Source organism: Caloenas nicobarica, chromosome 2 (genome assembly GCF_036013445.1).
Source record: "Caloenas nicobarica isolate bCalNic1 chromosome 2, bCalNic1.hap1, whole genome shotgun sequence".
Lineage (NCBI taxonomy): Eukaryota > Metazoa > Chordata > Aves > Columbiformes > Columbidae > Caloenas > Caloenas nicobarica.
Window position 1 is genome coordinate 91732399 of NC_088246.1, and position 144179 is coordinate 91876577.

General features: G+C 39.5%; 3 protein-coding genes across 3 annotated transcripts; 2 read left to right on the forward strand and 1 right to left on the reverse strand.

The window, feature by feature from the left end:
- Positions 1–12659: 12659 nt before the first annotated feature.
- Positions 12660–69222, forward strand: VWC2 (von Willebrand factor C domain containing 2). The gene is made up of 3 exons (XM_065629665.1): positions 12660–13373; positions 20333–20462; positions 69071–69222. Exons 1-3 carry the CDS (start codon positions 12660–12662, stop codon positions 69220–69222), a joined length of 996 nt encoding a protein of 331 aa, XP_065485737.1.
- A 9003-nt stretch (positions 69223–78225) lies between these two features.
- Positions 78226–107658, reverse strand: ZPBP (zona pellucida binding protein). Its single transcript, XM_065627933.1, has 8 exons — positions 107556–107658; positions 101633–101713; positions 98855–98980; positions 91613–91756; positions 89572–89790; positions 88043–88113; positions 86487–86664; positions 78226–78317 (listed from the first exon to the last, which is right to left on the reverse strand). Exons 1-8 carry the CDS (start codon positions 107656–107658, stop codon positions 78226–78228), a joined length of 1014 nt encoding a protein of 337 aa, XP_065484005.1.
- A 2948-nt stretch (positions 107659–110606) lies between these two features.
- SPMIP7 (sperm microtubule inner protein 7) lies at positions 110607–137093 on the forward strand. The gene is made up of 9 exons (XM_065627935.1): positions 110607–111120; positions 118083–118165; positions 120150–120223; positions 120862–121000; positions 121461–121528; positions 122595–122636; positions 123172–123279; positions 133928–134035; positions 136970–137093. Exons 1-9 carry the CDS (start codon positions 110607–110609, stop codon positions 137091–137093), a joined length of 1260 nt encoding a protein of 419 aa, XP_065484007.1.
- Positions 137094–144179: the final 7086 nt, after the last annotated feature.

Here is a 144179-nt window from a genome sequence, read left to right on the forward strand (position 1 = left end):
AGGTTTCTTCTTGAATCACCTACTGAAACCTCTGTTTAAGATGGAGAAGTAGTGTGGGACCTGTTTCCCATAACCCAACAACCAAATAATAAAACATTTATAATAATTCAAGAGCCCTTGATTGTCCAGCCGCCAACTGGCAAGTAAAAAGAGTAACATATCTATCCATGCAGCTTCTTTTATCTTGTGGTGTGTTTGGGAATCTTGAGTTGATAAGAATAAAGGTAAGATGTTATTCTTTAATTTGAACTCAACTTTCTGGCAAGTTTATCTCTCTTAGGTACACATCAAAATAGAGAAGGTTTTTCTTGTGTAATCTCAGCACTGCAGCACGAAAGAGTACAGAAATTAAAATACAGTTGTGATCTGTGCAATGTAGACTCTAAAAAGCAATGTATAACACCAAATCTAGAAACCAAACATATGAACTAAGGCAGCAAAGGAAGCTGCGAACATATTCTGATTAAATCTTGCTTCTATCAAAAGCCTGAGTCAACCTATCAAATAAATCCCATTAGTACCAAAGCAAGAACTTAGATACAGACCTGCTGAACTACTACTGGATTTTTGCCTCTGCTTCAGGGATTTTTCTTCATCTACAATTCACCATGGATTTGTTTAACAGCAGGAACTGTTTGTTTAAAATCTCAGGTGTGCTTGATATTTTCTTTTTCCAAAAGCAGTTATAACCTCTATTTTTCTAAAGAAAAATTAATCCCAACTGAGAAAAAAGCATTGGAGGAGGAAGGAGGGGGTTTCGTTGGTGGTGTTTTTTTCCTTTATCTCATTCAATTCTGTCTAATTGAAAAAGTAGAAAAGTTCTGAGAGCCTGCTCTTACATGTTTACTTCTTAGTTAAGTACTCCCTAGGAAAAAAAAAAAAAGTGTTTTAAAATAAACTTCAGGCAAAAACCTTTGAGAAGGAGAGTTGGGAGTCTGCGCCATATCTGTGAAAAGCACAAAGGTGTTTTTCACTAGGTTTTTAGCCAAAGATAGCTAGCTCATATTAATAATGTGTTTGCACTCTGGGAGAAAACCAGCCTAGGGGTCTGAGCTATAGAGGAACCGGTCATCTACAGCTCTGATCAACTTCAATGGGAAGTAGATGTCTCTGTAGATCAGAATTCACTGGAATAGAAATTCAGCCTCAGGATGAAAAGAGACTTCTTAAAGAAATTTAATTTGTAGAGAGAAATGCGACTGCTCAAGGTGGTTGCAAGCTGCTATGAAAGGATCTTTCCAAAGGCCCCGCCCAGCCAGTGTTTGATGGACTAATGACAAGGGCATCTACTGTTGTGGCTACAACTCATATCAATCATTAGTCTCCTTAATTAAAAAAACAAAACAAAACAAAAACAAACCAAGAACAACAAAACAACCAAACAAAAAAAACCACAATTGGAAGTGATTGATTTCCAACTGATACAGGAGGAAAATGAAACTCCAACAGAATATGAGGCATAAAAGAGTGACTGTTATGATACATTTAGTGCTAGGGAATAACTTAGGTTCCCAAATCTTTGAATGATCTTTATGTAGAAGTTACTGGTGTAAAACAAAAACTAATTTCTTCAATAAAAGTTCTAGAATTCATCCCAATTGCCCATGAAAATTGTAAATGTGCAAATAAACACCTGTTCTTGAATCTGTCAGGAAAAATAAATTCAAGTGGCACCTTGCAATAAAAAGAAGACAAAAGATGACATGATGAAAAAAGAATTGTAATTTCCTAAGTTTCAGAAATCAAACAGCTGGTGAAACAAAGCTCATTTCAGTGTCAAAACCTCGATTGCTTTCTCAGCTGATAGTTATTTTTGAAAAAATAGTGATAGGGCTGGACCATGGTTAGGAACCAAGTGAAAGAACTGGGCAGTGGTTTAGGGCAAGCTAGGGGCTGAATTTTCGTAAGACTTGGACATTCATGTCCACTGTGATACTGATCGTCACATTTTTCAGAACAGCTCAGTGCCCAGTAGTCTGAGGTCCTTTAACAAACGGACACCTTGTTATTGTGGCTACCTCCTTCGCTAACTAGGACTGTGGAAAGCCTTCCTGAGTCTCAAAGTTATCAGATGTATTGATCTTCCTTTCCTTTTCTTCTTCTCTATGGTTGCTGCTGTTCTTAGGCAGAAGCTGAGGTATAGCTCTATATGAAATTATTATACCGGTTCAGCAGGCTGAATCTGCTTTATGAATCAGTAATCATGTTAAAGCCTCATTAATTTCAAAAATATGAGGAGGAAGGATGTATTCTGAAAACCTTTGAAGGCAAGAATTTAACACTCTGAGGATTACCAAGTTAGGGCTGGTTGATTCAGGAAAACTAATTTGTGGCTGATTTGGTTTAATATCCTTATATGTCTCCGACAATCATTTTAGTTCTAGAACAGGACGCAGCTTTTTTTTTTTTTTTTTTAGCCAGACTTTTTGGCAGTTCTTGGTCTATGACCTCTGTCTGAAAGCAAGTTGAACATGGTTTGCAGAAGTAGGGACTGACAACTTAGAGCACATGAAAATTTATTTGGGTCATGTTTATGGAATATGTTCTGGTTAGTGTTAGATTTCACAGAACTATTAGAAGAAAACACGCCTGGAATCCAATCTGTTTCTAAGCTCTGAGCAGATCTGTGGACCAGAATTAGATGAGGTTTGCTTACATTTTCCTGCTGGAGTTGTTCTGCCCTGACAATGGTGATGACTGAGTCCTGGTCTCTTCTCCAACAAAGTGTTTCATAGGTATAAGGCAGAACAGTATTAAGTGAGAAATTAGTCAGCAGTAGCCTGGTGGTTAGGGAAGGTAGGACTATGGGGTTAAATGTCCTTGGGCAGGGGAAGGAGGGAACTCGTAGTTCTGCATGGTGTTTGGTCTCTGATTTACTGGTCACTAGTGTCACAGAGGAGTTTTTGTGAGCATCTAAGCTGTCACTTTCTTCATTGATCTTGCAAGCACTTAATCCGAAAAATCAATTAATTACCAGGCTGTACTCTTATTAACTCTCAAGCAGTACTGTGGGTAGCCAAGGACATTGCATTGTTCCCTGTTATCTTCTTCCAACAAATAGTAAACTCAACCAGCATGACCAACTTGCATTCATTATCACAATTACAGAATATGTCTTTTTCCTTCATGTTAGACCTTGTGCCATGGTACTTGAGCACCCTGTTCGTGACAGTAGTCCTAAGGACATCAGTACATCAAGGCCTGCTGGTAGCAACCAAACAAGGCACCAAGTTTTTGCACAACTGAGAACCCAAATTTTTGTACGCATTTAAGGGACATAGTATACCAGCTATTCAGCTATGCACTCAGTATCTCATGAAGGCATAAGTCAATGTGGACTAGTAAATGGAGCATTGAAAAGGGAAGATGAGAAGGAACCAGGAGCTTTCCATTAACTTCTCAGCTCAGTTACTGACCCGCTGTATGATTCCAGGCCACTCGTTTCTGCTCTCCTTTCCCTTCTTCCCTGGTCACTGGAGGACGTACAGATATAGGGATACCAGTCAATTCATTAAGAGTTTGTGCAGTGCCTACGTATGAGGAACCCAGTTGCATCTGGAGTGTCTAGGTCCTGTGTGCAAACACAGAATGATGGTGTTTAGGGTTTTTTTTTTCTCCTTTTCCTATCTCAAGTTCTCGACCAAAGATTGTTTACTCTGACCTTTTTTTTTTTTGTTCAGCAGTGATAGCTCGTAGCCTAAATTATGATTTCTGAGCCATATAACATTTTTCATTAGAGAGAAAACTTTATCACCAGCCTCTGTGGTCACAGAAGTTCCTGAATATAATCATCTCCAGTAATTAGATCTAAAGACAGAACACTTGGGAATCTGCAATTCATGAAACTTTCAGAATGTTAGATTTTTCCCAGTTTTAAAAATATGACATTATCAAATGTGTATGAATCAATTCAAAGGCTTCACCAGACCTTCAACTTAAAAAGAGCAACAAAATGATCCATTGCTTACCTGGTACGGTATCAGAGGTACTTGCTAAGGGACACAGGGACTTCTACCATAACATAGGGAAGGGTAATGACAGGAAAGCAAAATAATTTGAATGCCAGAATTAGCAGAACTTTATTGTAGATTGGTGTATTTAAATAAGTTAACTCAGCATTTCAGAAGGTGTAAGCCCAGGTGTCTGGCATAGCCTGGGCATTTCTCTGGGTACTGGCTCATGTGGAGCCGCTGGTATGTAACAAGGGATGAGGTCACAGCACATCTTCAGTGACAACCAATATAACATTTCTCTTCTCTACCAATCCACCTCTTTTTATGAAGCTTTAACCGTTCAATTCCTTCGTCAAGTTTGTTTAAACTTAGCCAGCAGGTTCAAAAAGTAAGGAGATATGTATGCATTATGCATTAAGTGACATTGCAAAAGCTTCAGTTTTTAAAAATTGGATTGTAACAATGAGAGAAAAGGAGGACAAATAGAAAAAGTCTGAAGATGTGTTCTGGAAAGCATATCACTGAAGGCTTCACATCTAGCGGTTTATGCTCAGTAAGCTTTGGAGAGTATCCCATAAGAGGCATGATGGTTCTGAGAGTCTGCAAACAGTTATGTTACAGAATCAGATGGCTGGTGGTTATACTCTAATTCTATAGACCATGGGAAGAATGCAGCCTTTTGCACTCATACTGTGAATTCCTTAACTTTTGAATTCTTGACTTTGCAAACTTAAGTTCAACATATCACAGAATCACAGAATGTTAGGGATTGGAAGTGACCTCAAAAGATCATCTAGTCCAATCCCCCCGCTGGAGCAGGAACACCCAGATGAGGTTACACAGGAAGGCGTCCAGGCGGGTTTTGAATGTCCCCAGAGAAGGAGAATCCACAACCCCCTTGGGCAGCCTGTTCCAGTGTTCTGTCACCCTCACTGAGAAGAAGTTTCTTCTCATATTTAAGTGGAACCTCTTGTGTTCCAGTTTGTACCCATTGCCCCTTGTCCTATCGTCCTCGTGACACTCACCCTTTACATATTTATAAACATGAATGAGGTGACCCCTCAGCCTCCTCCAAGCTAAAGAGACCCAGCTCCCTCAGCCTTTCCTCATAAGGGAGATGCTCCATTCCACTGCTTCATCAGCTTCTCCAACAAAAATGAAAAAATGGAAAAAAGAAAAAAAGGTTCAGTTGTGATATAAAGGATTTTACATATTTGATGATGAAAAACTGTAAAGATTTTTAAAAACTATTTCTTAAGGGCTTGTCTTTGTAGGAGACAAGAATTTATAATTACCAACCAAACAATAAATGCTTTTACACTAATAAAGTCAACATGAGTATTTGAATATGAACAATGTCTTAAAAAATCACATATATATACACACATGTCATTCAGAAAACAATCTATGTTGTTTTTTCAAGTAATTTAAAGAAAAACAAATTCTAAACAGTACAATTTCTGTGGTGGAAACTTTAAAGATACTTAGAAAATGGACCTAGATATTGTTGTGAGTTACAGTGCTAAATCAGTTTTTAGAATAATAGCTTTTCTTTTTCCCTGTATTCCTGTAGGGTACAAAAGAATTTCTTTGTTTAATTCTATTTATTCATTAAGTCTAGTTCAATGTTTAATACAATAAAATTCAAGAAATCCTGTGAGAAGTGAGGAGAGAGCAAGGCTGAAGTTTTAGGTTTTGGAGGTTTAGTTGTTTTTCCTCCATAATATTAAAAAGCAGTGAAAGCATGAGATCTATTAACTTAAAATGTGAAACAATACAGAAATTTTATTTTTTTTCATAAACCTTGTGATAGTTGATGTTGCTTTTATCAAAGAACTTTGCTGTAAACACAAGTATATCTGGAGAAACTTAAATATAAATAAAACAATAATACAGTTATAAATAATAAAAGTGAAAGTTAATACTAAGTTGTTTTTCAGATACCATCTGAACAGAGCTAAATACAAGCTTAGGAAATACTTAGTTCAGTTTTCCAACATAATGACAATGTAAAAAATAAAAATGTTAGTAGTGCCTCCTTTGGCTTTGCAAAAGGGAAGAACAAGGTATAGTATTAATACTATGTTTATAGGAAAGATTATGTATTTAAATGTTTCTTGTTATTTTGTGTATGTATCTGCAAAAAATCATTTGTTACCTCTTTTCGAGCAAAAAGGCACAAATATCAAATAACATTGGAGCCATGATTAACATCCAATTTCCCCGGGCTACTGAAATTGTGGTGAAAAGAGGTGCATCAAAATCCATTTATAATCACCTTCGTGTTCTGTAATTACAAGCACAAAATACTGCGCTTTGAATAGACAATTATTTTTTTCCTCAAAATGAGCCCATACGCACAGGTCCTGAATTGAATCCTCCTCCCTCTCCAAAGGTTTCACTGTGCAAATTTTTGTATTATTTAACTATTGTGGTTAAGATGGTAATAATACTTTTTTGAAGTTCACATTGGCAAAACCTCCATTAGACATGCAACAGGTATGTCAGAATAGAAAAGTGATTTGAAGTGGTAGAATTGCAGACATCTCACATACAAAAAGGCAGCATGTTTTTCCCTGTCTCTTTCATGGACTTAGAAGCAAACTGTTACTGAGGTGGAGGAATACTTGCATTAGAGTCTCCTTGGAGCTGAGAGGGCAGAGAAATTGATCTCACCAAAGAAAGAGAGCTTTTCTGAGTTGGTTTAAACAAAACCAGTCTTCTCCCCTGCATTTTGGAACAAGCCTTGTTATGAATAATTTAATTAAGGATATTTTAAATTAAAAAAAAAATCCATTATATTTACATTTTGCTGAATAATGAGAGAAATCATAAGCTAAAGGGGGAGTTCTTAGAACACCAACAAGTAGCAGCAAAAATTTCCTTTAAAAGATGTTTCATAAATTTTTGACTTCTAAAGTTTAAATCTCCCACTGGTTTACAGAAATTTTGGGTTTGTATTACCAGTAATAAGAAAAATTTAAGATAAAAACATCATTATTTCCCAGCATGCAGACTGTGATTTATAGAAGTGTAGAGTCCTTGCACTGAAGAGTCTAAACTTTAAATGACAGAAGGTTTTTAAAGTTTTGTTTTCACACACATGAAGCAGAAAAAAATAATGTTGTAACATATCATTATCTGTGACAAACTGAATAATTTAAAAACAATTAATGAAGACATGATTGTAACTACAGCTTGTGTAATACTTCTTCAATAACTACTTATCAGTCAACTAACGAGACAGCAGACTAGTGAAAAAAGAAGGAGCTGGAGCAGTAAGTTTTCAGTATCCTTTGACAAGTGGCATGAGGAAAACAGAAGAAATAAAAATGAAAATATGAAAGCTAACCTCGTTTAAAAATAGTTACGGAAGCTTACTTTTTTTAAAAAAAAAAAAGTAATTTAAACTGCTTATTTATAATCCAGCCTTTTAAATACACATGATTTGTTAGAGTAATATGTACCTTGGCTTTGTCTCTCTCTGTCTTCAGACTGACTGCTATTTGAAGGCCTTATTTTATATGGCTGGACTAATACTATTGCACAAATTGCTACCTTTCAGAAGCTGTGATGTGAACCTCCTTGAACAACTGCCACTTTTAGTACCACAAGAAAAAATACCTTTCATATAATAACTCTCTTCCCTTCAGAAGGGATAATGAAACAAAGCACGGCCATCCTTTTTCCCAGAGGATGCTTTGGGGATGTTTTCTCCCCTCTCAAGTTCTGGACCTGCTGAGCTGAGATGGGCACAGGTGGTTCACCCCTCCTGAGGCACTGTTCCCCCCAAGCATGCCCTAATCTCACCAAGGGCTCAGCAGACACCCTGTCACCAAAGCTCATCTTGCTGTTGTGGGGGGTTTTCTAAATACCCCCTCAGCTCCCCAGTTGCACTGAAGGTCCTCTACTGTCCCCCACCTGTCGTGCCCTGCCTGGCTCCTCAGGCTTTCATTGACCTTCCTCCTCTTTTCTTTCCCTCTCTTCTCACTGAAAACAGGGGACACTATGGGATACATCTTTTATTAAAGTAGGGATGATGGGGCACACTCCCTGCATGAGTTCATGCGAAGGGATGTGTGTGTTAGGTGATCCCCTGGTGTGTGGGGGCTGCATGCCTATGCTGGGGTGAGTATGTGCATATCCTCACTTTACCTATATATTAGGATAAAAATGGTTATCCTCAGTGCTCTTAGATGTCCAGATGAAGTGCCTGCATAGCTGTGAGGTTTTGTGTTTATATTGATATTAACCAGGCAAACAACTGCTTTTAATTTGATAAAGAATATATCCTGTGCTTGGGTTCCCATGTTTCACACCAAGGTTATCCTCAAAAACATTGTGCAAAATTTCGGTCTCCCTAATCTCGTGGAGTAGATGTTTAACTTTTTCTGACTAATATCCAGCTATCTTCAGCAAGGATGTATATTCTCACTGTCTTGAACCTGGTCTAATGGAGATGGTCATCACACCAGTTTAACTTAACTCATTCCTGCCAGCACCATTTTTATTTCAGCTACTGCGCTCCTGTTTTCCATTCAGCTGTTCCTAGTAAAATAAGCCAGTTCCTAGTAAAATTAAGTTAAACCAGCACAGACTGTTTTGTGCACAGGACAGCTCTGATTTAGCTAGTGCAAAGTTCTCATCACATAGACAAGGCCCAGCAGAAGGGAAAGAATCTTGAACGAGATGCAGACTTTGATGCTCATCCAGAGACACAGTTGTCCTTCCTACTGCTGCCTGGGGGGGAGAGCAGAGTGGGGAGACCTAGGCCTGTGGTTTTATGCCGTTATCTATTCTGTGAATAAACAGAAGGACTTCAGCCTCCAGGGTTTTCTATGTTACACCAGGAGTATAAAACTCACATTGAAGACGTTGTTAAAAGCAGCCTTCAAGTAATAGATTCTCATGTTTCTCTCTTGTTCTAGTTCAGAATTCACACTGAAGGAAACACCAAACCTTTCTTAAATATCTGCTGTTTGACTATAATATATCGCAGTTTGATACTACGGCAGCAGTCGGGTCTCAGTTCTGCAAGGGTCCTAATGTTAGGTACCAACTGCCACTTAATATACCTATGAATCTGAATAAACAGAAGCTGAAGCCCAATGAGAAATCTTTTAGATAAAGAAACGAGGGTATTTACCTCTTTCTTTGCCAAGAAGGCTATGACGAGCTGCCATTTGTTGCTATGAAAGTGCTCTGAGGCTTTGCCCTTCTTATTACACAGTGGTATCTTGAACTTTCAGCCCTGGCTGATTTGTGTGCCATATAATTAGATCTGGGAGAGGCAGAGCTCCTACAAAGAGAGGTCTGGATGCTGAAGATCTCAGATTTTGTACCAAAGTTTCATCTGGAAATGTGATATCACTAGAACCATAAACTGGCTTCTCTCTCCTGTTTATTACAGAAGTAGCATTGCCTTCCCAAATCTCCTATTTCCTTCTATCTTGCTCTAGCCACAATTAGCTGCTGTTTGACAGCAAAGCTTACATGCTTGTCAACGCAAAAGTTCAAGGTGTTCTTCTAGAATTAGTGATGCAGTATGCTGGTTCCTCACCCCATGTCAGAGTTTAAGCTACATAAGTCATAAAATTACTGGTTTTAGAAGAGGCAAAGATTCCATTCTTTATTCAGAGGTAATTAGATGAAAATTTAAAGACAAATACTTCTTAATTATTATTAATCAGGTAATGAGAAAGGTCTATCTTAACTCTACAAGACTTAGTCCAGAAGCCCCATAGCAAACTGGAATTTCACTTTACTAGCGCAACCTATAGAAACATTTGAATTCTTTGTACCCTTCAAAACTTGACTCTTTTATTTTAAAGTTTCAGAAGATTAAACCGTTGTTTAGCTGGTGAATATCTGACTGAGAGATATGAGATGGTGTCAATAGAAATAATTTGGTAGACAGGACTCATAGATGTTTATAGCGAGAACACGGCAGCCAGAAGAGTTTAGCACCTGCATCCTCCTGTGGAGGAGTTCAAGTGTCTGGGTTTTCACAAATAACAGGCGCTCATGAAGGTACTTAAGAGTGAAACATTAGTATCCAGCAGATTTTCATTGCTCTTCTGAGTACCAATATTGCAGTGCTACCATTTTAATGAAAAAAAAAATCTGAAAATTTTACCTAGCCTTAAAATTTCAGTTTTAATGCCAAGTGCTTTGGGAAATCCAGCCCTAGCCACGAGTAGGGCACAGCAGGATATGCAAAATAGCTACTGCGGCAGAAGGGGTAGTGCAGCTGAGACTGCTCTGGAACATCTGTAAAGCAAAACTCATAGAAGATTATACCAGTGTGTCAGTTAATGCAGCTTAAAAACAAATAAACACATAAATAAATAACCTTTTGGGTTCCAAGCCCTTGCTCAGCTCCAGAACAAAAGCATCAAGCTTAAAGATCACTCTCTAGCTTTTCTTTTGCATTTCTGCCCCAACAGTCTCGCTATCAGGGTTTCAGCCATCATCTTTATAATAGACCATTCTGCCCATTTTCTGTATCAAAGAGTATAAAGGAGAAAAACATAATTATATTTAAGTACAAAAGCGTTCATCAGCTATTCAAAAGCGTGGGTAAATATTTCAACGAGCAAATCATAAACCACTTCACGGCTAGAAAAGGCTGAAGACAAGAGGGAGTTAAAGCAGAGCGATCTGACGCTGCAGTGTGGACAGAGCCGGGCACAGCCTGCGCTGCCCCGATTAAACGCTGCTTAGCCGCCTCCGCCCGCGCCCAGGACTCGGCTATAGCGCGGGTTTGCAGCTGAGCCCCGCAGGTGCGTGCGGCGGTGCCAGCCGGGCACCCGCGCTCCTCTCCCGAGGGGGCGGCCTCGGCAGCGGGTACGCGCCTCACACTGCGGGGAGCGCGCCCGCCCCCGCCGCATCGCGCCGCAGGCTTTGCCCGGGTACGGAGCTCACGTCCCGAAGCGGCACCGTTACACCGGCAAAAGTTTCAGCCGTCGTTGTGCGGGACTGACCCCAAACGAGCCCGCGCCGCGCCCCGTTGCCTCCCGACGGCCGCTCGCCCTCCTGCTGCGCCAGGCTTCCCCCCTCCCCCGGCGCGGCTGAGAAGCCCGGAGCGTGCCCGCCGTGGAGCCCTGCGGGACCAGTGGGTTTGCTCCCCCACGCACCTCCCCCGCACACACGCACCGCGGGCAGGGAGGCGCGGGTAGGGGCGCTGCGCGGCCGCACCAGGCGCTGCCGCCCCCCGGCGAGCGGCGAGTCCCCTCCCCGCCGGCCCGGCAGCGCAGCGAGCGAGGGGGCGCACCCGTCGTTCTGCCCCGTTGCCGCCCCGCCCGGTGTCGGGGGCGCACGGCCGCCATGTGAAGGAAACGGGGGCCACGGCGGAGCCCGCCCCCGGGGCGGCGGGGCCGGATCGGCTGGCCGCCGCGCTGCGCTGCAGGCTTTGCGGGTCCGCGGAGGCGCGGCGGGCGGGCAGCAACAAGCCGACGCCGGCCGGCCGCCCGCGGCCCCGCCATGGGAGCCGGGAGCCGGGCGAGGCTCGCCGTTCCGAGCCGCCGGCGGGGCTGAGCGCGGCTCCAGCGCAGGTAGGGAGGCACCGCGCCGGGCCGGGTCACTGGGGAGGCTGCCGGGCTGGGGAAGGGGCTGGCCCCGGCTCCCTCCCACCCCACCGTGGAGGGGGTCTGGCGGCACTGCCCGGCCCGCCGGAAAGTTTGGGCAGGCGGCGCGGCGCCCTGGCTCCCCCGCGGCGGCCGGGCAGCGTGCGGCGGGCGGAGCGCGCTGCCCCGCGGCGCCGGCGGTGCGGGCCGGGGGAGGCGAGCGGGCGGGCAGGGAGGCTTTTAAATGGCTTTGAGCAGCGGTACCTCGGAGGTGGGGCCGTGCCGGGAGGCTGGAGCATCTTTGCTTATCGTGGCCGGAATAGTGTACGTATTGTGGTTTGTGGTGGTTTAATTTTTTTTTTTTTTTTTCCGATTTAATGTTCAGTGTTTTAAGGACAGGAGCCGGGAGTGCTGCTGAACTCCTGGAATACGTGGGTTAAATTATAAACCTCTGCTGCGGAAACTCTTAACGGCTTGGCTTTGCCTTTAAATCACGGGGAGAAAGAGGTGGTGTGTGCTTGTTTAGGTAGTTCGGAAGAGAAGTAGTTTAGCTCTACTTGCTTTAATGTGCTTGTTTTTAGTTGTCTTTAAAAGAAATGTCCTCAGCGGCAGGTATTAAAAAAAGAAATACCCAGCACACTTCAGACTGAATAAGAGGTTAATGGAAATACCGTTCATGCAGTCAGCAAATAGGGCTCAATTGGCTGATTTCTGTTGTGCACTCTACTGTGTTTTGAGGAGCTCCATTTAATTCAGCATCCATCCTCTTCACGTCTTGTCATTTGAAAGGAAAAATAGCCCCCATATGTCCTGTTTTTTGCATGCACCTGCCTTTGCACATGCTAACTTCCCGAGTTCTGTGTGGTGCTCTCACAGAGCTGAAGATGCCCGGTCTGTGTCCAGAGCCCTGCTATTCGTAAGGCTTGTCAGAGCCGGGGAGGAGGGATGCAGCACTAGGCTGTTTGCCTTTTGCATAAACTACCGAGACAGGTTGCATATTGTTTGAGATGTTGGAGGCGTGGGGAGGGGGAGAAGTGCAGAAGCTGAAGTGTTCCTAATCCTTCTCTTCCTAGGGACTGTGGATCTGAGAAGCGCTTCCCTCTGATGTGAATGCAGTGTCCCCTGTGGGATGCAGTAGGTGATGCCCAGCTCTACTGCAATGGCAATTGGAGCTCTCTCTAGCTCTCTTCTTGTAACCTGCTGCCTCATGGTTGCCCTCTGTAGCTCCACCATACCCGTACAAAAACTGGCCAAGGCTCAAGACAAACAGGAGATAAAGGCGAGCCAGGAAAAGAGAGATCACACATCGACACGAGACAGCCAGACCGGCCCGGGGAAAATGAATGAGATCGGCAGGAGCGGAAGGGAGGAGGGCAGCAGGGACTGGAAGAGCAAAGGAAACAGGAACTACTCGAACAAGGAGTCTTGGACTAAGCAAAAGCAGGCTTGGAGCAGTCAGGGGACGAGCGGTAAATCCAGGAGCATCCAAGCGCAAGAGCAAAGAGACGCCGCTCTCGAGGAACCTCAGGTGGCTGAAGATTCGACTCTCCCAGAAGCTGTTGCGAGCGCCACTCCCGAGCCTCCGGAGGAGTACGTCTACCCGGACTACCGCGGGAAAGGCTGCGTGGACGAGAGCGGCTTCGTCTACGCCATCGGGGAGAAGTTTGCGCCGGGCCCCTCGGCCTGCCCCTGCCTGTGCACTGAGGAGGGCCCGCTGTGCATCCAGCCCGAGTGCCCCAGGCTCCACCCTCGCTGCCTGCATGTGGACACCACGCAGTGCTGCCCGCAGTGCAAGGAGACGAAGAACTACTGCGAGTTCCGAGGGAAGACCTACCAGACCCTGGAGGAGTTCATGGTAAGGGCTGAAGCCAGGAGTTGTTTTCGTGGGTCCTTCTGTCGTTTCGCTCTTCAGGTGCTTTCTCAGAGGGCGTTGTGGGCCTCCCCCTCCCCGCTTCGTTTCTGTGTTAATACTGCTTCTGCAGCGCTGTGAAATATTCCCCTTAAACACAACCTTTCTTGCTCCGCTGTAACGTTTTTTAATGAGGTGGCTGATCTTGATTAGTTCCTTTGGTATTTACAGTAAAAAATGCTACTTGAAAGGATGGTACTTGATGGTGACATGGATTTTACACGAATTTCCAGCATTATGTTTGTTTCCTGTTAAACTCACACCTTGCAGGGATCAAGCAGGGTTTTGTGGGCTGACTTCTGTACCTAGTATTCAATCCGTGATGACGCCTTTTTCCTAACGGTCATTTTTCTTTTCGTTTTTTTGCTGTTTAAACTGTGCTGCCAATGTTGCATAATGTTTGCTTTCCGAGAATGACTATGGACCTTCTTTTTCATAAGAACATGGTTTGCAGCCTGCATTACAGTGATACCTAAACAAAGGACTTGAAAAGCTTTATGGTGAGGGAAATCCTTTTAGAGTAGGGCCTTTTTAGCATCACTGTACAAGGTTATTATCATTGAAAATGCAACTTATTACAGTACACTGAAAAATTTTGGGAGTTGAGGCCAATTCCCTGGTTGTCAACTTTCCTTTTCTCCCATTAGGATTTTATTGTGGCTGAGATCTGCAAGCACAGTCTAAGAACTTGCTTGTGGGTGACTGTTAGGTACAGAGATGGTTCAAAACCCATTTCTGAATATACCTGAGATTTTTGAGCTGAATATATTGAGGAGAGTACAAAGTCCAGTTCACGGTTCTAGCAGCTTGAGTCTCTCTCAGGATGGAGAAAAAGAAATGTATTTGTGAAGACTGTAAATAAGTTGCTACCTCTGCTCTCTGTGGTATCTCTGTGTTCTTGGAAACTTAATTTTGGTTCATAATGTCTTTCCACATTATTCAACTTTCTTGAAAAATAAACATAAATTAAGGAGAAGAATCACTCTCTCTGGAATAAATTGCGGTGTTTCCTCTTGTTCTCTTTAGGCAGTAACGTGTGGATCATCAGTGATTTTTCAAAGCATGGCAGAAAGCATCATGTCATCCTCCCCTTTTTCCATGTCACCCTCAAGGATTGCATTCAGCTTCAGGGTGACAGTACTTTAAGAGGGAGAAGGTACTTCTAACAGCAGCTAGTTGGTATGACCTTTTTGGAGATGGATTGCGAGATCCCTCCTTTTCCAGAGAAGTTAATTCTGAGGGGTGGTCAAAACAATTATTCTTCTGCACAAAGACTGTGTAGGTCTCCCTGTCCAAGTTTTAAAGGCTTCTTCTACATGCTCTTCTAATGAGTTGCTTTTCTTTGTCTTTGTATAGTGTAAAGCAGGCCTAACGTACCTTATTGTACTAAGCATGTAGTGAGAGGATAAAACCGTCGGGCTTCTTGTTACCTTGGAACGTGTCTGGCAGCCTTGATAAAAAGGGAATGCCGAATGGTGACATTTACAGAAATGTTCTGAAAAGACTTTGGCTTTCAGTTTTCTATTTAACCACGTTCAGCCTTTAGCTCTTGTGCTGATACCGTCTTGTACTGAAACATCATTTCCCTTCCTGCTTTGTTTTCCCTGCCAGCTTTGGAAACATGAGTGAGAAGGGATGCCCACTTGGGATGCACAACGAAAGTTACCAAGGCAATTAGGCAGTGAAACTGCAGCCTCTTTATTTTGACTTGTGGGGGCCTTGATTTTAAGTTGAGCTTCAATGCTGGTTTCAATATTGTGAGCACAAAAAAAGTAAATGCAGCTGTGTGCCCATGCCACTGCGATCTGGAGAGGCAAAGTACAAATGTAATCAGATTGCTGCTGCTCTGTGGAAGCCATTGCAAATGCAAGTAATTGCACACAATTTCAAAGGTCATTTACAGAGTTTAAAGTTGATGGTCTTGGAGAGGTTACTAATATGCCATCTCTTGATTAAAGTCAGGGAAGGTGTTATAAATGGATAGCAATCTGATTTTTCTCTGTATCCGACCTACTGTTTGTGGCAAAGAGTACTAGAGATCACTGAAGAAAGGAAAAGATGACCTCCTAACTTATAAGTGACAGTACCTGCACAAACATTTATGTATAGTTTTATAAATATGCATGCAAGTTTGGGAGTTTGCTTGTATTAAATTCATATATGGCTTGGCATGGCAAAAAAAATTACCCTGACCAGAGCCAGTGCTAACTCGGAAGCTGAGTATGCCAGGGAATGGGAGGTTTGATGTATTTCTTCTTTGATTCACAGACCTTCCTGCAGGCTTTTCTCATGCGTGTGTGTACGTGCACATGTTTTTCTGTTTTCAAAAAGGACATGGATGGTGACACAAAACACGTGTGGGGGAAGGATGGGGTCTCATAAAGCTGTTTCCATCAGCACCCCCTCTACCCTTCTGTGCGTATCATAAGGCAGGGTGGCAGAGGGGTCGCAGCGTCCGTGCGAGTGGAACTGGGAGCAGAAGCCTTTTTCAGTGAAATGGAGTGAGAATAAAATTCTACGCTGGGGCTGGAGATTGCTGACCGTGTGCTCCACTAGGTGTTTTGTAATCTCACAGTAAGATTTGAAAATGCAGGCTGACTTAAAAAGTCTTACAAGGACCATAAATTCTCTTCAGAAGTATAATATGGTTTGGGAAGGACCTGGTGTTTTTGAAAGCTGTTGTTTTGTGTGTTTTGTTTAGAATTTCTCTGCTACCAAATTCCCTATTTATTTATGAATAACTTGGAAATCTGAAAGTCAACAAGTCCAAATGGATCTGTGGCATAGAAGGCACAGAGAAGTAAAAACAAGGCTGATATGTTTATTCTTGTCAGCCTAACCCCATTCATGTTCTCCTGAGATGTGTAGGCAAGGAAATATTATTAGAAATTCCAGGACGCTAGTAAGTCAGTTTGGGATTATGACTGATTTTTTAAAAAAACTTAAATGTTTTCAAGACTCAAGGGACCAAATGCACTATATATATATATATATATATTTATATTTGTAATTCAGACTTTTTGTTGGTTTGTTTTTGGATTCTTTTGGTTTTTAATTAGAGTTTGACATGTAGAAAGGGGGAAGAGAAAGCTCAAATTACTTTAGACCAGAACTTCAACAAGTGCAAATGATTTGTCACTTCTTAATTATGGCAGTTTACACTAAGTTGCTGGATAAACCTACTATCCTTACTAAACTACTGTTTTCATCATGCCCCGCTAGTGGGAAATCTACCTGTTTACACAATGGTGTGTTTGCTTTCTTACAACATCTGCAACTCTATTTATACATCTGCTCATAAAGTTCCCTTTAAACAATTTTAAATAGGTGTTCTGTTTTGTTTGTTTGTTTTCCTTTTTTTTTTTCTTTTTTTCCGTACGTACTCTATTTTCCACAGGTTTTACAGCTGCCTGGTGAATAGTTAAGACTTCTGTGTCTCTTGTTTTCTTCCCCCGGGTTTTGCATAGGCAGAACTACGGCTGCTGTAGAGTTAATAGCTTCATGTGTAGGCCACAGAGAGGTGGCATCATCAGTCTTCAGAGGGAGGTTGATAGATGGTGTTATTTCCAGACCAGCCTGGTTACGTCAGATGTGCTGAGCCTGAGTGCTGCTGGGCTGGTCGTTTCCAGATGTGCAAGCGGGATGCTCACTGCATTGGCTGCCACTGGGAACTGCGCTGCAGGGAGTGAGCTTACCTTGTAGGAATAGAGGAAAAGATACGAAGGGCCAAATCTGTCTTTTCATTCTGATTCATTTAGCTGTTGTTTTATATGCGCGCTGTCTTATTTCCTCTCTCCCTCTCTCTAGTGATGATTATGTCTCCAAGTATTAAGCTGCCATTAAGATGCAGAAAGAAGTGGCATTTTTCTACAGTTCCCGCTACATCCTGATGATATATAAAAAACCATACACTACCATTTAGTCCAAAAACTAACAGATAAAAGTTGATGCTAATACCATTTTAGCAGCCACTGTGGTTCACTTACATGCCGTAAAAGAGCTTTGTGTAAATAAGCATGTGGAGACCTTCCTTAACTCTGCTACCATTACTTGTATTGGTGGGTGGTACAGACAACAGTAGTTCCTAAAGGTGTACTGCAGTTATTCCTCTGAAATCCCATGTTCTATTACATGGAAGGGTATTTATGACTGCAGTATCATGTTAACAATGTTCTTCATTCATGGAAGATGAAGTCTTCAAGTGTATGTGCGATATAGGATGGAAATGCATTATTCTGAATAATCATTGTTAGATAAATATTAGATCAATGCTGTTTCTCATTCAGTACCCTGTTTCCCTGATAATAAGACCTACCCCAACAATAAGCCCTAGCATGATTTTTCAGGATTTTTGAGGATACTCGAAATATAAGCCCTACTCCAAAAATAAGCCCTAGTTACAGTTAATTAAAAAAGTTAATTTAAATAGTGTCCAGTCAGCTATCCATTTTAAAAAGTAAGCATCTTTTGGAGCAAAAATTTTATAAGGCCCTGTCTTATTTTCAGGGAAACGAGGTAGTATTTTCAATACTTCATTAAATGGCTGCTTCTTCTAGGAATTTTAGGCTTCTGTCAAATTTGGAATTCTAGTAAACGATCTAATTAATTAGAATATGTTTGAATTTTACAGTTGAGGGATTTTAGGAATAACATCTATGTGCTGTCTTATTTCCTGATTATCATCAGATACTCTAGTTTTTGTATCACTTCTAATATTGAGTGGCATAGCTACTAAGTGGAGTCCTGGGAGAGGGAATATCTGTTGTTGTAGTTACTGATCTCGTTGAAGTGTGGTCATTGGCAAATTGTCCTCTTTTTCAAGTGCTGGCAAAAAATGTTGAAAGCAGTTGAAAGCTATAGGTTTGCCTTGTTGAGCCTTATCCTTGGAATGGAGGTCTAGTGGGATTAATTGGGTAGGATTAATTTTAAAAAATCAATCAATTCTCCCCAAAAAGCATGTTTTCATAACTTAGTAGGTATTTCTGCTGAATTTAACTCCAGAGGGAAGGCTTATTGCTATTGACTTGCAGATAGTTAGGAGCTCGGTTTTGCTGACGCTCAAAATTTCACGTGCAGTTCAAGTGATTACCTGGAATACCTGAGCCTCTCGATTCTGAACACCGGATCAGAAACCTCCTCAGCCACTGACACTCTGGTTCTGCAAGTGAAGATGGCACTTTATAAACAATTACAGGACAAATTTCTTGTCCCAAAGCCTGCAATAAAAATCTGCATTACTGGACTGTTAGCCTCCTTACTGCATTTTATAAATGTGTGGTGTGGTGTTATCTTAGGTAGAGTGTAAAGAGAAAACTGGAAGTGAGTAGCTGGCAAAGGAAGCCTGAAAGAAGTAATAGCAATTAAAGCAGAAAGCAGCACAGTAAGAAACCCTGTTTAGGCTTTCTAAGCAGAGGGGATGGCATGAAAAGAGACGTGAGTGCATAAGCAAATAACAGCCCCGGCAGGTGGGAAGAGAAGTGGCAAAACATGGATGAGCATTTAGTTGGAGATGATGCTGTGCATGCACCAGCATGTTTGAACTTTGGAAGTGAGAAGGATGTGAAAGAAGCAAGCAAGCAGAGAACAGATTTGAGGAAAAATGTGATGGGCTGCCTAAGAAATAGGAGGAAGAAAGCAGATGATGTGCAAGTTAGATGTCTGGATGGTTCTTCACAAAGAATATTTTGTTTGAGATTACTCTGCTTTTATTGGAGAAATGCAAGGGATGGTTGTTTGGCACTAACTGGAATCCGAAATGAGAAAGGGTCTATAAAAAGTTACCTCATCCTTAAGTAAACCTAGAATCTGCACCGACTGTAGATTTAGAGGATTGTTGGTAATAACATTCAGCTGCATTTTCATCCTCAAATCTTAGCGTGGATGCCAGTGTGGGTTTTTTTGGAGTACAGCAATGAGATTTACAGTATACCATTTATTGCTCTTTAGCACCCTTGCTTCTCTCTACCTCCAGCTCCTTGTGTGGCACAAGGATGTCAGCAATGCAATGTGCAGTGCCTGGTCAGCAACACTGTAGGGTACAGCTGGAACTGTACACGTGGCAAATGCAGATGTTTGAAAGTCCATTTTTTCCTAAATAGGGCCTTGATGTTGTTTTGTTTGGAATTAATTTCATTGAAGTAGGTCATTCAAGTAATCATCTCGTGGTACTCCTACTCCATAGAGTTCTTCAAAACCAGTAACATTTCAGTATGTAAAAGGGATGACTTGTATTTTGCTTCACCCATTTCTTTGAATTGCAGTTTCTTTTCAGAAAGTTACAAGTATTACAAGAATGATCCCAATACAATTAACCTATGGGAAATACCTGTATTCAAAGAATGTTTCTTTCCTGACTTCTCCTTGAAAATGATAATTTTCAATAAAATACAATTTCCTGGTACCAAAAAGCTTTCAAACCTGGAAAAATTGCAATAAGGATTTCCATGAAAGGAAGTTTCATATTTGATTAAGCAAAATTTTACTTCCTTAAATACAAAATTTTTTGCTAAACTACTTTTGAACCTCTAATAGAATTAAACAGGATTTCATCTCAATTATGAACTTAATTTGCTGCAAGTTCATTAGAAATGTGGTAGGGAAATTTTTGCTTTATTTGCGTTAGAAGTCTAAAGTGTTCTTGTTCTCAGGATCCCTTTGACTTTCCCATTTGGTGCGCACATTCAGAGCAGAACCTGTGTTGTTTTGTGTTGTAGTTTTTGCTCTTCAGGAGCCCAGCTTCAATCTCTGCATTATTCAGACCAAAATAAGCTTTTTTTTTTTTTTTATTAAAGAGGGGAAGAAAAAGAGGTGAAAGAAAGAACAATGCAGATGGGAAACTAGGCATTGCACCCTTCAGGAGGGAATTAAGTGAAGAGAATTAAAAGATGACTGGATTTGTGTTTCAGGTTTCTCCGTGTGAGAAGTGTCGCTGTGAAGCCAATGGTGAGGTGCTGTGCACTGTTTCGGCTTGTCCCCAGACGGAGTGTGTGGATCCGGTGTATGAGCCCGATCAGTGCTGCCCTATCTGCAAGAACGGTAAGCAACGGCTGCAGAACTACACGGGGGCTTCTGTCGGAGAGATCCAAGTTGCTCTGCTCTGGATTTGAAAAATAATTCAAATGTTTTCCTTTTTCACCAAACGGAGATGGAGAAGAGTTGTCTGTGGGTGGTGTGTTCCCAGTGTGGGGAGCCAGATCTTCCCTTAAATGCGGTGGACTTGATTATGACCTACAGGGATTTTCGTTACCCAGGAGACAATTAGGGTGTTAATATCAGAGATTCATGTAGCTTCTGAATATAAATTTTGCATGAACTCATTGTGGATATGTTTTATGTAGGCACACAAAACAGAACTCAGGCTCTTCATGTTCTCCACCTTTCAATGTAAGCATTAAAAGTTACTTTTGTTCTCCCTTCTTATTTGTTCCCCTTTCAGAGATTCTTCTTTTTATTTTTTTTTCCTGAGGCGAATTAAATGTACCTTATTGAGCTCATTTAATTTTCATAACTAAATGAATTAAACTCCCAAGTTTAATTGAATATTTTTCGTAACTAAATTAGACAGAAAGTCTTTCTACTCCCAGCAAGGGCTTGCATTAGATCAAAGTCTTGGTCTATTTAGAGGAAAAAATTACATGACACACTAGCTCATCACTTATAAAGAAGAAATGATAATTTATTAATAGAAATGAAAGCTGCAAAATCTCAAATGAAATTATATTTAAAATGAAAAAAGACATTTAAAAATACTCAGATAATTTCCAGCCATATGTTATTTCTCTAGTATAGGTAGGTTCCATTACATTAGCTAAAACAAACTGATTAGAATCGTGGAAAAGCTAGGGGAGGAGAGAGTGTACAGCATATGCTTTCCAAAAATTCAACAGTAGATGACAAGGGATAGTTAATTGCATCGGTGGAGTTTCATTTGTATGGGTATAAAGGTAATTGCTTCACATCCCTTAACTGGTTGGTACAACCCTGAAGGAATTTGTTCTCAGCTGTACAGCTTAAGGGCACTCTGCCTTTGGAGATGAGGACAAGCAACTTTTGAGGCATTTTGTGACAGTTCCTGAAAAAGGCTGAGTTTGGGAGCTGGTGGTGTGATAGCTAGCCCATCTGGAGGATCCTTTAGGCACTTGTTTGATGGCAAGAGCTTTCTGACGTGATCACAGGCTTTTTGTGTGCACTGTGCTGTGCATCAGTTCCCAGGTCGTGGTGACTCTTGGTGGGCAAAAGGTCTGTTTTCAGTAGCAGGGGTGGAGTTACAAACATCGTGGAGTCTTTGGAATCTTTCCCACTGAATTTCTCCAGTGGTGTTAACACTGAAGGTGGATCAACTTTCCATTGGTGCACGCTCTCCCACAAGCATCAACACAACGCGCTGCGGTGGCCATCTCCCAGCAGTGGCTTGCCTTTGGGTTGAGGAGGTGTAGAAGTGCCGGGCTTGGCTTGGATGCTCACATAGATCCCTCAACACGTTTCCCAAAAATGGAGGCTGTTTAAAAAATTGTGCATAAACATGCCTTGGTTATGAGGAGGCTGCCCTCTCTGAGTGCTAGAGCTGAACTACCCAAGTTCTGCCTGCTGGAAAAGGGTGGTCCTCAGCATCTGAATCCGTAGATAAATGCATATTCCTTGGTTACACCCGTAAGCTGGCATCCCTGACCCAGTTTCAGACCAAGGTGACCAGAGCTGACTGTTTGCAGTGAGCTGTACTGTCACTTCTCTGCATGTCAGAGAACCAAGAGTGGCTTTCCTTGTTAGCTTTTAGACAAAGAAAAAAAAGCCATTAACAATAACAACAAAAACAGAATAGTTCAGAAGAAGCTTGAATTTTCTGGTTCAGCAGTTTCGGTATAGTATTGCAAAGAAATTTCTGAGGAATCTTCTCCATCTGGGGAGTGCGTTTAAAAAAATAATATCAGGCCATTTGCTTTCCAATCTTATTTTAAAGTATGGGACATGTGCAGTATGCAAGGTACTTCAGTGAATTGCTGAATGTTTGTAATTTGATTGAAGTAAAAACCTACCGAGCAGTAAAGCCTAGCCTGCCTCATCCCCTCATTTTCAAGCCTACTGGAACAAATGTGCTGTGAATGTGAGTCAGGGAAACAATCATCACGTTGTGCTTCAGGGTTGATAGTTGCAGCAGTGACATCAAAGACATATATGTTAGTGACCCAAGAGAGCTTGGGTGATGTACAGGGAGCTCAGCCCCATAACCTGAGTGGTGGGAAACGTGGAGCAGTGGGAATCATATAAGTGAGGTGACTGTTCTCATGCTCTTCATTCTGCCCTTGGCAGAGCAAGAAGGGGTGAGAGGTGAGGTTTGGGTTCTCTACCTGTGCTAACATTCGTGTGTTAAAAATGCACAAGCTCCAGCTCAGATTTCCCTCTGTTTTCTGGCACTCCATAACCGATAAGACTTTCCCAATTTGCCTGACCTGCAGATGGCGGGCGGTGAACCAACGGTGTCAAGGCTAAGCAACTACATCCATCACCGGTAAGACTACATACAAATGCCTGATTAAGAATTATGGAGGAGATCTGGTGAAAGCCTGCCATTATTAGAAATGAATGAATTCGGTCTCTTGGCAGGTGTGAGACACTTTGCGTTATGCCTTGTGGGAAGGAGTCACTGTAAGTTGACTTACCCAGCCTGATTCCGCAAAAGTGCTGGCAAACTTTCAGATGAGGGACAGAGAAGTAACTGTCCATCAGGCTTACGCAACTTAAGAAGTAGTGAATGGAAAACTTGCAGAGTGAAGAACAGTCTTATATATAGGATTTAATAATCTTCTATATCACATCCTGACTTTCAAGAAGGAGCCTAGATACTTCCATAGCTGAAGGTGTTTTCTTCTTTGTGAGCAGGGACAGGGAGTACTTCAAAGAAGTATCTGCTCTGAACAGTAGTCTATGGAAGGGATAAAAGGTGACACCTCACTGAGAAAATCTTGGGCTGAGGGGAATTTTCTTGCTTTTCATGTCTCAAGTCACTCCAGCTATGGGAGCTGTTTCGTGTTTGCATGCCCTGCAAGGAAGCAGATTATGGACAGATGGGGATGGAGGAGAGGCTTTCTTCTTGTGTGGGTTGACATGTTGAGCTTCATGCTTTCCGTAACCAAATAGCAGCAGCAACAAGAAAAAAGCATCCAGAAAGTTAAATCTGACTTCAGAGACTTGCATTAAGTAACACGTGCCCAATTCGTATCTCCGTCCTACTTTACGGTGTTAGCAATGTCGTTACTCCTGTGGAAGCTGTACCTGTTCACAGCGATATCAATAGGCTCAGAATTGGATACAGAGAGTTATGCAGTTTGTATAGAATGAAGGGTAGAGATAATTGGCATACAATTCCCGTTCTGTTAGGAAGATTCTGTGCACTTGTCACTGATTCATTTGGGGCATTGGGGGGGGATGGAGGGTAATACTGAAAGTGAATTATCTTGGTAGATTAAATTACCTCGGTTGTCTGTTCCACTTCTGTTTCCAGTATTAGAGCCCTGATAGGCGTACACAACTGAATGCCACTTTGCCTGAAGCATGCGGCCGCGGAGCAGTCGGTTGAGTTAAGGGGTGGCTCTGCTCCAGCCAGTGTCTTTGCAGGAGGATTAAACCCACAGCCCACATGGAGTCTGGAAGGGGAGGTGTGGTTGCTAGATGAAAAAACATTTTGTTCTAAGGTCCTCGAGAGATTTTGATTTCATTATATGGCTGAAAGATTGCCCCAGATAAGGTGAAGCTGATCCTGGTGCCTTCCTAGCATTTATCTGTCTGTGCATCAGTGTTGTTTCTGTGTCCGCAGTAGAGAGGGCTGAACTTCTGTCAGTGAAGGGTTGTAGCTGACCAGTTGAAAATACAAGCGCTGATGCCCAGGGGCTCATGTGTGTCCACAGGAGATGTCTTGTCTGTTCTCACTGGCCTTGCAACAGGGAGACTTTACTCTGGATGTAGTGATCTCAGGTGTCTTAGGCAGGATGCATCAGGACCTTATTTCATATTTGGGTGCACAGTTATGGTTGAAATACATGCATCATGTGGTTGAAATGGTGGCCACTAGTAAGGTGCTGGTCTCGCATGATGTGGCCAGAGATGGTGAATGATCACGGTTTCGCATACCCGCGCTGTGAGGTTGACTCACTGGAACTTGCTTTAGTACCTTTATGTACAATTACAATATTTAGGCATGGAGTGACTTGAGAATGCCTGTGAATGGCAAGTGGGGACCTCTGTCTGTCCGAAAGAGGTCCAGGGGGGTCAAAAACCTGATAAAGACTGGCAGAGCTGCTGTCTCCTTCTGTGACTGTTGTTACATCAGGACTTCGTCTCACTGCAGGACTTGAATCTATTAAAAAATGGTGCTGGTCGAGGCAGTACCATAGCCCCTGTGAACTGTTATCCCTCTAAAATCCAGGTGTAGAGAAGGTTTGTTGGGCTGAGGAACCTGTGTGGCCATAACAAGCCTGAGGATGCTTATTCTGGGTGGATAAAGGGAGTGAGCTGTCTTTGCTCTTTCCTGCAGCCCCAGCTTGGCTTGAGCACCATAGAGAATCTGACCTGTAAAATTTAATGTCCTTCTGCAGTGTATTTAAATAAAATATGATATTCCTTCGACCGTATATGCCTCGATCTCAGCGGTGAAGAAAGTATCATAATGCTGTCTAGGTAGGGGTCAAGGAAGGACTATTGCAAACATCAGGAATTTAAGTTGCTGTGAAATTTAAGTAAACAGTGCCTGATATTGTCCTCTCCTCCTCATTTTGTTTTTATTTTAAATGACTTTTTCAGTCATGCTTTGGCAGCTAATTTATATATAGCAAAGTCCCAGAAGTTTTAAAGCCTGAGAGTGGTTCTTCAATCTACATTAAGGAAGGGATCAAATCAGGTGGTCGTGGTGGTCTCTTCTAGGTGTAAAATACAGGAATCATAAAATGATTTTAAAGTCTATTTTCTAAGATTGAAAGAGTATTTCATTTATGAAAAAAGAATTTACATTAAAAAATAATAACCTAATGAACAAGAGATCACTTTGAATTATCCCAGTCCCACCCATACTGTGTGCGCCAGTGTGATTTGTTCACTTCTGATGTGTTTAGTTCAGGCATTTCAATGCCGGTGTATGTATGGTAGTATTTGTTCCATGCTTCTGTGTGCATAAGTTGCTTAACAAAAACTTCTGCACAAACTTCACAGAATCACAGAATGGTTTGGGTCGGAAGGGACCTCTGGAGATCATCTAGTCCAACCCACCTGCTAAAGCAGGTTCACCCAGAGCAGATCGCACAGGAATGTGTCCAGGAGGGTTTTCAATGGTGCCAGAGAAGGAGACTCCACAGCCTCTCTGGGCAGCCTGTTCCAGGTCTCTGGCACCCTCAAAGTACAGAAGTTTCTCCTCATGTTTTAGATGGAACTTCCTCTGCTTCAGTCTGTGCCCATTGCCCCTCATCCTATTGTTGGGCACCACTGAAAGGAGTCTGGTCCCATCCTCTTGACACCCACCCTTGAGGTATTTATAAGCATAAGATCCCGTCTCAGCCTTCTCCACAGGGCTGTTCTTGATCCCTTCATCCCTAGCCTGTATAGATACCAGGGGCTGCCCCAACCCGGGTGCAGGACCTCGCACTTGGCCTCATTGAACCTCACAAGGTTTGCATGGGCCCACTTCTCGAGCTTGTCCATGTTCCTCTGGATGGCATCCTGTCCCTCAGGTGTGTCAAGTGTTCCACTCAGCTTGGTGTCATCCATAAACTCGCTGAGGATGCACTTGATCCCACTGTCTATGTCATTGGTGAAGATATTAAATAGTACTGGTCCCAGTACAGACCTCTGAGGGACACCACTTGTTACTGATGTCCATCCAGATATTGAGCTACTGACTACTACCCTCTGGATGCAACTATCCATCCAGTTGCTCATCTACCGAACAGTCCACCCATCAAATCCATATCTCTCCAACTTAGAGATAAACGTGTATATTTTTTACTTTTTTTCACCAGGAAACCATAATGCTTTCAATCGGGAGTTCTGCTGTCAAAAGGCAGCAGTAAGTGTCCCTGAGCGTATAGCATCCTGTCATTTTGCTCAGACACATGAGGACAATCACACGTTATAATAGTGTTTGCTATTTAAAGTAGTACTTTGTACTTAAGTAGGAGGATGTAGAAGAGCCTATTAAAATATAAAAGCAGTGTATCCCATAAGCTTTCCAGAACCCAGTTGGCAATATTTTCTCATTACAGACTGCTACAGTGAGCCTGAGAAGCGTTTCTTCGGCAGTCTGTTTTTCTCCTCTTACCTGATACTGCAGGCTTAACTCATATATCACAGCTAAATTCTGCTGTATCAGTCACTTTCATTGCAACTGTTTGCAGGGGCTGTCACTTTACTGTGAGTTGAAGCAAAAGTCAATGATGATGTGCCCCAAGCAGGTATTTAGCAGTGACAGTCCCAGGTGAATGTGGGAAACAAGCTGTCAGCTCCTTGTGGTGGCGTCAGAACTTCGGTGTATCGTGGTTCCTGGGTTCTTAAAAGATGTTTTACTTCAGCTCCATGAGCAGAAAGATGAAAATGCTCTCTGTGCTGATAGAAAAAAAGAAACACTTAAATCCTTGGATGAGGGGAGGAGGAGAAGAATAAGAATAACTTTTCTGGCAACTTTCATGTATTAAAAAAAAAAAAAAAAAGACAGTGAGAAAGGGGTCTGATGTACCTTATGCTGCTCACCATGGCATTTTCACATATCTGCCATCCTGTGTAGTCCTAGATGCTGGTCTGGTTCAGACAGGAAGGTGCCTTTGTCCTAATATCCACCAGGGTATTGGGGTAAACAGTGTGCTAGTGATTGAATTGTTTCCCCTGACAGCATCTCTTTTACACAGAGACACATTTGGGGGTTTGCTTGTTTTCTAGTGAAACAGTTAACCCATGCTCCTCAAAATGAAGTTATCAGTTTCTTTGGGTTTTTGCTTGTTTGTTTTTTAAGTTCTTCATATAAGAATATTCTGAGTTTGTATTGCAGTTTTATTTACACACATACATGGAGATAGGTAAGATGTTAAAAAAAAATCCTGGAGCTCACATGGTGCCCCCTTCCTCCTCCACATGCTGCCCCCAGCATTCGTTCATTGCTGTTCAAAGAAAGTTAGAAAACTAAAATTAAGGAAGTTGAAGTTTTTTCCTTCATCCAGTCTTGTTCTTTATGCTGTTCATTAGATAAAGTATTCCCAGTGTTAACTTTGCTCCCCCATTCTGCTATTGGATGTTTGTTTTAGCTTTGTATGTATCCCTAATTGAAATTGTGGCAAAGATTTGGGGGGCGTGTACGATTCCAAGGTCTAGAATACTTATGTGCCTCTTGATGTATGCTATATCCTTGGAATAGTACTCCCCATCAATAGAACACTATACTATTTGATGAAATTATGAGCTCTTAGATTCTGAAACCCTGTCTTGCTCCAGATGGAATTACCGTTGGTTAATGTATTACCCCATGTCATCTGAGACACTGTCTCTGTCCACGTGAGCTCTCAGTTGGATTCTGTTTGTAAATCCTGTTTGTAAACAGAAACTGTTTACCAGATAGGTGCTACAGCGATACAATAAGACTACATGGCTGGTTAGTGTTTTGCAGTGTGATTAAAAGGAGCAATGAAGAGAGATATATACCTTGTGTGTTTTGCTTTATATTCTTTTAGGCTATTTCGTTATGTTAAATGAGGCATCCAAGAGTTTGTGTGGGTTTGAGGGGAGGTGGGGGCTTGTATTGAAGTGTTGTGGTGTGTTAGTATATTGGCAGTGCATCCCTCTGATGATGAATGATATATTAAAAATCTGCTTTTACTTGTAAGCACAGTGTAATTTTCTGTGCTTATTTGTCACACGAACTTAAGGTTTAGGCATTGAGGAAGATGCGAATTGATCTAGGTGACTTACTGATTGATGGAAGCAGGGAACTGGCTGATTTCATTAAACTTCATTTCTTTATACTTTGCTCTTCTGTGGTTTGTGCTTTGCAACCATGATGGCCTTTCCACGCAGTGCAGGATTTCTAATGCAAGGTCTGCCTTAATTCCTTCTAACTCCCCGTTCTTTGGGAGATGTCTTAGCTTTCACGTGGGCGTGACAGCAATCTCAGAAGTTTTCTTCCAGTCCTATTCGAACTGTATTTGCAAATGAAGTACAGATTTGATGAAGACCAGGTAAACCTGTTTCCTTTCCTGACATCAGTTTGACCAGGGGCTGATTGTACACCTCTGCCTGTGTTGGGAAAAGGGTCTTGAAAGAAGAGGAGTGATGACTAAAAAGTCTTCGGTATTTTTAATTAATATTTGTAAAATCACACTGCTCGTTTTTCTTGTTGTTCTAAATAATGACTTACTATTTCAAACTACTACACTGGGGAACTCCCCTACACTGTGTGCTGTGAGAGTCCTGAGTTAAGTCCCTGACCATTACCTTTGCCCAGCAGGTCAAATGTTTTTATCAACTGGAGACTCAAGTGCTTTCCTAATTTAAAACCTTGATCTTTAAGTTAGAAGCAGCTTTTACTTTGTGAACCTTTGGATTGCTTCCATGGGGGTAATTATCCATGCCATTTTGCTTCCTTGAGCATGTTCAGCTGTACAGCAGTAACTAAAAAAAAAAAAAAAAAAGAAAAAAGAAAATAGCAGTCTTTAAGTAATTTCTTACCTTCACCAGCACAATTACCATAATGATTAACATTCCAAAGCTGACAGGCAACCAAAAACTTTGATTGCTCCTTTCATTTAGGAAAACACACTAGTGTTTGGGGTGTTGTGGGGTTTTTTTTGCTGCCTGCAATGGTGCTAGTTAAATTTTAATTAGAGGAGTGACTTCCCACTGGTAAACATCGCTTTCTTCTAAATGCCCCATTCTTTTCCTGAGTCTTCAGCTCTGTTTGCTTGTTTCTGCCGGTAGCCCTTGGATGGAGGGCTATTAAAAAGTTACACACATAAATCCAACTTACCTTACAGTCTTGTAGATGAAGAGTGTTTTTCTCCTGCATTATTTCTCCTTGAGTTGCAACACATGACTATTGCACGCTGGTTACTGACCACCTTTCTTTGAAGTACTTGCAAGCAGCAAACCTCACACTCTTTATCACCTGTGGAAAAGATATGTGTATCTTCACTGCATGCTCACCCAACACGTGATTTAATTTTTTTTCTTTTACAATGGAATTGATCAGATGGAGCAGTGGCAGGAAGAAAAGAACAAACAATGTATTGTAACAGGACTCAAATTACTGTTTGGTGAATAGCATTGAATAAAGAAGATCTATATACAAGCAATTGCTTTTGGGCCTCTTGTGTTTGAAATACTTGCTCGCAGTGTTATCTCCTTTCTCAAAGGTAGTTCCACAAGAGCGTGGTGTTAATTGCTTTTCCCAGAAAAAGTGAAGGTTTTATTTCTTATGCTCCAAAAATAGTTCCTATTCCTTTCTGATAGTAAGATTTCAAAGCCCCTCGAACATTTTGAGTTCAAAAGGGAAGTCACTGGTTAAGCTAGGCAGTTTTGAGGGAGATGCGCAGTTGGTGAGTCCTATTAAAGACAAAAGAGAAAGCAGTAGTGACTGTTAATAATATCTTATGACGCCAAGTAATAAGACAGCAGAATGGTAAATGAAATTCAACAAAACCGTATGTCAGGTAGTGAAAGAAATTGCTTGGATATTTTGATGACCTCTTGTTAAGATTTCTGCTAAGTGGTTTTAGTTAAATATCAATGTGAAATGCTGTATGTAAACACGTCAGGCTTCATTAAGAAAAGCTTACATTTATTAGAGGTATGCTATTATATAAAGACTGGCTCCTCCCACCTGATTTGTGTAATCTGTGTTTGCTGAGCGCTCAGCAAGAAGAGGTTGCAGAAGTACAGAGAAGAGCAGCAAGAAATCTTAATATTCCCCTGTGAGAACAAATGAGGTCTCTAGGAGTGATAGCACATGAATTAAAAATCATGTGATAAAGTGTGATACTGGGAGAGAGGGATAGTGCCAATGAAAATCTTCCCTGTGCTGACAATACAAAGTCAAGGAGAAGCAAGAAAATTGAAAGGCATTGTACATAATAAGGTCTTTAATGCACCATGTAATTAATCCTTGAACACACTGTAGAAGACAGTGCTAATACACAATTTCCTATGATTAAAGTAAAAATCATATCTTTGATCGAAGAAATAAAATACCTTAACCTAGCTATGGTGAAACTGCTTGGGCCATAGAGCCTAGTAGAAACCTGCTTATAGGAGTTCATTTTCACATGAGCAGAAATACAACATTATTGTTTCCTACTGTCCACATCTTAGAATTTCCTTTTTGAACTACCTCTTTTTAAAACACTTTGCAGAAAAATGGTTAGACTGTCTTGACTTTAGCCTAACCAAACCCATCCTGTAAATACATGGACCTTCTTGTTAAGGCAAGAAGACAAACCTAATTAAGAGATCTTTAAAACAGCAGCAGTTCTTTTCCCACACAACCATTGCACAATCATTGCGGTGTGTGCTGGGACACAATAGCACGTTACTCAGTACATGCAGATGGTGGTGAAGAGACCTAATGAGGATGTCTTTTGACATGGTCTGCTTTCAGCTATTCTGTCAAACTTTATTTAAATGACCTAAAGGTAGGTCACCTATAAATTGCCTGTGTAATAGCTTTTCATACTGTCTAAGATTTCTGAGATTGGTCCAAGGACTCTCTGTAGTTACAGTTCCTGTGTGTTTAATATAATCTACTGAAGCGCTAATTAAGAAAAAAGGCTCGTAAGAAAAATAAATTATAGCAGTTTATGGAGTTATTTGTTATGTCAATGTGATAGAGAATGTGCCACCCCACAATGGAAAGCTAATTATTTTCCTGCCATGGCAGCTTGCTAACCTGATGTATTGCTAATGAACAGTTTAGATGGAGGTTTGACAGCCCCTAACATGAGCGAATGATTGTTTTTAAGACCAGTTCATACTGATGCTGAGGTCCAAGCCACATAAGGATTATGACAATTTAGAGGCAATTTTGCATCTATTGTTTAGTGTATATATCTCGCTCTCTTCTCTCATAGATATTTAAACCTAATTATATGTGTACATCCCTAAGCACTCATACATACAGCTGGAATATGTGAGGAAGTCCTGTTACCTAGTTTGTAGCCTAAACATTAAATCTGCAGGTTGGGTTTTGGTTTCAGTGTGCTTAAATAAGGCATGTTTTCCTTCTCCCATGTCTGTCGTGTTTTGCTGAGATTAGGTAAGCTGCTAAAACATGGAAGAATCATCAGGTCCAAGCACTGAGAGAAGCGAGGTCCAGGTGTGTTGCCAAAGGCTGCCTGGCTCACTGGCAAGCAGGCGTTCATCAAGTGCACTGTTTATCTGCTCGTGGTGTCGAAAAACAACCACTTGCTTGATTTTTCATGCTTGCAGCTCATGCAGCAGAGAAGTTTTATCTGTTGTGCAGTTTTCATTATGAGCAGGTGATGTATTTGTCAGTATGAGAGAACTGCTTAATTTCACATCAGTCGAGTGTTTAATCTTGAGTCTTCTTAGTTAAGTTTGTTCTGACAGCTGATTCTTTCCAGTCAAAATGACTGAAGAGTCAAGTCACTTATCTGGAAATACATGGGTTTGTTTTTGTGCCTAGGTATGACTGATTTGGCTTTGGCTCTGAGGTCTCTTGTAGTGCCTGCTCCCTCAGAGCCCTGGTGCTCTCTCCCAGCTCTGCTGATGCCTGTGCGGTCACTTGGCTATGGCTGTGCACCAGAAAATGCTTCTGTGAAAATCCCTGTGGTATCAGCTAAGTGGAGGAGCAGTCTGGAAAACTTCACTGTCCTTGAAGTAAGTTTTGGGGAGAGCAGAAGTTTCCTGGACTCTATTTTCTGAGAACTGCTACCAGAGACAAATATTCAGGATGGATAGCTGACAGAAAGTGAAAATCTCCCCTGACACAAGTTGTGTTAGTGTAAATGAAATACATGGATTACAACATTAGGACAATGTAAAAGGAAACTCACTCGTATTTACCCCAAGCTAAGCTTTAAAGGTGGTTCTCATCCTTTGAGATCCAACTGGCAGATTTCTAGCCTCCTAAGCATGTTCTATATACGTGTGTGTGTATACACATCTATATATATATAATACATACGCTACAGGGATCATCAGATACCATGCTTAGTGAAAGCACTTCCCACTTTTGAAACTCCCTCTCGAAATGCTTCCCCGCAGTGGACCATGGCCATCACCCACTTACTTCACCTCCCAGACATTGGAGACAAACTTTTTGGTAGGCTTGTAGCGACAGGGCAAGGGGTAATGGTTTTAAACTGAAAGACAATAGATTTAGACTAGATACAAAGAAGAAATTTTTCCCCATGAGGGTGGCGAGACACTGGAACAGGCTGCCTAGGGGAGTTGCAATGCCTCATGATTGGAATTGTTCAAGGCCAGGTTGGATAGGCCTCTGAGCAACCTGGTCTAGTGGGAGGTGCCCCTGCCCATGGCAGGAGGGTTGGAATTAGGTGATCTTTAAGGTCCCTTACAACCCAGACCATTCTATGATTATATTCTGTGATTCTACAATTCTATTATGTGATTCCACATGCAAATACAGCAAGGTGGGCTGTGTACTGGTGTGCCAGCTGTAGCATCCTTACTGTTTTCTTGAGACAATGAGGTTGCCAACTTGCCGTAACGTTCTGATCTTTCCATCTGGACTATATTAAAATGGATGTGTGGGTGAAATACCTGCTTCTGTGGGTACACAGACCATTGCATCCTCGTTTTGCAGAGAAAGCTGCAGGAGTCCTGTACCAAGAGCTACAAGGCTACTTTTCCTACAGAGAAGAGGTTGCCTTGGTGTTACAGTTCATGAGATGAAAGATGACGTTTTGGTTGGCTGCCTGAAGATGTGGGCACTTGTCATGTCACTAGTTATGCCTAGTTTATACTGTAATACATTTGTTACAGTTGCAAGGCTTGAAATTTAGTGGGGTTTTTTTGTTGCCTATTCGTCTTTTCAATAAATGAAAACAGAGGTTTGGATTTAATAATAAAATTTCTACAGACCGTAGTGCATCACCCATAATTCACCTGTGACTGTAACTAATACACATGAGTTGGAGATCCCTCCTTGCCTGCATGCTCCTTGTGGAGGGGGTAGCTATGGATTGGAGATGCAAGAGCAAGCTCTGTAATTAGAGCAGCCAAAGATGCGTTCTCAACTGGGCAGCTCCATAAAAAGGTAAATTCCCACCTATTGTCACTAGAGGTCAGTGTTAAAGTAATATTAAGGTCAAATATCTTCTTAGCATGTAGTGGATTGTCTGTAAATTCAGGCCGTGGGTGGTTGTGGCTCAGGTGGGACTTGCATGAAATTAGTAAAATACTGAGCTCAAATAGTTGGGTTGAGTCATGTAATACATTGTTGTAACCCCGCTTGTTTTGATGGACTGATGGTTTACCTCCAGATAAATGACAAGATGATTTGATCTATTATCTTCCTTCTCAGCTTACTTGCCTGATTTATAATTAAAAATCTATGTTCCTTTTTAAATTTATGGGTTAGTTCATTAGCAGAGTTTGAATTGGATAGCCATTAAAATAATTTTCAGACAGGGGCTGGGAGTAGAAGTTAGATACAGAGATATTGTATTAATTCTGTTGTTATTCACTGTTTTCTGGACATCGGCAGCTGATTATATAGGAGGTGGTGTCCACAGGTGTGAGTGCATCTTGTGTGGAGTCAGAGACATAAATGGTGACAAACTTCTTCACCAGAGCCCTCGTTCTTTGGTGTAGGTCCCTTCAATCACCTTTGAATATCCCAGCCAAAGAAGAACTGTAGGCAGAGCTTGCTGCAAGCTGAATTTCAGTATTTAATTATTTTGCTTTTTTGAATATACATGAGTTTTTTAAAATAAGGATTAACTTTTGATACAAAATTTTTCGTTGTGGAAATAATGTATATAGACGTAAGTCTTAAATAGCAAGATGAATCTGTTCATGCAAGAACATCCAGTGTATGGCCAAGCGGAGCTGCGTGTTTGTGTTGGGATATGTAGCATGTTTGTAGGCTGTACTCATAGCAAGCTTCTGGATAAACTAAATTTCTGGCTGCCTGAGAATGCCAGGCCACAGGAGTACAGGAAAAGATGGGGCTTTTGAGGAACTGGTGTTGTCTTTTGCCTGAGAACTTCCCAAGCGGCTGGTCTTAAGGGTTGAGGTGTGTGCCTTGTTCATGGCAGACTGTGCTCAGCAATAATTGGCACTGTGTCTAACCCTTCCTGGTTTAGGGCATCTTGGCAAGGAAAACAAATAATATGACATGACAATGCCTGGAAACTAACAGTGTAGCCTCATGTAAGTGAGATTATTCATCAATATGGGTTGGAACATTGTGGTACACATAGAGGAAGGAAATATTCACTTGATGGGGAAAGGAAAGAAATCTCCCTGATTTCAGGGTGAGCGTGTTGTCTCATCTGGCCTTTGTAACTCTAAAGTAATGAACTTATTTCCAAACATAAGATTATTTGATTATATTTACTTTTATCATTCCAGACGAAGTGTTAAATGGGTGCCATGCCTTCCGTTTGTGGAAGGTGAAATGGCATTTTCATTTTGTGCTGTCTCAGAGCCTTGACTTCCCCAAAATTGTTTTAGTGTGACAAACCAGCCTCAGTGATAACTAAAGAGAGAATAGCTTAGCATAAATGCATATATATGTGCCTTCATCATTTTCATAGAAAGACAGCTGAGTAGTTCTCAGCAGTGCCTGTTTGCTGTAAAGAAAATTCAAGAAATACTGAAGAATACCCAGAACCCAGTGATTTCGGCCCTTACGAGATACACCCACAGGAATACCAAGCTGCTGGATGAGTTAGTATAGTTGGGTTTCCATGCATTGTTTGGGGATTTGATAATATGACACAGATTTATTCAGTCAACCTCATTTTCTGGGGTATTTTTGTTAGGAAGGTCAGTGATCTGTCTGAGCCTAATTATCCCATCTGGTGAGCACGCTTGAGGCACACAAGTTTCCTGCACTTCATCTGCACAAAGAAATGATGTGGTTAGCATGTTATTTATTGAGCTCTGACTGCTCTGCTGAACAGAAGGGAAGGTGTCTGCTGGCAGCTGCATTGCCCAGGGTAGCCTTAGATGTGGCTCTGGGAAAAGACTTGAGTTTGCACCTCCAGCTTAATGGGGAGAGCTGCTTCTACTGCTGTGCTATTGAGATTCTCAGTTTCATCCCGTTTTTTTGACTCATTCTTTCAGTGTCCTCAAAGGACAATTAAAAGCTGTGTACTGATTCAGAATTTCTTTTTGATTTTTCAGAAGTTTATTTCATTCTTCTGGTACCACTAGAGCATTAGGTGGACTTGTCAGAAAGACCGCCAGGTCTTCAAGCTGCAGCATCGTGCAGCTAGCGTTTGTCCATTTTAAGTCTCTATGCAGACCTCCACGAGCACAATGTGTAGTCAGCCCAACCATCTCCAACACAGTTCAGCCACATGGTGCCTCTGTAACGCCTGGAAATAATGTTGGAGAAGAACGCTGGTGGAGCAAGTACCATGGCCATGGTCATGCACACACTAGACATGAATGAAAAAAGGAAATGAACATGCTAACTCTTCGGTTATATATTAGCATACATACTGCTAAAACCTTCCATTCTTTCCTGGGACATCCATTCAAAATGCCAGCCAAAATTAATGTGGATTACAGTCAGTCAGTATATTTAAACATTCACCAAGACTATGTGCAAAACCGAAATCTTCAGACATCATTATTAATGAAGCTGCTCAGTCATATGCAATAATATAGATATATATTTTAAGACATCTATTTCCATGCTTTGTAATCCTATTTCAGCTCTGAAAAGAATGTAATATAATTCTTGCTGGAAAATGTTTTAGATAAATCTATGAATTCAGTCAAAGCTGTATGTCCTTTATCTGCTGCCAAGCTCTTTCATTAGTGGCTCTTGACAAAACAGTGCTATGTAAAAGGTGACAGTCAAACTGATAAAAATCCAATTTTCTTTATTTAACCGGAAACAGGTGTACAGTCTATGTATTTTCTCTATGAGCTTTGAGACTGCTGTCAGGATTGAGATAGGTCTATAGCTATCAGGTTTGTAGCTTGAATTCTGTCACTGGCCATTTTCCCACTAGTATGAACTATACCTATTAGCAGAGGCACAGAACAAAGCCGTGCCAAAGTGTGATAAAGGTTATATGCAGTAGAACAATAAAAGAAAACAAAATATTACTGTATCCCAAGAATGTGCTGATAGATAGAGGTTTTGAAAAAATTCATAAGGGAGGGAATACTCAAAGGAAAAGTTTGCTTTTTTTTCTTTTCTCTACCTCTGTCTAGAATAATTTCATAAATCAGTAAAACAGTGTGCTAGCCTTTGTTGCATCTGTTTGTAAACGTGGAGACTTGTAGAGAGAGGAAACCCATCTCTTCTGGTGCTGCAATGAAAAAATGGGTGCTTTTTCTAGTACAGTCATTGAAATGTGGAATGTTTCAACAATAAGCTTATCTTTCCTTTGTTCAGAAGATAACTCGGAAACTATGTCTGGGATACCTTGGCTATATGGAACAAAGCAACATTGTTTTCTTTCCTGGTAAATTTGATTTGGTACACCGGTCCCGTAAGAAATTATAAGTGCAGATAATTCTTGATCATCTAAGCTGATGTTTAATTCTGCCAACAGTTTAGTTCAAATAGTGCTTCAGTGATTTAAGGAAAGGAGATGGAAGGCATGGAAATGAGGAAAAAATGAGAGAAAAGAATGAAGAGGAAGAAAGGGTGGAGAAGGAGTCAAGAAAGATGTGAGAGGGAGAATTAGACTACAGCACACTGAAGAAAAAGGTTGTGTACCCATGGAGAGGTAGGCAAGAGGCGCTCTGAATTGCAGCCTGATGTATGTTCTTGTTATCTATGTTTGGAGGAGAAGAATATACCTGGCCACAGGGTCAAGTCCAAATGTTTGCAAGTGAAGAATTAGGGAATATGAGGCATGGGAAGCAGAGCCACAGTGGCCGTGTATTCTTGCACGGACCCCGCATCTGCTTGGCTGGCTATAGCGCCACAAGGCAGACGGGAGCAAACTGCATGGTGTGAGCATCTTTGTCTTTCCTGAATCCGTCCTGCGCTCCTGCGAGGACCTGATTTATTTCATTGTTTTAGTCATCCTCAGCAAAGTCATTCATCAGCGTTTTAAAACTTTCCTCCTAGGACAGGAGCTAAGCAGCCATTTTATTGATGAGCTTATTGAGATTTTAAATGCATCTGACAGTGGCTTTCATCACAGCACAGTTCTGTTGCTTTGGCAGGAGAATTTTATCTAAAATGTATGAAACAAGTGAAAAAAGGCTTAGCACAGCTAAATGTTTATTAAAAAAAAATGAGAGAAGGTGCTGATAGCGTCTCGAGTCAGTAGAGGCACTGGGGAATTCAAGAAATAGAACTATTAGCTGAAAATTCATTGGGGTTTTTTTGCTGTTTTTTGTTTGTTTGCTTTTAATTAGTTATTGCCTTTAGTCATAATAGATTTTTCATGACCTTGGAACTAATTGTGAGCAGCAGAGGAACTTAAGGAAAGATTGAATGATTTCACTGCTGAGTTGTTTATCCTGGGTAAACAGACATGATGTTTTTCCTTGTTGGCAAATGGTTTCAATGCTGCAGATTGTAAAGATACCATTTTGTCTTTTGCAAGCAGAAAAATCACAGGGAATGTTTTGTTGTTGTTTTGGTTTGTTTTTTGGGGGGGAGTGATTCTCTTTTTCATCCTGGTTCATTTTAAGGAGACTAAGTCTTTTTCAAATGTGAAGTGCTGAAATGAGCATTTTTGATCTGTCTGGTGACACCTGTAGCTTGTGAAGTTTTGGCAGTGATAATGCATTCTTTGCTGTGATAAAATGGCTCTCTCTCAGCTGCCTTTGCTTGGTTTTATGTTTACTTGCATAATTAGCTCAAAACCAATTTGTAGCATTGATTTCTTGACCAGATCAAGCAATGTATCATGACTTCTCAATGCCTCTTTCCTCAAACCACATGGTCAAAAAAGTCTCTTGTTTAGAGAGACTTACAGTCCCAGCGCAGCTTTCACTAGGTCTGTGATTGGGTTGTTTATGTTGGCAACAGCACTGAAGACCCTAAATCCAGCATCTAGAAATAGATTAGCTAGTAAGTATTATGTGAATGAAGAATAAAAAAATAAATCCCTGCTTTAACAAGTTTACAGTTTAAATGCATATTTGTCAGAAGGATTACATTGTGATTTTTGTAAATCCAATTCTCAAGGACAGAGTCCCCACACTGTCAATTCCTTAACTATTGATTGCCTGTCCTGTACACACAGTGGTTTTCTCCACCCTGACACGCCACCTTCAATAGCCACAAAACATAGGGGATTTGGCTCGCGCTGAAGGGTGTGAATCAAGTATGGAGGGAAAAAATCTGATCGTTATCATTATTTGTGAATGGAACAACTCGGTGCAGCATATGGGTAATCTTGGGCCAACATGAAGTTTGAAACTACTGAAAAAATATGAGAGTAACATCAATCATTTGTCTAGAAGCTTGGCCAGTGAATGAAGCAAGGAACCTTCAGGACACCCTTAAAAGTAATTATTATTCATTAACATGCTTATTCCAATTTAATAAGCTTGCTTATTTGACCTTGACTTCAGTTTCTTTAATTGCTTTCATTAAGTCACAAAGCAGGTGTAGATGTTTAAGTAAATTAGGAACTTTCCACTTCTTTGTCCAATCTGTTTATTAAGAATATGTGTACTTAGGCATGTATTAGTGCCATCAATATTGCCTTGCTGCCTAGTTTATTTGAAAAAAAAGAAGCCTAATAGGTATTCTTAGACAAGGATTTACATCCAAAGGAAGGTGAAGTGTCTCTCAGGTTGTTTTCTTGTTTAGTATAATTTTAATTGCCAACCTTCTGACTCACTCTTTTGGACTGTACCAGGTTAGATTTGGGTCATTGTCTATTTATACTGTTTTCAAAATAGACAGTGCAGGTGTTGAATTGTATGTACACTTGTAAATATTTCCTGTGGGCTTCTGCTATGTGCAGTACAGGAGAATTCAGATTGCCATTGTAATAATCTTACAGATTTTATTTAGCACAACTGCAAGGGAGGAGTTTCTTGTCCTGTATATAGACATGCAGATACAATGACAGAGCTTTGAGTTACTGAGACTGATTTGGCTGTACTGCATGGTTTGTGGTCATGCAGTCCTAACAGATTGAAATTAGGACAGACTCTTTTCTAAACTTATCTCTGTAGGAAAAAAAAAAGAAAAACAAACAAACAAAACAACTCAAAGAAGAAAACACCAAGACAATAGAACAGCACTTCATCAGGATTCCGATCTAGGACAAGGTCCTCTGTTGCTACTCATGGTAAACATCATCAGTTGCATTTCACCATAGGAAAAAAAAAAATGAAATGACCCACATTACTGCATATATTACACTCACTTTACAGAAAAAAAGTTGCGTTATTTTATTTTGTTTTTATTGATAATGGAAAGACAGCCGTGAGGTGAGAAAGCAGACAACATCTGCTCTGAACACCTCTCACCTTAAATAAACAATTGCACAAGCATAAGGAGAAGGGGAGAAGGAGGAGGGTGACACTGCATTTGCACACACCCCATCCTGGTGTGTGAATGTGCTCTGTAACTCACTACTTCTTCATGCTGAAAGTTTTCAAGGTATTGAACTATTCAGAAGGTCTCTTTTTCACTTTTGCCACCTGTGAGATTTACTGTCTACCGAGATGTTGTCCTACATGTCAAGAGCTGACTTGGGAGTGTGTCACACCCATGGGAGACAGCAGCATCTTTCTGTGCCTCCCAAGCTGAGATGACATGGATGGCTCGGAAAGGTTTAACTGGGAAATCCCTGCACCCTTCCTGCGAGCAAAGGCCTCAGGTTCCCTGTGGTGCTGCTTAGTCTTCTCCAAGACGTTCTGGCCTCTCTGTTGTACATGCTGGGCCTGCAGGTTTCGGCACTTCTCAAGCTCCTGCTTGCCCACGAAGACGCGGTGGGTTTGGGGGCAGGAGCTCCCTTCCCTTCAGCTCTTCACATGTGGGGCGCTGCCACTTCTTCTGCCTTGCGGGTGTCTCAGCTGGTGAAACTTAGTCCCAGCAGCCTGTGTAGCGTGAAACAACTGGCAATGGAGAAACCAACGCCTGAGAGGAATGTGACGGGAGTGCAGAGGGTGGTTGCAGGTATGGCCGGAGCTGAAGGCACGGGCCGCTGTGGTGCCGGGGGCAGCCGAGCCAGCCACCGAGGAGCCGATGCGGCACCACATCGCGCAGGGTGGAAGTGAATCATCTCTAAACTGCCTTGCAGTTTAAATGAGATATATTGGTATATGGCGGTGTGGTAGTCAGGTGTGCGGTCAGATGGTCAGTGACAACTCTGTTAAGCTCCGGTGGAAACCAGAACAAAACCGGCAGCGAAGAGTTGGCACACCAGACCTGTCATTCATTTTCTCTGGAAGTCATTTTTGGATTACTGATAATTAGAGGGTATGTTGACTCATTTGCCCGTGCTTTGAAGCTAATGGTTATTTGAAAAAGAAATAAAGTGACCTCTCAGCGAGGCGGTGTTGGCCGCTTTGACGGAGGAGCTGCCTCTGCAGGAGCTGTGCCCCCAGCTGTAGGTTTGGGATTTCACATTGGTCTTTGCCGCAGGTTTCACATAATTTAAAATAAACAGGAAGACTGAAGGGCGTGCGTGGGACAAAGGGGAAAGTGCGATGGAAAATGGGATGTCATTAAACTGAAAAATCCCCTGTTAGAAAGTGCGCACTCTTTGATGTCTTGGTTGTTTAGATCACATAGGATTAAAAATGGGATTAAAAACATGTGCATTTTATACATCGTATCTCCACCATTACAAGCACTTTCAAGTTGGAGTCACTTAAGGAGCTTTAATGATAATGACCCGATTATTTTTAAGACTTGGTGGTAAACAGATCATGTTGATATTGTAAGCATTTAAATTAATGATTTCAGTTCTACAACTTGAAAAAGCTACTATAAGAAATAAGCATGCCATATGAAATTCCATTAGCCGGGCATACTTTAATAATACTCTATTCTTGTTACAACAGGAAGCATTAATTAAAGTTGGAAGCCCGTGAGTAATTATTTCTATCCTTGCAGTTTTCTTTGAATGGCATTATGTTCAAATCCTGCGTGAAGGTTGTGGTTTAGGTGATTAAATGTCAGTGAATAGTTTTTAGTCTTTCAGAGGCGAGGAACCATGAACTGGTGTTTTCCTGTATAGGATACTGTCACAGTTGCACGATTCTTTATTTTCTTTAATTTGATTATTAGAGTTTCTGATTACTTCCTTAGAAGGGGATGAGGGAATTAAAATGTGTGTTTTATAATTGGTGTAAGATGACCACAGACTCTGCTGATAGCCTTTTGGGGATGATAGTGATTCTGGACAGATGATATTACAAATATCATCATCTCCTCTGTAATAATCGCCCATAAGCACATGCCCAAGAGTACTCTGAAGTAGTTTGTCTCTTTTTTTTTGAGTTTTGAGGAGCAAGCAGCTCTATTCCTTGCAGGGAGCAGACTCCACTGTAGCTTCTAGCTGCCTGGCACCACAGCCCAGGAAAGTCCTGAACTCTGATCAGAACTGTAAGATATTCTCTTGAATCAGATGGTTTTGCTGCTCCTTAAAACACCTGCGGTTTCTTTTAGGCAAAGGTTCAAGAGAAGGGGCTAAAAAACTGAGAACGGGTTAGTCTAAATTGTCCTGCTGTTATTTAGAATGGATTCATCTACATTGTCCTCCTGTAATTCTCTCATGTGTAGTTGTTTTTGCTCCAGTACAACACTGTTGAAATGGAGGTACCCAGCATAGAGCAAGTGAGAGAGGACTGTGGTAGCTACATGGAAAAAGAAGTCTGTGCTTGTGCGCTCATTTATTTTATTTTGTAAGGGAGGCTGAGCTCTTATTTGGAATTTTCTGGATAGTGGTATCTTTAAAAAAAACCGACAACAAAAAAACCTAGGCAACAGCAACAAAACCACCACCACAACAACAAAAAAGCCCCAAACAAACAAAACCAACAGGAAACCAACCAAACAAACAAAAAAACCAACCACCCACCACTGAGTCATAATGAAGCCTATAACTTTAAATTTCATTTTACACAACAAAGAGTCTGTCAGTCTTTTTTTTTGTTCTGGCTTTCCTTTACTCTTGAGTTTTCGTGCCAGATGAGCCAAGGCTGTCTGCTACCAGGACCAAGTATCCAGCTTGTGCCATGGATGGGAGGACACTGGCAGAGCTGAGCTCTCTTGCAGGAGTGACCTGAAAGTGAACCACGGAGAGCTGGTGGCCTGAATGCCCTTGTCACGGAGTTTGCTGTTCCTCTTCTCAGGCTGCTTAGTGGACAGCTAGAACATGTGTTTATCCCTGCAACTTGTACACTGCTTTCGTGTTAGAAGAAATTTCAGTTGCTTCTAAAGAAGCATGGTGTGCCAATCCCAGATCTTGGCAAGTCTGTAAAAGAAGAAATTATTGTCATTGACAGTCTTCTGTTTCCTAATATATTTTAATAATTTACCCATATACATATATTTTATCTCTGATTTAGAACATTAAGTAGAATGTTATCTTTCTCTTTCCGTTTTCTGCAACGTAAACATATGGTGTAATATATAATAAGTACAATACATTATATAATAATCTGCTATATAAAACACACAGCATAAAGTTATGTGTGCGCACACACCATGTATATGTGTGCATATACATATTCTTAATTTTGAAAACACTGCTCCTGCAGTGAGTTTTGTTGTACTTTCAGTACCTTAGTGACAACGACAGGGTATAAGTTGTGTGTAAAATCATCTATTTATAACAAGATAATGGCAGGATCGCAGTTTAGTCCTATTAGTAATGTCCCCTGGTACAAACTGTGTAGTTTCTTTAATTGTTCCATCTCCCAGCTTTCTTGAGCAGAAAATGCCACTGAAAGGCTGCAGTAATACATGGTGAATATATCTTGGACCATGCTTCTGAACAGGAAGGCATCATCTGCCAGGCCGTTTCAGCCTTTGAGCTGTAATCAGAAATTTCAGTGATTGTTACAACCTGAGGTGACAAACTTTTGGGTTGGTTTTGGTTTTGCCTGTTTGTACGTTCTGGTTTACCCTGGATGACGACCTCTCAGTGGCAGCCTAGAAATGATTAATACATTCTTAATGATGGCACCCACCAATATATATCATAGAGACATTTTTATTTAAATCTGAAAAAAAGAAAAAAGGTTAATATAAGTATCCATGGATGGCAACTTTGAAATACCAGAGGGGAACTAAATAATTCTGTGACTGATTTGTCAAGAAAGGACGCAAACTCCTTCCAAAAGCTTTGGGCTACTTTGGGATCCACTGAATTTCCAGTCTTCCTTTTGGTATTAGCTATATCCATCCATAACTTGTTGGTCCTGCCAGGAGAAGCTTGCATTGCAGGAGCTGTCTCCAGCTGATACTTTCCTTCTCCTGTATGCCAGACAATTAGAGAGTAAATCAGGTTTTGTTTTGGCAAGGGAGAGTTTGTAGCAGTGTTAATTGATAACAGTCATTGTGCTTTTAAAGATGTGGAGGTGGCATATGAATTCCTGAAATTTCTGCAGAAGAACAGTGAAAGCATTGTGTTCATACACACACCAGAAGGAGTACATGCCCCAAAAAACATTTGTCCAAATGTGTAGATTTCTCAGTTTTCTTTGCCTGCAAGTGCACTAATTGATTATCACACCAGAGTGGCATTTTGATCTGTCAATGCTTTGCAGATTTTGAGCCCATACATTAACAATGTGATTAATCTTCTGTTAATTTGTGTTGTGTGTTCTAAATTTCTGCCATACCGGGGACATTACATCATTGCAAAGCCCAAACAGAATACCACGCGTGTACACATGCAACAATAATATTAGGACTGATTTGGGTCCTTTGTATGTAGGAGGAAGCACAAGCAAAGTCATTTGATTGTGGTGTAGAGGTGATTTGAGACGCAGGATTTTCTTGCAGAGGTCTTTGGTTAACTGGAAGAAGAACTCACCAAAGAGGTGGAGACACTTGTTCTGCAGCTCCTCTCTGTTGTTAGATAGGTTGGGCTGGTGTTCACTGAACCACAGGTTCATGACCCTTCAGTAAATGTTGATGAGATGATAGGTTTTTCCCACTGTAGTTGTAACCTGCAGCTGTCTGCTCCAAATGACTGGTTTTGCCCCATCCTGCATTTTATATAGAACATTTTAAGAACTCTCCTGTTAACATGAAGCATGATGTAAGTTCCGAGGGTTTTTTGGCATTTTCATGTAAAGATGATGGTTGGACACATTCCACAAACTTTATAGATGTTTTATTAACACCATCAGTTCTTTGGATCATGTTCATTTTATCAAAATTTAGATAGATGGCCTTGGAAGATTTTCAGTAGAGCTTGTGCTATACCATTCTTCCAGACGAAAGTGCCCTTTGGGTTTTTTTGAGGTTTTTGTTTTGTTTTGGTTTTGTGTGGTTTTTGGTTTGGTTTGGTTTGTTTGGTTGGTTTTGGTTTTGTTTTGTTTTATTTTGTAGAATCTCATCCACTGTTACCAGCAAAGTAAGCAAGAGACCGACACACGAGTGTTGGAGACTTTCTTATGTCCAGCACTTTCTGTTTTGAGTGTTGTAAATAGGTCTGAATTAATTTCTTGAGATCTTTACAGAGTTCTTTCTGCAGAGCTCTTGATTTTTTTTTTCTATTGGGACACCTAATCACAACGTTGAAGTGAAGGAAAATGGCTTTCAAGTTGATTCTTAATGAAGTTATTGAATGTTTGCTTTTCTACTCTGTGTAGTCAGCATGTCATCAGCAACATCTGGCAGTTAACCAATGTGTCAGTAGACTAACAGGACCTGCTTGAGCAGCATTTGTTGGATTTCTTCCAAAGTGCTTAAGTACTGCAAGAAAAAGACCTCAATATCTGAGTGATCTTTTCGGATACTAGATACCTGCCCAACTTGCACCTATCCTTTGGGATTATTCAGTTACAACATGTCCCTCAGCAGTCTTGGTCAAGTGCTTTGACCTCCAAAAAACTATTGTATATCTGTGTAAATTCCCAAGACAGTACCGGCATCCTTATTCACTAGTATTTCACCTTAATTCAAGATTTTGCCAGGAGCTGCAATTGCACTTTCATGCACATCTGGGCAACGTATTTGGGAATATCCATGAAGATATGTCCTGTAGTGACACCAGCTGAAACTTACATTTTCTGTAATGTGCATTGGACTGTCCTGCACATTTGGAAAAAAATGTTGAGAATGTAGCTGCTGAACAAATACATGATGCTCTTCAAGCAAGTCTTTTTTTTAAATGACACAATGCTTTCCAGCACTCTGTGGACTGATAGTAACTGAAGTACAAACAAAAGTGACACACAAAATTGACAAACAAAATTGGCACTGTGGCATTCAGCTTTCATCTTGGTGACCATCTTGAAAAGATGACCTTTTGGCAAGTCGATCATGTATAGAAAGAGAATTCTGCTGTACAGCTGAAACTTAACCTGATTTAGATTTTCCAGCTCAGATTGTAACAGTTCCTCTCTCCTCCATGGCTGAGAGTTGAGGACCTGGAAGAAGTGTGTGGCCATCACACCGAGTTAGCGCTACTCAGTGGGACAAAAAGTAGGCTGTCATTTTGCACAAATGGCTTGCGGTTGACTTCTATACTCCTGTTACTATATTGTAAATAATGCGGCGACTGTGACTGGTCATAGCTCCCAATGATTTTGGTGGTTTGGAATCAAAACCTGTCTTACTGCTTTCTTTTTTTAAATTTGTTTTGGAATTTGCTCCCAGTATTGAATTTGGCATTGTCCCACAGCAAACAAACCAGTACTGTCTGATTTTGCAAAGGCTGGGCATCCATGCACAGTGATCTATTCTCCAGTAAATGAGAGAATGGCGTGTCTAACTGGTGGACTACATTCTTGCACCAGATATCTTTTGTATGCTTTTGTTACAAGAATCTGTTGCTCTCCGAAAAACTCTTCAATGAAGGGAGTCTTTTGCCCTAGACACAGGCAGATTCTTCCTTCCTTTGTTTTCTCATCAGCCTGTGCAGTGGCAGCAGGACCAAGTACCCAGGTAGCAGTAGGAGAGTGTGAGGCCAGTGATGCTGGCTTTCAGTCCAAGTTTCTTTTCCACTGCAAGGAAGTTCACTGTGCGTATTTCTGTTGTAAGAATGTGATCCAGCACAGAGTGGTGACCGGGGAGGTTACAAGCTGACACAGTGAGGAGGAGACCCTTGGGTACCTGTTGGCCTGGGGAGCAGACTGATGGCTGGCTGTGCTCTCCTGAAAGTGCTTGGGCAAGTTCCGTGTTTTGAGCAAGATGGACATAGAATCATAGAATCATTCTGGTTAGAAGAGACCCTCAAGATCATCGAGTCCAACCATAACCTAACTCTAGCACTAAACCATGTCCCTAAGAACCGCGTCTAAACGCCTTTTAAACACCTTCAGGGATGGTGACTCCACCACTTCCCTGGGCAGCCTGTTCCGATGCCTGACAACCCTTTCCGGGAAGAATTTTTTTCCGAATACCCAATCTGGACCTCCCCTGGCGCAACTTGAGGCCATTTGCTCTCATCCTCTCACTTGCTACTTGTGAGAAGAGACCAACACCCTCCATGCTACAACCTCCTTTCAGGCAGTTGTAGGAAAAACTCAGATGGCCAAGAGCAGTCTTTGAGGCACTTTTAAAGTCCGCTCTTTAGCCATGTTTAATTACACCTCTACCTGGGTAAAACTTTCCTTGAGTTTTAAAAGTTCCTGGCGCGTACCTGGACTCATGCAAATTAAGGGGTGTGACACTGTTTCAGACTTGCTACCGTTTGTCTTCTAATCCTTCAAAGAATTTTTCTCTTTAACTCCTTCAAACAAACAAATTTTCAAAGGGCTCTCTTTGTTTATAGTCAGCTGCTAGAACAATTTGTCATCTGTGCCTATTTTCATCACCTGCTGAGAGAGCAGTAACTGAGAAACAAATACAAGACTAGTCCAGCATGTCCAGAGATGAGGTCCTGAGTGATTACTGCTTTTGCCCTAAACTCTGTCTTTGTAGGAGCTAGTGCTAATTAATGTCATTTCTGCAGGCAGTGATTATTTTGGAGAGATTATTAGAAAAAAAAAATGTGTACATGTTTTAGCAGAAAATTGTTCTAATAATAAAACCAGGGCCTCAGAGATTTACTATCTTGAAACATATAGGTACTAGTGAGACAAACATCAAACATCCCAGACACATACATGCTAAAAATTGTCATCTACAGATGCTAGGACAATTCTTTACAAGGGATGTCTGCAGCTGCTGTGAGCAGAGCTGAGGTTAGTCAGCCTGTGAGCCACTCATGTTTCTGGAGATGGTCCAAAGTGTCTAAAAGCTTCATGCTGAGACTTTACAGCTTTGCAGGCTCCTGGTACCCAGCGTTTAGCCTCTGCTGTTCTTCCAAGCTCTGCAGAAAGATGAGAGAGATGCAGAAGTTGGTCTGTGTTTAGTCTCTATGTTATCAACTGCCCCTTTTCCTTGGGAGAGCTCTCTGGGGCCCCTGCATGTTTCCATTTCTTAGTTCATATTCCTCTAGCGGTGCCTTGCAAGGTGCCCACCATGAGCCCCAGTCTGGCTCTTCCCTTTCAGGGGCACTGGTCACTGGGAAGGACTGGAGCATGTCCCTGGCACTCATGGGTCCCTGAAGAGCTGGCAGCTGGGTCTGCTGCAGACTCACATTTGAATCCATTTCAGATGTTCCGGAAGTTTTTATAACTACAAACATGGCCACTGTGTTATCTCACCCTGATCCATTTCAAAGCCTGATCCAATTGTTCTCCCCAAATTATCTCAACACAGAACAAGTGCCTGCATTAGACATGACCCGCTGTGCCAGGCTGCGTGTCTGTGACTGTTCAGAGCTGCACACCCCCCGTACCGGTCAGGCATCATTGCACCGAGCAGGTTTATCTCCCTCAGGCTGGACACAGCTTTACTTCTTTTCCATTTGCAAAGGTGCTGGTTATATGATGAAAGTTTAAGCTTGCCTTCAAAAATAAAATATTAATACTTAAATTCTTGACCTCATTCATAATCATGTAGTTAACAACTATGCAGCAAAATAGCATTGGTTTGTATTCTCAACAGGGCTCTATTAGTGCAAGTTATTCAAGTTCATACTGGTGTATAACAGCCATGGAGCTGGCTCATTTTTCACATGCTGTGAACACTACTAAAGATGTTCATCCAGACCTCTGCCTTGCCACAGAGTTTCCTTGTGACCTTGAAAAAAAAAGAGATTTTAGAAATTCCTTATGTTTAAATTGATGGGAATGGAAATATCTTTCTCTTCCCTCATCTGTTCTTTCTTGCTTGACTGTGAATTATGGCAGAACAAGTTTTATTATACAGTGGTGCATTGTATCATGATTAGGGTCTCTGACAGAGCATTAAATGTTACTATGCTATATAATTTCCAGTTAAGCAACCATTCTTGCTTTTCAGTTGCTTTCCATGCTGGTTGTCTGTAAATAGTATGTGTAGGTGCTTCATTTCACACTGCACAGACAGGTAATTTTAAATTTCCTAATAATTTGAGTGTGTGTCTGTATGCATGCCACCTTAACAGAGAAACAATGATTTAAGTTACATGTGCAGTCTAAGACTCATCTGTTTATTGAACAGACTGGCACATTTGAATGTGACTCCAGTATATTCTCACCAATGCAAAGCACAGGTAGAATTTTATTGACTTGATATGTTCATTGCAAATGCAAGTTTGAAATACACATAGAATTTATTATATCAGTATATGTTCCTAATTTGCAGTTGATCAGCTTTTGAATTATCATAGCCATATGTAACATATTAGTGAAGTGTAGATGCTTTGATGGTGCGAGTTTGGGAAGCCAAGTTATTCAGAGTACCCTTTTCTCCCCTTCTTTCTACCCTCTTTAAAAAAACCCTTTCCCTCCATCTGTCCTGTGCCCTATTTGACTGAATGTGTAGATGCACCCGAAGTCTGGCATCTCCTTTGGTCTTCTGAATCATCAGTGCTGCCCATATTGTGCCACGGCACGTGGTCTCCTCAGGAGCCACCCAGTGTTTGGGGTTCATGGGCCAGGACAGATGTCCCTGTGCATGGTGGTGGAGTCCGTGTCACACCCCGGGTGTAAGGCTGTTCTGGATGATTTGGGAACGGGGTCCTTGGGAAACGGCATGCTGCATAGCAGGGTGGTAAGCTGCAACTACCCAGAATGGCAACCCAGAGCAAAAGGTTTCATCTTTCATGTGGTTAAAGCAAGTAAGTAAAACCCTACACAGAAAATACCATGCCCTTTGAGGGATCTCTGGAAGTTTACAGCACCAGGGAATTCATACTTGACATGACATGATGGTTTTCCAACCTGTCGGCCCCTTGTGGTTAAACATACTTTAGACCACTATAACTCCTGTCAAAGTGACCTTTTTCGTGGCTCTTTGCCATTTTACAGTATAAAGCCATTCCATGTAAGAACATCAGAAGGTCTTGGGTGGCAGCAAAAGTTGCAGAGCTGACTTACCTGAGAGGTGTGCAGGGTGCAGAGAGGTTCTGGTTCTGCAGCGAGATCACTCTCGTGGAACATGCTCACTAGAGGGGGATTTGGGAAGCATTTGGATGGCCCTGGACCCTTCCTTTGGGAAGGTGTGCATGCATGGTGACACCTGGTGTGTTTGTCCCCCTTTGTTGGCCAAATTCTGTAAAGTATTGCTGCACCTCTGTTTCAGTATCAGCTGAAATAATCTTCATAGGCTTGTACTTACAGGCTGAATATATAAATAACTGGACTGTTAGGTCCATGAAAGATGCTTTTTAAATTTATCAGTATTATAAGTAGGAAAGAAGCATATGTCCACGTTGGTTTCTTTTTTTTTTTTACAAATCTTTCTGATATAATACCTGTTTTATTGCAAATGTGGAGGGGGGGGGATTTTTTGAGATTTTGAAGTTTTGCTACTAAAACCACCTCCTACTTCCTTTTTCTCCTTTTCACAGTTAAAGTCCCTTCTTCAATAAAAGCAAAGAGGAAGAAATTAAAAAGAGGTATGGGGAGGCAGAAAGACCTTAATTTTCAAACCCCCAAAAGCTTAAGTTCTCTTTAAGTTTCTCAACAATATTTTTGAAAGAAGGCATGCTGAGAAGGAAACATGAAGTATTTTTTCTCTCATATTCCATGTAGAAACAGAATAATTTTCTACTATATTTTCAATGTATTTTTAATCATCTCTAATGTAAAAATTTTTCAACATATCAGATCATGTCTGAAGTTGATGTTTTAAAATACCGTTTCTGGTCTTGTACTCACAATTATAGTCTGAACTTCTTTAAATGTTACAAAATCCCACTAGTAACATTGCAACAAGAATATTGTGTATAGGCTGACATATGATAACAGCGTTATGGTGGTTTGTGCTGTTAAATATGTTACAGGTCGAGAAAGTTGTGTTTTCATAGCAGCCCTCAGCTTCCTTGTGTCAAATATCTGCTTGTAGGGCTTAGGATGGTCCATGGTTTTGCATGTGTAACCAACCCCATTTTGTGCTCACCTTGGCCTCTGGTGATTTGAAACATGGGGTAACTTGTTGCTTTATTCATTTTTTTCACATGTTTTTGGCAAGAAGAAAATGGAAATATTATTCTGACGATGAAAATGTTTTATTGCAAATGAAAGATTAACCTTGTCATAGAGAATGTGCAGCTCAGTATGCTGGCGGTGCCTGTCTGCAAGGACATGCTGTGGTCCACCTTTCTGGTCAGGTCTGCTGGCTGTACTTGGACAGGCAGCGTGAAGTTGTGTTATTACACAACAGATGGGGTCCCGCAGCTGCCTCAGAAATCCGGCAAGAAAGAAATTAAGGTAAATCTGACTGGAATAGGAAGAGACAAAGACTAGAGGTGAAGACCAGAAGATAAATGGGGCAAGAACTTTGAGCTCTTTGTTTACACTAATTTTATTTTACGAAACACGGATATTAAAAGGTAGGAAAATTGCACAGATGATGTTACTTTTTCCGTGTATGTTGAAGGTGGGGGACTTTGGTAGTCAGAAAAATAATGTGCCCAGGGCGCTGCGGAGGACCACAACGCAGAGACTTGGCAATGAGGTAGACTCGAGAAAGCTAGTATAGATGTGAGATGCTCATGCCCCAATAGCTGGAGGAAGAAAGGGCGCTCTTAAGTGTGATGTATATTACATGAGCTCTTTTGAAATCTTCCTGATACCTTGGGCCTGGTTTCCTGAACATGCAGACATGCACATTTCTGTGTGGAGACCTTTCTTGCTTGTTTGTTTAATTTCCTCACTCTCTTATTTTTCCACAATTTCTTTTACCATCCCCATTCTTCCTCTATTGCCTTGTGGCCAAGGTGCTCTATTCTCCTAAGTCTCTATGGTTGAATGCCCTGCACAATCTTCCTGCAATGTTTTCATGGAGCTCGCATTTGAAAACTGAACACAGGGCAGAGAAGCATCTTAAGGGGAAAAAATAAATTTGGTAGGGAAGCTTTTCTTAAAATCTTTCTTTCAATAGAAAGCAAACAAATAAGAAACCAAGCCTTAAGAAGCCTGTCCATAATGGGGGCCGAATGTGGTCCAATATGGCTAGGCAGGCCAGCCCTTTCATTTACATGTTCGCTTGTTGTGAGTTTTTCATTTGTTTGGTTGGTTGGGTTTTGTTTTGGTTTTTTGGTTTTGTTTTTTTCTCACTTTTTAAGAGCCTGGAAGTGGAATCTGGCTTTTAACCAGAAACCTGTGTTAGAAATATTTTTTTAAAAGCAATGTCATGTGCAGGAAGAATTTGCCATGGATTAGTTTTTGGGAAAAATAAGTGACTGAGTGCAGCTTTTAAAAGCTTCACTTTGAAAAGAGGTGAAAGCAAAAGAGAGGAAGTGCCAAAGGGATAAAAAGCAAAGTTTTAAGTTTTTCTTGCTACATTCTGTTATATCTGACATTTTATCCTATTTTAAGAGTTTGCCCCTTTCTGACTTGTCAGTATACGTGTTCAATCATTACTTGTCAACAGTTTTATTTAATATGAGTATATACGCCATAATTAGCTAAAATATGAGTTTTGTAATTACAGGTGTAGGGGTTTTTTATTTGCTAAACTTCGTGCCCAGGGAAAATGACACAGCATGCCAAGAAGGCTTAAAATCTGAAATCTTAAGTTTGCCAATCTGGTTATTTAACCATGATTAGGGTATTTTGACTTAGTCCCAGTATCCTGTGACAGTTCTGATGTTTGCATCACTAGCCGAAGATGCATTTAACTGTATTTTTTATTACAGACATTTTGAAGAGCTGTTACTTCTGTTTGCATGTGATTTCTTGAGAGAATTTTATCTTTGCAACTGGATTATTTTGCTCTGCTGCTGGTATGTTTTTACCTGAAGCAGTGTTCCTTATACAGTAGAAAAGAACTGACAGTCGTGCTTGAGGGAAGGGACTCCTCAAGGTATTTTATACCTTGATGTAATTTGCTCTGAATGATACAAATTCCATATAAAAGTTTAAGTTCCAAAGTGCTTTAGTCTATTTAAAGCATTTAAGTGGTTTTATTCACAGTATTATGGTCAAGACTTCCATTAAAAATTATTCTGGTTTTTTTTGTGTGTGTGTGTTACAGTTTAGAAATAAAATGATCCCTTGTTAGCGTGTAAAATAATCCTGGAAACATTATTTCCTCATGCACTTTAGATAGCAAGAATATATTTAATGGTTGTTAGAAATTGGTTAGTGTCTCTGTACTGCAATTTTAAGAATAACCGTCACTTTCATATGAAGGATTTAGGTGATTTTCCCTTTTTCAAAATGTAAGGGAAAAATGTATCAAAAAACATTGCTATTCTTGTGCTTAAGAAAGTGAACAGATCCTCAAAACATAAATTCATAGACTTCTGGCTAATCTGACAGCATGTAAGTCCCAAGATACGGTTTGAAATCCTTGGCTGGAAGGCATCGTAGAGGAGAAAATCCTTATTATTGAGAACTTCAGCTATTCATCCTCTGCTGTCTCTCACATTAAAAGAACTATTCTAGCTCAGTGAACTTATTAGGTGAAGGTTCAATGCAAGCAAAGGGAAGTAGGTGCTTGTTCGTACATGGCAGAGGGCAACTCTGGAAGTTATTGCCATGGTTCCCCCTGGCTGTCAAGAGTTTGCATGGATTTGAAAACTGGTTAGATACATTCATGGAAAGAAAGTTCAATAAAACAAAATGCAAGGTGCATGGTGGCCAATGTGCTCTCGTGTTGATTCCTGAGAGGATCGATGTCTTCATCAGTGAACCGGTAACAGCTGATTTCCACGGTTCTGGATGGTATGAAGCTCTTTTGGATAGTCGGATGCTGTGCCAGTGGCAAAGATCTCCAAAAGTACCAGTGGAGTGGGCAAAAGGGTGACAGTCAATGTTCAGCGCACAGCGATGCCCATAGGGTAAATAATCTAGTCAGTGCCTCTGTGCTAGGCTGGGAAGTGGTGGTTGTAGCTCAGGAGTGGTCACTGAGAGGTCTCTCAAATCACCAGCTCGATGTGTGGTGGCAGGCGGCAGAGCCAACAGAGTATTGCGCATAATGTGAAATAGAATTGTAGAATCGTTTATGTGGGAAAAGACCTTTAAGATCATCAAGTCCAACTCTTAACCTAGCACTGCCAAGTCCACTTCTAAACCATGTCCCTGAGAACCTCATCTGCATGTCTTTTAAACACCTCCAGGGGTGGTGACTCAACCACCTCAGGCAGCCTGTTCCAGTGCTTGACAACCCTTTCTGTAAAGGAATTTTTCCTAATATCCAATCTGAACCATACCTGGTGCAACTTGAGGCCATTTCCTCTCCTCCCATCACTTGCTGCTTGGGAGAAGAGACCAACACCCTCCATGCTACAACCTCCTTTCAGGCAGTTGTAGAGAGTAAGAAGGTCTCCCCTCAGCCGTATACTGGCCATCATCAAGAAAGATGATGAGCACTAGGTAGCAGGTGCCCTTTTCTGCCACTGGTGCACCCACTTGTAGCAGACATAGAGAAGTGTGGAGAGGCACAGCTGCACGCTGGAGGGGATGGGGCTGGCTGGCGAGAAGACACTGAAAAGGCTGCCACTCTTTTGGAGAGATGGAGGAGAGGACATACTTTACAGAGTCTGTGGAGAAGCTGAAACATTTGCCAGCTCCCACAGCACTACAACAAGTGGCTTTTTAGTGTTTGGTGGATGGAGATATGTATGCAACGCAATCACTGCAGAACCACCCTGTTAATTTTTGAGTGTTAGCTTGTGTGGGTATGTTTGTTATTAGTGTCAGTGCCCTGAAAGCTCTTCTGGCTGTGGTCATTCCTTGTTTCCTTCATCTCTGACACATCTATAAGAGAATCCATTTATGCTTTAACTTTTTCTCAATGTTCAGTGAGATTTCTTACTTCATAATTTAGTAGCTATGTCAAATAACTAACACTTAATATTTGGACTGTCAGGCAAAGTCCTAAATAGACCTATAGAAAGAAAAATGTTTGTCACAATTATTGTAATTAATTTCCAAGTTAGGATTTGGGCTTGCAATGTATTATGCAAAAAAAAATGCAGGAAACAGCATCAGCCCTGAGGAGTTTACAATGCAACAAGCAAGAAAATGTACAAATAAAAACGGAAGGAAATCAGTTTAGATATCATATGACTCAAACTGTTCTGTGTTTGTGTTCCAGTCTTCATGCATTCTCTAGTGGAAATAAGACCCCTTAAAACTCCTTTCCTGACCACTTCTCCATTCTCTCCTGAAAACCCATCCAAAGCTTTCGATCCATAGAGATTCTTTACAGAACTCATTTTTTATGCACATTTATACACTGATTTCAATGACACATGCATAAATTACACACATACTTGGAATAAAGAATGGTAAAAGAAATTACTAAGTCTACTAATGTAGACTTTACAAGTACATATTGTGCTACTAAAACTTCTGAAATCAAGTGCTAGGGTGTATTTCAGGGGTGTCGAACTCATTTTCACCGGGGGCCGCATGTAACTACTCCTACGTTTATACAGCGCTAAAATTACATTCGGCCCTTTGAAGGCAACCACGAGGCTGATGTGGCCCCCGGTGAAAATGAGTTGGACGCCCCTGGTGTATTTGCATGTTAAGCCCCTGAGCAAGACAGGAATAGGCCACACCTTGCAAAAGGGAACAAGTCAGAGGAGCTGGTGGTTTCTTCCTCTTGGTCTGATATTCCACCTTCTCCAAGAAACATTCCCTTTCCAGATCTCCGAATCCCACATGTTTTACAACACTTTGATCTGCTCTCTAATTAACGGCTCCTTCGTTTAATTTAGTTTTGTCTCCACACCAGCTTCCCAGGTCTCCCTTATGCTTACGCTGTGTATGCAGCAGGTGAGCAGTGATCGTTTTTATTACCACAGAGTAGAAGAATACTCCAAAGATGAATGGAGTAGCTAACATTGTGATCATAAATCAAGTGCTTAATTGTTGTTTGTAGGATATTTTGGAGTAATAACTTCATTAGAAAAGTAAAATGTAATTTTTAGTTTTGCTGCTTTCATTTTATTTACTCCTCTTTTTCTAGTGCACTAATCCAAATTTTATGAAAATCAGTTCAAAGTGTCTCGGGAATCATTTACCATTTCCTAAGGCTCTGGTTTTGCCTCAGAGAAAACAAACATAGCTTTCAGATAAACATAAAAGCACCAGCTGTTTTATCCCCAGAATTTTTATTTACATAATACTTGCCTTTGGAGATAATTTTACAAGAAGAAATGTATAATATGTGGAAATACTTAAAAATAGGTTTACAATAATTCTGTTACTGTAAATACAAAGACTAGACTTCATGCCTCAGTAAATGCTCCAGAGGTCTGATGTGTTAGGAAAGAGAGATCTAGGAAGCAGCCCAGCCTCCCAACACCTGCTTGGCCATTTTAGGGGCCAGTGCCTAGAACTCAATTTGTTTTTTGCCAGGACAGAGTTTTCTGGTCTCCTACTGTAGTAAAAGGTCTGATCTGATTTTTTACTTACCGCAGAGCAGCTTTGCTGGAGCTTGATGGCTACTTCTGTGCGTAGTAGCTTCAGTGATGTTGGCGGTGCCTGCATCCTCGCTTGCTTTTGGCTTGAGGGTGGGACATTTAAATAGTTCGGCCACTGACTGGGAATATCTTGTCCCTTCTTAGCGGAGCAGACATCGTTGCAGGCTCCATTATAGGAATTTCAGGTGCTGGGATTGCGAGCTTGTGCTGACTGAAAACTGTGGGCTCTAAAAGAGCCCCTATTTCTTTTGAGGTGTGTCTGTATCCTGCTAACTGGGACAAACTGTTGCCTCTTCCTGGCCAGAACAGCCTGCCCTCTGATGTTGTAGTTTATCGATAAATACGCAAACCAGATCCCTTGATATCTCTTAAAAAGCTAGAGTAGGAATGTTGAAGGAAACATTCAGCTTATCATCATCACCTTACGTTGCCTTCACTGAGCTGAAATACATTCATGTACACACCAATCTGGCTGCTCTAAGGGGACTGACTCCTTTGTTGTGCTCTTTCCAGTTTCACATGCCTGTGTAATGGAAAGAAAGAGTGTGCACTCATAACATCACAGGAGAAGAGCACTGCAATATGAAATGGTGGTCTTGACTTTGCAGTACATGGGAAAATAAGTGCTGAATTCAGACAGCAGAAATGAAAAAGTTGAGCAGTATTATGTGGAAGATTCCTTTTGGGTAGTGTATATCCTTTTCTGTCTGCCCCTGTGAGTGATGTGCAATTTCTGTGCTGCGCTTCTTTGAGATGAAAGGATTTGTATAACTCCCAGACACAATCTTTGCATTTAACAAAACCCGTTCCCATATCTTTTGTGATTCAAGTCTCTCACTTCAAATCACCTGTCTTTCCATCTCCGCAAGAAGATGATCCCTTAAAATCATTTTGACAGTCAAGCTGCCTGCTTTCCTGCCTTTTTCCTTCCTGCTTGCAATCCCACTAATTTGGTTTCTTCCAACACCAGCGTCTTCCTACTGTTTTGCCTTTGCTATGAATCATCCTTCCTTCTACTGTTAGGTTTTCCGCTCTTCCTACCCCAAAGCATCTCCGTTAACCAGTTTTTGATTCATGAGTTGTGTAAGGGTGATCCAAATGGAAATGGAAGGGAATTAACTTCTGATAGTGATGGATTTCCATGTTCCAGCTTAATGTATTTAGATTTGCTTATTCCCTGGCTGCATTATAAACAGCTGTGTTTAGACATGGTCCTAAGTTGAGTATGTGAGGTCTCCTCAGGAATGGGGTCTTAAATTTACAGCTTCTGACTTGTTGACAGTTTGTGATCAGCAGAAGAATAACTATTTTTTGGTGCACCCCTTCCTCTGCGATTTTAGCGTCTCGGTCTTTATTCTGTGCAAGCCCTCGATAAGGTAAGAGGGCGGCACGAGCCCACGTCAGAAATTGGGCTGAAACGCCAGGAGGGCCCCTGCGCGCTGTTGAAGGGGACAACCCGCCCAGCGGGCTCGTGGGCCGTTCCGGCAGCACCTCTCCGAGGAGGTGCCTCTTCCCTTCCCTCACGGGGGCTGCAGACGGCAGCCTTGGGGCAGATCCCTCGGTTTTAGGTGACAAAGTTGGGGGCCGAGTGGCTCATCCCCAGGTCTGCGGCTGCCCAGGAGGAGAGTGCTGGAGTAGGGACCGACGCCAGACCTTACCCCGGTGGCATCCCGGCGGGCTGTGGGAGCACGGCTGCGCAGGGGACCAGCGGCAGGGGGGCTGAGCTCTGGCAGCAGCATTTTTCTGGTATTTTCTCTCCAGCTTCCTGAGCGGATACAAAACACGGTCTTTCCAAAGCAAGCTGTTTCAGTGCTGTGCTTCATAACCACCAGGGGAAAATCATTAAAGGGGAAGAAAAGGTAGAATTATTGATTCAGCAGCATGGAGAGCAAAGCATGACTTCGCTTTTGCTCATAAAAGTACTGTGATTTTTCTCAGTTGCAGAGTAACTTGGGCGCATATTGAAGTTGGTAGAGAATTTTTTCTTAGGAAAACTTAACATCTCCATTCTTTACGGGTATATTCGCATAATGTTAGTATCATGTTAAAACAACCAGCAATTACAACTGTATATTTTGTAAATTTTCACACCTAAAGATAGTAGTAATTTGTTAAGACTGGCTTTTTCAGTGTCCATCCTGATTCCCGTGCACTACACCTGTATTTTAGAAATACAGCTTTTTATTTCAGTAAATGAAACTAACAATCCATGGCAAAGATTGTTGTTCGAATTCATTATATTTTAAAGTGATGTATGATGTGCTGACAATTATAATTTTTTTTTTTGCATAGTTCCCTGTTGCTTCTATCCTTGTAATAAAGGCTACTATTTATCTGGTTTTAGGAGGCAGATTTTTTGAAACATTCTAAATAAAAAAAGGTAGGAGGAAGAGAAGGGGGTCAGTCTTCAGTATATATTAAAGAAAGTCCTTTGTGAAACTGTTTTGTTATGTTTCAAATAACAGTTTTGCTGGGATTGGTCTCAGCTGGGTTCTCACCTTTTGTCACGTAACTCAAAGGAAATCAATAAAATGAGCGTAATCTCACAGATACAGTCCAAAAACTGCCACGGGACCACAGGATGCATCTCCGTGTGTGGAGCTGAGCAGTTCTGATGCCCTGATCCACCACTTATTTCTATTATTGCACAGGCTTTATTCCCTGTAAGAATCTCAACTTCTGCTCCCTTTTCCTGCAGCTGACAATGTTGCTCACAGCATGTCTGTATGAGAGGGTTACAAGAGAACCCTCAGGTTCTGTACAGCTGCACCCAGAGCAAGCCAGCTCTAGGGAATTTGGATGAGGGGCTAGAAATTTGTCTGTGCAGACAAGCCCGCAACTGAAACAAAAAACGCAAAGCATCGCTTATGATGGTAAAACCCAAAGTAACAACAAAAAAGCCAAACCAAGCCCTTATAACACACCTAATTTTGCAAGTGGACGGTTGAATTGGGAGAGTTGTCACTACTGTCGGCTGTGGCAGTCTTTCTGGAACGGAGTGATGCTACATTCAGTATTTTGATATAAGTCATTCTCAGTAAGAAAGATAACCCCCGATTTAACAATATTCAGTGTATTTATCCTAAAATGGGGTGAAAAAATGGCTGATGTTTGACTGACAATTATTTGTTGGTTTGACTGAATAATTCCTTGTAGGAGTAAGTAGCCATTGGCCATCTTTGCATACCATATTCTTGCGACTCAGTGTTTTATAGTGACTGGAAAATTACACTGATTTAGATTCCACTTCATCGCCAAAGCAGCATTATACTGTACTTTGGTAGCACTTTAGCTTTCAATTTAGTTGAAGTCTCCAGGGATTTTTTCCATAAAAATTCTCAAAATCTCTTCCTTCATTAGCATCCTGCATTTGGTATGTGTTTCAGTACACATACAATCCTATGCCTTACTGCCTGGGTTGCTGTACACTTCTCAGCGACCTAACTAACCTGCCTGATAGACACCACAGCCCACCAGCGCTGCTGTGTTTTGGCTAATTAAAATGTACTTTTAGTTCCAGTGTTTGCAGCAGGTCTCTGATGCGTTAAATTACCGGCCTGTAGCACATGCTTTTGGAAGTACCGAGTCTATTTAAATTTGCATAATAGTTTTTAGCATAACTTGTTGAGGATCTTTCCGCAAAGGCATTTCACATGGTTTGCTTAGTCTGAAGAGTAAGCTGTTGCTTCCCAGTGCAAAGAAGGTGACTTAGCGCTGAGCAGGTCTGTCACCAAGTCCCCAGTAACCCCGCTGAGCCAGGCAGGGTCACTGGGATGAATAAACAGCTAAAGAAAGGAAGGATTAGCCCCGATCAGCTCAGCAGGAGCGCTTTTAAGCCCCCATGCTATGCGCTCTGGGGCAGGCAGCAGCTCACCCCACTGCAGCCCACACAGTGTCCCACCACCATTATCAGTCCGTCTGCCCCCGCAGTGCCTGGCAATGCTTCTGCAGTTTTTGTGACCAAGGGGGAATTTAGCGATGCGTCAGTTTGTTTTCTTAGACGTTACCGCCCGCTTTGGGCTTCAGAAATAGCTTCCAAGCGACTAGCCGATGCTTTTGCTGTGCAACCCCAATCCCACACAGCTGCTGGTCCTGCCCCACCGTGAGCACCTCTGCAAGATGCTGCGCTGTGGGTCACATTTAAGAGCAAAACCACTCTCCTCTGTTCCAGGCTGGCTTTAGCCCCGGCTGGGTCACCATCTGGCCTGGCCAGTGCAGGGGGGAGCAGAGAGATGGGGGGGAATGCAGGAGGAGCGCAGGCAGGCGGCTTTCTGTGTGTGTAACACGGGTGAAAACCAGGTCCCCCAGGCAGGGCTGGCCATGAGTTGGGCTGCGCGGGAGCAGCACCAGCCCCTGAGCATTTCTGTTGTCTGAGGCATCTGAGGTGAGTTTTCCCGATGCATTCAAGCCCACTGTCTCTAATTTCCTTATCATCTGGGTGGTGACTGAGCTACAAGAAAGCTGAGCGCAAAATTGACACAGGCTTGCTGGCTTCTAAGTGTTTATGTAATTTTCTGCAAGATACACACAGTGTTCAGCTCATATCTAATTGGTGCCGTTTCTGGGTGGAACACAATATCCCTTTACAAGTCGTAGGACTTTTGAAAATCATTTTAAGTAGTGTATTGAAGTCTTTCTATATTTTCTCTGATAAAGGAAGTTATTTGATGTAGTTTATTTTTATGGCACTTGAGCCTCCGATTTAATTGGGCCCTTTTATGCTCCAAGGCTTTCTGTTTGGCTGATGTGGTATTGGATTGTGTAGTGTTCAATGTTCCTTTGCTTCCTTTTGTTCAGTACACAAAAAGCAGATATCTGAAATTCTGCTCTCTAAATACATATGAAAGTCCAAAAGGACAGCAGTGGCATCAGGATTAAGGACTGTTCCCTTCCTGCAAGCAATTTCTATCTGAGCAAAAGTAACTGTGCAGCTCTGGTTTTGGTAGCATTGATTTGGTAGCATTGACATTGTCATTCCAGGGATGCTAATGCCACCAGAAAGTGCAAGGCAATGGAGAACCAGAGTTGGGAAGAAGCAGTGGTGGAAAGGATCAGTCCAGTGGCCACAGTGGCTTTGTTTGTTGTGCTGTGGGATTTTTAGATACTCCTCTGATTTCTAGGACTGGGACTGCAATGATACATTAATCAATAGTGCTGTCACACTGATAAATGAAAAAGCAACAGAACTTAATCGTAAACAGGGCTTATAAGTCTCATAAGCAGAATATTAAAACCCAGCTCTAAATAAGATTGTAGCTTGTTTTATCTTTTGGATTAAAACACATGCACGCACACAGGCATGCTTAGACTACAGCGAGTGCTGGAGCTTTGATACCTGCTTTGTCACAGCAATGCCACTGAGGACATGATCACCCCTTTTAGTTACGGGATAACTTAATTCAGCTTTCTTCTGTCTCTCCACTCACAGCAGATGCTGCTATACCTGTCCTTCTAAATCAGGTGGCAAAATGTTGTTTTCAATTATTTTGCCCTTGGCAGATTTTCTTTCAATCTGTCAGTTCCCTGTGCATCTAACAAAACCTGACCCTAACAGAGGGAGGGGTTTTATTATTCTTAACTCTATCTAACACGAACAAAATGCTGCTTTCAACAAACATAGCCCATTGCACACACTGGTTTTAGTCACTTCCCACAGCAGCGAGGTAAAATTACAAAATGGACGAAAGCCTTTATTTTTCTTCTCCCTGTCATATATATGCACATTTACTGAAGTCTGTTAGGATGCATCTGCTAGGATGTTTGCCATGGTTCTCTGGCTGCCATATCTTAAGGCAGTGATAAACCACAGAAATAGTACATGGTTCTTCAGGGTCCCAAATTGCTCTTAAAATCAGGCCTACCTGAATCCTTCTTCTGTGATTGAAAACTCTCTATTGCAGAGGTACTGAGGTACTGAGGCGAGTAAAAGGTTGCACTGCATTGGAAGCAGGCAGCACAGTGACAGCAGCCGGGGTGATGAACTTATTTTTGTGACAGAATGAGAGTCTGCTGTACTCCCAGTCACAGACTGCTTTTGCCAGCTGCTTTTTGTGCTTTATGTTCCGAGCTGACGTTTCGCAGGAGATAGATGTATTACATATATATCTGCGTGCGAGTGAAACAAAATCAAGATAGGCAGATACAGGCCCTTTAGGAGAGATTAGAGATTGGAAGGGCACAGAGTAGGTACCGATACCATCTCTGGAGGAAGTGATTAGATTTGAGAGGGATGAGGGCGGTAATGCCTGCGTCTCGTTATCTTGCTGCTGTGGTGCCACGTGGCAGAGCAGCCTTATTTTGTCTCGCTGTGGGGTGCTGGCATGTTTTGAAACCCATCTCAGATATCTCAGCAGGTGTGTAAGGGACTTTGTTCCAGGACCCTTTACCCATGGTTTGGTTGTCCTAGCTGTCAGGTGTAACTTCCAGCTGAGGTGGGGAAGAGTCCTTGGGTTTGTGCTGTGGCATCCCAGGTCAGCAGCAGCAGCAGCAGACAGCTTGAAATGCAGGCAGGGAGTTTGTCTCCATCTCTTCTTTCAGCTCGGTGTTTCATTAGTCTCCCTGGCATCCGCAATAGATCCTGGAGGAAGCCTTGAAATGTCAGAAAGAAGAAAGATCTGAAAGATGGGAGGGAAGGCTTCGCTTTCCCTGGCATGTTCCTGAAATTACTGAACAACAGGAACACTCTTGCTGTACACGGAAGACTGTCAAGTAGCATTGCTGAAAAGTGGAACTTTTCTGTAATGCAGAAAGACCGCAGCAGAATTTGACTTGAGTGTAATGATACATTTGTTTCTGTAAGATTTCCATGTGGTCTAAAATTCACAGTGTCATGAAAATGTCAGCTCAACTTTTTGATCAGTGGTCATAACCAAAAGGAAGAATGTCAGGAAAAAAAAGGCAAATGGGAAACAAAACAGGGAAGATGACTGTGCTACTGTACGAGCCCATGGTGCTTCTACAACTTGTGCGTGGTGCACAGGTCTGGTCCTCACAGTCCTAAAAAGGAGGTAGAAGAACTGGGAGAGGTCTGGGGAAGTCAGCGGGGTCAGTGAGTGTGCAGAACTGGCCTCCTCAGGCTGCAGGCGAGGTGATGGGAGGGATGGGAAGCATGATATAGGTCTATAAGCTCATGAACGGCATGGCAAAAGTGGGGTGGTTGTTATTGCCTCTTCCAGTCTCAGGATTCGGGGTACCAAGTTTAGGTAGCAGGGGGGAAGTGTCAGACAACAACAAAAAACTGTTCTAGCCCCTGTGCAGGAGCTGTGGACCTTCTTGCCACCTAGTCCTGTTTATGAGAGTTCAGCAGGATCTTGGAGAGATTAATCATAAAGAAATCTATTAACTCTATCCATTAACTTCATTTACTCAGCACACAGGAGCCATTCATGAATTCTTTCATTCAGGCAGTGCTCAAGCTGTGTGTGTGTTTTAAGAACCATGCTTGCTCTGTTCCCATACATTCCCCATGCACCTCCTTTTGGCTGCTGCTGCCAGTGAACCTCTGATCTCACCCAGCACCTCTGTTTCTTGTATAATGTCATGGTTCTCAAGACTTCCAGGATGAAGTATAGGACCTGTCTTTTCACATCATAGCGGTTGGAAGTCCATGACATTTGAAAGAAAAAAAATAGGGACTAAGCCAAATGTTGAGGTTATGTCATTTACAAAGTGCTCTAATACCACAGTGATGAATGCCATATAACTGTTAGAGTAGATAGGTCTGCTGTCAGGTATGTTGTGGGTGACCTGTTTGACTGCTGCAAGGAGCTATTAAAAGGGCAGCTATTAGGGAGTTCAGTATAAACCAGAGCCCAAAGCAGTCTTACATCAAAGTGTTATATTACGGAGGTTGCCACTGTAGTTCTAATTGGCAAAAATATGCCGTGAATTATTCTCCAGGCAAACACATTAACTTGCAGTTGAACAGATTCCTTTGTCCATAATTTTATTTTACACGTGATAAAAACAGTTGATTAAAACGCGATTTACCAAGTTGCCGTATCTTATATTTTTGAACTGATTGGAACTCATGCCCATGCAAAAGCAGGGGCAGGCTGCAGAGGAAACAGGCATCACTCTGTAGAGTACAGCTGTGGTTTTGTGGAAGGAGAGGAGGAGAAGCTTCAGAGAGCCTCTTGTGAGGTTGTCAAGGCTCAGGTGCCATTGCTTTTGTCGGTGAGTGGCTTGGGCGTTCTCTGCTGATAATTGGTATTGGCTGTTTTCTTCCGAGATAACAAAATTTGCATTTTAATTAGATTGTTGCATTTGTCAACATTGAAGCATAAAATATAAGTCATTGGAAGTTTTTCACAGGATCACTGTAAGGACTTCGAAAAAAATTACAAAACCAGCATTTATCCCAATAATATTTTTAAACTTTTCTAGTATTACGCATTTAAGAGGTGAGAATCCTGTTAAAAGTTCTCAATGAATTAACCACCAAATATGCCTTCTTAGGTCCTTAGATCCCAGTATAAATGTTGCTTTTGGAAGCTAGGATTCGCTGTTTTGGACACGGGGGAGCTGAGAGCTGCGTGCCAATCTGGTGCTCAGCGTGAGAACTGAGGATTTGCACTGAACTCGCTGCTTCAAGACATCGCTGAGATGGCAGCAACTGTGCCTTAGCCCTAGGAAAGAAATCTCTGCTGATACCAGCATGGTGTGGCTTAAGCGGAGTCTGATAGTGCCAGGATATACTTTAGGAAAACAAATGATGTCGTGGTAGACTTCAAGCTGCGCTTGGAATTGGTACAATATGTCACATTGAATTTTCTGCCAGATTTAAGAGTCATATGGCAAGATCTTCATCTTCTGTGAAGATGTGCAGCACCGCTGACTTCCTTAGAGCTAAATAAGTGCGTACAGTTGGGGATGGGGCCCAGGAGGTTTATGCTATAAATCAAACAAGTTCAAACAAGCCACTGCTGCACTGAGCGAGTACCGGGTGCTAAAGTCGGGCAGAGTAGTGGTGTTACGAAGCAGGAGCTCAGAAAGCAGGCAGCCTGCTCTGTAGGCCAAAGAGAAGAGATTCACAGCTCCTGCAAGAGCAACACCTGGTCAGAAAGCCCACTACTGCTTTGGAGCTGGAACAGCCCCTATTTACTTGGAGATGCTTTTCATGTGCTGAGTCAGGTAATTTTGCAAACTTTTTTTAAAACTCACAAAATGTCTCGCCCTTTGTGATGAGAGCCTGCAAATCGTGCTAAATCAACTGCCCAGTCTGAAGTAAAGCAGTAGTTTCAGCAAATGCCGTGCCTTCAGGGCAGCTTATCCACTCTGAATGTGGAGGAGACAACGTGCTTCAGCTTCCCTCTGCTAAGCGAGAGCAAGAAAATGGCACTCTTGAGCCTAACTCCAGCTTTGTGCGCCCGCTCTGCCTCCTTGCCTCACTGTCCGCTCCAAGTCTTTAATTCCTGAGTTTCTCCACTGTCCTTTTAGGCAGACAGAGAATCGACTTGTTAGCTGGTTCATCATCAGCGTCCATCCAACTGGCAGGGGCCAGGCAAGGGCTGCTGGAGGTGTAGGTGTATATCTGGTTTCTGCGACTGCTCCTCAGAGGAAAAGGAAAGGGATGAACATCACCTGCTTGGTGGGAAGAGAGCCACAAGACACCACAAGCCAGGACTAGCTCCTAACAGCTTCAAAATTGATTGAGTTTTGGGGCGCAGTTCATTTTTTTTTCCCCTAGAATAACTCTGAGGCTTTGGAGAAATTATAAAAGGAGAGCTGTGGAATTACTTTCCTGTATTTGGACACTATATTGTACTGACATTTATGTGCATGGTGTTGCAGTAATATAGTCCGTTCAGCCTTTTCATTGGTGACCTTTTCTGTAACATTAACCACAATATTGTGCACACACGATATTGCGAAGAAAAAGATGAGGCAGGGATGCCAGTTGAATATTGGCAGTATGAGTACTATATAGAATTTGCAGTTACAGTAATGATGAGTGCAAACGGAGAACCAGAAAATAAGCAATTTTCTACAGAAAAGTTGCATAATAGTAAAAAAAATTCTAGCTTGCTCAATAACATACTTTGTTGCTGTCATTTATTTTCGTAGGGTCCATTGCTTGAGTAAATGGTTATTCTGTAGATTTGCCAAAGCAATGACTTTACCCTATATTAAATAGTTTAACAATTTAGGGCTCACTTGTATCTTTATATTTAATCAGTTTTGATGTAAGAAGGACTCATCACACATGGCATTAAGGTGCTGCTAATTGTGAATGGAGGTATTTACATTCTGAATCCTAGTGAACTGTATTATGTGTGTTACACTGTTTTTACTTCATTCCTCAGTTGGTTTTTATAACCAAGTATAGCCTGTAACATTTACTTTCCCAGAATGAAATAAATCCTGCACAGAGGATTGGCATCACTTTTGTTGCTCTTGTGCCTTTTACATAGTTTTTAAATTTCAAGTGGTTTTGTAGGTTTCATACAAATTCTTCAAGGAAAGTAGATTCCACTTTTAATATTTTAACTCTTTATATCACACAGCTTTGTAAATCTTGGGTCTGTTGCAGGCCAGCATGCAAAACACTCACGTATCTTTACCTAATGTGCGAGTGAACCCATTGTGGGACGAAAAATCATTACGTGCAAGAACATCGTATTTAACGGAAATAGAATTATATAGATCAGAGTTGAAATCTTTCAGAGTTCCCCTGAGGACAGCATAGTTAATAATGCTGATTTATCTCAGTTGAAAGCTAGGACACCTGCCAGTGTGCGATGGGACCCAGGAAGAGTGTCTTGCACCCCAAAGTCCTCCTTCCTGCATTGTCCAACCCAGTGGTACTTTGCATGGAGGAGGCTGAGAACACAAACGTACCACAGTAACGTAAGTTAGTTAATAAAGTTAGTTAAGTACGTAACTTTACATGAGAGATGCTGTATTTTGCTATCCATTCTGCATCCAAAGACTTGGATGGGCCGGAGGCCATCCCAAACTAGGGAAGGTGCCACATGCTAGAGATCTTTGGCAACAGTCAGTCCTATAACAAAATATTCTTAAATATTCAGAGGTTTAATGGGTATGATTTGGTGAAGGAAATTTCTACAAGTCTTGCAGGTCTCTTCTTTCATCTTCATTGAGAAAGGGCCTTTGTTGTTGTCAATTTGACAACTGATTGTCTGGCTGCAGTGTCAGTACACAACCATGCAACCTGATCCAAAGAGAAAACTATTACAATTGATTCGTGAACTATTTGGTTTCTGTTTTAAAATGTGCAGTGTACACCTACCCTTGTTTTTTGGAGGAAGCACTTATAAAACCCAAATACATTGCCTTAGAAAAAGGAGCGGTACTGTTTGCCTTCAGTCTCGCTGTAGACCCCTGGCAATGGAAGACCGAACCTCATCTGTGACTGACTTACTTGTGTGGCGAACAGGTTGGCAGTTGATAAACATTTTCCACACCCATATTCTTTGAAGCATTTCAGCTGTCTCAGATCAATATATCTGGCCCCTACTGCACATCCTACCGGAGTAGACAGTGGTACCAAGGCTCTGTGGAGGGGCCAGGCTCTGCCCGGGCAGCTGCTGTGTGCGCTGGGTGAATGGGAGGGCCAGGTTCCCCCAAGGACATGAGAGGGTATAGGTAGCAGTTGGTCAGTAGGGTTTAGTGCCGCTTTGCAAGCGCGTGTGGATTTTCAAGGCAGAAATAGGCTCACTTTTTAACAGAACTGTAGGTAATCCAGCACTCGCAGCCTTCTGTGGCAAAGAGATGCAAGGATGTCACCTTTTGAAAGGACCAAATTTGTCTTGTGAACATTGTGGGTCATTCTCCTGCCTTGTCCTTGGAAATGAAGTTATTTGGGCGTTCTTTGAAAAGGGGTGTTTGTAGACTTGCTGACTTACGTAAGATGGAATATTTTATTTTATACATGAAAAGTGTCTTCATACAGAAGAGGCTGGAGCTATTCCATTCTACTGGAAAAGGCCTGTTTTTGCATGAAATGAAAAATAAACTAATCTGATACTTTGATTAGTACACAAAATACAATGTTTCCAATGGAGAAAAACTAATAACAGTTACAATCAGCTCTCTAGTAGCTTAGAGTTTCACTATTGCATTACCAATAGCTGGCTTTTGCTCTAGCTTAAGTCTGTATTAATCTACGTTGTCAGTTTGTCCCCAGGTCTCTGTCACGGTTGCATGTTTTGCAGAAAGGATTTATTGTGCCCTCCCCTGGGAGGGCAGGATGGTCCATACTGAAAACATCCAGCCACAATCCATGGGCAGGATCCTTCCTCTCTTTGCTGCTTTTCTGCCTCGTGCACGATGTTCATCTTTGTTTAATGTGCCCAGTGTTACGCACTTGATGTTAGGTTTTCTGTGCTGGAGACTAAAACCAATCTGTGCTGGATTACAGCGTGCTATGGGTATTGCATAATAAACTCTTTTTTTTTTAATTACTTTTTTCAGGCCCGAACTGCTTTGCAGAAACCCTTGTCATTCCAGCAGGCCGGGAGGTGAAGACTGATGAATGCACTATATGTCACTGTACTTATGAAGAAGGCACTTGGAGGATTGAACGGCAAGCTATGTGCACTAGACATGAATGCAAACAAATATAGGAAATATACAAATCTAAGTACTTTTTCGTGTTTTTTATAAAATATCTCACAGCAGTGAGCATCCTAGATGACCCAGGGAAGTCTGAATGAGAAGATGCTGGTGAGGAGCAAAGAATAAAATATTGATATTTTGTTTTTCAAAGTAACATGCTACTGCAAGGCAAAGAAGTGCATATATTTAAAACGTTTGGACATAAGAATACCTGTCTTAATAAATGTGTTATTTTCACAGTGAGTACACTAAAATACACTCTATAAAATATTCTATGTATTTCTATAATGCCATTATAGAGCTTAAAATAAATGTTTTATATAGACAATACAGATTAAAGTACTGTTATCGTTGCCTGTCCTGTTGTGCACCATGGCTAAAACATTACATTTCTATTCTAGTTTCATCATATGAGGGTTATCTTGGGAGTTTTTTGGTTTGGTTTGTGGGGGTTTTTTTGTTTGGTTTTATTTGTGTGGGGGGGATTTTTTTGTGTTTTTTGTTGTTGTTTTTGTTTTGATTTGTTGTGGTTTTTGTTCTTCAGTTTAGTGGGCCAGGAAAGAGCCAGTGTATGACAAAACTTTGATGTTCTCACTTTCGAAAAAATGGTGTAGGATATATTTTCAGAGAACATGCACTCATTTATGAATATTGCTGTAGTGTAGAAGTGGGTTGGCCTCTCTTAGTTCCAGTGATGCACATCTGTTGGTCCACAGCTGGGATAACTTGGAGCAGTGGTTAATATGAAACTGGTCTCTCATAGCAGTTGTTATAAAAGTTCAATGGGACAAAATCAATTCCTAATATTCAGTTCAGACATAACACATTGCAGCAAGACAGATTCCTCTGTGATATGAAGAATATCACATCACCCAACTGGTGGAAATTATGGTAAGTAACTACGAGGCATTATTAATGGTAATGCATAATGGATATGGAGGAGCACAGCCTGGAAGGACTAGAGCAGCCAAACAGGCCTCCACTTGATATGGCTCCTTGTTGCCAATCCATGGGCAGGAGAGCTGGTTGATCACTGTGCCATTCTCCGGCCCTTGCTCCTGCCACTTTACTGGTGCTGGTTCAACTTTTTGGTTCTTTCTGGTAGTCTGTGTGGGGTCTGTGACACAGTGTGTTGAGGAGAAAGGTCAATCCATCAAAGGATTTCTAGCACAGAAGCTGACTCTGACTACAGGTGAGGTGAATCACATCTACCTGTTTCAGCCATCAACAGCCTTTGCTTAGATTCACGTTGGTTTTAGTTTAGTTTATCACCAACTCCTACAATACATCTGCTCTGAATACCTGTTCAGGCAAGGCTTAAGAAAACAAACACAGACTTACCTTTAAGCTTTTGCTAGAAGACTTAATGAATCAATATCTAAAACCAGAAGACTATTGCTTAAATTCCCACCTACTCTTTGCTACTTACTCCTGTGGTGTAACCTGGTTACCAGGTTTGCAAGCATACAAAGTATGGCTTTTTGGTACTTCTGAAGACCATGGGATTTTGCCAGTGACTTCAGTGGATCCCTGTTATCAACTCACGCCTGTATTTTGAGCATGTGTCTGTCTGTCGCTGGGCATTATTTTCCCCAGTGGTGGCAGGGGAGAGGAAGAGCAGTGACAGAATCAGAAATCAAGGAACTGTCTCTTGCATGAACAGTCCTGTGACAAAGCCATGCATGGTATTGGTCTAGTCACAAGAAGAATGAGAGAGGGGAAGACAGATGGTTGGATTTGCATAGTTTCAAATCACACAAAAATTAAGTAAATAATAACTTTGCCTGAAATGGAATTGCACGTATGTAAATGTTGTACTGGAAACGCTCTTCTCCAGTAGCTGGAATTCGTAGCAGGGGTGCAGGAAATGTTATACCTGGGTTGTCACTGAGTCTGCTGGTGGCAGTGGAAGGTGACACAGAGTACAGCTTATCTTTTTTTCTTGGAAGAGAGGAAGAAGTGTTTCATGTCTCATTTGTACCTAGAGCATAAGTATACTTCCAGATACAAATACAAATACTTCATTTTGCCATTTTATAAAAAGAGTACCTTATTCATTGTATACTACTCATTAACACAGTGAGACACTGCGTTTGGAAGTAAAGGAGGTATAATTTAGCTAAAAATTGTATTATTTTAAGTACACCTACACATTTCATAAGATTCAGTAGTCATCTGATAGACGGCTAGTTTTTAAATCAGTAGGACCCATGCCTCATGGCTGCATAGGCTTCTGCTTACTGAAATCAAGTATCTGCACAGCTCTGGGGAAATGCCATGAGTGCCTGCGGTCTTCCATGTGCATCTCCTCGAGATGAATGGAAGTGCCCACATCGGAAGCAGCCGTGCGATGTAACAGCAGAGCAGGTGGACTTGCAGCTTGGTGCGGGACTGCCCTTCCCAAAGGGCTGCGGAGAGTCTCTTTAAGAGGCACACCTGCTTTCAGTGAAATTATGAGAGACTCAGAATTTGTCTCTTTCACTGTATGGTCATAATGTTTAAGTTTACAGAAGTTCTCACCTGGGACTACTCACCCTTTGCTTCTTCACTGGAGGTTCTTGTGAAGCCTTATACTGTTTCCCAGGGCTTAAATTTCTGTTCTTTTGGGAAGTTCTGTCTTTATTGAAGTAGTGAGTGCAAAGTTAAGGGAGTGATAATTTACCTTGTTTCTAGTGTAGTTTTTATAAATATTTTCTATTGCACATTTTTTCCAAAATATTTTTCCATCTCAGTCCTGGTACCAGCATATTAATGTCATCTTTACTGTAGTGATAGGTTGGTCATTTCCCATTTCATATGGAATTTCCTGGGCAAATTCATCTTGACACCCAGCTCTGTGGGTGGTTTCTTAAAGAGCTTCTATTTTGAGATACAAGTATGTTTCTTTTTTGAGAAATAAACTTCAAGTTTTTTGAGACCCTTTTGTTTGGGTTTGGTTTGTTGTTGTCGTTGGAGGTTTTTTGTTGGTTTTGTTTTTTTAATGTAGTGAGGTAGAAGTCATAATGAGCTTTTCACCTTTATGCTGAGATCACTGGCTACATCCAGCTTTGGCCTGTAGTATGAGAGCTCTTTGGTTATCCCTGAGATGAGCAAATAGGGTGAGTGACTCTTCTTGGGCAGATCTCACCAGCTTCACTGAATGGTGGAACCACAGTTGGTACATAGTGTGTTGTCCGTTAACCTTAGTAGGCAGCTAAGCACCATACAGCTGTTCACCTACTCTCCCACTGCCCACCCCCAGTGGGACAGGGAAAAAGAATGGAAGAGCAAAAGCAAGAAAACTCCTTGGTCAAGATGAAAATAATTTAATAAGCAGAGTAGGAGAAAAAAATAATAATAAAAAAAAGTCAAACAAAAATATAAAACCAAGCGCTGCAATGGCAATCACTCACCACTTCCTATGGGCTGCGGGCAGACAGCCCGTTCCCATTCAAAAGATAGGTAACCTTGCCTAAACCTTGCTCCTCTCCAGGATATTATTTTGCATGGAATATCTCTCTCGTTAGTTCCTCTCTCGTTAGTTTGGGTCACAAGCCTGGTTGTGCCCCCTCTGAAGCTTTTGCACACCCCCATTCACTGGGGGCAAGTGAGGAACAGAGAAGACCTTGATGCTGTGCACATGCTGTTCGGCAACAGCCAAAATACTCGTGTGTTATCAGCATTGTTTTGGTCACAAACACAGCACCAAGCCCCCTAGTACAGAGAGTGGCTCCATCCCATGCCGTCAGCAACCCCAGCACAGAGGCGAACACACCCAAAAGCCCAAGAACCAAACTGCAATGGGTGACTGCACCAAGCAGCGTGTGGGCGTTCCGCAGTGGAGCTGGGGAGCTGGGATGTGCAGCCTGCTACATAATGTCACTTCACAAAACAGAAACCTTCCTTTGTTTGAGTGGAAAATGAAAATGTAGAAATTAAAAGATTTATAGTTAAAAATTAGCCATTATGGAATGCAGTCAGAAACCTTAAAACGAATTTAATCGCTAAGCAAAAAAAAAAAAAAAAAAACCACAACACCAACAGAACTGGTCTAGTGGCCACATGTACTTATCTAAATGTTATGATTTGGTCGTGTAATACACCTGCTCCTATTTTAACCTTCATCATTTCCAGTGAAACAAACTCGAGAATATTGACTTCCCTACTGAAGCTTGTTTTTGCTTCAGTGCAAACAGTATTATGTGTCCTGCACATGAGTTGTTCTTCAGCTTTGCAGGTGGGTTGTGTCTATAAAAGCTGTATTTTTTTATTTGTATTTTTTTATTTTTTTATTTGAAGGTCTGTTGCTCATGAGTATTCTTCTCAAATGTTCATACGTCACTGCATTGGCATGAATATGAGATTTCTGCTTCTACTTCGCTTGCTTCTGCTTATTTCCCAGTTGAAATCAACACAAATTAATTCTTGGTTTGGCCTCATCCATTGTTGTCAGAGTGCACGATACATTAACTTGGCTTCAAACCTGTGTTAGTAGGTGCCTGAAGAGATTATATTCTAGATGCTTTCAGGTAACTATAAAATTGCACAGTTTGTGTGCAATAGGATTCTTTATACTACTTGTTTAAACCACAAAAATGAGTGTGCTGGTATTCACTTAAATACTTATGAGAGACTGAAAAGGGAAAAGGGGAAAAAGAGGAAAAATATGAGACAACGGAGCTGAGCATTACGATAGGAATGTTCAAAAAAAAGCAAAATAAAGCTACAATGTCATACAGGAATTTCATAGAGAGATTTTAAAAGAATATTATAAGAAAAGTGAATGAGAAATGTATTTGGGCACCAACTGGAATATAGGAAATTCTAGTTGGAGATGAAAAAAAAAATCATACAGTAAAAGTGATTGAATATTGGAGGATGTTGTTCAAAGATGTCATGGCGTCTCCATCCTTGAGGATGGTCAAAACCCAACTGGACACAGCCCTGAGTAGTCTGCTGTGGCCAAACCTGCATTCAGCAAGGTATTGGACTAGATGACCTCCAGAGATGTAAAATGGAAAGCCAGGTTTAAATGACATTGAATTAGAGTTTTTATACAAATAAGAAAGAAAAAGAAATTATCAAAGGTTCCCTCGCTTGGGAAAACAATCTCTTCTGTTATTATATGGTGTAATATAAACTATACTGACAGGATTGTAAAGCATTTTATGTTACTTTTTGATGGTAATTTTAATGTCTGAACTATGATAGCTCCATAATACATAGGAGGCTTTGGAAGGCACATATTATTTAAGAATCTAATGCAATCCAACTAAATGCTCCAGTTCTTCTTGTCAGGCAATGAATTTTCTTCAAAGCCTGTGTTACCTTGGGTTTTCTGTCTGCAAAAATACACCTTATGCCCTGTATTCCTGCTGCATTAAAAACAAAGCACAAATTGGGAAATGCCATTGAACTGAATATCACAGACTATTTTTCTGGGTATCTAAAAAGTCAAATTTTCATCACTTTTTGATAAAAGAAACTACTACTTCAGAAAGTTTGTAACTTGTTTAGTTTTGAGAAGACAGCCACTCCTTCCCAGAATCCTCTTTCCTCTCAAAAAATACTTATGTTCAACCACAATGAAAATGTAAATTTACATTTGCCACACAGTGTGGCAAATGTAAATTTTCAGTCTTTTGAAATGTCACATTAAACAACTCCCATAGGAAAGAAAAAAATAAACACAATCTAGTATGTTTTTCTAATTGTTCATATATAATATGTGCCTCATTCATTTTATACGCTTTTAAAACAAATACAGGAAAAGTCCCAACTTGTATGTCAATTATCAGTTATAAAGAAGACAGAAGTCTTTATTGTTTACCTGTTGAGCCTACGTGGAAACACCGATATGAATATTAATTAATCGGTAAATAGGAAAACACTGATATAATTAGCATCACAAACACTGATGTTTAAAAACAATCCACTCTCAATTTACCATAAATATTTGTTACATTGTTCATTTGGGGCTATTAGCTAATAGTGATGCTACTTCTATAGCACTTAACAGCTTCCTGTTTTTAAAAAGATCATTGCTTTTAAGAAATATACAGCATGAATAAAGCTATTGTTGAAAAGAGCAGGCAGACTATAGTAATGGAATAACAAATCAGTTTTGTTGAAGATGTGTAATCTATTCATCATAAATGTTGGGTTTGCCACTTACATCTGTCAGTAATCTTGTCAATTTAGTAGAACTCTAGAAGTTGGCCTGCTTCGTGTTTCTTTAGCAAAAAGGGAAAAATATCACATAAAACAGTAAGCACTCCAGTTCCAGCAGGATACAGAGCACTGCTGCAGATTTTGAACAAACTGCAGGACCATCTGCAAAAGCAGAGTGTGCTGAGTGTGTCCTGTGTGCACAGATTTTACCTTACGGCGAAGAGGTGGATTTATGAAAAATGGTGAAAACAGGAATGTAACCATCAGTTCACACCCAATGTGGCAAAATATCAAACACACAGCAGATGTAACGTGAGGAAATGAAAGTAAGTTTAACGTGTAATTATTTCGGGGAACAGATAAGCAAGGAAAACTTTTTTCCATGGTTTTATATGCAAAGAAATTTCTTTCTTCTGGCTCCAACCATACAAGATACAATGTAAAATATTTTAGCGACGAGAGATGTATATCCAGCATGTATGCATTGACAAATGGGAATTCTTTTCTTGGTTAAACCAGCATAAACCAAGAGTAATTTTGAAACCCAGGTTAATACTGTTAACTGAGATCAGGATTTCTTCCACGGATTGCACCTACCATAAGGCATCTGTACTTGACTGCAAGCACTGAACGAGAGAAAACATTCACAAATACTTGTGTGAAGTGCTTTTGTTCATAGTAGGCAGAATAGGAGACAAACTTTTATAACCACTTACTTTTCTTTTTCCAGTAAGCCTTAAAGGATGTGCAAACTTTGTGAATTAAAGTGAATCTCGGCTACCAGGAGGACCAAACCCCATCATTTCTATACTCTGCTAAAATCCACAAATGTATGCATGGATGAGAAAGCCAATCTTCTAGTGTGTATAATACCCCAGTGAAAACTACATCAGCTTTATTATTCTCCCCCAAAGTATAGATGCAATTCAATAAATGTCTTTAATTGGTGAAATGGTCTGCCAACCAGAGCTTTCTATTTCTGCTGTGCAACAGGAAGGTAAATACATTAAAATGTAAAAACGCTGCCTAATCTATGTTACTATGGCCTTCAAAAGCTGCATTCCTTTCAGAGGGTAATTCTCAAATCAATTTGCTATCCATCCTGGAGGAAGTTCCACATGCTGATACTATTTTGTTATGGTGGTTATTTAACAAAAACAAAGTCTGTGTTTTCAGAAAGACCATACTGCATACTATGCTCTCTCTTTAGCCAGTAATAATTCAAACTAATTTAACTAATTTAGCGCTGTTGTGAGTGGGAAATTGTGGACATAACAAATGGACCTGCAGTGCTTCAGCCTCATGTAACAACCCTGTATTCTGTTCATTTCTAATTACCACACTAAAATAAGGAATAGGTAGCCTTCAGTCATTCTATGGATTACAGTTAAATAGAGTTTAATTTCTTAACTGCTAAACATTTTTTAACATGCTCTTTCCTAGCTATTTATTTTCAAATGGCATTTGATAAAAAGAGCTATTTTATACATTCTGCTAGTTATGCTGTTTATACTTGTGTTTGAGCAATAAACAGTGTCACTCTGTAGAATCTTAATAATGCTTGTTTTCCATTTTTTTGAATGTCTTACTTGCCTATGTTTTATGAAAAAAATAATTTAGTTCATCCAAACTGGAAAAGCAAATCATACAGTCTTACTAGTTACTTTCAAAGGAACTGTTTTTTCATTTTTTGTGTCCTGCTTATCAAAATATAATATATTTGGAGCTTCGGGCTCTGTCACATAAACAGTTTATTAGTGGAATCTTATAGTATAGTATCTTAAGATAATGCATCATATTGACAAAATGCTTCTTAGATGTAGCATGGTATTTCTTTTTATTCACTTTTTCAGAGTACAGCTCCTGAAGATATACATATTCAAACCTGTGGTCCAAATTTGTGCTTGAAAAAACAAATACCTGCGAAACCCATTTTCCAGATAAAACAAAGAGCTAAAAATGGCGTTCGCGTCTAGTTCATTTTTATACATGAACTAGATAGGAAGAACAGCTAAGGGGAAAAAGAGTATAAACTCTGTAATATTTATTAAAAACTTTGCAATTTGTATGGGGTATGATCTGTAAATACAAAACAAATTGGATTTTAAACAGGATTCTGTTACTGAATACCAACTTAAATAAGGCTGTTTATGAATGACAATGACAAGGAATGCATTGAGCCAACCCCTTAGTAATTCTCAACAGTCTTACAAAAGTCAAGATGAGTGTCATAAAAACTACTACAGTATATTATGTTACTGTTTGTTTTCTTCAGGTAAGAACAAAAGTGTTATGCTCAAGCTGGTATCTTAAAGGTGGAAGAGATGACTGTCCCAAGTGGAATTTTACATTCTTTGGGAAGAAGTTACCAACTGGTCAGTAGTGATATTACAATTCATCTTGAAAGAAAGTTATTAGGATGTTTTTGCATTTGAAGCTACATTGCAACATTCATGACCTCTCAGTACTGGATGTATATAGTGCTGTTCACTATATTCCTCTTAACCACTGACTGAGTCGGCAGGTAAATGAAAACTACACTATAGACTCCTTACACCAGTCTGTGTTGAGAGGAGCTGAAGTCTATCAGCAAAGGACTAAGTATGCAAAATACTTCTGCTTTTGTATTGATGTGATTTAAATAGTTGTCTCGATTGGTTATTAACCTAGCAGATATTCTAAAGACATTAGCAATTAAGTAGACCTAAGTGGTATGACCTAAGACATTTTACCAATATGCTGATGAATCATTATTTCATAAAAACAAGCGTATTCTGTTGATGTAACCAAACTGTACACATTTTAATATTGTGATGCTGAAATACATAAGAGCTATTGCAAGAGTGCAAATCCCTTAGCCATTAGCACGTTGTTGCTCCATATATCAAACTGCTGTTACACGGAAGACAGTGCATTCCATCACTGGGATTGTATGATCCTGGGCTGCATACAACTACGGACAAGAAAAAAACCAAGGAAAAAATGTGGAATTTAAGTGATAAAAATATTTACATGTGATTAGATTTTATTAAAATGCATCTTTATCTATTTGAAAAAAGATCTGATTTTTTTCCAGTATTCTGCTAGTTGCTTACAAAAAATATGTACATATTTTCTAAATCATCTATTTATTACACCGTATTTTTCTCTTAATCACTTTTCACTCCATCTACTTACAGGGGTTATGTCCATCAGTTACATTCTAATATGGCCTATATGCAATGATGTTTTAAATAAACTGCTATAGCTGCTTGTATAAGTAATGCAAGACAAAATAAAGCAGAAATCTAAGCTCTTATTATTATTAAGAAGTAGTGCAAAAATAATAATCAAACCAGAAATTAGTGTATGATGCAGAACAAGTGTTCTGAATGAAACTTTTTTTCCTGTTGGACCATGTTATGCCATTTATCATCTGCAGAATGATTTCATCACAAAAGACTAATTCAGCATTGTGCTCTTAGCAGAAAAATAAGCAGAATTTGAGCTATTTGATTATGCCTATCCTGAATCATACTTCAATTTTGCAATGGTAGCTTTTCTTTAGGGTTGATCTTTAATTAACAGCATTAGTATTCAGTATGCAAAGGTAATTAAGACCTTTCTCCCTTTCGCAGAGTTGGCGCTTACCTGGTTATTGGGGTTTGCCTGGTTTAATGACTTCTTGGTCACTACTGCACAAACCTCAAGCAGGATTTTCAGTGTTTGGTTTGGTTTATCTTCATTTGTTGAGACTGGCAGGATTCGCTTGATCCCCAGTGCCTGCTATTAGCTTGACCTGGCATGTTTTGCCACTGCTATTGACTGAAGAGGGTTTTAGAGGTCTTGTGAAATGTAAGAGAGAAGGAGTCCTCTGCAGATGATGTCAAAACCTTGCCTTTTTTGTACATTAGTACATGTGGCGGGTGCACTCGACCACCTCCCAGCCAAACCAGCAGCAGTTTGGTCCAGGCTCCAGAGGAGGTAAAGGCCTGAGCCACAGCCAGGCCAAGAACTCCTTCCAGGAGACCCACAGGGAAGCAGAACGGCACATTGAACGCCGGTGGCTTGTGGGCGCAGGAAGTCTCATGCAGACTTTTCCTACTGTATGCAATTTGACTACGAGTCAACCACTTCATTCTATAAATACGACAGCCTGGATGAGCACATTTTGAGCTCTCCCTGCTAAATAAGTGGGCTGTATGGCAATGATTTTACTACTCACAGGTCAGTGGATGAGCCCAATTCAAGTTCAGTGTTGATCATTTAGCTTAAGAAGACGCACACCAAATGTAACAGATTATTTAGCAATAAAAGGTTATATGATTTTTAGTGTACTCTTTAATTCATGTTACTTGGTAGACTAGATTTGCTAAAATTTTAAGCTGTAAGGTCATGCTCGTATTTACCAAAAGCAACTGCAGACTACACTAACCACCTACAAGATGAAGTCTAGCTTGCATTTTGCTGGGAAAAATGGAACTGACTGGGAAAAAAACGATCCAAGGCTAACGCAGAGACATCACAGACAAAGCGGGGCCTGTTGGCACTTCGCTGAGAAGAAAGGATTTATCCAGACAAAAGACCACCTTCAAGGATATGGACCAAAACCAATGTCTACAACTGAACAAAACAGAGGCCCACATGGAGTCAAGGAAAAAGGGTCCAATGGGGAGCAAAAGGACCTGGTGGTGAAATTTTGCTGTTGGACTGGATCTTGGTATGAATGGTCTTGTAAAGATATAAAAGTTTGTAGTTTTCTATGCTCAGGTGGACCTCTATGCAGGTACCCAGCTTGAGTGAGCCCTTCTGCTATTCTACTCCATTAAATTTTTTATTTTCTGAGAATTTTGTTTCCTGAAAGTCTGTTTTGCATGTGGTTAAGGGCCTCGCCTGAAAGTTTGCCACTGGAGCTTTAAAAATAGACTCCAGAGCGAACAGTTATCAGGGAGAGAAGAATCCTGAATGTTTGCACCGTGACGGACATAGGCCTCGCCTGAGAGTTTGCCTCCGAAGCTCCAAGACACAGCCCCTGGAGCGAACGGTTGTCAGGGAGGGAAAACGCCTGAAAGTTTGCTTCATGAATGTATACAGGCACCTGGAGAGAAGGTAAGCAGCATTTGGTTTGGCATATTTCCCCCATGTAGTAAATAACAGAGCAAACCCGCCACCGAACTCTTTAAGGTCACGCTTCTCTTTAAGAAATCTGAACATTGTTCTGCAGCAAGCAGAACCCTAAAATCACTCCCCCGTGACAGTACAGGCAGACCAAGATGACTTTATGGGAAAGAGAAAGCTTTACAAATACATGTAACTAAAGGTATTTTCCAACCTCTGTCTGGAAAATCAATCATCTTGTGAAGCAGAGGAGTAATTCTACTATTTTTATTGAAGATTACAGGCACACATCTAGTAAATCCTTCAGAATGTTGTTTATTTTAATTGGAGTAAGGTAGACTTCTCTTACAATGAGACTAAAAGTTTGTTTCTCAGAAGCATCATCTGTTTACTATCTAGCAGATGTACAGACCTGTAGCCTATTTAGCCAGCTCATAGAAAGTTTCTTTAACCAGTAAACTTAACTTGTTTCAGTCTTTTCACTAATGGAAAACTCCTATTGGTACACCTTCACTTTGAAAGTATAAACTTCTTAGCAAAATATTCTATCTTTATAGCATATTTTATATACTTGCCACTTCACACCTCACAAACTGAAATGTACACAACATCTTAATTTGTTCTTGTATAAACTAACTACTATTTTGCACTCTTTTATGATTTTTAGTACTATTTCAATATTCTCTTGAATAATGTATTTCCTTTTGAACTTTCAAGATACTATGTTTTAGTAATATAAATAATCACCATACTGTAAGAAGTAACTGAAGAAAGCCAAATAAGAACTGACTATTCAGTATCTAGTCTACTAAAAATACGACAGAAGTCAATCTCTGCAGAATAATAATACAGGATAAAAAATATTTAATAAAGCTAGTACAGGGTATGATATGAAATTGTGCCTCCAGAGAAGCCCTAAGAAACATGACATTTTGTACTGTATTACACTCACAGTTGCATCTTATTAAAAAAAAAAATTATAAAGCAGAAAAATTATGTGACTCAATTGCCTACGTTAAGTAAAATATAATGGTGGAACATACCTCATATAGCTGTTACCAAAATATTTTATTAACTTATCTTGGAACAATGTGCTTTATTTAACATAGAACAAGGCTTTAAAAGCAGGAAAACATTAAAATTAAGATAAAATCATAGGAAATAATTTCTATGATATCTGTACTCATCAATTCTGTATACTCAAGCCTGCTTTACAGAGGCAGAAGACTAAACAGAATTATTAATAGGTAGTAACTTTGTATCTTTAAGTCATTACTTCTACAAAATCACACAGTAAAGGGTTCTGCCTGAGGCTTATCTGGTACCTGCAGAACAAAATTTCATTGTATCACCCATGTTTTCTGCTGAAAATATTTCTCTATAGAAACATACACCACACAGCAACTAATCAGATTAACATGTTTAATTGGACTAATTCAGAAAGAGATTTAGACTAGAAAATGGGAGTAGAAGGTGAGACAATAGCTCAATTTTTAATGTAATTTTAATATAAAAACAAAGGGAGAAAAAACCAAATGAGGATATAGTATGATATAAAAAACCATGAGACTGAAGCATGGCAAAGAAAATGTTTGCAAGTTCTAAGACAGGAGATTTAGACTGGTAGATGATACAGTAAGTGAAAGGGTTATGCTTAGTGCACAAATGGGGTGATGACCGTGTGAAATACATAATGTGTTGTTCACAGAGCACTGCACAACAGCATGGAGGAACCAGAACTACTAAAACACTACATGAAACTAGATATTCTAAAAATAATATGGGAAGGACAACAGGTACAACTGAATATCCAGCTACTTTGCTGTGTTGGAAGTAAAAATAGAGTAGATTTGTTTACGAATTCTGCAGAAGATATGAATAGGATTTTTAATTTCTCCATGTTCTTGGGCCTGTGCCAAATCCTTTTCCATTTTGTTGTATCCTTATCAAAACCCAGAGACTAGAAACTGTCACACTATTCAAAGTTTAATGTACTTAAATTAGAAAGTTTGAGTAGCATCTGTTTCCATGTTCCAAAATAGAACTGTTCCATGAAAGGGTAACACAGATGATAATCTGAGGCTTGCAATGTATCGGTGGTGATACCATATGACTGGTGCTAATCTTTGACTGGTAAGAAATGTATTATAAATTTTTGAGAAAAGGAAAAAAAAATCCAAGTAACCACAGAACAGCTGATCAGACTTCTATACTATGTAAAAATTTCACGAGTGAATGCTGAAACACATGCAGGTCAACGGAAAGTAATACAATTTGATGTTTGTTTACAATGAAGATAAAAAAGTAATTTGAAAGCACCTGATATGGCAGCACCATACAAATGTAATAAACTACACAAGAAGATGATTAGAATGAAATTTTTAAAACAGTACTAAATGATGCTTAAAGTGAAATAAGAGTTGGAGAGAAATTGTTCATGAGCTTGCTCTTAGGCAGATGTTACTAAATACTTCCACTAACAAGATTATCAGAGAAAGCCCCAATGAACAATGCTAACAAAACTGGGAGAAACTGTGAATAAGGACAAGATTTAAATAGTCAGGAAGAAATGAAAGAATGAAAAAGGACTGTACATTTGTTTTTATTAAGGTGGACTGTGAACACAATCAGTCACAATGAAAAGAGGAAGTGTGGTACCATTACATCATATGAGAGAGAGGTTCTTAGGACCAAAAGAAAAACACTAATGATGTAAAAGGCACTGGTAAGAGCTCATCTGAAATACCATGTTAAATCCCATTCACCTCTGTGCAAGAGTATTAAACTCAAAATAGAGCATGTGAGATGTAGGTTTGCTGAATGCAAACTCCAACAGAGGCAGTTAGAAAGTAGTTGACTTACTCTGATTATAATACAGGAGATTTAAAAAAAAAAAAAAAAAATCTACTTAAGCTAAATGGCATTCTCTCTATCAGGGCAAATGAGTATGAACTTTCCAGGAATTAATTTAGGTTGAAAGCTTGATATTCTAACCACAAAACCATAGTCGCTAAAGAGACCAAAACTCTGAAAACTGTTCTAAAATGTACTTTAAAACTGTTTTAACTGGATTACAGGACCTGTTTCCTGCAATTATTATACAAGGGAGACGGTTGGATAACTCAAGAAGTTGAACTCTGCTGTACTTCCACGGAAATGTGTTTATCAAAATATTTCTATGAGTAAGTCCATGTTTCAGAAAAAGCTCTCCCACCAACAAAGATGCAGGGAAAATATTTTCTGTTTAAGCAACAGATGTTGGGATTATAGCAAATCACAACTAATTCTCCCATGTTAGCATGGTCTCCTGAGAACTACTACATGAAGTTTGAGGCACTGAAAACAAATGAAGAGAACAGAGCTCCATCAAACACAACCAAAAAGGCTGAACTTCAGGTGGTTCAGTTCAATAAAGGCAATATCAGAAAAAGAAAATGGTCGCAGTCACAGAAGCTATTTCAGAGATAAAGTTAACAGAATAATTTCCAGATTTACTGAGACAGAACAAGAAGTAACAGGTATAAACTGTCAAAGGAAATTACATTAATATCTCAGAAAAAAAAAAACTTTCCAATGATGAGGATGTGCAGTATTGAGTTATATTTCCTTGTGTGCCTATCTAGTCATTTGAGATTTTAAAGATTATGCAGGTGTCCTGGTTTTGTTAAAAACAAGTTTCTCTTTTAGTGAATTTTCCTGTCAGCTAAAGTCTTCTTACTGACTGCACTTTTCTGAAAGCTAGATACATGTTTTGGTAGATTTAGCAATGGAATGCAAGGTCGCTGATAATGATGCACATCCTGTGAGAGAGGCAAGCAGTGAATTCAAACAGGTGACCAAAAACTGACCAACTAAGTATTCCATCCCATTCACATGATACTTCATCTAAAAGTGGGAGATCATGAAGATCTCATCCCTTTTCCCTATAGCCGACACTAGGAGAGGACCTTGTGAGTCGACTCTGCGAACTGAGGCCTAGTGACAGACTGAATCCAGTTCCGGTTGGCTGTAGAGTCCAGTCCAGGACTTTGGGTGCCGGCCCTACATCTGCCGGAGCAGTTGCCGGGACTTTCAAGATTGGTTTTGTATATTTTGTATTATTTTCTCTATTTTATTAGTAGCATTAGTAAAACATTTTTAATTTTTTTCAACTCTCTTCTCTCTGTCCTTCTTTTGCCTTCCAATCGCCTGTCCTTAGTGGGAAGGGGGGAGAGGGGAGGGCTAAAGGGGGAAAGGGAGGGGAGAGGGGGTTAACAAAACATCTGCCACGGTTTATTGTCACCCTGCAGTCAAAACTGTGACAGCAGGATACATCTCTCAGGAATAACTGAAGCTCATATATTGCCTTGAGGTAGAATGACAAGCAGAGGACCCTTTCAGTTTTAGTGCCTTCAATATGGTGTTTTGGATTCTGGGAAACGAAATTACTAATTTACCAAGAGGTCAACTAAGGAAGAGTGTCTGTTTGATCATGCTGAGAGAATGACATCCTCAGTTATGGGAAGGAGTAATCAGTCCAATTTCAGGGCTGACTGTTTCAGATTCTCCGGTACCACCCCTGCGTCTGCCAGAGAGGTGTCTGTTATGATCCCAGCTGAACAGGGATCAGCTTCTTGTGTCGACACTGGTGTAGGGCTGTGTAGTGTTTCTGTCTAGTGCAGGAGATAAAGGAGAATGGCAGCTAAGAGAACAGTATTATTTTTTTACTACTTATGTTAAGCAGCCACTAGAGCAAAGATGAAAGTTGTGTTTTGAAGAAAATAGGAATACAAATTAGTTTAGAATGGAATAAGATATTCTGGGGGAAAGCCCAAAACAAAACTGCAGTCTGTACAAAACAAATCATCCTGAAGAAGGCAGGCTTATCTGAACTCAATTTTCATGTACCTTTCCCTGAAATCCTGTGCAACAATATTCTGTATTACAATAAATGTAATAAATTTGTTATTTATTTATCTATATCCCATCCAGATATTTGTCACTTTTTGCTGGAAGACATGGACCAAAAAATTTAAGTTCCTTCTGATGAAGATAACAAAATATCACATATGGAAACAAAATATAAAAAAAATATCACATATGGAAACATTTCGCATGTTTTGCAATTTTAGATTTGCCTCTATTTTTGCCATATTCTTCTTTTTTTCTTTTCAAAGTGTATTCCATTCTGTAAACTTTTGTTCAATATGTAATCCAGTGTTTTCTTTCACCATTTCTAAGTCTGTAGGGAATCATTTCTGTCAAAAGCTTGACTACAGATTTATTCTCCATGTGCCTTGTTTTCCATTGTTCCCTTGACACTTCAGGCTCAATGCTTGGGAATCATGTGAAGAACCTTTTTTTTAGGTGAAATGCAATCTGGCAAATCTTTAAAACACTGATCCACTCCTTAGCATCTAAGGAGGGTAATGTCACTTGTTTTAAAATGAGGACTGACAAAAGTAAAATTACCAGAATTCATCGCCCCTTTCCTTAGTCTTCCTAATGGATCACAAATATTTACAAACTAAACTTTATTTTGCAAGGCTATACAGAGTCATTATTTTATCTGTTATTCTAACTTTACTCAGATCTGGAATGTAGCATATAAGATTGTAATTAGATGAAAGCATTGAATTATTATGCCCCTTTTATAAATTTAAGAACAAAAATAATTGTCTTGTCTCACTGTAAAACAGCACTTGAAACATACCTTGCTAGATTACAGAATTTCTATGCTAATTCAAAAAAACCCTACTGCTATCTGGAGGTCTGAACTTAAGCTAATTTATTTTAATTTAAATCAGTCCATAGAACTTGTGGGTCTGACTTAAAATCTAAATCAGCAAGGTCTTACAAAAGTTTCACCCAAGTACTAAGCTGATTTAGTGCTGGTTACCTTGACAGACTTGACAGGATCACAGTCCAAAACAGTATGACATAATAATTTTATAAAGTTCAATAGCAAAGTACTAGAGTTCAATCAGAGTAAAAAACATTGTAACAGTATTTAATACTTTGTACAATAAATGAATCTGTCACTTACCACAACACTCTGGACAGTCTGGATGCACTACTGCATTAATGCCATACCCTGGATGGCAGCGATCAACCGAAACAATTTTCAAAGTACCGTCAATGTAGTATATGTCAGGCAATGGTTCAGAACATGTCCTGCTAACTTTCACTTGTCGCTTAAAAAATATCTTTATAAGGCGTTTTGCCTAAATTGAAACAAATAATATTTTTGTAGAGTCTTGGACGGAAAGAGGTCAGAATACAAGAAAAGACAAAAGAATGTGAGTGTGAGTTAGGATTAAGATTTGAAGGATGTACCACTGAACATTTTGACTATAGCTGAATGGTAAAAGGACAATCTGATATTCTTGGATATGTTGGTTTTAATTTAGATAAACTTTGATCAATTAATGCAATGTCCTTGAAAGTGTTCAGGATTATACAAATAGAACTTTAAAAGCTAATGCACAGCAATTTTGCCTACATGAGACATCTGTAGCCTTGCATAAATAGACTTGCAGCTTTCCCAGCTACATAGGTATTATTATTTAGGTCCACTTATGTTTCAGACATACTTTCCATCTTTATTAGCTATTTCTGTACAGTAAAAAGAAAATGCCCAAGTTCTCCTGAAGCCAAGTTAAGTAAGGGGATTATTATTATTATATCAATTAAATATAATCACAGAAGACTAATTCCCTTACTGAAAAAGATTTGCACAGATACAATCCTAGATAGGAAAAACATTCCTTTCAGTCAGTGCAGAACCAGCAGCACAGAATCACAAAAATATTACGATACAAGGGAGCTCTATTCCATCTCATCTACTCCATCACCCTAGCAAAAGGCGATGTTTATTTGTAAAAATCCTTTATTTTCTCTGGACTTTTGGACCATTATTTAATGAAGTGTCTTCGACTGGAATATTAAATACTCTAAGTCAGACTAGTTAAAATTAAAAATGTGACTTCTAACTGGCTAAGATATATAAAATATGTAACAAAAACCAGATCCATTAGCAATCAGATAAAGTCTAACAGTAAGAAGTATCAATGCTTTGAATCCAGACAGCATTTCGTTTGTATAGAGGGATTAATTATATAGATAGAAAGCTAAAAATAAAAAGAAAAAAACCCCTCTAATAGGCTTGCAAGGTTCAGTACACACACAAATTGGCGAATACAAATTCATTCACACTCTCCTAACTTGATCCTCTTGTCTGTATGTAAAAGATGAACTTTGATCATGAGCTTTCCCCACAAACGTAGGGGTTTTTTTCAGTGGACAGGATGGAAGCTGCTTAACAAGTACAATATTATAGCATATGTTCAAGTTTCTCAATGTCTTGCGACTTTTCATAGTCTTAATATATTGTCTTTAATATAGACTGATAGTGTCACCTGCCTTATCTATAATGGCCATAGAATATTAGCAACTTCAACTGAAGGAAATTTTATATCCACTAAAAATTTTATATCAATTTATTAATTTATTAAACAAAGTATGTTTCATTTTTTATGATATTATACTTTATTGTAAGAGTAGCTTATTATGTTAGTTGTCTTTTTATTCTATCTACTGTACCTTGTTTAGTCTATGAGATGCAGCACAAGCCCTTTGCTGACATTTGTGTTTTCCTCTATCTAAGGGAGCAACTGTAACAAAACACAATCTGTTTATAGAACAAAGTCAATGAAATTAACTTTTTTTTTTAATTTACTGGTTTAAGAGTCTAGCCAGTTCTGATGCAACTGTTTAGGACTTTTGACCATATTTCAGATGTCTAACTTGCAACATTTTAAAGAAATCACAGAGCCTGTCCTCTTTTAGATATTACGCATCTATGTCTAACTTTCAGTATACTTAATTTTTTTTATGGGAACTATTGTTTCTTTGTAAATTCTAATGGCAAGGAAATATACAATTCTGGACTCTACATTTGAATCCTTTCAAAAGAAATAAGCTACTCCCTCTCTAATTACGTGCCTGCCGTTGTGATTTTATGAAGACTCAGGCTTTAAAACAGTCATCCTGGAACCATAACACTTCAACCTTCTGACTGTTTCCACAGTGGACTCAAGTTTTCTCTCAAGAACAATCAATCAGGGCAATATCTAGTGCTTTTAAACATTTTCCCTGCTCCCTCTATGCACAAATACATCAGCTGAGCATCACCCAGTGAACTCCTTACATTCTCATAGAAATGCCTGTGACACATAGAACTGAAGAAAGACTTCAAGTACAGACTGAAGAAAAAGTGTGGTTACATTTTAGTAATCGATTTGCATGAGTCCACATTCCTTATCAACTGAAATCTACAGACATGTTATGGCGAAGGCCTGGGAAATAGTTAACTAAGCTGCTGGATTGCTCTCCAGAACTGACATTACATTAAGATGTCATATTAAGAATAAAATTAAATAAATCATACTCAGTAAAAATCCTTAAATATCCCATAATTTGGTGACATCTTCCCAAGCCACCTAATGATTTGCTTTAAATTAAGCCAATTCAATATTTTTGGCAACTCAGTTTTACCCAGGTCTCCTTTAGAGTCCTTTTCTTTTAAAGAAATGGAAAATTATAAAATCTCCCTCTTTTATTGATGCCACTTAGAGAAGGAAAAGTACGGAGGTTCATCTCATTTAACATTAGTTCTTGAAAATTAGACATCCAGCCTCAGTCTGTCATTCGGAAGCTATTTGTAAAGACCAACACACATCCAGGGAGTGATTTATACACCTGTTGGAGGTGGCTAGATGAAGGTAATCTGGGGAGTTACAGAACACGCTGTATCACTTTGCTTCCTATGGTAGTGTGCAACAAGGGACATGATAATGTTTTATGATAAAAAATAAAAACATATCAATCTATCCACAGCTATAAAAAGTTCTGAGGCTCTTCTGAAATAATGTAAAATATGCACTTCTGAGTATATCAACTATCTTTTTGCTATTGACATGAACTTCACATGCAATACTTTGAAGCATTTTTACAATCAAGAAACTTTATTATTAAACCCTTGAAATACTTTCTGCAAAGAAGCAACAAGCAAAGACATCCATTAACTATAAAAATTCTAACCATGCTTTAAAAGCAAGGCAAATTCTTACCTGAAAATGTAAAGAAGATTTCATTCTGTAGACCTCCTCTCTGCATTTTTACATGATGACATTCTGACTTAATCAATTTAACTTCACAAGAAAGTCTAGCAACAAGTTTGTTTAGTAGCTGAAGCAATGCTTTCTTAAAAGAAGCGTTCTGAGAACTGTCGCAAGGGGCTGCGTGATACTGGACTGTGAACTCATAGTAAATTTTAGGATCAGAATAAGCTGCAGGAAAAAATGTGAAGGATAATGAGGAACATATATGAAGTAAAAAGAAGAAAAGTAATTTCTGCATTTGAAAGTAAAATCTCCAATTTAAATCCTTACTTTATAAATAAAACCTGTTCTGCAATCCTAGAGAATTTTTAATGATAAAATAATGTATGCTGGGCCAGTTGGAAACGCTTAAGAAATTTTTACAAATCTACATTCTTATTTGTATCCATAGGCAAGTCTTACTATTTATTATAGTAATATTCAAATTTTTAAACCAACAGGAGATTACAGTAAAGGGATCAAGAATATGAATATAAGGTTAAGCGTACAAAATACCCTTTAGTAAGTGACACAATATTTCATCTCACACATTATGGCCAGTAAAGTAGTATTTTTAGTCAACTATTTTAAACAGCTTAAAATCTGAATCCTCTTTCTCATAGATCAGTAGAAGATAAACTAATAAAATGAACAGAAATTTCTTCTCTGTGAGGAGAAGTAACTGAAAAAGCTTCCATATAGGTTTGAAATTTACTTTTATGGATGGATCAGCTATTTCAACTTTACTGTGAAGCTAAACGCCTACTTGGGCACCTTTTACAAATAAGCCAATGTACCATAAAATGGGTGTTTCTAATTATTTAATGAGAACCACTCTATCTACTCAAAACTGAAGACTAACAGAGCACAGTGTTATATAGAAAACAGGAGCAAAAGAATAAAGAACAGAGGTAATGACGTGGGTATAATCACAGAAATGAGAAGGGGACATTGGGGAAGAAAGAAGGAAGGAATAGAAACTGAACCAGATGAAAGAACAAGCAGAACATCTGAAACATGGTACCCAATTAAGACAGCTCATTAGATCCTCTACCTGGCTTTTGCCTCCCCCACTTCCTTTCCCTTGCTGCTGCATATTCTGGATTTTTTTTGTATATATGTAAGAAACTTGAATTTTGTATACTAACATGCAGGTTGGATCCTTATTGAAGGATATCAGTCTGCGTTACTGAAAACTGTAACCTTTTCCTTCAAAACTGTTTTAAAGAATCTTTTTTCTTTGCAGTTCTGTCAAGCAAGCTAGCTGCTAAAAGTCATGGTTATTCTGTATGAAGGCTACTGTGCCAAAGTAAAATTAATTTACATCAGAGGTTAATTTCGGTTACTGTGCTCTACCATGTTTCTAATTGAGCACTGGTGTGAATTTTCAATCCAAGATCAGACATAGCTCCTGCTGAAGGCAATAGGAGCTCTTGTCTACATCTCCACAAGAATAAAATACACTTTAAAGAAGAAAAGGAGAGCTAGTAATGAATAAGTGACATTGCCTTTACAATCTTTCACTTTATCAAAGACTTTTAACCTGCTGATAGAGGGAAATGTGATCAGAACAGGAAAGAATAAGCTACAAATATTACATCATTAAATGATATGTACTTAAAAACACAATCAGGTAATAATTAAGGCATTAACATCTAGCTGTGCTAAAATCAATCTCATAAAGAATAATTCGGTTTAAAATTGAGCTATTTTAATGTTATTAAGGATTAGTGCCTATTCAATTTGTTACATTTCATTATGTTTTATGTTTCTTTTTTAAAGGAGCTGTATTCATATGTTTCTCAGTCAGCCACTGAGCTTCATTTAAGGTTCTGTAAATGACATTAAATGAACTGCCTGGTACTAATTAACATTAAAAACAATTTCCCAGAGAAACAGCATGTCTTTATCTCTGCAAATTAAATTCTAAATAAGCCCACTTATTTAAAAATAGCAACACATTTTAAAAAATAAAACTTTTTCAAGGCACTTACCTGGATTGATAACTTACCATAAATAAGATATTTTATTATGTGGTTTTTATGAAGTTGCATTGCTGTTAGTTTATAGACAATGGAACAATTGTAAACTCCACTCAGGTTAAAGTGTTTCAATATTAAAGTTCCTGTTGGTGCTATTTCCACACTGCTATCTTCTAGTAAACACAATAATGAAATAAATTTAGTTGTCATGAGAAAATGCAGAAAGTAGGAGTCCAAATGTTTATTTACTGTTAAGCCGTGCACAAAATAATAACATGGATTCAGCTGAAGGCACAGGACTCAGAAACTGAAGCTGAAAGGGTGTCAGTTCAGCATTGCACAAATATGCGTTATTGCTGCTGTGTAACCACTTTGAAGAGCAAAAAACTCACAGAAAAAGGGACAACGTGGAAAAATAATCTCTTTTTATACCTCTCTGTAGTCAAACTGATTGCTAACCATTCATTCTTCTGGAATTGCCTCATGAATTAGCTGCTAGTGGCGTTTAACATGCAGTAAACTTAAAAGCAGGCAAGACAGAAAGTTCAAGTTAAGCAATTACTGTATAACAGACCTTCCATATATCATATGTATGTGCCAAAATGAGAATCATGTATGTCGAGGATTGTAAAAAAACCTTCTGTATGGAAATATATGCATTATTACGGCGCCCAAAGTCTTAACACAGCTCCTTAGTTCAAGGCAGAGAGGAAGTAGGATCCTACTTCAAAGGACAAATCATGAGCATGGTTCTTCAACTAGGTTTTTAAAGAGACAGGAAACCACTGTTTAAGGGCAAATTTTGGCACTGATAGTGAGCCATACAGTTGTCCTATGTAGCCTGCATGTGGATTACATTATGGCAGTTGATGAGTCCTTTCCTGACTTGAAAAGATCTTAGGCAGTAATGATACAGATATGAGTTTCCCAAATATAATAGTAATATGCAGCCCATCTTGCTGTCAAAGAAAACCTTGGGAACCACTAGATTAGAGTTGATTACATTAGAATTCAAGGTAAAATAGTAATTTTGATAAAATATTGTGAGAACGGATTTTTGTTTCCATTTTCATATGCCAAAAAAAAAATCTTTTTAACACCTTAAACAATTTAGACCTTTTATGTAGATGATGGAAGCTTAGACAATTAGTGTGGTATGACAGCAGCATATTTTTAGACTGAAAAAGTCAATGCTAAGGACACGAGATCTATACTAGACACATCTTAGGGCTTTTACTTCAGACCAGTCCTAATCTGGTTTTACAGATTGAGCACGCATTATTTCTCAGAGCAAACATTACCAATTAGCTTCATCCAAAAGGAACCCACTTTGTGTCCTCAAAGACCAGCCCATGGTCCAAAAAAAAAAAATACACCAAACCAATGTAGTAAGTAGGAACAATCAAGTGATTCAGTTCAAAACCACATTCCTACTTAAAACAACATGTTACTGTAGATGCATGCTGATTTTCCTGGTATGCAATTTTAAGAAAGATATTGGGAAAAAATACCCTGATTGAAATGCATCTTTTTACATACTTGGCAGGAGGGTATAGGGCAATTTTGTTCCTAAATAAACCATTCAGGCTTTTAATTAACTTAATTTTGTCATATGTATCACTGTGTTTAAAAAAAAAAAAAAAAAACAAATGCTGGTTAAAAAGAGTATTATTATAAAGACTGAAAGTGCAAACTCTTTGACAAGAATAGTCTGGGATTCCATATCAGCCTCCGTTCTCATATTAATGGCACACTGTCTTTCATTTTTTGGACGATGAAGAAGTTTTTAACCGATGATGAGCTACTCAGGGTGCTAAGTCTATAAACTAGGATGGCACTTGCTATTGTATGCTAAAAATAGCTATCAGATTAATATTGCAGAAAACCAGCATAGATTTAAGAACTATAGTTCTGGCCTTTGGCATATGCAACTACCCTGTGGGTGAAAAGCAACAACACCATTAGTTGACTGGATAGCTGGAGCACCTTTAAGATATACCACAGACAGCTTTGCTTTACTTATAAAATGCATTACTGAACTGCAAAGATGACAAGAAGCCTGCAAAAGACAAAGCTTGGAAATCCAGTGAAGAGATTTGGTCACAAATATTTTTGAAATTCATTATCCATCACTGAATTCTGCTTTGCCAGATTAGGAGATTAGTTTAAGTAATAAACTGAAACTGACGGTATCGCTAAGCATCAGCAGAAATGGAAAAGTGTTCTGATGGACTGAGTCACTGACTTTATTACAGAATTTTAACCTACCTTGAGCAATGAATGCTTCCTATACCAGAAAAGATCAGAATTTTTACACAGTAACCATTAATTACTTTAAAGGTATGTCTGTGTGTAAAGAATCTCCTTTTGGGTCGTCAAATCAAGAGCCTGTTGTGCTTTGTTCTGTTTGTTGAGATTTTTGGGGGGTTTGTTTGTCTTTGTTTTGGTTTTTGTTGGTTTTGGGGGGGGGGGTATTTTTTGTTTTTGTTTTGGGAGGGTTGTTTGTGGGGTTTTGTTTTGGTTTGTTTGTTTTGGGGTTGGTTGGTTGGTTTGTTTGTTTTCCCTAGTGTTATAAAAGAAACCACACTTAAAATGTCTTGCTCCATGGGATTGTCTGGATGAATACTGCTGACTCATCAGATACGTCTGGGTTCACAAAACAGACTGTTAGCTATAAGACAACATTTTTAAAGTGATTAAGCTATCTACCCTTTTCTTAAATCTAATACCTTTTTCATGTTACTCCTCTGCAGCAGGTTCAGTAGGAGAGGTGAGCAGAATTTCACATCATAGTTTGTGATGTGAATTACATTACATGATTTAATATGCCTCTATTACACAGGAGGCATTTCACATGCATGATGGACAAAAAGCAATGTGAGCAAGTTCAGAGGTTCCCTGGAGACGGTGAAAACTGGCATGATTTAAAACAGAAGTTCTTTTTAAATCTGTGTTAAGAGAGCAAGCTAGACCATTTTGCAGGATCCTCAGGAATTAAAAGGATGCAAAACAGAGCTACTCCTGTGAGAATTATGTTATGGAGAATAAACCACTTAACTTTACGTACGCTTGTAGAGTTATATTTAAAACCAAATGTTCCTGTTTTTTAGTTTCTCTGTTTACTAAGCTTAAAACCAACACAATACTCCTTCCAGTTCTTTCAGTGCAAAAAATAAAGTTACTCCCCACACTCTCACCCCATCTCTTATTCAGACCAGTTTTACAGTAGAGCAACTTCTGTATTTTGAAACTATATAGCAAGAACAAAAGTAAATGACAGCAGAATCAGGTCAATGGTATTTTTGGAAACAGATTTTCCAGACATTTAGAAACAGCTATCAATCCAGATAAAATTCTAATAATCAGATTAAACTACTAAGCATGTTCAAATTTAAATATGCAATACCTAGATATGTCCAAATAGGTAAATTCAGCAATTAATTACACACGTACAGAAAGAAAAGCTAACACAGTATAGAATAAACTTGAGTTCACCTGAAAAGCTTCTTAGGATTGAAACATACTCTTTCGTAGACCAGATAGGACTCTGACAGTCTCTCAGGAAACACATGTAAGTCATGTATCGATTATAAGGGTAACACAAGTATACAGATATACACATATACTAAAAGCAGCTTCATATTTTTTCTCATTCTCATTTTTTCCCTCTCCACGGAAGAACTGCTTGATATACCCACAATAAGTTTTAGAATATCTGGGGTTTGGCTTGTAGTTGAGAGGTTGAGTGCAGGTATTTAATTTGTCAGTTGCTTTGTTTTACGAAACTATAGTACACACTGTTTTCAGTCCTATGAAAGTATAGTCACAATCTTCTGACAAAAATATTCTTTCTATGAATATATTAGGTGGCATTGTGCATGAAAAGCAGTAGCTTTCCTGTAAATCCAAATTCCTAGCTTCATTTTCACCAAAATAGAACAGGACTATTCCATTGTTTGCATTTGGAAATAAAGATAAAAATGCTTTCTCTTTTCTGTTCTATTTAGCTGTTCAGAACACCATCAAAAATGCTGGTATATGCAGTAAAACTTTAAGATCCAGAATGTAAGAAGCAATTATTTTGAAGTTTTTTTTTCCTCCACTTAAAGTATATTTTTAAAACCTCTTATTCTCAACCAGCCCAACAGCTGTTTAAAAACTTCAAAGTACAATTTCCAGATCGTAGTACAAAAGAGTCACTATGCTAAGTGAAGAAAAATGACTTGCTAATTTTAAAGTTGTAATGATTCTAAATTACATTTTGTGCAGTATTTAATTTTGCATTACTCTTTCAACTGCACATAAGTGGATTGGAACTATGTGTGAACAAAGCTGCCTGTTCAAAAAACCAGAACTGTTTTCTAATGGCTACAAAAAGAAAAGTGTTTACTGCTCTTTGTGAGCTTTTACTGTAGTCATGATGTTTGACGTTATATAGCTAGACAGATTTTTGGGGCACAAAACAGGGCTGGTGTGCCTAAAAGAGAATCTGATTTTTCTGACAGATAGTACAATGAAAGATAGGCTCTCTTCCTAAAGATTTTATGTTTAAATATTGCATTTATTTTGAACCATTCCAAGCGGCAGTATTTTGTTAGTCTTTCCTAAAATTCGATTCACAATTCTACATTTCCACTGAAAGGATTCTTTTATTTCCTACAACCACACTCAAAAATATGAAATAATATATCGAGCAAGGTTTATGCATCCTAATTTCTCACTATTATGGAGATTCAGTATGACAGGTATTAGAAGACTAACTACTCACACCAAAACCCAGCTAATTTAGAGATGATAATGCTTTGAGAGGATTACACCCATTCTAAAAGGAGGCTGAGTGATCGAATTCTTTTACACATCAAACATTTCATGAGCTAGAAACTTCAAATGTTTTTTTGTCTGTTTCTACTTAAAAAACAGATGTGACAACAGCCCTAGGGGACTAAGAAGTATATTGGTGGTATCTACCCAAAATTGCAGTGGCTGAAGCTGAAGTCCTCTCATGACCACATTTTTACAATACTTTTATTTTAAAACCTCTCTCATCCCTATAGGAAGTTAAGTCAGGAAAACACAAGTTTTCTACTGAAATGTTTTTTGCCTGCCTGCTGCTGATACTAGTACACCTGAATTTGCCACAAAGCCAAGAACCCCTGCCACCATAGCATTTTTGCTAGTGAACTGAGGTTGGCATGGAAACTTGGGATACTACTGAAGCAATCTGCCCAAACAGATTTAAACCTGTCAAATGGAAGAAGTCTGAGGTCTCCATGGCTTTCTGTTCTACACTGCTGAAACTGCAGTTTGAGTAAACAGAAGCCACAAAAGTGAAAGGAGCAATTTTTTTTTTTTTTTTTTTTTTTTACTGTGAATCAGGAGGTTGTCTTCTGTCTGATCAAATTAAGCTCAGTACTTAAACACATGACAATGTATCTGCTACTGTGTCATGCATTACAGACATATATCAGTTACACTGCAGGGCACTCAGCTAACCACTATATATCCACCTCAAAGGAGATTAACAGTTTCGTGTAAAACCACATAGCCCACAGGCTATGTACAAGCAAAACCACCTCTACCACTTTGAGGCAAAGAATGCTAAAAATTCTGAGGGCAAAGTCTGATATCGGATTCAGAGCAAAAGCACAGTGTAGTGTTAGATATCATATAAATGTGAAATGTTCTACTGTGAAGGCTGGCGTGTAGAGGATTAAGAATGAAGAATCACTGTTGTGTAAATGGTATTTCAAATTGTATAACAGGAAAATATAAGACCAAGAACAGAGTTATGATAGGCATTAGTACAGACTAAGAAGAAAGCCAATAGGATTTGAAAACACTGACATTGTAAAAGGATGAATGGTTCATAACCTCAATTGTAAACTAAAACAAGAGATTAAACAGCTTTATAAATTCATCACAATGATTAGTGTTCTTTTAAAAACAAAGAGTTAATGAGACACGCAGGGAAGGAAATAAAAACCAGAACTTAGGTTCCCTGCTCAGACTTGGAAAGATACGGCTGATGAGCCAGTCATGATCTGAAAGCAACCCTTATTATGTGAGAAAAAAAACATATGTACATATGTACATATGTACAAGTAGCCCAACATACTCCACACAGAAACAATGATTTAGGGTTTTCCTGCCATACTATTAATAGCAGATTAGAAAAATTATTTCATATACAAATATATAGACCAGAATGAGAAATATCTGAAGATGCTGAGTGAGCTAATAATGACTGTTGTCTATTTGAATGCTGATGAGGTCCCAAACAAACAGAAAGTCCTGCACCTGGGACAGAATAAGAGCAGCAACATAAGCTGCTGGGGACCAGATGACTTGGGAACAGCCCTGCAAAAATGTACCTGGGAGTCCCGGTGAATTTTAAAATGAGTATGAATCAGAAGCACCCTTTTTGCAGCAGTGAAGGCTAACTGTATACTGGGTTGCATTAGCAGGTTGAACAAATTTCAGGCACTCTGAAACACTGTGCCCAGTTTTGACTCCTCAGTACAAGACAGGTACTAACAAACTGGAGCAAGTCAACAAGAAGGTTTCTGAGATGATTAGAGAGTTGGAGCATAGGACAAGTGACAAAGGAAACTGGGATTTTTACCCAACAAAAGTCTAAAGAGGGAACTGCAGTCCTTCACTACCTAAGGGGAGATACAGGGAAAAATAGCCCATACTTTTTAAGAGGTGCACCACAAAAGGACAAGCAGCAAATACTTGACAAATTGCAATAAGGGAAATTATGATTGAAAATAAGAAAAAAAAAGAGGAACAGGTTGCACAGAAAAGACGGAAAATCTCCAAGGATAGAGATTTTCCAAAATCAAGTGGTCAAGGCCCAGAACAACTTCATATCTGAACATAGTCTGCCACTGAGCAGGCAGTTGGGCTACATCACACAATCAATCAGTCTATTATTCTTTCCTTGCAGAATGCTCCCAGCTGTCTCTCAGTGCCACAAAGAATGTCATCCTCAGCTTCTGTTGCATCCAATACACCCTGCTCCATCTGGCACTCTTAAAAGATGGCACCATTCTCTAGAAGGACCTGCAAATGTGTTCTAGTTTTGTTATCCCACCCCGTCTTTTCTGAAAAGTAAAAGTTAATTTACATGAACACACACAAACACTCACAATGTATCCTCAATACTTCTGCACTTACATTCTCACATTTATAACCTTCATGCTTCTTTGGGGGGAGTGGGGGAGAAGGGGAGAGGGTGCAGGGGGACATGTAAGAAAATAAATCATCACCTGAAGAAAGACCACCACCTGGTCCGTACCACTGGAATACTGGATCAATCAGTTCTACATTTCGAAGATGATTTGTCAGACATAAAATAGGTGGACTGTTGTGATTCAGCTTGACATAAACTTTGACTGAAAAAAATATTATCATTAGCATCAAGTATTTATCAATGGTATCTTAAAAGTAAGCTATATAAATTTCAAGACAGTGGTTCAAAGATGATCTTGAATAGAGTTCTGATTTTGGGACTGGTTCTGTTATCCCTACCATCAAAATGAAATATTAGGTTGGTGCAAAAGGGATTGCAGTTTTCCAATTGTTGAAATTTGCCATTTGAGATTGGATACATTCTGAAATAAATGTGGTTATGTCATACAACATTCGAATGCACTTTTCTCACTTTAGGTTTTTTTGGTACTGACTTATTGCTTGCTGTTTATTTTGTATTTATTTTAGACTATGGAAATGATGTTAGACAAAACACAAATTTGAATGATTTTCTTCTTTGAGTCAAAAATGGGTCATAAAGCAGTGGAGACAACTCTCAACACCAACAATGCATTTGACCCAGGAACCGCTAACGAATGTACAGTGCAGTGGTGGTTCAATAAGTTTGGTAAAGCAGACGAGAGGCTTGAAGATGGGGAGTGTAGTGGCCGGCCATAGGAAGTTGACAACAACCAATGGAGAGCAATCATCGAAGCCGATCCTCTTACAACCACACGACAAGTTGCTAAAGAACTCAACGTTGACCATTCTATGGTTGTTCGGCATTTGAAGCAAATTGGAAAGGTGAAAAAGCTTGATAAGTGGGTGCTTCATGAGCTGACCAAAACCTCAAAAAATTGTCATTTTGAAGTGTTGTCTTCTATTATTCTACACAACAACTACAAACCATTTCTCAATCAGATTGTGACGTGTGATGAAAAGTGGATTTTATACGACAACCGGTGATGGCCTGCTCAGTGGTTAGACCAAGAAGAACCTCCAAAGTGCTTCCCAAAGCCAAACTTGCACCAAAAAAAGGTCATGGTCACTGTTTGGTGATCCGCTGCTGGTCTGATTCACTACAGCTTTCTGAATCCCAGTGAAACCATTACATCTGAAAAGTGTGCTCAGCAAATCAATGAGATGCACCAAACCTGCAACACCTGCAGCCAGCATTGGTCAACAGAAAGAGCCCAATTCTTCTCCACAACAACGCCTGACCACATGTCGCACAACCAATGCTTCAAAAGTGGAACAAATTGGGCTACGAAGTTTTGCTTCATCCACCATATTCACCTGACCTCTTGCCAACTGGCTACCACTTCTTCAAGTATCTTGACAACTTTTTGCAGGGAAAATGCTTCACAACTAGCAGGATGCAGAAAACGCTTTCCAAGAGTTCATCAAATCCTGAAGCATGGATTTTTTATGCTACAGGAATAAACAAACTTATTTCTCATTGGCAAAAATGTGTTGACTATAATGGTTCCTATTTTGACTAAAAAAGATGTGTCTAAGCCTAGTTATAATGATTTCAAGTTCACAGTCCAAAACCACAATTACTTTTGCACCAACCTAATATCAAATAAACAGCAGGGTTTTTTCTCCACAAAATAAAATTAAGGTAATTCTTTCTAGTTCTAGGCTTATCTGGTTGTGTAAACAAGAACCACAGTGCACTGTAACATCCTCCCAAATGGATTACGTCACTCCATAAGTTATCACAAGCATGGACTTTGGCAGTGTTCTGTCTCAATCGATGTCCAACACATACATGAAGAGAGTGAAGTTGCAGTATGTTGGTCCAAGATAGTCAGACTTGAAAGCTTGCTGTTTCAATTCTACTAGCATTTGGCTTTTACCGGTGCACAATGTGTTTGCTTAAAAAGGGTTTAGTGTTGTAGCTCTCTAAATGGTGAGCTGCCTATTGTTTAATTTGGAGATAATGAGACAGAAAGCAAACTAAGGTAAGGATTTATTTAGTCTTTTCCCACAGGAAAGCAGGTGTGCATGTTTTTTATTTCCACAAGGTCACTTTGTTCTGTCTTACAGCAATATGGAAAAAAAATTCGTAATAAAAAGCAACAAAATAATGGTGTCTTTATTATCATAACCTGCCAAGATGGTAAATTTTGTCCCACCACTGTAAATTTCCATGACAGTTTTGTAAGCATGTATCATAGGATACAGAAGGGCATCTGATAGAAATAATGGCTGAAAAAATATCTACCAGGTATAACTTATTCTTCTTGCTTTCAAAATAAAGTCTTACTCTTTTAGTCAAAGTTCTTTGCTATTTTTCATATGTGTTCATATTCTCTTCATTATAAAAATATTTACCTCAAATAGTGATCCAAAAAAGGAACAATTATGTCAAGTATTTTAAAAATGCAGGATTTTAAAAGTGCAGGATTGTATTTAACCCACTATTGTTGAAAAAAATCCTCAAAATAGAGATGTTAGCCAGCATCTCAAAAGAACACTGGAGCCAAATCTAGTGTACTCACAACGGTCTGTCCCAGAGAAGGTAGAAACTTTCCCTATTAATACTAAATGGTTTAGAAACAGAGCTAGGATAAAACATTTTAATCTTGCCTTCTAAATTTCAAATTGCTCTGTGCCATTCAAGTAGTAGCCATGTTTACAGACATGAGTCAGAATCAGAAGAGAGAAAAAGTACACCAGAATGAACCTTCAGACCACTCAGAGCCATTATTTAACATTAAAGAAGCACCTTTTTTGGTAAAACCAATATTTTCAATAAAATTTCTTACACTATGTTTAAAGAAAAATACCTGGAAATACAACAGATCCCACTATTTCTAAGTCATTGTTGCTTGGCCCTGCACATCTTAAAAATCTCTCTGAGGGCTGAACTGTTAAAAGAGAAAACAATGACATTAATACAACTATTTAATTTATCAGAAAAAGCAAGCAGCATACTTTAGGTTAATCTACATCCTTTGATAGATTTGTTGTTCAATGGATATTAAGTTAATATCTGCCTAATATCTTACACAATGCCTGATTCCCATTAAAGCAACAAAAAAAATGGCAAACGCCTGATACCAGAAAAAGCATCCTTATTCTAAAGAGCACTTAAGTAGATTTAGGTTTAAGTATTTTCATGTCTTACAAAAGAACTGTCACATTTTAAACTAAGATTGTCTGTAATTGGGAGGATGGGTATAGGGACTCTCCTAAATGAGAATAAAATTTAGCTGCATTGTTATGATACCCTCAGTCAGGATATCAATCAATGTGTACACTGGCCACTAATGAGGTAATGAACTTGCATTCTGTCATGATTGTGATTTTCTTAATTTCTGCATGAAAAGAAACAGAAGGTTTTTTATGGCTATTTCTTATACTTCAAATAGAAATTTAAAAACATGTTCATAAAGACTGCAAAGCTTTGCAAGACATATAAGGCTTCTGAAAGAAAACTGAAGTATCTTTCAGATGGACATTCTAGTACAAATCAGATCTGAATTTCTTTTACAGAGTTTCCAGAGATACAGAACTGAAGCCAGCGAAAAGATAACAATGGCTACCAGACCTCTCAGCATTTTGTGTTCTTTGTCTCCACCTCCTGCTTGGAAAAAATGTGAGTTACTGGAACTTAAGGTATGCTTGTTATTTCTAACTCTTTTGAGGAATCTGGGTAAGAAAGTAAATAACAAAGGAATAAAAAATCTTGAATACAAAAGACAGCAATAAAATACTGGATATATCAGTAGCAATTGCTTTATGAAGATGGCCTAATTAATTATGTGGTACCATACCAGTGCTTGTTGCCAACTTCGGCTCAATATTCAAAAACTGAAAGCAACAATAAACACTCTGGTAAAGAAAGAAACTGGTTATAAATTTAGGCATTTGTTGAGGGCAATAAGAGAGACGGGGTCAAGTCCCAGCTTTGTTTTGATTTATGTTGATTTAAGCAATAATGAGAAATCATCAATTAATTCTATTATACAAATGGTAATTGTACTTCTCTACAGTGTTGTTATGGAAAAAAGAAGCAAGGCAGATTCTCCAGTATGCAGGACAAGATAATCAAGGTAAATTAAAAGAACCACCTGTACTTGTCATTTCAGAATGTAAGCAGAGTGTGCCATTAAAAATACTTAGAAAGTAGGAAGAAATAAAACCTTGCTTGAGAAAAAAAAAAAAAAGAACAAAGTAAAAAGAAGATATCATAAGAGTAGTCTCATATGTGATGGATTTCTGTGATTAAGTTTAATTTCCTTCACAACATTTCTTCACTGTGTACCACTTCCACAACTCTGTCTGATGAACTAAGTTTTTCAGATAATTTCCCCAAAGACCTCCTAGAAGGATTGGAGGATTTCTGTTGAAAAACAAAATGGATTAAAATTTTCTCACTGGAATATTTATGTTAAGTCTTTCAGAATGCTGCTGCACTGGCAGAAACAAAACTAATTTTTCACTGAAATTCAGCTCCTGAAAGAACACGATCAGATTCTCTATTGACAAAAACCATCATGTGCTTTGATTTTAATAAACTCCTACTAATTTACAGCAAATTATAAATCCTATCTGAAAAACAGCCTGATTTAAAATTCCTTCTGCCACTATGATCTGCCCACATGGTCTATAAATATTTTATGAACTCTCAGGTTGATTTATATATCATAATAAAGGAAAAACATAATCCACCAAACTCAAATAAATTAATGAGAGAAAACCTGAAAATAACAATCTTGTACAGAAAGTATTCAAAGTTTATCAAAAGGCAACTGAACAAATGCATCTAGAAAAGTTAAGCACTGCAAACTGACAACGTATGAGCAGATACACATAACTTTACGGAATGCTTAAGCACTACTGAATCAATGTAAAAAGAAAGTAATTTATTTTACAATAATAACTTAAACCCAAAGATGGAGCTCTTCAACTGTTCATTTTAAAAGAACTAGAAAAAGTGGAAGCAATATAGTTACTGAAGGAAGATAATGTAAAACTTCTGGAATTATTTTTTTGGTATCTTTAATGACATTGCATGCTAGATTTTGAGATAGTCAGCCTAAATGCTCTTTCATATGTATACACATTTCACTTGCATAGCAGACATTTCAGTCAGTGATTTTTTCTGTCCACATATGAATCCCAACTCTCATACACTCTTTCCCTCACTTTCTACACTGCCTTTTACATTTTTCAAGCCTTTTTTCATGTTTCCTACTTGAATTCCTTTGCTCTTCTCCTAATCACCTGAAATTTAAATGGCACTTCCTATAGCAGCCTCTAGCACAAATGATCTTCCCATTCTCACTCTCTATTTTAAGAGTGCATGTGATCAGGTTAAAAAACCACTTTTCATAGGAAAAAAAAGTATCAAGAGGTCATTAAGTCCCACAGAAAGAGCAACAAAAAAACAATAAAGGACAAGGGAACTGCTTAAACTGCATTTTATAGTCCTATATATTATTCCATCCCTTCAATCTGAACATGCACTTAACAAGCAGTAGGAAAAGAGGTTTAACTCATTTTTTGAGAAAAATAAATGAGGTTTCTGAATCAATTCCCCAAATTATTTTTTTAAGCAGCCAAATGCACTAGAAATATATGGGGCCTGATTCCTCATTCTCTTGTATTTCTTACAGGCATTATACAAGGTGTGAGCAACAGTTCCTTTTGCAGAAGAACAAAGATGAAGAAAAATAGATTTACGTCACTATCACACGCATTTGTGGGTAAGTTTGGGGTAATTCACCCTCAAGTCAAGGGTGATTCAAACTTCCCAGCTGCCTGAAGAGCCATTCCCAAAGACTGGAATTCAAGGGTGCAATTGCCATATAAAGTATCTGTTACTTGAGGAGTCACCAGGCAACTTAAATATCTGATGGAGTTAAATTCAACAGCTTTACTACTAATTTATGCCACTGAAACAGGCCAAAGATCCTGCAGTGACTTAAATTTAAGTGTAAAATGCTAACAGCCTGTTTGATGCATTCAAAATCTATGTGGCAGGTGTATGAATTCTACCCAAACACTAAAAGAGAAATTGAGCTCATGTATTTCTAAGGTGTTCTGCCTATAAGAGGAGGCGGCTCAGGTTGAGACCAGAAGTATAATAGGTGGATTTTACCTGCACAGACAAACAACCCTCCTGCTCATCTCTGGACAGACAGAGTTACAACAGTGTCAGGTACAGAGTGGTCCCTTCCTACCTCCTGCCCAAAGGAGGAAAGTTTCATATAAAGTGTATTCTACTTTTTCATAAACTATTTTGTTATGAATCTTTTAGTCTTAAAATGAGCATTAGAGTTGCAAAATTAGTAATCTTCACAACAATTCACCAGAAAATTAAATTTGGTCTGGAAACTGCAGTGCCAGGAAACAGAGTTTAAAATGAGCCTTAAACAAACAATGAATTTATTAATTAATAAAATACCATATTACCAGAATGTCCAATTGGCATAGTTACCAATTAATTTATTTAGAAATGAAAATTCTATGAAGTTATATGAGAAGATTTATCTAAGTTATGGTAATTGTTTTTTTCGAAGTAATTATGTTTTGAGGTAATTTTTGTAAAGAGATTTCTGCACCAAAAGAGTATATAAATAGCAACACTACTTACTTAAGTTATTTTTGCTCAATCATGCTAATAGTCAAGTGCTTTTCTATATCCAAGTATTTTAATTACGGCTGGCATTTCTAAGCTGCCTATTGATGGTAAGTGCTGTGCAGAAATATTACCGTTTCTATTACTAGTCACATGAAAGTCATACAGGAAAAAAAGAGCTTCAGTTTCTAATCTCTCAGTGAAGTTTAACCCTTTTTAAAAAAAGCCTGCAAGATATGAACCAAATTATGTTTTTCAAGTAGGTCTTCATATTTCCCGACTACTACACCACTAGCACATTTTGTAAGTTATAAAGGAGACTTTTTTTCCTTCTCATATTGCAAGCTAAAGTCTAAAAAGTTATATTTTTTCATTAAGATGGAAATTTCCTTCAGATGGCTCAGAAAAGTCGAATGTAATTAAGCCATTTTAAAAAACATGCTCCACACTGTCCTCAAAAAGTTTAATTATTCACATAAGGAAAAATGCATAGGTCAAGACTGTCAGCATTAGTAAACAAAACACAAAGTGAAAAATCCTTAAAGGCTCATATTCTTTACATCAGTCTGAACTCAGGACATATATATAACACCCCAGTGCAATAAAATTGAAATAAGTGTCTTTATGCAGTTGACAATGTCTATTATGCCTACTAAAGCCTAAGACTGAAGAAATAATATAACAAGGTTTAAGTGAATATATACTGAAATATTACACATGGTTTTCCCTTTTTTTGTCACAGAGTAGAAATTTGAACTTCACCTCTGATCTCGCTCCTGGAAAAGACCTTGATTTTCTAAAGGAATTGGTGAAACTCGATCACAACCTGATCATGGAATAAGAAGATCTAGCACATATGCACACTACCGTACAAATTAAATAACCTAATTTAATACTACCAGAAAGCCTAAGTGATTTACTGCATTCAAATTTCAGAGTCTCACTAGGAAGCAGAGGCTGCTATTTCAGACCATTCCCAGTCCTGGAGTTCAGAGGCCGAACAACCGAATTTCTCAATCAGTGACAGCTGATAGCTGCAATTACACAGCCAGTGGATGTAAGATCAGCACTAGTACACCAGAAATGTACAGTCTCGGCATCCTACCTTCTACCACGTAACTATTTCTGTACCTCAGAGCCTTCAACGAAGTCATGCAGCTCTTCCAGCTGAGTAACAACGTTACCAGCTACTCACTGCCTATGCAACTGTCTGTGGCGTTACACCTCAGGCATGCAACTTCTTTGGTAGGTAGCAAGGAGACACCTCCCCCTCCCCCCAGTACTCACTACTTAGATAACCCCTTCAACTTTTCTACATACAACTCTACATATGGAAAGTAAGTTTACTCCCACAGATGGATACAGTGGGTGTAGGTGTGCAAAAACAATGGCGGGTATTTAACAAAACTCACAGGGAAAAGCTGGATGTTGAAGGGCACAGCTCCCTGTGTTATGGTACAGCACACCCTAGGTAGCAACACAAACTTGAAATTACCAGGATGCAAAGAGAGTCACCTATGTAGTGACACATACATCTGTTTCTGTAGAATCACAGAATCACAGAATGTTAGGGATTGGAAGGGACCTCGAAAGATCATCCAGTCCAATCCCCCTGCCGGAGCAGGAACATCCAGATGAGGTTACACAGGAAGGTGTCCAGGCGGGTTTTGAATGTCTCCAGAGAAGGAGACTCCACAACCTCCCTGGGCAGCCTGTTCCAGTGCTCTGGCACCCTCACTGTGCAGAAGTTTCTTCTCAAATTTAAATGGAACCTCTTGTGTTTCAGTTTGCACCCCTTACCCCTTGTCCTATCATTGGTTGTCACCGAGAAGAGCCTGGCTCCATCCTCGTGACACTCACCCTTTACATATTTATAAACATTAATGAGGTCAACAGTGTAAACAAAACCATGAGGACAAGGACAAAGGCACAGGCAGGAAGTGAACTAAGGAAAACCTGCAAAATTCACTCCCGGTGCTCCAAGCGGGGCAGGGGCGGGAAACAGCGCTGCGCCCAGCGGGGAAGCGGCAGCCCGGGGCTCGGCCCCGCCGCCCCGGCACCTGCCCGAGCTTCCGCGTGTCGCCGGCCGCCGGACGGCACCACCCCAGCGCCCGGGACGGTACCTGCGGGGGCTGCCTGCAGCAGGACCAGGAGGAGGAGGAGGCGGCCGGCGGCGGCCGTTGCCCACCGGGAGCCCCCCGCCCCTCCGCGCGCCGCACGCCACATCGCCCAAGGGCCCCAGCGCCTCCTCCGACCGCCGCGGCGCGCGGCAGCCGTTAGCCGCCCCACAACGGCCGCCAGGCGGGGCGCGCGGGGCGGGCGCGGCGCGGCGAGGCCGGTCCCGGTGTGGGCCCGCCCGGCGCAGCGCGGGGTGGGGTGGGGTGGGGTGGGGGGAGAGCCGTGTGGGTAGAGGCCGCCCTGCCGCCCGTCCTGCCGCGGGGAAGTCAGCGGCGGGGCTTTCCCAGCCGCAGTGCCAAGCTCTGCACTCGCATGTCTGGCGAAAGAAGGGGGTGGGGGTAGGCTTTCACATCCTCAATCCCGGGGAAACATCTGCCGCCGCGGCAGCTCCATCCTCAGTCGTGCAGCTGCCGGGTCATACATAATTAATCCCAATCCAATAACGCACCAGCACACCTGCACCACCGCTCCAGGAGCTGCTTTGAAAGAGTCAGGCTGCAGTGGTGCAGAGACTGCACCTGGGTATGGCCAAAAGCGGCCGGAACTTGCCTCATAGGACAAGAGGAAATGGCCTCGAGTTGCACCAGGGAAGGTTCAGATTGGATATTAGGAAAAAATTCATCACAGAAAGGGTTGTCAGGCATTGGAACAGGCTGCCCAGGGAAGTGGTTGAGTCACCATCCCTGGAGGTGTTTAAAAGGTGTTTAGACGAGGTTCTTAGGGACATGGTTTAGTGGTAGAGTCAGGTTGGACCCAATGATCTTGAGAGTCTCTTCCAACCTGAATGATCCTGATTCTGTGATTCAATGCAATTGTTCCTAAAAAAAACCCCAACCAAACAAAAAGAAAAAAAGAGAACAGGGAAGTTTCCATTGCAAAAACAAAGAACTGTGCTGGTCTAGTCACTGTCATGAGCATTTACAACTGTGCTGCTCAGTCTTCATTGAGCTGCTACAAAAAGGCAATTAAGAAGCTTTCTGGAATCCCAGGATATTTGTGTGTTTTCCATGGCATAAGAATATTTAATTTGCAGTAGGTTAGGGAAAGGATTTTTTGAAAGAATGACAGGGAGGGGGAAAATGGGTTATCTAGGAAGCAAATAAGGTCTGACAGGAATATTTCACTGTATTGGAAAATCTATTGTGTTGTTATTGTGCCAGAGAAGAAAAGTAGCTGTTTACTTCAGAGAACCCAAAAGACTTCTCCACGGGAATCCTGAAGCAAGGTAAAAAGACAGACATCTAGTAAAGAAGACTACCTTAGACACATGACCAGTTTATCTGTGTGCATCCCTAGAGCACAGATCACTTCTAAAAATTGGCAGTAGAAATAATTCAGCCTTACGTGGCAAATTTACTTCCCAAGATAATCTGGACAGAATGTCTGTCAGTGAAATCCAAGGTAAAGATTTAATTGCATTTCACTCTGCAAATGAATGCAAAAAACATGAGTCATCTTTGCAATGCCTTACCCCTACTTGGGTTCCTTGTCTTTGCTTCTCATGCCATCTCTGTCTAAAGCTTTCCAGGAGAAGATAGGCAGGGGTGGAAAAGATCAGTCTGCAACACTGGATGTTACTTCTACAGTAAGACTGAATATATTGTCATGGACATTACAGAGTGTCAGTAGATATAGACACCAGTATGGCATGAAAGGCTTGCTACTGGCAGAAAGAAAATTTTGGAAGTATCTTTTTACTAACTTAAATGTATAAGTATGATAGAAAGTGGATACAAGACATGTCAGATAGACAGTTCTGTATTTTCATATTGTTGGCTTAGCCTTACAATGCTGGTACTGCATATATAGTGTTCTCATCTGTCACTTTTTACCCGTTTTATTTCTTATGATCTATATATAAAAGCTGTCTTGATAAAGAAGGAAGCTATATTTATTTTTTTTTCTATTCCATTAGCAAACTACTCAAAAAAAAACCCCACCATGCATTATGGAACACAAATTTTTATTACTAAAAACCCTGTACTGTAATAAATGTTAGGCCCATTTATGATTTCATGTTAGTCAAGAGCATGTTGGGAATTCAGGGAAGTTACATCTGTGTGAGACTAACATAAATGAGAGAATGATCAGACTCTGTACCCCAATTTCTCCTGACAAGGCCACAAAATAAAGGCCACCATAGTGTGAAACTGAGCTGTCCAAATAAATGTAGTTTCATTTTTCCAGAGTGCCAGACCTTCTCACATGGCACTGAATTAGTGCAGAGAAGACCTTTCTAAATCAAACTGCTTTTGTTTAGATTGCTAAATGAAGACCATCGAGCTTGGGATTCAGAAATGAGTACTGCATATTATGGCCTGAGACATTGATGGATTCGCCAGCCTGATAGAACAAATGCCAAAACTCTGGAGGAAGTTAAGCTGCATGGAAAACTCAGGTGTCAATGTCATTTACTTATTTCAAGTAATAATTGTAAGTTTTCTGGATTTGCAGTTATCTGTGAATATATTTGACACATTTTGTTTCTGTTAAATCTTTCAATTTAATTCAATTTGTGATCTAGATTCCAACAGAACAGCTTACTTGAAAATACTTCAATGAAAACATCATGTCATTCTTATTAAGGTTGAAAACTTCTTGATTTTGCCTCTACTAGATGAATAAGTAATTGGTAGTGCCATTTCGAGTTGCTGTGTTTATCCACTTGAAGGTCTAGATTACTGTGGTATGCATGAACCATGTTTCTCACCAGGAGACATTTCATTGTGAGGTGGTTTCCATCGTTACCAAGCAACAAAAAACTCTCTGCTTTTTCAGTGGCTCTGATCTTTTTGTGCCATACTTGATAAATTTCTTTTCAGGAAAGAATTCACTACTTAAGCCACTGCCTTGCTCTTTGCAGTTTCTAGGTACTGATCTTCTGGAGGATGACCTCTAGCTTTACTGTGGTTTGTTGTCCAGGATTTCAGAAACTTGGAGAAACAGGAGTAAGTGGAGTCTTTTAAGTGTACTGCCACATAAAAATGGTAGAACAGATGACTATGGTTTCTCCTGGAGCTGAAAGGCAGGCAAATGCCTTTAAAAAGTCCACCTTGTCAGTTGAACCAGTTCACAAGGCGGATCGCCAACAGTATCGAAGTCTGTTAAAGAAGATGTGCATGCCTTTTGTGAGAGATCCTGAGAACAGACATGACTTTGCCAGCTTTGAAGAGAAAAATAGCAATTCTTTCCTTAAATTCAATCCATTAACCCCTCCAGAAGGGCCAAATTACCCTTTATTCCCACACCGGGATGATGTGCCTTTAGTAGATCCCTGCTCAGGTTTTGTGAGTGCAGGAGCAGATGCGGACCTGCAGCCCAATGTTGGAAGAGCTATTGAATCCCTGGTGGACTACAGTGATGTGAAACCTCACCAGCGGGTCCCCATCACAGCAAGGAATGGCCTGACTGTGCACAAGAGGCACATGGTCCTCCTGGAGGAAACCAACCAGGACAGGAGGTGGAACTCCAGGGCTGTGTCAGCTGCTTCTGTCAGGGCACGACTCGGAGGTAAAGTGAACTACTATTTTTACTTCTTAATCACCAAAGAAATTAGTGATGCTTAACAAATAAACAAAACTAGTTTCTGAACTCCATCACCCAAGGTCCTGAAAGACCAACCTTCTAAAATATATTTGCCCTGGATATTTGAACTGAAAATAACAACTGCAGTGGAGCATTTGCATGATTTATTGTCCCTGCTGTAGCAAGGAGGTGCCAGTCAGCAAATTCCAATGAGCATTCTAATACTAAATGAAAATAAAAATCTTTGAAGCTAAATAACATTTTAAAAAATCTATTTAGGTGAATTGTGAAATTATATACAGTAGTCCTAAATAGCACCTCTTTTAATGTAAACTAAAATAACAAATCACTCTGGAGTCAGGAAAGCCCCTGGATATTTTTGCGTCTTTCAGTATTTCCTGCAGTGCAGCACATTTAAAGACCTTTTCCAGTGTCTAGTTGATTGGAGAACAGAAGTTCTTTAGAACTGCCATCATGTATTGGTTAAAGTTCATATTATCCTGATATTTTATATCAATGTGTATTGATTACAGCATCAAGATAGAAATTCACTCTTTTTAACATGGAGGAAAATTGGGTTGGTTGTTAATATTCAGAATTTTCTGATGAAAATTCTGGAAAGCAGAAATATCTACCCAGGGCTTCAAAAGGCAGATATATTTATCAGTAAGCAATATGGTTAAAGATTAATAAAGATTAAGCTGATTCTAATGATTTTCACAGAGAAATGTTCATTACAGCTAGAACAAAATTTTATGAGAACTCAGGCTCGTAGACAGGGGGAGACATTTCTTAGAACATGGTAAAGAAATTTTAATAAGCTCCTTGTTCCATTTTACTATATGGAGATAACACTCTCACTCCACAGTTAGCTATACTTCATTCATGTTATTGTCACCATAAAGTATCTAGGTGCTATAAACCCAGACTAGTTTTGTTTCCTTGTTTTTGTCTTCAAACTTTTCACTTTAAATCACTTTGAGCTTGCTGCAGTCATGTGACAGAAGCCAAAAGAACCCAAGAAGCCACAAGGGATAAAAAAAGCCTCCATAATTTTCCTTTTTTTTCCTTTCTTTTTCTTGCTCATCTGATATAATTTTCACTCTTATTTCTCAGTTATAGTGCTCTCCATTTGCATATGAAATTAGACCTCAGACACCAATCAGAACTGATCAGCTGGTTTTTTTCCTGCAAGCCTCTGGAAAAGTGAAGGTGAAAGAATTCTGTCTGACTATTAATTTTTGCAATGCATAAAAAAGTAGACAGAGAGATAGAGATAGAGACAGAGATAGAGATATAGAGATAGAGATAGAGATAGAGATAAAGATAGACAGATAGAGACAGAGATACTATGGCAGATAGAGACAAACCTGAAATGAACACAGACAAAGTTTGAAACTGAATGTCATCAAGTCAGTAACCCAGGTTACATTTGAGAAAGTGGTTTGAAATGGAGAGTAGTTCCAGAAAACAGGTAGAAACTGTCTGGTGGCTTTCTGGTGATTTTTTTTATTGGGTAAAGTTCACCACTAGAGTGAAATACTGACTCCATCGAAGCTGTTAGAAAAAGTCAAACTTAGCTCAGGAACAAAACCTTGAAACATATAGTCCAACATAAATTTTTTAAGGAAAGCTGTGCAAATGTTCTTCCAAACCTAGTATTCACTTACAAGTTTTCCTGTGATGCTGAGGTATTAACTAACCAATGCATAAACATAAATATAGAAAGTAATGGAGTTTTAAGCTACTAATTTTAATGAGACTGCATAAACAAATTCCAGATTTCAGCTATATGATTCAGAGAGCCCAGCTACCAACCCCCAGGCACATGATGTGATGAAAGTTGCTAGTCCTTCTAGATAACAGTCCCGAGACATTTGACAGCTATGTTGTTTGGGGAAGTTGTGCTGCGAGAGGGATCAGTCAGGCATTTTGCAAGCGAATTCTACATTCACTTTCTCCACTGTGGTAGGAATGAACAGAAAAAAACAAACCAAAACCAAAACACAAAAACCAAAACCAGAGACAGCAGCAGCCTTCGAGATGGATGAGCTGAGGTGTCTTAAACATCTGCAAGAGACAGAAGATTCTCTCTTGTGAGATGTAGTGCTATGGCTTTTGCAGTCAACAGTGTTACTTTGAACTTCCCCAGCAGCCTTTTGCATCTCCTGAGCAAAGCAAATTTATTGAACAGCGAGGCTCTGTGATAACAAACCAAAGGTGAGAAGCTGACAAAAAAAGGTCATTCTAACACTGAAGAATCAGATCCTGCCAGGGAAGGGAGATAGCTGAAGAGCTTTTCATCATGTATGCTCACTCGGCATAGGGAAGGGGCTCAGTACTAGAAGACAAGGTCTTTAGGAAGTAGATAGTGTTTGCCTGTAGAATCCCCTTCTCTCACTCATATGATAACAGAATTTTTTAACCTTTTCCCTGTGGTCTCGAGTTTCTTTGCACTGTTTAGGAGGGCCTCAGAATTTGGCTGTGCAGGTATATTTGTATCTGGAAACCTGGTGACAAAGCCCTCATATCCAGTTTGCAATTACTGTTTTATTTTGTATGGCTTAACACAGAGATGGCCATGAGGGTGGCAGAAGGAACCAGGGTATTTGATATGTCTCTATAGAGTTTGATATAGAGCTGATAGTAAACATTTTTAATAAGAAATAAGCAGTTAACTCATGCCACTACTAGAGTGGCCATGTTTGTATCTGTCCAAGAGCCAAGAAACTAGTCCAGTATTCCATCCAAGACTGTGGATAATTAACAAAGAATGTCACCATACTTCTTCTGCATATTTTCCTATCATGTCATAATTTGTGGACAAGGGATTCATGACCAGGAGATGATGTGTTTGTAGTTCATAGTCATGGATTCTTAGCTTTACTTTCATTTGCTTTTTAAACCCATCACTTGATTTCCAACCAACGCTCTGCTTCCAGGTAATTTTTTAATATGTTAAGCAACAAAGTCCTAAGCCCAGATGGGTTACCTCCAGGTCTCTCTACCAGTGATCTCCATCCACCTGGAAAACTGATCATTTACCCCTTCTCTCCTTCTCTGATCTTCAAATCAATTGTTTTTCTATGTGAAGACCTTGTATTTGTTCTATTGTTACTTTAAGAGGCTCTGCTGAAGAATTTTATTCAGAACTTGTTGAAATAATGGTGATTGCATTATACTAATTTCCTAATGGCCTTTATATAGGAAGAGTTCCCTTCCCAGTGCTTCTTCTCCTGAAGCAAGAAACATTTTCTCCAGAGTAATCATCCAGGAGCAATCGAGGATTAAGCAGCACACTGAGTGTGAGGCATATCAAAGTAGGATTCCAGCCTCTCTACCTTTCAAATAATGTTTGAAAATGACTATAAGCAATGCTGGTGCAGCCTCAGTTTGTAACATAGGTACTTAGTGAGATAAAACCTTTTGCCTGCCTGTAGAAAGAGAAAGAAGACAAGTTACTCAGAGGCAACAAAATGTAAAGCAAAGAGGAAAAGCCATGCAACTTGAAAAATAGCAAATTGACAATTCAAAGGTACTCATTAATAACATGCATAGTGCATAACTATTGTAGCATATGAACAAAGTCAATGAAGAATGCAGGATGGCCTACAGTAGGCTCAAGAATATCTCTGCTATTAAGTAATTACCCATATCACAATTAAATGTGTAATAGCATACTGTCTAATAAACTAGTAGTCCATCTTGAAATAATGCATAAAAATTTGGAATAATGTCTTGAGGGCTGAATGCCATTGAATAAAACAACTGTGGTTTCACTAAGGATTTGAGTATTTATCGCCCCTACAGTTATGTATTTCACTCTGCGTTTGTTTTTCACTTGCCCAGTAGCGGAGTGTTGCTTTTTTTTAATTCAACAACTTTGTTCTATCTCTGTAGGTTCTTTTGTCGTGCGTGTCTTTCCAATATAAACAGATGGGGTTTATGCTTGTTTATAATAAGTTTCAGGGAGTGACTTGTAACCTTTTATTACAAAGGAGCAGAAGAGAGAGAAGAAGTAGAGTAAATAGGTTATATTTATTTTTCATGTACAGAGAGGAGAGTAACTAACCAAAGAACCAAGCAAAATAGTCTGGAAGAGTTATCTGTAAACTCTGCAATTGGCATTATTATCTCTTGCTGGGCCCACTGAAGTCAATACTCCTACTAATTTTAAAATATAGGAGGTTAAAAATAGTGCACAGTTTTCGAACAACAGTGACATGCAGTGAAACTTGTGAGGCTGCTGGTTTTGTGAAACCTCTCTGTATATATCTTTATGTGGTGACATAAGAATCTCTCTTTGTCCTTTAAGAACAAAACGAAAAGATGTTCTGGCTTTCATCGTTTCTGGGAAACATCTTAGAAATGTGAATGACTACATCTTCAGTTTCCGACTCAGAATCCGAACCAGAAATTCCCCAAATTCATTATCCATCACTGAATTCTGCTTTGTCAGATTAGATTAGTTTAAGTTATAAACTGAAACTGACAGTATCATTAAGCTTGTCATTAGTTAAAGTGACGAAGCCGATACACAGAATTCCCAATTTGGACAAGAACAGATCATGCAATTTTCAGTCCTGTGGACTAAGCAAATCATTGGGAGCTTTGAAACCTCCAGAAAGTTGACTTAAATACAACCATGTTACAGTTTTTTATGCTAGTTCTTTCCACTGAAAACAAAAGGAGAAGTAAATGTTAGAAGATGAATCATCCCAGCAGCAGGCCAGCAGTGTCAAGACTACAAATGACAGTAGGCTGTGCAAGAGCAGAGGTCTCTAGAAATGTGTATGTAAAATTATCAAAGCAAATGTAAAATTATATACATGTCCTCCTAAGGACATTGTAGCTGACATGAGTGTTTTACACATACAACACAAGGAATAAAATTTGTAACCTTTAGCTCTTTAATTAATGAACCAGAGGAAGCCTATTTTTATGGAACTACCAGGATATATGGATGGATATATCTGAGCCCTCTACCTCTTTACTGTAGAGAGCACTAGTACATGCAAATCTATTAAGTAATTACAACATTTCAGACATAAAACTTAATGGAAACATTCCCATATGAGTGCAAGTCATATATTTGCAGATAACATTTAAAGTTTACACAAAGCTGAAGCAGTGCAAATGCAGCCAACATCTTTCCTGCAAGTACGTTGCCTGTTTAAGATGCACTTTTCAAAAGAATTGTCGTGGTTTGATTGCGGGGTGACAATAAAACCATGGCAGATGTATTGTTAACCTCCTCTCTCCCCCCTTTCATATGAAGTGTGACGTGAATGGGATGGAATACTTTAGCTGGTCAGTTTTTCAGTTCACCTCCTGCTTGCACATCTCGCGGCATGCATCATTATCAATGACCTTGAATTCCATTGCTATGTCTACCAAAACTTGTACCTAACCTTCAGGAAAGCTGACAGGGAAATTCACTAAAAGAGAAACTTGTTTTTAACAAAACCAGGACAATTGTTTTAATTGGAGAGTGATTCAGATTGAAAGCTCTTCACAGTGTATAGATCCAAAAATTGTGTCAAGTTTTCAAAAGCAGCAACTTAAAGTTATAGTGCACTGTGCAAAAAGGTCTTCTAAAACCTGGGTCATATTATTTCAATTCCTACCTACACCATTAGGTTACTAAACCTAGTCCCTTTTACTGAAAGCTATGATTTTCTTTTAAACTTTGTCAGAGTGATTAGTTCTGCAAGAACTAATTTTGCACTCTGCACAGTAGTTTTCAACTTTCAATCTTCGAACTATTTTCTCCAATGTATACCCAAAATTTCCACACCTAGTAAAACTGTTATAAATTAGCTTAAATTTGCTACATAAAGGTCTTCACATGCATTGGAAATATTTAGGGGTCTGAAAGTAAAAAGCAGATTGAAAACTACCTAAGTAGGATGTTCCTGATACTAAACAATAATTTCCATTCTTCACAGAGTGGCATGATGGCTCTGTGGCTGCCTACCTCTTGTAGTACAGTATAACAAGGTCTGTTTAGAAATACACCTTTCTCAAAACCACCAAAAGCATTATGCTAGTTAATGGCACAGGAGTTTGAATTATGCTGTCATACATATCCCTTACCTTATTTATAGGACGATTTTGTGAGTTTTATCCTGATTCCCTAAGGAGACAAGTTGTTTCCATTTGTCTTCTTTATTTATTTACTGGTTCTCTCCTAATAAATTTTAACCCCGTTGGCCAATTTCTGCCCAATTTGATGGAAATATAAACAACTTAAGGATAATTGCATCCCTGCAAGTTTTTTAAACTTTGATGTCTGGGGAGAGGAAAGACAGAAATGAGTGTTCCTCTTGAGGGAGCTGAAACTCAGGCATTTCTATTTGGCAGCAGCTCACTTGGTTATCAGCATGTGTGTACTGGCTCACCAGTCAGTACATATGTGACTCTACAGTAACCACGATATATGGCCTCTTGGTGGGTAAGCCTGATTTACAGGACCTGGACAGGGAGAGCTCAAATTATTGGAATATGAAGTTGGGAGGATGAAGGAAAGAGAGAAATATCTTTAGGAAATCAATGTCCTACTACTCTTGGAGTAGCTTTTTTATTGCTGTCAGGGTTGGCAAAGGTTATGTACCTGTAGAAATGCAATATGCAATTACTAGTTCAGGTTGCATTAACAAGCTTTTATTATTATGTTTGCTAATTTCAATACTTTCCTTTATACTCTTAGTACTGTACATTACCATATGCAAAGTAGGCCAAACCATAGCAATGTATATCGTGATATTATTTATCATCTTCCATGTAATTTAGTGTATTCTGGTGGAAGTTTGTAACTCAGAGTGGTAACAGGTAACTGAACATTGGTGCATCAATTTTTGTGGGAAGCCACGAGTTGTTTTCATCCAATTTAAAACAATAAAGTTTGCTAAAAATCAATTAATACAATATCAAGCCCTTTCTTTCAGGTTGGAGAACTCCAGTGAAAGTTGCTCCTGCTCTACCTGACAAACCCCATATTTTTGCATTTTGTATGGATCCCAATCTCAAGGCAAGTGTCTGGAGCTCGTTTTGTAATGACAGAAAACATATTTAAATCATTTTCTTTCTAGTCTGCCTTCAATTTAACATACTTTCATCAGTGATTACAGTAGTGTAGTGAAAACAGAATTTTTCATTTCTCTATTTGATTATATTGAGATAAGTGCTGTATTTCAGGTAGCTGTATGTTGGCATGACCAGATTTTAATGGTGGTCATCACTCCAATAATATTAATTTTTTGTATTGTTACTTTGGTTAAGGCGTTTAGACTGAATGTTACAGGGACTGATACTACCAATGTCAGTTATGTGTAACTGGAGGCAGAGTTAGAGCAAAAATACCTGAATGTACAAAAGATACCAAAGCCTCATGCTTGGTATAAATGCTCATATATTTAATACTTAACACTGCCTTATTTGGTGCAAGTCTCAAACAATGAAGTAAATCAAAATGCATCAATGATTCCATAGCACAAGTCTAAATAAGTCTTTCCCATACTGAAAATGTAATGACATCCTTCATCCTTCTACACTGATGAGACTATTTGTAGTCCTTAAAGTCTTACATATGATAGAATAGAATAGAATAAGAATAGAATAGAATAGAATAGAATAGAATAGAATAGAATAGAATAGAATAGAATAGAATAGAATAGAATAATTTCAGTTGGAAGTGACCTACAACAATCGTCTATTGATAGTTCAGTGGCCTGACTAATTCAGCACTGACCAAATTAAATAATGTTGTTAAGGGCAGTGTCCAAATGCTTCTTAAACACTGACCGGCTTGGGGCATTGACCACCTCTCTAGGAAGCCTGTTCCAGTGTTTGACCACCCTCTCAGTAAAGAAATGCTTCCTAATGTTCAGTCTAAAGCTCCCCTGGTGCAGCTCTGAACCAATCTGAACCAACCATGTCCTGTCACAGGATCCCAGTGAGAAGAGCTCAGCACCTCCATCTCCAGTTTCCCTCCTCAGAAGCTGCAGAGGGCTATGAGATTGCCTCCCAGCCTCCTTTTCTCCAAATTAGAAAAGCCCCAAGTCCTCAGCTGCTCTTCACAGGGCATGCCTTCCAGCCCTACCACCAGCTTTGTTGCTCTCTGAACACATTCAAGGATCTTCACATCCTTCCTAAATGGTGGGGCACAGAACTGCACGCAGCACTCAGGGTGAAGCTGCACCAACTCTGAGTGTGGCAGACCAGCTGGTGATGCCGTGTTTGATGCCCCCAGGATGCAGTTTGCCCTCCTGGCTGCCAGGGCACACACTGCTGACTCATATTGAGCTGCTGCCAACCAACACTCCCCCGTCCCTTTTTTGCAGGGCTGCTCTTCAGCCACTCCTCTCCCAGTCCATGCTTGTGCTCAGCAGTACTCCATTCTGTGTGCAGAATCTGGCATTTTGGCTTGCTAAATTTCATCCCACTAGTCATTTCCCAATGCTCCAGTCTATCTAGATCCCTCTGCAAGGCCCCTTGTCCCTCAAAAGAGTCAACAGCACCTCCCAGTTTGGTATCATCAACAAACTTGCTATCAGTGCATTCAATTCCACCCAGATCATTGATAAATATATGGAACAGAACTGGCCCTGGAATTGAACCCTGAGGAACACAGTTTGTAGCAATGAACATTATACAAATACATCAGGCGTATGTGAGGGACTGAAAAGTGTATTTGCTATTCTATTTTATAAGAAATAGAATGGAAAAGCTACATTCCTGAGGAGTAGAGAGGCAAGGACATTCTATTAGTTTTTAAACTTGTGTTCACTGTATTAAATTTTCCTTCCTGAGTAAAACTCCTAAGAAATAGATCCATTCTTGATCTCCAGTGCTGGCTGGTGAAGTATGTGAAATTGCATGTTTCACATTCTGATGCAAAATAAGATAGTAAACTAGGAAAATGCAGATACATACAGTTCACTCTTTAAACAACCGATTGTAGTATCATATATATTGACTGCATTGCTTTCTGCCATGTATTTGATTTCTCTTAGGACTCAAGTGATCCTCCTGCAAGATGGAGAGAAGAAAAAGCAAAGGACTATGTCTACAAATCAAGTACTCAAAAGTAAGACACCATTTCTTTTAAAAACAGTTTTTCTTGTGCTTTGCTTTTTTTTTGCTACTATGCACAATTACATTTCAGAACATATAAGACTACAAACAATTTTTCTATCACGTGGAACTTCTGGTATTTTAACAGCATTTAGCATAGGATTCATCTCATGAACTTTAGTTATCTAAAAGCTTGCATCCAGTCTGTGCCTTTCATGTCCACTTCCTCTGTAGGCACTGAAGAGAAACTGGAGTTTCCAAAAGGCCATTCTGTACATCTGTCTTCAACGCCTGTCACAGTCATGATATGACTGGTGTTTAATCTCTATTTATGTTTCATCTCAACTGATTATTCAAATTTAGACAAAATAAATCCCATCATTACTGTAAGCTTGTTGGAAGATAAACTACCTCTTTCAATTAGTGAGTGAAAAAGTTTTAAAGAAGCCTGTGAAACTGTACCATAACTACTTGTTCCCCAGCAAGCGACATATAATTCCAGGCTTTTCATTTCCCTTAAACTAGAAATTTACACCTTTGTTATTTTCTACATCCTTCTTTGTCACACAATGTCGTCTTATCCAGCTACCCATGTCATGTACTAATGATTACACAGGAACCTTTTTCTCTTCTTTTTTATGGTTGATCTAGAGCTTACGAAGAAGTTCCTTGGGATATTATGTTACCTTCCAAAATCCAGCCTCCAGAATCAACGGTGGAAGTGTTGGCTGATCCAGTTTCCCAGTGTTTCACACAGAAGAGATACAATCCTAAACCTGAAATAAGTCAAGTTAGTGAACAATTTCTTGCCAATTGTTTTTAGGTTTTCCTAACGACATGTAGCCTAAATTTTGTGTAGGTCGTACACTTAAATCCACAGCAATGTTTTCAAATAAAAACAGCCCCAAGTGAGCATTTAAGGTCATCAGCATACTCCAGTAATTGTCTCAAATAATTTCATATTTTTTCCCTCCACCTCCCCTGTAAATTGATGCAGAAGAAGATATGCATGCACAGTAGCAAAAGAGAGGACAAGGATATTGATGAATAATTGGTTGATAGGAATGATGCTGTAACATAAAAAAATCTCAAGTTAAATTACTTTACTTGTGAATATTAACTGTAATATTTTTATTAAACTAAAATTCAGTCCTGTAATTGGTTCTGATTGCTGCATAAAATTTATTAAGCCAAATTAATTAGGTAATGTTGCCTTACAACATCTGACATGCATCTAATTATGATTTTAGGTTGTTGGACGCATTTGGGACAGATTTCAAACAAGACCTTTTCCCTCTCCACAGAGACCTATTAATTTGTAAGTTTCATTATTTTGTGAATATTGGGGTCCTCTGAACACTTCCTTTATGAAGTCTGCATAGAGTTAATTATTTCAGAAGACTAAATTCAGCAGCATTCTATAACTAGAGAAGTTAAAATATTCAATCAAGAACTATATGGAAAGTATACTCTGACGTGCTTCTCCTGTGAGAGAATTAAATATAAAAAGCAGAACAGAAGAAACCTGTAAAGTGAATGATTGTCATTACTTCGTACATCTGATGTTTTCATTAAGACATGACATTTATGAAAACACCACGGTAATCATACACATATACAAACTCAAGGTTTTTATCTGCTGTCTGTAGAATCCAAACCAGTCACCAGTGTATCGGTGTCTTCACTCTTATCTTTCACCTATTCTATAAGCCCAGTAAAGGGTAACAGGAGGTTCAGAAAGGCTCAGGTAAGAAACAAGTAGACATGGGGAAAGAAAGGTGGTTCAAAGTGACAGGAAAACTAGAACTTGCCTCCTTTCCAGGCCATGAGCCAGCAGGTTTGCTTGGGCAAATTCAGTGGACAGGTGTGCTACTGGGCACAGTCAGACAAACAATGGGAGAGTCAGGTACTTCCACAGGGTGGAAGTGAGATAGAAAACCCTGCTATTATGGCTTCTTGGATGCTGTTCTTTCAAAGGAATATAGGCATGGCCAGTGAGAGCAGCTTGCAAGGGCAGAGCAAGGTCAGACCTGATGTTAAATTTTCCCATGTTCTCAAGAATTGAGTGAGAAAAGTGTTACAAGTAAAGAAGTAGTTTGTTTTTAAAGAAAACTTGCTTATAAAATCCTAGGAAATTGACTGAAGTCCCAGTATCTGAGGATGAATGTTAGAAGACAAGATTCTGCCTGCTAAACTGGGTCATTTAGCATATATGCCAACCTAATCATTTACCATGGTCTTTTACCAAATTCAAATGAGCATTGCATCATTCAAAGAGCAAGACTTTGACTTGTCACCACCTCTCTTTTGGGACCTCATAAATATTCTATCAGAATATTCTGTCTGGCGAAAAAAAGGTGATTGATCTGTTTTGTCTTTAACAGTGTAAGCCGAAGCTCTCAAACCTGTCATATCCCTCTGTATACGTAAGTACAATGTCCCTGGGTTGTTTCTACTTTCTACATTTTTTATTAAGCCCAACCAATCCATCTCTCATTTTCTGAAGCAAAAGTTGTACATGGACTATGTTATCTAATCCGAAGGTGTTTTCTGGGAGAATGTGTGCTGAGTCTCCTCTGCTTGCACATGACTCCAGCCTTTTCTCTGTGAACTAGAAATCAGGATCCTTTATGTCCTCTTTGGAAGAATATCCCAGTCTGACTATGGGCAAAGCCAAAAGGTCGAGAGATTACATATTTCTATCTTGTTTCTGTTCTTCCCAAGCCTCCTCTCTGCACATATGTACTAGAGCTGTCATTTGTTTTGTGCTGCAAGTTCAGCAGACGATTGTTTTCATCTTGGGACATGCCAAGCACACAGGGCAGTTCATCTCCATGTTTTTTCTTGTGGACCATTTTAATAAATAACTAGAATTTTGGAGCATGCAGTATACGGTTCAGCTGCCTCCACCAGCTGTCTTATGAATAATGTACATCTTTGATTTCCTTTCTATCCAAACAGTGGCTGTGTTGGTGCAGTAAATGTTGAAGACATTGACAATGCTGATGTAGACTTCATCCCACTTAACCATGTGCGAACTTCAAAGCCTCGCTACACGAACACTGCACAGTATGTTTCTCTTATTAGCATGATTTTGATACTACCTGACTGAAAACACAGTCAAAGATCTGGTCTTGAGCCAAAAGAATGAAAAAAATTGGAACACTCCTTATTCTTTCTAATAACTTGAATGAGGTCTGTTAACATACAAAGCAGAGTGAGCTTTTGGATTCAAAGTTAAACTTAAAGAGTCCTTTTTAATAACTGAGTAAGTAGTAAAAGGCCTACAGTGGTAACTGCTCAAAGTGATCAGTGTTGGTCTGTATAAATCTAAGGGACCATTCAGCCTGGATATACAAAATTAGTCAAGGAAGCTGATACAAAATGAGCAGCAAGATGTTTACTGAAATGATGGTATAACATTTTATGCATGTACTTGTGTTATGGTAAACTTAAATGCAACCTGGTTTGACTAAGTATGAGTTTGTCATAGAACCTTAAGGCCTGATTCTTTATTGTATCACATCAGTGTTATAGTTTCAGTGAAGTTACGCTCCTAACATCATGCATCATGCTTTTCAGCAAGAAGTGTGGATTAGTTTTTTTTCTATCCAGGAGTTGTTCTGTGGCCCACGTGACCCTGCCATTTGTCTAGTACAGAATGGTCATGATGGACTGACAGTAACTGATGGCTGGACCAAAAGCTACACTTGGTGGGCCCATCTTGAGAAGTAAAAGCTGCCTGTGATAACACCAGTGCCATATACTGTCTTGGTATAATGAACTCTTCACGATAAGCAGGCTCTGACCCAGGCTGGGGTGGAAATCAGAGTATACTCTCCTTCCTGCTGTTAACCTAAATTAGTGCTAGACTAATTGCACAACCCGGTTTTAAGAACTAGGCAGGCACTTTGGTTTTTTCTCGGTTAAGACAGGTTGCATGTGAAGCAAGCTAGTCTGGGAACATCAACTAGATCATGCCCCAAAACACCTTACTCATGTTTCCTAATGATGCTGAGACTACCTAACACAGGCAGAAAGAAATAGATTTGTGTACATTCAAGACTGAAGTGGGGAGGACATGGAAGAGACGTTTCTGAGCTTAAAACACACCAGGAATGTCTGCTGATGCCATTCTGAATAGAGTCCTTACTTCCAAAATAAACTATGTTTATTTCGAACTATGCCGTACATTCATACCTCAAATACTTCCGTTGTTTGATGGGTAGTAAGACTTGAGTATAAAGTTAAAAATGTGTGATTTTTAACTTCAGCCACTAGATGGCCCTTGAGTTTGCAAAAACTCTCTGAATGACTTTGGGAACACCTTACTCTTGGTTAGATTGAAAACTTTGAAATTCAAAGGTTTTCACTTTAAGCTTTTCCTAAAGTTGTCTTTGGTATCTTGAGCTGGTATTAAGCATTTATTTGCAAACTTTTGAGAAAATAAAAGGTAAAAGTAACAACATAATGACAAGAACTAAATATGACAAAAGAGGAGATTGTTCTGTTTACTTGATCAGCATTTCTCTTTGCATAGGCCTTTCTTTCTGTCCTTTCAATGGTCTTGCAGTCCACATTTGTAAAGAAACTACAGACAGAATACTTCATGGGGGGAAGCAAAGAGATGGAAGCTGTAAAAATGTTGCTCTCTCTGTTCTGACGAAAAAGCATAATGCTGGGCCTTACATACAGCAGAGTATGTGCTAAACATTCCTAGTTGTTGGGAGCTGCCCTGGAAGTAGCTGTAATTTCTGATTTCCACCTTAGATCTGTTCATTTGTGTTTCTTACATCACTTTCAGGGAGAATGCTTATCCTTTTGCAATGCATCGCATGCTGTCACACTTGTGGGGAATGGCACATCATTCTTCACACAGCCTTACTCATTACAGCAGTAGGTTCACAGGCAAAGTAGGGTTCTAAGCATTGTAAGATGGTAAAATTTGACCCATATTATTTCAACCAAAGCTTTTATGGGCAAAACGCACCATTCTGATTGTTTTATCTCACCTCCTGCCCAAGTCATCTGATTATTCACAGCCTTCATCTAACTTTTAACTTCTGCTTGAATTAGAACAAAAAATAGTGTAAAACAATTATTGAGAAATGTGCTTTAAAAATACAGCACACATAGCATACAGCATAGTGCTGAACAGAGATTTCTGAGTTTCCAGGGAAGTTAGCAGACCTGTTAACCCTTAGTTCTGCCATGTCATGGTGCTGCTGCTGTAGGGCTTTGAAGAATAGAAGCTGATGTAGACCCTGTGCTGCAAACAGACATCTTGTCTGGAGCTCTTTGCAGCGTATGGTATCATGGTAGATTTATAAGTTTGAGCAACAGGTTCTGTATTGCCTTCTCCGGTATTCTCCATGTCATTTTCCTCTTTTTAAGTGAGTGAGGCAGTGGATTTCATTGATTTCTGGCAACCAGTAGACCAAGATCTCTGAGACCTGAAAGATTCTGACATCTCAAAGCTGTGAAAAACTCAATTCCACCTGATAAATTATATTAAGTTCTTCATAAAGTATATTTATTCTCTGTCTCTGATTGTCAGGCATCAAGATTGCTATGATTTTAAGCAGAAGAAAGAGTAAAGTCAGAACACATAAAAGTGATCCCTATAATTTTTTTTTTCACTTTGTGTGTTTGCCAGTAGTTCTGTGTAAAGGTATTAAGGCTGCTAGGGAAGTTGTATATACGGTTTGGATGTAGAAGCCTAAATAAGCTTTATAAGTCTGTAAAATGTAAAAATATCTTTGTAGACAGTCACTTTCACACTTTTACGGACTAGCAGTTGCACCTCCTGCCTCTAGCACTTGGGCAACAGCATCGGCACTCAGGCATTACTCTAGAGTGAGACACTATTCTTCCTCAGAGCATGCAAGAAAGTGGTTGCCATTCAAATTATTAGCAAAGCTGAAACTAGCTAAGAGTCATCTGTCATGTAGTTTTGCAGAGACAAACAGGAAGAGTGGTGAACCTGTATGTTACCCTTGTGCCCACCCTCTCTTCCTTTTGGCAGAACAGGAAACCATCTTCTGTTTTTCTTCTTTTTTCTTAAGGAATTAGAAAAAAAAAAAAAAAGATAAAAGTCATACCTCATGCTGCAGTTGAGCCTAAAAACCCCTAGTATAAGATTGTTATTGTGAAAAGCCGCTGTGCTAATACCCAGCAGTCTAGATAATACTCTCAAGTCCTTACTTGCAATTTGGAAGTTTTACAGATAGGAATCCAGGTACAATGGGATTAAGTGTTTTGCCAAATCCCACTGGGAATCTATAGCACAGTTAGGAATGAAGTTTCATGTATTTTGAGCCCTGGCCTGTGCATTTTTTTTAGCAAATTCTGAGCTTTAACGTTTTGGAATGGTGTTTTGCTGAAACTTAGTTTCAGAAATAATAGTTAGCACAAAAATGTGTCCATTCTTCTTCTTGAAAGTTAGACTGAGACACAAGTGAAGACTTAGGAATCTAAGTCAGTTTTTATCCAGTTTTTCTCTGGGATTCAGACATGAAATAGCTGTGGGAGCCTTCACCACATGTAAAAAGCCATTTCATAAGTGTTGTGACTCATCTACAAGTGCTAAATTTATGAATCTGAAATTATTAATCAAAACTATGTTAGTGATCTCATGGCAGACTGGAATAATCAATGGGCATTTCCCTAAAGGAGCCATGGAAGTACTTTTCTCAGGTCAGAGTCTTCATCTTTGCACTTAACCAAAGATCCTCAATAGTGATTCAGTTCTTCTCATTCTCTTCCAGGCTTTCATTAAAGCCTCTCTTGGGAAAAAGGTGTCAATCACATAATCTCTTGAGGTCTATTCCAGCCATGGAATGTAGCATCATTCTTAATATCCTTGCTTTGTGTAGGGATTCCTGACTTTGCTCTAGGATGAACTTATTCCTCTCTTTCATCCTTGGTTATGTTGCAACGTATGCCTAAGAGCTGGGATCTTCTAGCATTTCTTTGCCAAGGGCAACATACAGATTTGTTTGTTTGTTTCTTTGTTTTTTAAAGAGCCAGTCAAAAATTAGGCAGTTGTTTTGAAAGAACACTCTGAAAATCTCTTTCTAATGCAGTCCTTTTTCACCAACAAATCTCCAAAAATCTTTTATAAAACTTTTCATGATCTCATTTTACAGCTCAGTGCTCTATCAAGTGGACTACATTGTCAGAGCACAGGAGTTGTAGGCCTGAATCTTGTCTTTTTATGCCACTAATTCCAAATTGAATGCTTCGATGTTTTTTGTATTTTCATTGTACGTTGCTTGTCTAATTTTGTTAGGTGTACTGGGCAACGATTATCCAGTGGCTTAAATGTATTTTTTGTTGTATTTTCATATTGCCTGATTTTTTGTGCATTGTTTCTTTTTCTTGTGTTTATTTTTGTTGTTTTGTTTTGTGTTTTGTTGTTGTTTGGATTGGGTTTTTTGGTTGTTGTTGGTTGGGTTTTTTTGGTTTTGGGTTTTTTACAATTTTTTTTCTTCCTACTTTCTCTTCTTGCCTGCCTACTTTAAGGTCTCTTCTTGTCCTTGCTTTCTTTCAAACTCATGAAGTGTAAATTCCACTGGAATTACTGAGTTGAAGGTATCTGCTTAACAAGATTTCCTGAACAGGAATAGAATTGAATATCTGTTCATATATTTTTCTGAACTTAGACTTCTGTGATTTGTTTTAGAATACTTTGGACTCTGAATTGATTATGTCTCTTTTCTTTGGTTATTTTTTGTTTGTTACTGATTTGATTATTAATTGTTTGCTTATAATTTTTTTTTTGTGGAAGATGGACACTGCATTCGGTTTTATATGTCACATAGTCAACCATATACTAGGTAGGAAAGCAACTGAGGGCTAAAACGTATGTTTTGTGCAGCCAGCCAGGCTTTCAAAAATAGCTCAGAATCACACATGAAAACCAGAATTCTGAAAGAGCTCACATTCTGAGTGCATGTTGATTGCTAAGCTCCTGTGAAAATCTGGCCACAAACACCACAATGAAACTTTTAGATGCTGAAGGCTTTTAAAAATCCGATCCCCTGTGTGTAACTGCTGCTACAACCCAAATGTCAAGGAAGAGGAGGACAGTCCAAATTCTGAGGAAACACTGTTTTCACCTCCCCTGGGAAAGTTACACAGAGGAGGAAACTTCGCAGCACAGCTACAGTGACTTCCAGGAAGGCTCAGACTCCGAAGTTCTCTGGGCACTTTTGAGAGGCTCCATGTTATTAATAAGTGAAACTAAGTAATGACCCAACTCATTCTTTCTTGTTATTAACAACTACTTTGAAAAAATCTCTTTCTTATTCAGAAGTACATTTTGAACCTAATAATTTCGAAAACCATACAGAAACTGGTTTTACTGCATCATATGGATTCCCAATATAATAATCTGCTGTTCTCTTTTTTCTTGAACATCTTTATAGGTATGTAGTTTTGTATTATTCTCTTCCATCCCTAGTCACCAGTTCTTTCCTTTCTTAACCTCTTCCCCAATCAGCTGCTGAAACAAGGTTATGCTCTATGCGGTATTTTAGTTCTGCAGGTGTTTTAAGGGTCAATGGAAAAAAGCCTCCCACGCTGGTGATGGGGATTTCCTCTGTAGCATTCATGGGCAGGGCTCTGGTAAATGCTCCGTCTGAAAGACACAAATAACTCTCCTCCTTGGCATTGTTAGAACCCCCTTACACACTCCCTGAGTTTCAGTGTAGCAATAGTGTACACAGTCCATTCCAGCGAACACAGCAACAGTTCAAATCAATCAAGTGTTAACATCTGACTTGTGCTTTTCTCTTTTGTGTCTCTTTTGTATTATAGCACAGCAACTTCCCGATTTTCACTGTGGTACTTACTACAACCTACCTCTTCATATTTGACAAAAGCTGTTAGGACAGAGATTATGTTTTCTTGTTCCACATTAAAAGCCTCTGCCTCCAGAATTAAGTAAAAATCTGACAGTAATTAACATTTTAAAACTTGCTGCTCATAATTCATAAGCTCTTGTAACACTCAGCAGAGGGCAGTGCTTACACAATACATATACGTTCTGACAAAGTGTTATTTACTTAGCAGCACTTTTAAAGTATGAACTAATTCATTGCCATAACACTGGTAAAGTAGATTATGGTATTAGTTTTTGAAAGACACAGACTGAGGAGGCTGAAGTGACTTGTCCAAGGCCACAGAGGTTGTCTGTGTCAGAGAGAGGACAAGATCTGACCAAAATCCATTTCTGGAAGCAGCTGATGGAATGGGAACTTAATATATAGAGTTTCTAGGAAGATGAAGTCCTAAGAGTTTCAGGTCCTGCAGTTTTTGCACAAAGCTGTTCTCTGAAACTACCCTTTATTCTTCGTTTCTCAAGCACATTGCATAAAGTGCTACTATCGCATCAGTATATCTGTAGTGACTTCAGTCATATTTCTTCAGCGTAGTCAGCTTCCAACTGACTGTGTGCATGTGTCCTTTATCATTTCAAGTTACCACAGAAACCTCACAGGCCACAATTAGCTGGGGACGGGACCCTCTGCTGCCTTGCACCTTGCATAGTCATTTTCCTGGGCTGCCTAAGAGCTTTCCCACAATGTATCTTTTCTTCAGAAACTGACAGCCTGTCCACAGTGTAGAAGTTTTAGTGATTTTCCAGTTTGAGTCATTCAGGAGGTTGAGGGTAGGGGATGCTGAAATATCCTATTTTGATATTTCCCAAATGAGATTTTATTGCTGTCTTGAAAGGCTTGCTTTCTTTTTCTGAAAAATGTTACCCACTACTAAAAAGGGAGGTTGAAAAAGTTGCAAGCAGAGTAAAACTGCTTGAAATTGTAGAAACAAATATTCCATTATTCAAAATATTTTGTGAGAGTTACCATTTTGATGGTTTTATCTTTTTAGAAACCCCAAAACCATTTGTAAATACCCGTTCCCTATCCTGCTTTGACGGCTGAGAGAGAAGGGTATGAAATGCAACGCAGTATGGTCCGCTCAAAACTCCTATTGGTCCCATTTTTTCATTCTGCGTGAAGCACCATGTTTTGACGTAATGAGTTCTCTCAGGTATATTCTTTCTTAACACATGAGACTGTATGCATTGAATTTCCTGACATAGGATCACATCTGAGGCATTTTTAGCACAGGTTATTCTGCTTGGCAAATAGAATCATGGAGAAAATAAGGGCCACAAACACGTGGCATGTCAGTCTTCCTGGAAGGGAATTTGATGTGGAAGCCAGTTGCAAGTCTCTTGTATTATAAGTGAGACCTGAGAGGCCTGTTTCATAATTGCAGTAACCAGAAGAGCTAGTTAATGACTTAATCTGGTGATTTAGCTCTATGAGATTTATACAACAGTGTTTCTAAGAAAGGGTAAGATGGTAGGAACTCTTTGCTCAAAAATGCAAGACAAGAATCTACTTGATTTCTTTCACTAGACAAAATTTTTGCAAAAAAAAATTGGATACCTCAGTCACTCAAGCTGAAGTCATAGATCCAAGGTTTTCAATAATTATTTGGGGGAACCTTGATTTTGGCCCCATAAAAACAGCTGACGTGGAATTTACATGGCAAACCTGGGCATCCAATGCCCTGGAGCATCACTTCCAGCTGCTTCTTCAGAACAGTATGGGTTTCCTGCAGGTCCTGTGCTATAGGAGGTTGTCTCAGATACGCTAAGGTGTCTTGGATACGCTAAGGTATCTCAAATAGCTCTAAATGCCAGAATGGGTGGCCAACTAAATTAAGTCCACACTGTTTTTCCTGAACACTACCAGGAAATGAAAATCTTCAAAGACATACCAAGATGGACATATGAAGCAGGCACACCAAAGCAGAGGCACCCAGAATCACTACATTCCACTTGAAAAGTCTTAGAGCTCGCAGAGATTCAACTGTCAACACTGTATATTTCTTATTGTTGGGACCAAGAGCTGCTAGCATGATAACAAGGAAGTGTATGAACGAGAGGGATGTCATGGTTACAGAAAGAAAGCTCAGTGACGACAACGTAACCACAAAGGAGTTTTGAATGTTGCCCAGTGGCAGCCTGGCACTTAGTTGTTTTCTTTAGCAGCAACAAGCTGGTTTAGCAGCTCATCAGAGAAAACACACAAGAGCTAGACAGCTTGATCCAAAAACAAAAAACCGAAGGGGTATTTTTTCAACCTCAGTTTCTTCTGCTTTATCACATACATAACCGCAGCACATTTTTGCATCTTTGCAGGTTCCTAGGACAGCAGCTGCTTTACTGTAGTGTAAGCTTTCTTACTGTCCTGGTACTTTTAGCTTCTCTCTGCCCATCTCTCTTCTCTTTCAGAACCATATCTTTCCCACATGTTACGAATACATCAACTTCTATCAATCCTTTCTAACAAACATTCTAGAACAAATCTTCATCTTGGGTCATCTCTCAGGCTTGGTTATTGGATAACATTTGGCCATTTATGATGCTTTTCTCTTCTAGTTTTGCAAGCTGTAAAGGTCAGAAGATTTTATCAATCAGAAGCCTCACAGTGCATAATGTATTTTAATATCTCCACAGTTTTATAGTTATTATGTGAGTTAACGCCAAAGAGACTTATAAAAGTTATGGAAGTTGCAAGTTAAAATGGGTCTTCTTGTTGTGATCTCCATCTCTTCCCTGTAACACTCATATAATTTCAAGGAAGTCAATGGAATTTCTTTATTACACGTGAGAGATGTATCTTGGTATGTAGCACATCACTAGGGTAATAAATCTCTCTTCACAGTCTGACTGATTCCTTCAAAATGTTACCACGTTTTCAGTTTTGGCTGAATGCATGTGCTTATACTCACACCAACCCAATGTCCCTTGCATCCCTCAGTGGGATCCCTGCATATGCAGGTGAAATTTTCTATAGAGTGTTACTTCATCTGCACATAGTCTGACAATTGTCTACTTTGAAATGAAAAAAGAAATTTGTCTGCAAGCCATTTTTTCCAATTCTGAAAATAAGTTCCACTGCTGCGTCATGTTTTCAGGCTTACTTGTTACCCCTGCATGGCTGTTATCAAGACAGAGAAGAGACTTTTCACTTGCTCGGCCAACTACTTGGTGATTTCCTATAGGTGACAGCTTCCCAAGTGCTACAAAACTGCTTTACTGATTCTGCAGAGCCATCTTCTCTGGAGGGTCATGTGCTGGAGCGTAGGCCAGGGAATAAAGCAGTGTATGGATGTATGGGTTAGTGCACAGCTACTCCAAATTAAGACAAAGAACTAGATGGTCTTTCTGCTGACTATGGGTACAAAGACAACAACATATGCCACCAATGTTCCGTCAATGGCAAGTATAGTTCACCCACAGCTGTTTGTCATAACGGTGTTAGGTAGATACAGCATTTTGTCATCACCTGTGCTATTCTGGTGAGGAATTTCAGACCCAAGTTTCCTCGTGCCCAAGTCAATGAACTTTCTGATAAACCATGCCTTGCATGTATGTTCACTTTTGCATCCTGTGCTGAAATTAGTTGTGGAGAAGTAGTTGTTCAGCTGCACTGAAACCAATTGCTCTATGCTTTATAATTAAAGGAACTGTTTATTTTTACCCAGAGTACAGGGGAACCAAAAAATACCTCAGAGATTATTTTAAAGGAGGCACTGTTAATATTCGTGTGGTCTAAAGACCCACAAAGGACAAATGCAGGCAAGATTTACGATCCCAAATATTTAGTGGATTCAGTAGATGAAACAGCTCATCATGAGCTCTTACCTTCATGTATGGGCGGTCTGGATATATGTATTATTTAGCAGTGCCCTATTTTGTGCTGTCAGTATAGAACAATACTGATGATACTGTCTGAATTACTTTCTGCCACAAAAAAGATCTCATATTGGGGGGCTATATAATTTCATTTTTAATATTCATGGTTTATCTCTCTGAATTCCTATTGGTACCTTTTTTTTTTCTTTAATTTTGTACACCTCTGCTTCATCTTGCAGCAATTGCTATCAAGATTTTCTGTTGTGCTACTTCAGATAAGTAGAATTCTTTCTTCCATCTGTTTAAGAAACTTTCTTTTTGACTTTCACATTAAAACTTAACATGAGAATTAACAAAAGGCTTTAGTTTTCCGAGATGTGGCACATACTGTCTCAGTTTGCTGGTGTACTCGAGCTAGAATTTCAGTCGATGTGTCTGAGCAGTGTTAATAATGTTACATATACACGTAAAAACATTCTTAATAAATTTTAGGGGAGATTTAGTGAACTTCAGAATAATTTTGGAAATCATTTGTCTTCTAGGCCATGACCAATGGCACTTGTTAGCAACCTAAATATGAGCTAAATCTGTACAACATTTTTAAAGAATGTTTCCTCACTTTTTGTGCTCTTTGTGAACTCCATTGCTCCATTTTTTTTAGATGAAATGTTGGCTGTAATCATGAATATAATACAGATATTCAACCTCAACAACTGGGGAAAAAAAGAAGTCACTAAATAACTCATTTTTGCCATGTCTTACCAAAGATTTTGGGTCAGATCATCAGCTAGGTCATCATAATGTTGTTTCACTGATCTGATAGAAGCTATTCCAGTTCATACATTCTAAGGTCTGCTCATAAATTTTGAAGAGTTTTTGCCCCATCCATCTTTCGTAAAGCCTAGCTGTTTTAGGACTGATCTGTAAGTCATATTTCAAGCCTATAGTAATTTAATTTACTCTTTCTCCACCCCCTACCTTCCCTTTAACTTTTTTTAGCACTCCAAATATCCCTGGATACACTGGCAAGGTTCATTGGTCAGCAACCCACCCGGCAAATTCTCATCTTCCATCAACAACCCCATCAATAATTGCACGAATGCATGGGTAGGTATAAGGTATATTTCTCAGCTTGTTCAGAAAGATTACAGGGAAAATTCTGATTGCATTTATTTAGTTAAAGAACAATTAAATGTTAAGCATGCTATTCCGTTGGCTTGAAAAATTCAGAACACTTGGGGTTGGATCCCACCACATTATTGTCATGCTCATCTGCAACCCTTTAGAATTTTGGAATTTTTCTGGAATATTGTAAAGTATGTATTGGGAAGGTATCTTAACACTGAAGTCAATAATGATTTCTAAATGTGGATTATTTCTACACTGAGAAATTTTTTCTTTGGCTATGGTCTCTAAGTCGTGGCTTAAGTGACTATTTTTTCTTTTTATTTATTTATCTGTGTATGTTTTGAAAGATGCCCATAAGTGTCAAAGTTAAAAATTCCCTGAATAAAACTGTGTGGTGTTGTGTTTCCAAAGTGGTGCTGTCAGACTTACGAAATGGGTATTTGCTCTACAAAAATAGATGTTAAAAGTGAGTAGGTTCACTCAGAAGGCAGTGAGAGGCAAAATCATGCCATGCCCCACACCGATGCAGCCCAGGACCCTGTGACTATGAAATCATCATAGCCCCACATCACTGTTGTGGCTACCTCATGAAGTGAGTTAATAACCTTTATTGTCTCTTGCTCTTCCATATAAGCTGAACTCGGAGCAGCTTGATGCAAGACTAACTTGCTTGTAAATGTCACAGATAAATACAAAGGCAACTGCTTCTTAGCAAAGATCATTGGCAGACTTCACACAGACGCCCGATTTCAAGAGCAAAAAGGCAGGCGCCACTGTGATCTAAGAAAGGAGAAGACATCTGTTACTTCCTTTTACTTTCTACAGGTGTTACTGTGGGCGTAGTTCATAGCGGATGAAGTTTCTTAGTTTTTAGTGGACAGTAAGAACAGGGTTCTCGTTCTGTGCTAATGGAGTCTTTCTAGAACCAGAACAGAATCCCCTGACTCTTTGGAGGAAGGGTGTGTAGGTAACAGCAAGAATAATCATACCTGGACACTGTAGATCAGGTTTTACAACCCTTTTTCTGAGCTGAGTGGTACATTCCCCTGAGGGTAGTACCACTGGTTGCAAAATTTTAACAGGCCTATTTTACTTTCTTGGGGGCTACCTTTGGAGTAAGAGAGTGTTCACTGACTGAAGATGGAGGATCACAGCCCTCTATGAAAGTGCTCTGTAAAACTATTAGGGATGCTGGGAAAATTCCCCCCAACATTAGTTAGTGATGCCTATAAAAGCACGATACTTACCATTTGATTCCTTACCTTTGTATATACATGATAAAAGTCCTGCTGATTTTAGTGGTCACAGGTCAAGCTAGACTGTAGTGGAGAGGTGAAAAGTTATTCCTGGAATTTGTGGTCAGAGTGCCTTGATTCACTTCCACCTGCTTTTCATGTAGGATGTGATCTCATTCATACTGTTTTTAAAATGGTGACCCCTTTTTTTCTCTCTTTAATCATTCTCAAGCCATGACTGTAATAATTTCTCAGAAATCAGCAAGTGATTGAATGTGGTGGATGTTTTTATAACTACTTTATTTGACGTGTCTACAATATATGGTCAGTCTCCTGAAGACAGTTATGGGTATTGGAGGGAGTCTTGTCTGCTGCTAACATGGTCTAATAAGTGTTCCTGTCAAAAGTATCAGCACTATCAGATAGACCAGGCAGCATGCAACCCATTCTGTACTGTAACTCTATTGCATGGAGCTTCCAGAGCTGTGGGGCAAAATCCTTTATACCTGTTTAAAGCTTTTTGAACTCAACAGGATTGTATAGGATATAGAACAGATGAAATATGATTTCTTCATCTTCAATTATGAATAGTATTTTTATAAGTGAAGCTTTATTGATGTATTTTTATTGTATTTTTATTTCCAGGTAATCCCAAGGTGAAGTCAGAAAATTAGGTTTCAAAGTCCTTTAGTGCAATTAAATTCTGGAAGCATTCTTTAGCTTTTGCATAGGAAGAAATGCTTAATGTGTTTTTTGTGTTTTGCTTTGTGTTTAAATGAGCTGTCCCTTGCTACCCAGAAAACAGAAATCCATTTGCACCATGAGTTATTTGGAAATGTGTTTGCCTTGCTGTAGTTAATATAAGATAGTACTGGATTTAGTTTGATTTTAGAGACAAGGGTTACCCTTTCAGTAAGTTGCTTTGGAGGTTTCAAAAGGGATCTTTAGCTCAAAAGAAAATATTTTTTGTTTGGAGAGTAAGTGAACATAAGACTCAGTGTTCAGTTCTGTGTCAGCCCTGCTTTTGATCAGGTGTTTTGCAGCAGACAGACTACACTAACTTAGGTTGTAGGTATGAAATTATTCATAGTGCCTCTTCCTGTAAAAGATTAGAAGAATATCAGAAGTCTAGCAGAAATTGTTCCCTTCCAGACAGTCCCCAGCATATCTTCTAATCCCTATCCCAGTATTCTGTACCACAAGGACTGGGCATCCAAAGCAGGCATGTCATGGTGCCAGCAAAGTGTTTTTCCTAGACTTGAAAGCCAAACATCCAGCATCACCTCCAGGCACCGCAGGGCCTTACGTGCTTGAATGCATTCAGTGTGCTCATGGCAGTTCTCCACAGTGTGCGGGTTAGTCGTGAAGCAACAGTGTGTGTCCAAGAAACACTGAAAAGAGGCAAGAGGCAGAACATACCTCTCTTACAGCTGTGTCTTTCAGCACATTACATATATCCAGAAAGTAAGATTTAAAACTCTTAGGAAAATTTGCCACCATTGTTCTTAAGGGGGCTGATTTTAATAATATCAAATATTGAAAATTATTAATATTATCTGAGGCCAATGTGCATAACTCTTTATGAAGAATGCAGCGAGAGGGAAGAACAGGGAATGTTTAGCAATATGAGAACATGTTTTAAAAGTCTTTTTTTTTCTCTATCTTTTTGTCACTGCAGATACATAGCAAAACACGGAAGGTCGTCTCAGTATAATCACCAGGGACCTTTTTCTCAAACAGTGACTCCAGTCAGTCCTCAAAATGCTTTCAACAAGACAGAAAGAAAAACTATTACAGTTTAAAAAGTGTCAATCCTTTTTACCTGCATTACTAAGAGGAGGAAGGAAATGTGTGAAGATATGTGGATACTTTAAATACGGAACAAAAATAAAATAACATAGAAGTGGGTGTCTGTGGTAGTCCTTATTACATTATTCTCATATTTATGACTTACTAGTGTTGACAGTTAAAACCATATTAAAAACAAGAGGAGTCATAAGTCAAAGGCTTGAAACTTTCTCTCTGCACTGGATTGCCTTGTTTACTAAGGTAGAAAATGATGCTGTAGCTGTTCTATTAATTCACATAAACATTTTGTGTATATACATATATACATGCAGACACGCATACATAAATGTATTATTAATTAAGAAATCATTACAGAGTACCAGCCCTTCTCACCAGCTATCTTGAGTGTGCCCTGCAAAGATGGTTAAGTGTCACAGAGTGAGATTTTAACCTTTACCTGGACTGGCTCTGTGTGTAGTAAATAAAAGGAGCCAGGTTTTGTTCTCTGGTCTAGAGTCTAATTAAAACTGTGTGGCTTGCATCCATGCTTAAATTCTCTCATGCTTAAACTGAAAACAGTTAAACAGGGAAGATGGTGGGCCAGCACTTAAGCCTTTATCTTGGCACTGTTTTATTTTTTGGTGGTGGTGTGGACACCATGAGGAAGTTGCATCCCTGAGAAAGAGAAGAACAAATGGTAGGGAATATAAACCACAGAGCCAGAAGGCAGCAAATCCACAGAAAGAACTAACGTCCCTCAACAAAGGGCTTAGATCCTCAGCAACAATAATGGGAACTGAGCATCCAAATCCCTGACAATGCTGAGCAAATCTCAGTCACAGAGGATAGACAGGCCCCTAGGGAATGTGACATGACAGCTAAGCAAGCACTGACACTAAGGTATACCATTTCTCCTAAGAAGACTGTAGCAGATTGTTTATCCTAAAGTGGAGCACAAAGATTCCAGTTCTTGAAATGTCTGACCTAACACAGAAATTATATCACTTTTAGCTTTCTGTATTTCCATCATGCACAAATCACTGATACCTGATTTTTTTAAAGAGATGCTCTCATCTAATCAGTTTATCTGGATGCATTCAATTAGAACTTAGGGATACATATGCAAAATTAAAGCATATGTACAAGTAGAGGAAGGATGCAACCTGCCTTTGCCTTTCATGCTTGTCCATTTGGGAGCTATGCATTTACACAAGTCAGTGAATATTTTTAGATGAAAACAGAGCCTCTTTTGCAAATTGCTTATTATTTCCTATTCAAATATTGTGTACCATATACAATTATGTACAAATTTGTTACTGGTTACAAAGGCTGTGGCATTATATATGCTTGAGAAGGATTCCAATTAAATATTTTGGAGCTCCAGCTCTGCAGTGCAGAGAAAGTGATCTGACTTTGGGTAAGAATGTAGGATTCGTCTTTGTGCAATGCGATGCAGCATCACAGGCTGTATCTTGTACAGAAACTTAGATTCCATTCAAATTAGCAGATGAAAACTGATTACATTTTAAACCAGCAGTGGGCTGAGAACATTGATTGCCAAGACAGGTGCCGTCGCTTGAGTAAGTTCAGATTGGTTGCTTTATGTAGAAAAACATTTTACCCATGGCATAATTAAAGCACAATAATCTAAGGAGATGGGAGCTATATTTAAAATGGAGCAGGTTGTCATCTGGATAACTCAGCATAGTTTTATCTGACTTTACAAGTTGTTTAAGAGACAGAATCTCTACACCTAGAGAGTGAAAGTTGTGTCTGTTAGAACTCCTCTAGATAAATCAAAATTGTAAAAAATGCATAAGGATGATTTACACTTCTCCATACTGCTAGACCAAGGTGAGGAAATTTATAAAAAACAAACAGTGGGGAGGAAAGGAATTTTTTAAAGTCAGTTTCTAGTTACTTTCAGTTTCTCTGAAAACTTGAACAAAGAGCAACAAGCTCTTGGGCTTAAAGAGCAAATGGAAAGGAAATGCTTGTATCCAAACTATAAAGAAGTCCCTCATTTCACTTCAAATAAACTAATTACAGCAACAAAAAGCATGTTTTCAACTGTTTTTCCCATTAAGAAGTTCTTATGATTTTGACAAATCTGTTTTGATCTTAAAATTATAAGATAGTATTCCTTGAAAAGGAAAATTTTCAATATATTGAAACAGAAGAACTTACAAAAGTAATAATTAAAAAATAAGTATGTGACACATTCAATATAAGGCCTATTCCTGTTTCTACTGGCTGAAATAGCATTGCTCTTGATAATAAAGACAGAAGGGAATTCTTGCCATCAGGTCAGTCCTGTAAGTAGCAGATTCATGTGATTCATGGTATGGTGAACTGTTTATTGCTATTTTAACATTTTCTGTCTCTTCTCTGCTGTCCTAAAGAGAAATAAACCCTCCCTTAGAATATCCTTTCACTTCATACTGTGGCATATGATAGAAAGTATATGATATAAAGTATATGAAAGAGAGTTGCTGTTAAAGAATCTCAGTTTTGCCTCCAGTTAGAAACCATTGAAGAAATGCTCTAGTTCGTGGGACAACTTCTGCTTTCCATCTACTAAATTCCTTGCTGAATCATAGATGTTGTTAATCTATACACAGTGTTCATAATTCAGTCAAATTTCAAGTCACTAAAAATCATTTTTGGATCTGTTCCTTTGAGTTATGGCATCGACACCGAGATGAACAGGAACAGAGTTGGCTTCCGCTGTGTAGTAAAACCACTGAAAAACAATGCTGCTGTGAGAGAAATGGTTTCCTGGGTAGAATCTAGTTGGTTTTCCCTTCTACATTCTTCTGAAGGCTTCAGAAAGAATAGTCTTCTAAAGCAGAGCATTTACATCATGCAAAAAGTCACTACATTTGCAGCTTGTTTCACAGGATTTCTCTTTAGAACCAGCAGGCTTTGGAAGTTAAATGATTTGAAGTCATTTTGTGTAAAGTAGTTGTTAGCACAGTGACTGTGCTTTTAATATGATCACTTCAATGCACACAGTAAATAAACATGTCTTAAACGATTCTATTTCTTTCTAAATATCTCTAAATAATATCTATATTTTTTGTATGCATAGCTACTAAACCCCTTAAAATACATTTTAGCATTATGTTGATAGATTGATCATGAAGAAACATTTTGTCATAGAAAAATAAGCTGCAATGGAACAATTATCATAACTCTAGGTAAAGTTCATATTTTTTAGACTAGATTCTTTTCCTTCTTGCTCCTTTCAGAAACACGCATTTTAAAAAATTGGTTTCCTTTGGTTTGTTTGTTATTTTATTCCTAATGCTTCTCATCTGCCATCTAGTAAAGGTCATAGAAATATTAATGTACTTCCAAAGCAAGAGGACCAAAAAGCTTTGCTTTCGACATAGCTTAGAGTATGGGGATGCAAATTGCAAAAAATCAGTGGCCTGTATCTTCTCACAGAATTATCTAGTAATGAATATACCAAGTGAAAAAGAAATGTCTGTTGGGTAAACAATACACATAAACAACTTCATGGTAGGAAAAGAATATGATATAAGAGGCTGTGGTGATCCTAGCCTGAAATCTTGAAAATGACTGGAGAAAATAAGGTACTTAGAGAGGAGACAGAAACCAAAAGCATATATAATAACTGGAAACTTTGTTTTGTTTCGCTGTAGATGGAAGCTTTTTTTTTACTTTACAAAGTACAATTAAAAATAGAAAAACACCTTAACAAGTAAAGAATTTTGGTTGCTTTCAGAAAGTATTTGAGAAATAAAGTATTATTTACTTAGCGAAGTTTGGCAGAGCAAAGGAGAAGGCAAAGTTTAAGTGGGTTATTCCCCTAACTGCTGGGGGCTAGAATCTCCTTGTTTCGGTCTCAGCATCTCTCAGCCGCTGCTGTCTTTTCTGTCCCCCCAGCAATGTGGGGCTCCAGAGGCTTCGCTTACACTTTTGAAACAGGCCTCTGTGTCTTCTCCAGTGTGCGGAAACACAAAGCAGCCCTGCAAAGTTTGTATCAAGCCATCCCAGAGGAAATTGCTCCCAAAATACTGACCTGTCTCATGCTGAGGCAGGACAGCTGCTTACCATCTGAGCCATGGCCCGTTTGTACTTAGAGAATGTAATTGCTGGCTTTGGTGTAAGGAGTAATGACACCCCTTCCCTTGCAAATACCGTTGTGTGACATTTAGTGACAGAAAGAAGTCAAAACTGTGCCTCATATCTTCTCTGAAAAACAGCAGTTGCTCATGGAACCAGACAAAGCCGTTGCTGCTGCTGTGTGCTCATTACTTAGTCTAGTAATGAGCATACGTAGTAAGTTTATGACATATCATATACATATAGGCCCTAAAAGCCAAAGGCCTTTAAGCCCCCACGTTCCACAGACTGGTGGTTTCATTTTCCTGTGTGTGCGACTTTGGAGCATCAGTAACTCAACAGCTGGGTAACATCAGAGCACCCTGAGCGGTGTTTCTTTCACCCTGTCCTACCTCTGCTGCCATTAAAATGATAATAATCTTTAGATAAAAGGCATTGTATGGCTCCTTGTTGTCACTCTGCATGAAACAAATCTGTATGTGTAAATTATATGTACTCTCATTAGTTTAGGACTTTGCCATGAATTTCTTCAGCATTCTAACAATTGGAATACAACATGAAATTTCCAGGACTTCCTAATAAAGATCTAAACCACACAAGTAGCAGTATGAAAGAATTCAATGGAACTATTCACATGAAATTACATTTGTGCAGCTTTTCTCATCTTTGCCGTGGCTCTTTGATTCAAGAAAATATCCCTATACAGGCAAAGCTGAGCACAAGCACATTGCTGGCTCTCAGTTTTAAAACAGCATACACCTTGCTGAATCTTGTGGTGTAAACCTTCTTGTTTATATCAATGACCACTAAAAAACCTATAGATCAGTCACTCAACAACACTTAAACTAATTAACTTTTTCATTGCTGATAGGAAGTCTGACAGTATGCAAAATATTTCAGTTATTCAGTAAAGCAAGGATATGTCTATTAAATCCAGACATTTCCTTCAACGAGAACCTTTGAATATTCAGAGAGTCCATTACTTTTAGTTAAAAAATAATAATTAAAAAAATCTTAGACTTTCTCCTTAAAAACTGAATTAAGTTTCTTACAAGACCTCCATGCTTTTGGAAGAAAGAATGTCCAATGTATTCTGCACAGGGTAGAAGTAAAACTCTCAGCTGATAAAAGTACTTGCAGCCTTCTCTCATGTTCTGTTCACCAGTGACTGCCAGTCAATTTAGGATAAAAAGCCCACGCAGGATCAGAAAAAAGTCCAGTCCAGTTGATCAGGCCCAGACCTAAGAGTCAGGGCTTTCCAATTACCTACATCATGCCCTCAGTTCTCTTAACCTTCCTCTCCTCCACACACATGCTCTTTTAGTATGGGGATAAGGGTGCCTTGCTTTGTGAAGAAGTAAGAAAAACAAGCAGGAAAAGGGATAGACAAAACCTAAGTGCCCTTACTATTATTCTGTATTGAAATTAAAATGGGGGCTAATTTCTTTTCCTGCAGGTTCCACGTTACTCTTAGTATTTCTCCATTTGTCTAATTCCAGCCCTAACCTAAAGAGCTGTTAGTGTGAAATCTCACAGAAATTCCTAGGCTCATTTCCATATTTTTTGCTGACAGCCTTACGTGGGACAATTAAATAATTTGAGTAAGCAGTCACCCAATCAAAATATTTTCCAGTTAATTAGCAGATCAGACATCAGTGAAAAAAGCATATAATTGTATTAGCCACCATCAGTTTGACACAGTAAATATGCTAGTATGTACACATCTCAAATAACGACACAGTCACCAGGCTGTAAATCAATCTAATTTACACTTAAAATAATTAGAGAATAAAGGAGAAATGACTGGAACGACTGAAGATTGTGTAGAGGGCAGGCCACATCACAAATGTAACTGATTAAAAAGTCTTAGTACAGCCTTGCTAAAGCTGCCTAAATGCAAAATAACTTCAACTATTTAACTTATCAGTAGACGGGACAAGCTCCAAGTAAAAAAAAAAAATAAAATTCAAAAACATCCACTGACTTCTGTGTTATGTAAATTGGGCTGCAGCTTTCTAATGGTTAAAGATTAGGTGCATGGAGGTCAACGTATGCCTAAAGCAGAAGTCAGCTGGGATTTAATAACTCAAATCAAGAACTGAGATTAAGTCTCCTCCCCATAATATACATCAAGCTGAACAACTGCCAGTGCATCCTGAAGCTGACTCTTTTGTCTGAATGTTCTCTGGACACTGAAGCTGTGTCTGCACTAGTGAATTAAAACACATCAAGGGCCACTTGATGGCATTTGGGTCAAGGAATTGCCAATATCCGTACTGTTACCTCAACAAGACTCCGAAACAAAGACACCACTGGTAAGAAGAATTGGTAACTCTTACCAATTTCTGAATTTATGTCTGAGATAGTTTTGGGTGGGTGGAGAAGAATGGTGTTCAGCATGAACCAAAATATCCCAGATGCCATGTTAAAAATATAATAGTGGTGCTGGTGCACTTGTACAGCCAGGAACAAGTCCCCCAGTGGTGTTTAATTTGCTCACATAGAGAGAGCTGCAGAAATTTGCTTCAGAGCTTGCACAGAATTACCTGCCACAGTGCATAAATAAGCAAGACCAAGTTCCAGAAACCAACAATAACAATAAAGAACTGATGTCCCCAAGCAGCCTGTTCCCTGGGAATTAGGATATGTCCTTGGGAAGAAGAGACATGGGTAGGATTCACAACTGTAATGGGAATAAGATGGCCATAAGCCTCAAAAAAAAATCATGGAGTCATAAAAAAATGCAGTTTGGAGTGAAGCTCTGGAGGTCACCCGTATAAACCCCCTGTTCAAAATGAGGCCAATGGTGAAAGCAAAGCATGTTGCTCAAGGCCTTCCCCAGCTGGATTATGAAAAATCTTTAAGAATGGAGACTCCACAACCTCTCCGGGCAATACGTTCCAGTGCTTCCCAATTCTCCCATGAGCATCTTTTCCTCAAATTGTCTTTGTTATGGTTTGTCACCTTTGCATCATGTCACCTGGCATTGCACCTCATAGAAACATCTG

What these genes read in the sequence shown, in the direction of transcription:
- SPMIP7 (XM_065627935.1), top strand. Translation starts at nt 110,607, where the DNA reads ATGACTATGGTTTCTCCTGGAGCTGAAAGGCAGGCAAATGCCTTTAAA. An exon ending in CTAAACCTGAAATAAGTCAA is followed by an intron (nt 121,001 to 121,460) that starts GTTAGTGAACAA and finishes TTATGATTTTAG; the next exon opens with GTTGTTGGACGCATTTGGGA. An exon ending in ATAATTGCACGAATGCATGG is followed by an intron (nt 134,036 to 136,969) that starts GTAGGTATAAGG and finishes TTGTCACTGCAG; the next exon opens with ATACATAGCAAAACACGGAA.
- ZPBP (XM_065627933.1), bottom strand. Translation starts at nt 107,658, where the DNA reads ATGTGGCGTGCGGCGCGCGGAGGGGCGGGGGGCTCCCGGTGGGCAACG. An exon ending in AATCTTCTTTACATTTTCAG is followed by an intron (nt 88,114 to 89,571) that starts GTAAGAATTTGC and finishes GTTTTGTTACAG; the next exon opens with TTGCTCCCTTAGATAGAGGA. An exon ending in CATCTCATAGACTAAACAAG is followed by an intron (nt 86,665 to 88,042) that starts GTACAGTAGATA and finishes GTTTCAATTTAG; the next exon opens with GCAAAACGCCTTATAAAGAT.
- VWC2 (XM_065629665.1), top strand. Translation starts at nt 12,660, where the DNA reads ATGCCCAGCTCTACTGCAATGGCAATTGGAGCTCTCTCTAGCTCTCTT. An exon ending in AGACCCTGGAGGAGTTCATG is followed by an intron (nt 13,374 to 20,332) that starts GTAAGGGCTGAA and finishes TTTGTGTTTCAG; the next exon opens with GTTTCTCCGTGTGAGAAGTG. An exon ending in CTGCCCTATCTGCAAGAACG is followed by an intron (nt 20,463 to 69,070) that starts GTAAGCAACGGC and finishes TACTTTTTTCAG; the next exon opens with GCCCGAACTGCTTTGCAGAA.